At 32.9% G+C, this 144,179-nt stretch overlaps 2 protein-coding genes across 4 annotated transcripts; one reads left to right on the top strand and one right to left on the bottom strand.

Annotated features, from left to right (window-relative positions):
• Nucleotides 1-287: 287 nt before the first annotated feature.
• Nucleotides 288-4,585, bottom strand: LOC129803072 (uncharacterized). The gene is made up of 2 exons (XM_055849408.1): nucleotides 4,506-4,585; nucleotides 288-732 (listed from the first exon to the last, which is right to left on the bottom strand). The coding sequence occupies exons 1-2, from the start codon at nucleotides 4,545-4,547 to the stop codon at nucleotides 346-348; spliced, it is 429 nt and encodes a 142-aa protein (XP_055705383.1). The 5' UTR covers nucleotides 4,548-4,585; the 3' UTR covers nucleotides 288-345.
• An 18,490-nt stretch (nucleotides 4,586-23,075) lies between these two features.
• LOC129803059 (uncharacterized) lies at nucleotides 23,076-85,832 on the top strand. 3 transcript variants are annotated; one of them, XM_055849395.1, is made up of 6 exons: nucleotides 23,076-23,275; nucleotides 28,199-28,410; nucleotides 75,159-75,533; nucleotides 75,600-75,708; nucleotides 78,882-79,063; nucleotides 85,395-85,832. In XM_055849395.1, exons 2-6 carry the CDS (start codon nucleotides 28,368-28,370, stop codon nucleotides 85,505-85,507), a joined length of 822 nt encoding a protein of 273 aa, XP_055705370.1. In that variant the 5' UTR covers nucleotides 23,076-23,275; nucleotides 28,199-28,367; the 3' UTR covers nucleotides 85,508-85,832. The 3 variants fall into 3 exon arrangements, with proteins under 3 accessions (XP_055705370.1, XP_055705369.1, XP_055705368.1); XM_055849394.1 differs by having other exon boundaries at nucleotides 23,076-23,487; XM_055849393.1 differs by having other exon boundaries at nucleotides 23,076-23,512.
• The last annotated feature ends 58,347 nt before the right edge of the window (nucleotides 85,833-144,179 follow it).

Genomic DNA, 144,179 nt, shown 5'->3' with positions numbered 1-144,179 from the left:
GCATATTTTCGAATGTTTTTAAAATTATTCTCACTGAAATAATATAATAGAAATAGAGGATAAAGTAATATCCTCTGAAAATTGTACGAAAATTTCACTAAAGTAGAGGATTTTGTCGTGATTTACGTGTATATAAGAGACTTACCTCAAAAAGCTTTATTTTGACTGAATTTTGACTAGTCGATTTCCTTAAAAAAATCCATTTTTGTTGATAATTTTTCTCATTTGTAGAGGTCTTATGAGAGCACGACGAATATTTTAAAGGAATCAACAAAAAAACTTCTGCATTGTTTCGGGAAAGCAAATTCAGTGCTTTTAAGCTTTATTCATGTATAAGCTTTGTGGTTATATATTGATTGTTTTATCATAGTCTTCAATGGCTCTGTCAAATCTTTGAGGTCCGATTCGTTTGTCGGTCAAAATACATCTATAATAATTAATAGTTGTACGACAATTCAACCAATGAGAGTCTTCTCTAGCTTGTTTCTTAACTTTTTTAGCACATTCGTGCATAATTTTCCTAATTTCTGCTTTCAGGCTTTTGTCCACAACATTATATTTGATTAGAACATTAGAAAATTTGCGAATCTCTGGTCTAGCGATGTTATTATCCATAGCTACAAATCCGTAATACTGATATTTGCAATGGGGAATGCAAGCCATTTTCGAAGCATCATTCTTAAATCTTTCCTCGCACTTCTTTGACGGATTTTCAGCTTGGCAGGTTCCAATCTGAAAGGAAGTTCGAAAAATTATCTTACATTAATCTTTATTATTTGTAGTTTTTTCGACGGAACTTATAAACGGTCTTCAGACCTGAAGAAAGAATTTTGATAGAATTTTGACTTTGAAAGGCAATTGATCTAACAAAGTACAATGGGCAAAAATCTATGGGAGTTGATTCAATTTTTTGCCAGACTATGCCTATTTTGTAGATATTGCTATGACTTATAAATTACCTAAATCAAAAAAAAATGTCAGTCTTTGGGAAATTAACAATATGCTTTTGAATATTTGAAAGTTTGACATTTTATTTCTTGAAAACGGCTCAACCGGCTCAACCAATCTTAATGCAATTTATCCTAAGGTCGATGTATGACTTAAGGTTAAATTATATATATTTTTAAATTTCACCTTTGACTGCTTCATCTCATAGCTCCTGTCTTCCATGCAAACCGTTTTTTAAGGCCATCGAGAATTGAAGAGCAACAAAATGAATTTTTTTTTCGTGGGATGGAAAACTATAATTACTTTCGATGTACTCGATGTGTTTTAAACGTAGTTTTGTGGTCCATCATATGATGTTTTAGTGATATCTTTAGGTACAGGTTGTTAAGAAATTGGTAGAATTATTTTCTGAAATTGTTCCTTAATAACGGTGTATCTTTATAGTTGGTACCTAAAAACGAATGTTAGGGGTGGATTTAAAGAACATTTTCTTCAAACGAATTCCATTCATATCTCTCAATTTTTTTTCTCTGATTTTTCAGATTTTTCTCATACATTCTATAAAATGTTCTTTAATTCTACGAAAAGAATTACGCGTGATCTTTACTTTTATTCTGAATTTAATTTTTGAAGTTTTTGGGTAATAGTGTTTTTTAGAATCCAACGGTCTTCAGACACCTTAAAGGGACAGATAATCCTAACCGGCTTATGTAGGTGAGATTCTTAACGTGAGCTAGCTCGGAGTGCATGCAAATTCGATTTAGAGCTGAAGTTGGGAGACGCCATTCAGTTATCTTGAATCAAATTCGTGAAATTATACAAATTTTGTATTTAAACCAAAATATCAAGGATTTGGATGAACTGGCACAAAAGTGATATATGGGTGAAATGTAGACCAGAATGTTCTCTATAATTTTCCTATAGAACATGATCTCATCGATTACTCAGAAGCCAAGATAAGCGAGGTTTTTTGTTTCTTAACTCGTTTTTTCATCCAGAGTGCCCCAAGTAGTGATTTGTTGAGCTTCAACTATTTCAAAGAATTGTTTTATTTGTGGGACTTTCCATTTAAAACCCTATTTTAAGTGTCTTTGTGGAGTAGAGGCAGTCAAATTGGCATCTGAGTGATTTCAAAGCGTTATTATGGGAAAAATCATTTTTTTCACAGTTAAACGGCAAAATCGGAGTGATAGCGTAGTCTGAGCGGAAAATGATGTATGGACGAAATGTAGAGATAAATGTGTTCTACAATTGTGTCGAAGTAATCATCAAAATCGGTTCAGCGACAGTCGAGATAATTGAGGTTATGTGATATTGAAATTGGTTTTTCGACTGTGGCGCCCCTGGTGTTGGTCCCACGAAGTTCAAACATTCTAGAAAGTTGTAGCATTTGGTGAGATCTTTCGTTTAAGCCCTCAGTCATCAAAATCGGTCACATAGAACCGGAGATATGATTTTTTGAATTTCGTGAACTTTGACCCCTCATATCTCCGGTTCTATTGAAACCACAGCGCACATACGCACCATTTTGGAAACGTCCTAGACTGGACTACAACATACTAAAATTTCATTAACTTGCACAATGCCGTTTTTGAGAAAAGTGACTTTGAATTTCGATGAATTCTGACGCTATCACAGCGCCACCTGTGGTGACTTTTTGAACTTCCATCTGAAAGCGCTCATCGAGACGAAACCAAAAAGGTAAAATTTAGGTCGCTATGTTAATTAGAACCGTAGATAGAGGCCGGTCAATGTTCGAACTTTGACCCCCTATAGCTCGGGTCAGGGGTTTTAGATCGACTTAAGGTTTTTTTTGTTTGATAGGTATAATCAACGGCTACAACTGCAATATACTGAATTTTCAGCCCGATGCACAATGGAATTTTTGAGTTATTTAACTTTTAAGATTTAAAAATTTTCTTTTTAAAAAAAGCGCCCCTAGCGGTGGTTTTATGAACTTGCGATGTTAGAAGGGGAAGTGGAATTTAACGAGAGCTTTCCAAAAAGCCCTCACTTTTTTTTAAATTCTGACGATTAGAACCGGAGTTATGGCCATTTTAAGAAAATTTTTTTGGACCCTTATAGCTCGGCTCAGGGGGGTCGGGGGACCTTAAGTTTGGTATTGATGGAAAGCTCTAAGGCCCAGCTATAACATACTAAAATTTGAGTCCGCTGAATGCCATAGGGGCGGAGCTATTGAGAAAACAAAAAAAAAGGGGGGTCTTCAAAATGGCGAAAGGAGGGGTGGGGGGTGAGGGATCTATGCACCAAGTTGCAATTTTCACCCGATATATAACCTTTGCCGAAAACCGCAAGTCGATATCTTTTTTAGTTTAGGAGCTATTAAGCTCCAAAGAGCGGCCGGCCGGCCGGCCGGGAACGTTATTGTTCGAATTGAATTTCAGTATTTATGTATTCTGCGCAATATAGAGACCTCTAGCGGACAAAACAACTTTTATTCTACGATGTTAATATAATTTGAAGGTTTCTACATCAAAGTTATGGCAACAAGTTGGGAAAGGATACAAAAATTAAAACAAAAATAAGCTTTACAAAGTGGTCCTATTACTTTGGCCACCACTGTAGGTCTCATTTGAGACGAAAAATTTGGACCATTTTACTAATTGTCTTTTTTGGAAAAATATTCCAATTGCCTATTATTCATAAAATAAAGATTTTTGAAAACATAGTTGGGGAACTCAATGGGTCAAGTGGTAGAGCACTCGCTCTATGATGCAAGTGTCCCGGGTTCGAATCCCTTTAGGTCACCAGGAATTTTTCTGGCGTTAAAGGTGTTCAGATTGCAACCAGTGAGCTTCACTGCAATTGATTCTACGAGGCATGGAACTGACAACCTCATCCCGTATAAGAAAAAAATAATAATGCGTGTCTAAAAATCCCCTAATGGGAAGGCCTAGCTTCTTCATGGAATGTTGTGCCAGCAGTATTATTATTATTAAAAACGTAGTTGAATGTTATAAAAAGAAATTATCCAATCTCTATTTTTCATCTAAAATTATAGTCTTATTAATAAATAACTTCATAAACTATTTTTTTACATTTCAAAAACACTGGACATTAAAAATGTAACACAGACGACGAACGAGGAACTCTAATTAATATTGGTTGTAAGTCCAATATGAGGGCTACTTTGGCAACTTCTATAACACTTCAGTTAAGCTGGTAGCCGGGATTAATCCCAGGCGACCTCGGAATGTTTTTAATTTGGAATGCATGAAAATTCGATTGTGGAATTAATTTTGGATAAGAATCGTATCCTGCCAGTTTTGTAAATTTCGGTTGACGAGAACAGTTTGCACGGTACAATTCTTTGATCCTCATAACTTACAATTGAATTTGCATGCATTTCGAGGTTGCCTGTACAAAACCTTGGCTACCAAAAGTTTATCTGAGCTTATCTTACAGCTATTAAGTTGAAATTATAAAAAGCATTTCTCTTTTACATATTCTTCTCACTCAGAGGCCGAATTCGTTTGTTCGTGTTACACTTTTTGATCTTCCATTTAAGAATTAAAATAACAATAGCTTGAACTTACTAAGAACACTGCGGAAATTAAAGCAAGTCCTAAGTACTTCATGGTCGTAATTAAACTGAATTCTAACTTATTGTTCAGCCTTTTATACTGAAAATATTCATAGGACTTTGTAAAGAAATGCATTTAAGAATGTAAAGATTTGTTGAGTAATATTTATTTATCATACCAATTGTTCAAATATTGTTAGGAAGAGAATTTAGAACTTTGATGAATTTAAATATTTCTTAATGCTTGCACATTCATTCTATATTTGTTCCTTCAACTTCAAAAAGAAATCCACCTGAGCAAACTTTACCTAGTTAGCTGTTTTATAAGCAAGAATATTTTGATGCATTATTCTTTTTCTTCAATATTTGTTCTTTAAATTCAAGGATGCAGTTGTTTGATAATAATTGAACAAACTTCAAATAAAGTCTATATATTTTAATGCCCCATTAGATAGAAAAGTGGAATGGATTTTAAAGAAAACTTTTAATAAATTTCTTCAATACTATGGGAAAAAAGGAAATTTAATATTATAGTGAGAGTGTATTATACGTACTAGAATTTGAAAATATAGGAAAGATAGTATTTTCGGAATTGATTTGCTATATAATCAGAAAAAGTAGAAGCTTATCAAACTCTTTTTAATTGAACAAACTTAAAATATATGTCTTTTAAATGCTCCATTAGATAAAAGTGCATTGAATGCTAAAGAAAACTTTTTTATTATTTTCTTAAATGTTGCGTGAAAATGTGATTTTCTCGAAAATTCAATAAAGAAAGCGTATCAAGTGTTTCAAATTTGAAAAGATACATAAAGAGTTAGGGTCGAATGAACACCTCTTCGACAGGGAATCCCTATTTACACTTTTGTCAAATTGTTGAAATTTATTTAATGTATCTAATAAAATGTAGGTAATATAGCGTTTTTTCATTAATCTACGTTTTTCGATAAGGATAAGGATAAGTGTTCAAATTTCGTATTCCAAATGGTACAGAATACGGTGTCAATTCCCATTGTCTTTAAAACTGAACCTACCAAGACCGGTCAAATTGATCGGTATATAAACTTTTTAATATTAAAAATTAACATATATTCATTAGTAACTCAGTGTCGTAGATACGAAAATTTTCAGTATTTTTCAGTGAAATACAAAAATGCTCCAAAAGAATTAGGGGGCAGTGGGGTACTTTTGAATTAGGGCACCTGTCAAATATGACTTTTTTTATCCAATTTTTTATTGAAACTGAGTCTTACTGTGTTATCACACTTGCACATTAAAATTTTAATATGATTCACATTAATTGTCTCTGGTGAGAGTCCAAACGTGTAATTTGTGTGTTTGAATCATTTTATATTCAAAATTTGATCTAATTGTTGATAAAAAGGTAGACTTGGCCCGCAAAATTTTATATAAATTGATTTATAGCATTAATGCGAAAGATTAATGCGATTTTCTCTTTAATTTTTTAATGTGAAAAATATTTATGCTTTAGGTAATTTTAAACTTATTTTTGCAGGCCAAGTCCACTTTTTTATCAAAAAATAGAAAAACCCCAAATATTAAGTGACTCAAAGACACAAATAACATATTTGGACGCTCACAAGCGACAATTAATGTGAATCACATTAAAATTTTAATGTGCAAGTGTGATAACGCCGTTAAGATAATGTAATTTAGCTTCTCAATTGGTCTGTGGAGTAAAATTATAGTAAGGTTCAGTTGTTATTAAGAAATAGGAGAAAGAACTATTTCAAAGGTTCTCTAATTTAAAATTGCTCCATTTTCCCCTACAGTGATCTAGCAAAAATAATTTTATATGTAAAATTTCCTAAGATTTTATTTAAATGGAATACTTTTTCCATATAGGGGAAAGTACTCTCCCTTCGAACGTTGATGCCTTTGAATAATGTGAATTTGCTTTTATTTTTCATAAGAGACTTAACATAATTATTATATATTTGTCAATAATTGATAAGCTAACTAAATTTAACAGAAAAGTGTAAATCTCTTAGGAAAAGTAAAAGAAAAGTCACATTATTCGAAGGCATGAACGTTCGAAGGGAGAATACTTTCCCCTAATATGCTTACAATGCTCAACTACACTTTTCTTTTCATTTTTATTATAAGGAAATCTATGAGGTTGAAAAGAAAATTCGTGGCGAAATAGCACTACTAGTTGATATTGATAACTCAAATGATGCTTTTGCATTAAGAATTATACTACTATTTAGATTCAATTGATACATTTACGTTCTTCATATATTGCAATGGTTCAAAAGCAGAAAATGCGATTCCTCCTTTTTTTTAAATGTATTTCTATCAAATTTCCATGGAAATATGCTAAAGGGTTTTCAAATAAAATAATAGCTGAACTGGCTTTTATTGTGCAAAGGAAAAAATGCAATTAACAATCATTCATAGTATTGTAGATATCTGAGGATGTCAGAAAAGAGAAAAGGATATCCAATTCCCCATCACCAAGTAACATGTTTCAATATCCAATGTAGAAAAGCATATTGAAGGTATGTTACACAGAACAAAAAGAAGCAGCTCAGAAAATGAGCATGAGACAAGATCTCAAGTTCCAGTGCTTTTCAGAACCCTCTTTGCACCCCTGTCATCCACCTCATTGAAAATGTGTGTATGGGCGGGAAAAATGGGGTGGCACAGAGAATGGGAATATTGAGTGTCAAGTAGAATAATAATGGTTTAACTGACGGTGTGAAAAGAAAGATGTGGTAGCGATGGGAAAATGGAAAAAATCATATTTAATATTAATGACTTGCCACAATGCAGTGCTAACATGTATAAAATGGAGAGATTCCTTCTCATTCTTCTATTGGAACCCTCTAACGAAAAAAACGAGGAAAATTCACCCACTTTTTTGAGGTTTACTTTTGCTTTAGAAAAAAGGAAAAAAACATATATACTCTCTTTTTCCGTCAGAAAACTCAAATTACGGTGAATGAATTGCGTAGAGGAATTTTCACCATTAATTTTCAGTGCTATTTCCAAGGCTCGGGTTGCAATTATTTGGTGGTTCCTCTTACACAAAACCTCCTACAACAAAAGATTATTTTTTTCCCAGAAACTGGATTTCCTAGGGGTATTTCATTGAGTCAAAGTTGATGTTTTGTATCCGATTTTGTCCTGAAAACTGTTTTTGAAAATTCAGAAAATGTAGTTAAATCAAATTTTGTAAGAACAATAATCACAATATTGTAACAAAAGCACACATTTGAACTTCTTGTTCATAAATTCTCATGCATTTTAAATACTGCTATCTATTTAATTAAATTTTGAGTTTATTTGAATAAAATTAAATATTTGTTTTTATTAAAATCGGTTTAGTGACACCAATTGGACTCGAGCTATTATCGCTTAAATTATATATACAAGTACAAATTACTAGACAACTCAAGTATTTTAGTAAATTAATAGAGTCAATCAATACGAAAAATGCTGCAATAATTCAAAGGAAAAAAACTGCTGTCATATAATTTGCACAGTAATTGCAGAAATCCCATACTTTAGAAGAAAATTGCTTGTAAATAATTCAACGACCACGATATTAGTCAATGAACCGTACAAATTCTTAGTCAAACACAATGCCAAGCATTTCAAAGGAATTTAATAAATTATAATAATTGATACGATAATTGTTGATTGACATTCAAGGGATAATTGAGCGTTGGGAATATAAATTGCTATCTCACATTTTAGATTCCAATATTATCGCTCTATTTGAAAATTCAATTGTAAATAAAGCTGAATGACTTTGTTCTCTCATACCATTTCCCAATCACATAAAATCAATTCCGAATTTGCATTAAATTTCGCTGGAACACGCTGTAGTGATCAATTGCGAAAGATATTATTTTTTCGTGGAATTATTCATGATTTGACAATAAAGAAATCACTCAATTTCATTCCACTTACTTAAGTTGTTAAGAATTGGGTTTGTTGTACCAACAGAGACACAATGTAATTTATTTATATTTATATACCATTATTCCTTAAATAATCCTCTTCGTTACAATTGAATAATAAATTTTAGAATATACTGTTTCTTATTTACTTTTGCTTAATCATGAGTTAATCTATTGCAAAATTCTTTGTATTTGCTCATAAACCATGTAACAATAATATTGGAATTTTCAACTCTGGGTCATATACTATATTTTATCACAAATTCTTTCCAATGAATTATTTTATTTGAATTATTTAATTACCATGACTTGAGCACGTGCTAATGTACCTCCACAGCGAAGACTCCACAGTTATTATTATTATTACTCAGTGCAAGAAGAGTAAACATCGTTTTTCTGTTTTTTTTCCTCACAATAATGTGAAGACCGTCACATGCGATTTATTCAAAATTAGATATTAGACTTTACAGGACGAAAACTATGAATTCATAAATACTATAGAGATCCTTGTTCACTGAAGAAATAGTCGCCATAAGTCCAAGGAGTGTAGCCACAAAAATCAGTATTTCATGCTACCCCCTGTGTAGTATTGCCTCAGTTTTTGACATTCGAAGATACAGCCAATAACTGTTCTCTGCCGAACAAGTGTTCCTTTGGCCCTACAAATGGGGAAAAAATATTTTGCGAATTTGTCAAAGTCAAAGTTCTACCATTCTGTGAGGTCTATTTTTGAATCGATTTTGTCAAATTTGGATATAATTTCGAAAACGGCTCCACCGATATCTTTTATTTTCAGATATGACTTAAGAGGTGTCTAGGCTATGCGAAGATTTAGTTTCTATATTATCGGTCTGTGCTAGGTGCATTAAAATTGAATTTATAAATATTTTTTTTACAAACAACATTTCACAATGACAGATGCACATAGCATAATTGCTGACTCAACCGACGATATGCCAAAAATCTCAATTAATTTGTTCCTTCGAACTATTTTTCAATGAAAAATTAATACAAATTCTTAATTTATTTCAGGGCCAACACGAGTAACCCTTTAAAGACGAATGGGACACCGCTGTCCTAAAAATAAAAACTATTTTTCGGATGATTTAGAGGACAAAATAACTTTCAAAAAAGTCAAAAAGAAATATTTTTGTTTTTGGGACACTGGTGTTCCACTCGTCCTTAAAGGATTAAAGTTCCTTGAATTTTGAATGTCAAATCATTAAAAAAAAATTGGAGTTCCTTATCATTTTTCAATTTTGGGTAGTTTTCTGATAATTTATGAACCAATTTAAATCAATATTAAACCGTTATAAACACTAAAACTGAAAAAAAGTTAATTTATGGGAGAGCTCGACCTTGTAAGTTCGATCATTCCGCAAAGTTGGGTCACTTTGGTTTCTCTTTTCTAAGATAATTTAAATGTTACATAATCTTAAAGAATAAGCTGCCTTGTAAGTATGTCTTAAGTTAAGAATATCACAAAGTTCTTTAGTTTAACTTATGTATGAATAATTTTGAAAACAAAGCATAACATTTTCCAAAAATATACATATCAAAAAGAAAAAAAAACACAAGAGGAACTGTTAAGTATTTTACATAGATCAAAGCTTTAGTAGTGCACCTTATATAATCAAGCTACCGTATTTCAAAATAAAGACTTTGGTGAGAGTGAGGGAGTTCTGGTATTGTTATCTTATATATCGTTATATTTATTATTTTATAAGAATATTGTTTATAAGAAAATATTGTTATTAGGTGAGATTCTTAACAATCTCACCTACTATAATCCCCGGCCGGCCGGCCGGCCGGCCGGGAACGTAACTTAGCCCCCCCATATATTCGTGATCAGGAAGTGGCGAAACACATTTTGGCCAAATTTGAGGTCGATCGGACGACATGAAATTTTGTTAGGATTATAGTAGGTGAGATTGTTAAAAATCTCACCTAATAAGGTATATTAGGTGAGATTCTTAACAATCTCACCTACTATAATCCTAACAAAATTTCATGTCGTCCGATCGACCTCAAACTTGGCCAAAATGTGTTTCAGCACTTCCTGATCACGAATATATATGTGGCTATTTTACGTTCCCGGCCGCTCTTTGGAGCTTAATAGCTCCTAAACTAAAAAAGATATCGACTTGCGGTTTTCGGCAAAGGTTATATATCGGGTGAAAATTGCAATTTGGTGCATTGACCCCCCACCCCCCACCCCTCCTTCCGCCATTTTGAAGACCCCCCTTTTTTTGTTTTCTCAATAGCTCAGCCCCTATGGCATCGAGCGGGCTCAAATTTTAGTATGTTATAGCTGGGCCTTAGGGCTTTCCATCAATACCAAACTTAAGGTCCCCCGACCTCCCTGACCCGAGCTATAAGGGTCCAAAAAAATTTTATTAAAATGGCCATAACTCCTGTTCTAATTGTCAGAATTTAAAAAGTGAGGGCTTTTAGGAAAGCTCTCGTGAAATGCCACTTCCCCTTCTAACATCGCAAGTTCATAAAACCACCGCTAGGGGCGCTATTATTAAAAAGAAAATTTTTAAATCTTATAAGTTAAATAACTCAAAAATTCCATTGTGCATCGGGCTGAAATTTTAGTATGTTGTAGCCGTTGATTATACCTATCAAACAAAAAAAACCTTAAGTCGATCCATAACCCCTGACCCGAGCTATAAGGGGTCAAAGTTCGAACATTGACCGGCCTCTATCTCCGGTTCTAATTAACATAGCGACCTAAATTTTACCTTTTTGGTTTCGTCTCGATGAGCACTTTCAGATGGAAGTTCAAAAAGTCACCACAGGTGGCGCTGTGATAGCGCCAAAATTCATCGAAATTCAAAGTCACTTTTCTCAAAAACGGCATTGTGCAAGTTAATGAAATTTTAGTATGTTGTAGTCCAGTCTAGGACGTTTCCAAAATGGTGCGTATGCGCGCTGTGGTTAAAACAGAACCGGAGATATGAGGGGTCAAAGTTCACAAAATTCAAAAAATCATATCTCCGGTTTCATGTGACCGATTTTGATGAATGAGGGCTTAAACGAAAGATCTCACCAAATACTACAACTTTCTAAAATATTTGAACTTCGTGGGACCAACACCAGGGGCGCCACAGTCGAAAAACCAATTTCAATATCACATAACCTCAATTATCTCGACTGTCGCTGAACCGATTTTGATGATTACTTCAACATAATTGTAGAGGACATTTGTCTCTACATTTCGTCCATACATCATTTTCCGCTCAGACTACGCTATCACTCCGATTTTGCCGTTTAAGTGTGAAAAAATTGATTTTTCCCATAATAACGCTTTGAAATCACTCAGATGCCAATTTGACTGCCTCTACTCCACCAAGACACTTAAAATAGGGTTTTAAATGAAGAGTCTCACAAAATACAACAATTCTTTGATTTAGTTGAAGTTCAACAAATGACTACTTGGGGCACTCTGGATGAAAAAACAAGTTAAGAAACAAAAAACCTCGATTATCTTGGCTTCTGAGTAATCAATGAGATCATGTTCTATAGGAAAATTATAGAGTACATTCTGGTCTACATTTCACCCATATATCACTTTTGTGCCAGTTCATCCCAATCCTTGATATTTTGGTTTAAATACAAAATTTGTATAATTTCACGAATTTGATTCAAGATAACTGAATGGCGACTCACAATTTCAGTTCTAAATCGAATTTGCATGCACTCCGAGTTAGCTCACGTTAAGAATCTCACCTACATAAGCCGGTTAGGATTATCTGTCCCTTTAATTATTTACTTTAAACTGAACGTATTTTATCAATGTCCAAAATATCGTCTTTTTTTTATTTTGAAATCAAGAACTGTTATTTTACAGTTTCTTTTCAAATTTTCTCAAATATTTTCTCGTATATAAACTGCATATTTATTGTACACAATTCATCGATTTTTCTATATTTCATGTAGAGGAGACCGGGGAGGTTTGGGACACTTTTTCATGTTTTGACTTTGAGACAGTATTCCAAAAAATCACGAGAGTATATTACAATTCTATGCGGTCTATAGGATACCTATAGGTATTGACTTTATAAAAAGTACTCGATAGAACTTGGAAAATAACTGAGTTTTTAGGGAGAATATAAAACAATTAACTTGATGCTTTGTCCCAAACCTCCCCGGTGTGGGGCAGTATGGGACGTAAAAGGGGATATTTGGGACGCGTTTTTTTCGAATAATTTGCATTATTTTAAACTGAAACTTTTATAAAAATATGTTCCCAGATTACACTGCTAGCTAATGAGATAAAAAAGTTTTGATTATATATCGCTGATATAAAATACAAAGAGCAAAACTGAGAAATCAAAAAGTACAATTTTTATCATTTTTTAAGAAAGTGTTTATAGAATTAAAACAATGAAACTGAGGATATAAATTTTTTTTAGTCAAGATACATCTTAATATTGCTTACGATTGAGTAGTGATTAAATCCCATTTATTTCAAAAATTAATGAAAAAATCGCCTTGTCCCACACTACCCCTGTCCCAAACCTCCCCGGTCTCCCCTACTTCTTTTGCAAGTGAATGTTATATAGATTGAAAGTTCTCCGTTAGTAAAAACCATAACGTGTGGAGAAAATCAATTTTGATATGAAAATATGAGAAATACCACTTCTTTGGGAAAACTAGAAAATTGAAGAAATTTTCATAACTTCTTATCTCTTTTATTTTATAATAAAATTGATCTCAATTTTTCTATACTTTTACCATTAGGTACAAATTTTTTGGCAGAGATTCTTTATAATCTCTTTCTTATGATGTCGTCTGCTACTTCAAATCCTCCTCTTAGAAAACTTTTATAATCTAATTTAGAGAGCAAAAAAAAAACAAAACCATGCCGAAATCATCAGATGAATAAATGTGAGTGATTTTTACTGCTCGAACTCCACGGAGAAAGCAGTACGTTATAATCTCTCGATTTTGAGTTATATATTTTTATTAATAAAGATTAAATATTTTATTCTGAGTTAGTTTAAATTAGGACTTACTTAAATTCTGACATATTCAATAAGAAATTTAATTTAGTTTGGTTTCATTATCATTTTATATTTTCCAATCATTTTCTGTCACTTAATTCACTGTGGATTCAATATTAGAAAAAAAAGTTTGAATTATCCCCAATTATTCCTTTCGCATCAGAGTGAGTTGAACACTTCTTGAATAAATTTTAAATTGTAACTCAATTAAATTCTCTGTGTATTTTTGAGAAAATTCAGAGAGATTTTCAATGGCAAATATTGCATAAAAATCTATCATAAAAAAATCTTCTATTTTCCATGTTTTTCTCGATTTTGCGATTTCGACGTGATTTATAACTCACTTCCACTTCTGCTTTCACACTCCCATCCACCATAATTTTACCTTAAGAGAAGATATATAATTCTGGAGAATAGGCATCAAATCTTGGAGGATTTAAATTGAGACGAATACTTATCATTTTACCACGTGGATCTCATCTTCCTATTTGTATGTCATCTGAGTTGATGATTTTTTGTCTCTTCAAAGATTTTTTTCTCATTTTTCCCCATCTTTCACTCTGAGTGAAATTTTCTGTCTCAACAGCAACCAGGGAATAATAAATTGATTCCATCTCCCGATTAGACAGTTGTCGACACGAACATCATCCTCCAAGAATTATTCCAGGGTTTTCCTCATGTTCCTTCTCCACTACCTCCATTTCCTTCTACAGATTTCTATACAACAACAAAAAAAACTTGAAAATTATTTTCCATATTTCACCTCCTCAACTGCATGCACTCTGATATCATATTTCAGAACAAATCATTTTCACTCAGATTCGCAGGATATGGAACTGAAAATGCTTCCATATCTCTATCCTCTTTATTTCCTTTTTCACAAAGATGATGCTTTTATAAGAAAAGACATTTGAAGCTTGATTGCAAATACTCATTGACTGTTTTCATCAATCCTCTGGCCCGATTTAAAAAAAAAAAGTAATTTTTAATTTTCGAACTCAAAGGGAGAGCGGTATACATAAACAATTCTATTTATTTTTAATCTTCTACTGTGTCAGAGTTAAAACTCTAAGATTTATATCAATTTTTGGTCTTCACTGACTTGTCGATAAGTCAATGAATTATATTTTTCTCCTCTTACACCTTATATTCCTCTAAAACTATGTTTTTGGGGTTTAAGTGAAACTGGGGTAGTAGTTAACAAGGGGTAGTTGTCAACACTAATTTTTATGATCTTATACCTTACCTGTACTTAATGTCGACCATTTATTCAGCGAACAATATCTTACATCTAATTAAAAAATCGCATTGTTTGCAACTACTCTATGTTTAGGGGAAACTGGGGCACCACCAAACACTGCGATTTTTATCAAATATTCGACTTCAGAGGATAAGACCTATAGGAATTTATAGGCACTATAGGGATGCTTGTCAACTGAAGGAATGGTCGAGATATAAAAAAAATATATAAGATAGTCCAAGTAGTTTAGAAATAAAAATTAGTATTTGGTGGTACCCCGTGTTTAGTGGTGCCCCAGTTTCCCCTACTACTGCCCCAGCTTCCCTTAATTCAAAAAAGGCTATAAACGGTTTTGTTATAGATAACGCTATTTACGTTCTTTTAATGCATTTTATTTTTAATAAATTAGAGGGAATTGGGACACATTTGATTTGGGGCACTTTTGAAATTGGACTTTTTTTCATATTTATAAATGGAACAGAACCTAACGATGAAATAATTTAGCCATTAACAATTAGTGAAGCTGAATTAAATTATGCTAAGGCTCAGATAATTTGTAAATATGATGAAAATGCAGTTTTCTAAAACCAATTGTGAATTAACGAATTAGGATAGAAAATCCAAAAATAAAAGACAATGAAAGAGTATTAAATGCAGTAACTTTTACTCATAGTAGTTGTCATATAAAATTTTCTATTTAAGAGAGAGAATTGTTGGAAAATGGAAAAAGCACAGAAAAATGCTTAATTTTCCGTGCACTTTTTCAAAGAATTTAAAAAAAAATATATTTTAATTTCATCGTAAGTCCTTAACATATCCAAATGAATTGGAGAGAACGAAATAACGCGTCGTTTTAGCTTAATATAATTACCATCAGGTTATTTGGACTAGAGATATAATTTTTGAGATTAAGAAAACATCAGAAAACTAAAAATGCATACTAAAAAAAATCTAAATGTAACCCTGGATAAATGGATTTTAGATTTTACATTCTTATATGACCCTCTAACAAGTTTTGGCACTCACGAGACTAAGACCGAGTTAGAATTCTTCGACTAGGGTCGAGTAGGGGAGAGCCGTGTATAGATATTTGAGACACTTTTTTTATGTTTTGACTTTAATGGTGCTATCACACTAGGATTTTTCACGTTTTGATTTTAAATTCAATTGAGCCAATTAAACATTAAGATTTCTAGAATTTACTTGAAAATTCTCACAGTCAGGACACATTTTGCAAGAAATTTGCTCAATTTTAAATAGTTCCGCAAGATTTTTCATTGTGAATGACTCCGGAAAATGTGTGATAGTACTTAAGATGTCTTATAAGTCACTTATCTGTTATTCAGAAGGATCACCAAAGCCAGAAAAAAGATTTGTAGGCAAAGGGCTCATGCAGCAACTCTCATACAGTCTTATTGAATATCTGTATGAAATCGTCCCAACTCCCAACTGAAATTTCTTAACATAACAATTTCCTTCGAATGGCTTTGGAGGAACTTAATGAATTACTCCCGATACATAAGCTTCACTTCATGCAAGTATATCACTAAAACACTGTATTTATCTTATATATTCGCCACAAATAATATAAATTACGAGTAAATAAATTTAATAAGAACAATCTTCTTCAAAAAACTACTTGTTTAACTTAACAAAATTGAAATTATTGAGCAATTTTAACATTTTAATTTTCTGAATTCATATTTATTTGAGCAAGCATATTTATGCTACTTTAACATATTTAAACAGGTTTTTCTGGACCAAGTATTAGTTCATATTAATTAAGTGAAGATCTTTCAATTTAATGGGTTTTTAGTGGAAAATAACGCATAGGAACAATTCATCTAAAAATTAAATTGAATTTACAAATTGAAAAAATCCTAGTCTGATAGCACGGTAAGGCATTATTTCCAAAACTAATACAGAAAACTTGAAATTTTGTATAGTGCTTAGTATACTCACTGGTATAGATTCTATTAGTAATTTTGTCACATTTATTTAAATACTCAAAGAATAATTCACTGCGTCTCCAACTACCTGCGTCTCAAACATGCAAGCTTTCTCCCAAGTCCCGAAATTTCCGAAAATTTCGAATTTTTAAAAGTATCATAGCTATTCCCACCAATGCATTTGCACTTGTTGGAGACAAATGAACATTTTATTTCCTTTGGAAAATTATTCTGCACTATGTTCTTCGAATAATTTAGTCCCTTTTGGGATTTCTCCCATTCGAGATTTTGGCCATTCGAGATTTCGTTATAGGGATTTCGGCTTTTGGGATTTTGACTTTCAGTGTTTTAGATTTGCGTGATTTTGGTTTTTCGAAATTTGGCTATCAGGACTTTGACCGGCACCGGGGCAAATATATATTTTTAAATATTCAGTTACAAAACAGTTCTTTTTGACGTGTTTTAGAATAATAAATATTAACGTATTCAGTACAAGAATTGAGATTTACACAGTGACATAGTTTTAATTTTCTCGGAATAATATATTTTCCAGCATTTTGATTAGGTTCTATGTATAATCCAAGAGTAAAGTATGAGCTGTAACATTTTCCAAAATTTACTTTGTTCTTGGAAATTCGAGCGAAATTCGTAACTATCAAAAATGGAAAAAAATCTTTACAATATTGTTCCAATTTCCCCTGTGTTGCTTGAATTTTGAATACCGAAATCATTAAAGTATTTGAAAGTGCGCATTTTTAACCAGTTTTCGATTTTGGAATGGTTTTCTTATAATTTTTGAGTGAGTTTAATTGGTTGATCAAGTTAAAATTTAATCTGTTCTTGTAGAAGTATATAAATTGTTTTTAGAAAAATCCCAACAGAACTTTCGTTATATAAAATAATTTCATTTTGTGTTTTATTTTTCTCTCGACGTGGGTCAATATTAGAAGAGATTAAACTTCTACTTCAGATAAATCAATACTTCGTCTGTTTATCTATAGATGTTCCATAAATCAGTAATATGACTTTTCAATCTAATTCATTTTACTCGGTTAGTAAATTTAATACCACTTTAAAAGTCCTACTCAGAAAAAAAAGATTTGTCAAAAGATTTGTAGATTTGGAGGTAAATTTGTAACCTAACAAACTTTGGAGGTAATGGTTTGTAGTTTTACAGCCGAATTTGTAATTGAGCATATTACAAATAAAGGTTTGTACAGCTACAAACTTTGGAGGTAAATGTTTGTAACTCATTCATTTTACAAACAAAGGTTTGTTCAGCTACAAACTTTGGAGGTAAAGGGCTGTAACTATTAAAGTTTCCATTTTCAATATTTTTCGAAATTTAAACCGATATTATTTTTAATAATAATAATGGAAATAATAAGAAGCCATAAAATAGTAAGTAAAATTATTTTTTCAAGCAGTTAATTATTAAAATTACGTGATGTTCCTTCCCAAGTGAGTTCTTTATTTTTAATATTTTGGCGAAAAATGAATTCCGAGTAGTAAAAATGGTTGCAGATTTCTTTCTTTTTTTGACAGATTCTTGAATTAAAATAATTGATTAAATAATATGTGAATGATGGGAATAAACGCAAAAAATAGACAACTCAAAACAAGATTTTTCGTACGCAATTGGTATTGGTTTTCAATTTAGAGAAGGAAATATATAAATCAAAATATCAAACACAAGATTTTTAAGGTAAATTATATTATATTTTCATAACAACAATTAATAAAAAGTTACAATTTTTAAAATTATTTTTTAATTCCATTGGGAAATTGTTTAATTTCCACACTCACACTTCCCTTGGACTTGCATGTTTATATTCAGATGATTCGATCTATAAAATTCCAAGGCTGATGGGATTGTAGCTCAGCTGTTGCTTACGGACTCCTAACAACTATCTAGGATGCAAAAGCTTCACGCGAGTAGACCCCTAAACCACGGCGTGACTCTGCTAAATCGTACTCTGTTACCAAGATTTCATCGATGTGTCTATCCGTAAGATAGATTATTAGCTCTATAGTGATGCCTCTCTCTGCAAACATAAGAAATAATTAGAGAAAATTACAATTTTTACAAAGTGACGTTACATCGGAAAAGATACTTCCGTACCGATTAATTGCGGGTATACTGCATCACAATTCCTTTCCACACACTGTGCATGAAGCACAGCATCGGTAATTTAAAGATTACCACCCAAAAAACTTACTTTCTTGCAATTCCCTTTGAATAGATTGTGTTGTATTTGAAAAACTTTTATACTCGCGCATACCGTAACAGAAGAAATATCGGAGAATGACTATATGCCATTGACTAAAACTGGATTTGAATTCAACGTTTTGTGCGTTTACAATACGTTATCTAAAAATAACCGGGTTTGATTTTATATGAATGAACGCTACTTTATGTAGGTTTTCAATTGTTTTGCCATTTTTGTAAACATAAATTTCTAATCTAAAGCTAATTGCATTTAAATCTATTAATTTAGACAAAAACAGGCAAATATCTGAAAGAGAAAAAAGTATTCACTATTGTAAACCCAGTTCATCCTCTGTAGTCCATTTCTCTCACTCACACACTCACTCGCACATGTAATTTTATTAAAAATTAACCGAGGACCCAATTAATCCGCTTTTTTATATGTTGAGAGACTAAAAATAAAGAAATAAATAAAAAAGTAATAAATATTTCATTACAGTTACAGCTCTTTACAAATAAGTTTGTTCTAGAGCAAAAGGTTTGTAAAATAGGTGACCTACAAACTTTTAACTCCAAAGTTTGTAGCTGAACAAACCTTTGTTTGTAAATTGAATGACTTACAAACTTTTAACTCCAAGGTTTGTAGCTGTACAAACCTAGTTTGTAAAGATGCTAAATTACAAATTCGGCTGTCAAACTACAAACCTTTTTACAAACTTTTGTATTGGAACCACATTCTACCTCCATTTGTAACTTTTTATATGGAAACTACAAAACTTTAACTCCTTTTCTACAAACTTTTTTTTTCTGAGTAGTACGAAGTAATGTCTGCATTTAGTTAATAGTTAAGATAACAACAGCTTCACCAAGAGAGCATGAAAGAGAATATTATGAAGAGGACTTATTGGATAGATTTTCCAATTTTACTCCATGAAACCCTCCACAAAAAGCCATAATTTGAGTGAATGTACTGGATACTATATGTGGTATAAGATCTTGAAGCTCAATCTCTTTCAAAGTGGATCACGACTATATGCATCTCTTGCGTCTTCTTTTCCAGTTGGTTCCAGCTGAGGTGCTTCAGAAAGAAGTCTTGATTGTTGTTGGCCAGTAAGTCACTCGTTTGGGTAAACAATAAAATATCTTTTTGCCCTCTTTTTGTTCCACCCACCGTACCCCACCTATCCCCTGCTCACCCTCGCACTTGTGCGAATAGCACGACTCAAACAAACGAGGCAGAGATGATATGAACATAAAATGAGCCATGAGAGGAGCATAAGAGCGGAAACTATTCCAGGAAGTTGAATAAATTCACAATTCTAACTCGTTTTATCTCATCTTTGCTGCTCCTGAATTTTCATGCCACCTTCCCAAGAGGGATGTCCTCTGATGTGTACAGAGGCAATCCTTTCTCAAACTCCTGTTTGCCATTCCTGAGACATCTGCACAATCTGGACAAATATAACTTTTCTCTCTCTGTAAATTTCAAACATAACGCGAAAATACCATCTGCTGCAAATCAATTGTCCATGACATCTCAGAAATATTTATTGGGAGCTAAAACATTTGTTTGTCGTAGAAGGAGTTTAGCTGAATGACTATGAAGAATATGGTGTGTAAAAAAGACGATGAACGTCCTACTTCCGTTTCTATTGTTATAATTTCCTTCTTCGTGTGGCGTAACAGAATTTAATCAAAACAACCCCTCTGATTTACCTATTCAAATTGCCTCACGTGTTTTGTGTTATTTTTTTTTTTGGTTGATGGCCTGTAGGAAGCATTTAAACTATATGGCGACACTTTTGATATTTATTTCATTAGTAAATTTTCCAAGAGTCACAGTAGTGGAAACAGAACTTGCCAACGAATGAACAGTTTGGAATAAGAGCGTACGTTAGACATGAAGAATCTTTCAACGCAAGATTAAATGTGGGTTAATGGTTACACTGTGAAAAACTTTGAGTTAAACTTGATTGATGTATACGCGTAAAAGATACAAGTATCATTATCTGTCTGTCTTCTTACCACTTATGACCCCTAATGGATATTTTTTCATTGTAATCGTTGTAATCGCTTTAAATAGATTATTTAAAACGTTTTTGATTTTAATACTAATTTGAATTTTTTCAGTTTTTCAATTATAAACGATAACAGGTAAGTCGGCGGGAGACGCAGTAGATACAAATATTGGCATTAAATAAATGCAATAAAATAGTCAAATACATTCTGACCAGTGAAAGCCTAAATATTAAAATATTAAATATTAAGTTAAAATTTCGAAAGGCAAAATTCTAGAAAAGTCAAGCTCTACAAGGACTAAAATCCTGAAGGGACCAAATCCGGAATGGGTCGAAATCCTTAATGTTTTAAATCTCGAATGGATTAAAATCAAAAATAGCTAAAATCATTAAAATCCAAAATCCCGAATGATCAAATTTCCGAATGGATCAAAATTCAAAAGCCAAAATCATGAAGAGATGAAAATCCCGAAGTAGCCAAAATACCGAATGGGCCTAAATTCGAAGTAGTAAAAAATCCTAAAAGCCGAAATACCGAATTGTCAAAATTCCGAATGGATCGAAATATTGAAAGTTAAAATCGTGATTTTTTATTAATCTCGAAAAGCTGAGATTTCGAATGATCAAAATCCTCAAAATCTAGAATTACGACATATTTTTCAACAACATTTTTGAAATAACTTTTAAATTTCTTAGCTATTTTAGAAATAAAACCTTAGTTAGTTGCAAGTATTGCACCATTTTGAGTTACTTTTTTCAAATTTGTCAAGAAACTTTTGGCCGATGAAAAATGATTAAATATTGGAAAACAATTATTTTTGATATAAAATAAAACTTATTATTTTTTTTGAAACATTTAAATAACATCTATTAATCACAAGTAACTCATTTGCAAAAGGAAAAATTTTAAAGAAAATTTTTGTTATCATTATTTCCACATGATTCTTCGGACATAGCTTTGTCAAGAAACTTTTGGCCGATACTGCATAACTCAATATTTGAACGCTTTTTCCTCAAAACATCCAAATCTTCAAAATGTTATTATTAAAATAGTTTGTGAGCGATATTGTTTAAATGGATGACCTAAGTTCAACGCATTATAACTTTGATTTTGAAAACATGAGAGTAATGACCTAGACACACTTACGACTCAAGCCGATCAAAATAATGATTTGACTAAATTTCCATCAATTTCCCAGTAACTAAGCCATTTCTTGGCTTAAGTCGAGAGATTGATTAGTCTGAAACTGATGGAAATATAATCTATTCTGTTCTTGTTCTTTTCCTGCACGCCTCAGGATTCTACTGTTCCGTACCCGTCAAAATTTAATCAAAATTTAATTTTGATTATAATTGCGTCAAGCCGTCTCTCAGCTTAAGTCGTAAGTGTGTCTAGGGAATAAGGGAGATGGCTAGATCCTGATCTCACTGACTCTTAAAATGTCAGTCTAAATGCCAAAAGTATGTTTACAAAACAAAAATTATTGTACGTTGAACGTAACCGGTAAAATGAAGAGTAAGGCATTGTTTCTATTTGGGATAATGTCCAACGTAAAAAAACTTTTCTTTTGCAAAAATGATTTTGACATTTTAGTGGGAGATGAAACCTAGATCTAGGCAACACGCACTCTCTCATAGGCAGTTTCGAAAACATGTTTATAAATAAAAGATATTGTGAGTTGGGCATAAAATACACAAAATTAAAAAATAAATTTTTATTTTCGAAAACACCTCAACGTAGTTCGTAAATAAATGATAAATGTTAATAAACTGTTTACAATTTACTTTCATATTGCAATTTAACAAGCTAAAGCAGAAAGTTTTAGAGCAAAACGTTATAATACAGACTTAGCATAACCCTCCCAGTGATAGAATACGTAATTCTCGGATAATTCTGTTATGTTTGGAAAATTAAGTAATAAATTTTGTAAATGGAATTTCTGAAATATCTAAAAACCCGCGAAAATTAACAAACTTACATCAAAATGCACGGTTAAACGCTAGGGAGAAATGCTGAAGCTTATGAAAAGCAAAAAAAAAAATCCGTTCAATTTGCTGAAATCACGCAAGAAAAGCTCCCTCGTGTCGTATTTGTGGAAAATGACAAAAAGAGAGCGAAGGGGTGAGCCTTGGGGTAAAAAGTCACCCCTCTGTGATTTCCCTGGAAATCTTTATTGGAAATTTCCACTGGAATGTTACCCTCCACTGACTTGAGAGTCGAGAGCATAGGCGAGAGCATTATGTGAAGCTATGAGAGAGTATTTTGCGCGCAATTGAGGTGCATTAAGTCGAAATCGCGGCAGTTGTTGGTCTGACGTCGAAGTGACTAGTCGGATTTATTCCATATAGTAGTCGGAATTGCGTTAGTGACTCTCGTGTGCAGTGAATAGAAGAAACACGCGAAATTATCTCTGGAGTTTTCCACGGTATATTTCCTATATATCCATAGATTCGTTGCAGATGGTTATAGATATTTTCCGCCCAAACCTCAGTGTCACCCGCAACGTGGACTCAATTTCATTTCCGCCAATTATCCAATTGTCACTGATGAGTTTCGCGACCTCGTGGTGAATACCAAAGTGAATTTTTGTGTGGAACTGTACCAAAGATTTATCAAGCACTTTATTGCTATTTTGGGGTGAGACTACGTAATCTATTGTGGCGTGAGTGAAATTTTTAGTGTTGTCAATTTTCACGATGAAACATCTTTTTGAGGAATGAGGATTTTCCCAAGAATTTTCGCTGGAGCGAAAGAATTCTCAGCTGGAATTTTGCTTTCTCCTTTTTCTTATTTTATTTTATTTTTTTTTATTCAAACTTCTGCGAATCCCTTTTTGCCTTTTACCTTTTCAGGATGTTTTTCCCTTGAAACATCCATACTACCCTTATTTTCCACGAAGACGGTGATTTTTCTCTTTCAATAAACACCTCGTATAGGATATAAGATATTTTTGTGTTGATTCGCAACGCAAAATACGAGAGAATTCGTTCAATATCTTTTGATGTTGAGTAGAAAACACGTATTCTCGGCACATTGCTTTAGATGAGGATATAACGCACTATTGCAATAAGACCGGCAAATAATGGATACATTGAGAAATATGTAAAAATAAAAATACACAGGCTACTGGAAATATTTCTGGTCCGCAGACCAGAGGTTAATATCTCTCACCGTTTGACTTCTAGAACGGTAAGGGATGGATTAAAAATAAACAAACGCATGAATGTCGGTATGATTCCTCGAATTAGTGAGAGTCTACTGGGTCTACTGTATTGCTCTCATTTTGAGTTCGTAATTAAATTGAAATTTAATAATTTTCTGAAATAATGGCAAGTCTAACGACAAATATGCATGGCTTATCTTGGATATTGGATTATATAAAGATATTTTTCTCACTCTGCTTACAAAGTATTTATAGAGTTTTCAATGTATCGTAAAAAGATTTTCTTCATAGTCTTCAATCCTTTGCATTGGACGGGATTCGAATTTAAAACTGTGACAGTCGAGTCAAAAGGGTTCAATTGTTAACAATTACAGTCGCACCACGGATCGTCAATAAAAATGTAACACATTAACCAAAATAGTCTAATAATACGGATATGCTGAACAATTGTTTTAGGAACATTAGTTATGAATTACCTGTTTAGAATTAATCTTTGTTAAGTAACTCTTCCTGTGATACTTCCCAGAGAACTCTCAAATCAGATACCTATTTAGAAATAAACTGTTTAAGTAGAATGTCCTGTGATACTTCCCAGGGAACATCCAACCCAAGTACCTGAATGTAAAGACAAAGAATAAATCCGGCGAAAAGGATCCAGTTTTCTGATATCACTTCTTTATTTAAGATACAATGAAAAACACCTTATTTTACACAACTTTTCCAACTAAAAACTAATTAAATTGAACGGATAATTGCAGATATCTTAACTTCACTTCAATTGAATATTTTCCACGAGGTCTTGACAAGAATGACTGATACATGACAAACTCTTTAGTACAGAAAAAATTATAGTTCTAAAAAAGTGACTTCGGAGGATTTCCGCCAGAGCGTATGGTATTCTTCACCAAACATAGTTTTAAACAAAAATATTGTAGAAGATATTCCGTAAATGAGGGTGACTTTGGTCTCCAGAGGTTACTTTGTGCTTCTGCTGTTCGTAATGGTTTCCTTAGTTCCAGTACTTAAGAATGGTCTTCACCGATAGGATTCACCCAGTCCGGTCGGTGAAAACTATCCTTAAATCCTTGAATTAGAGAAAAGCTTGCGAACAGCAGGGAGTAAAGTCAATCGCATTTACTGTACCTGAACTGGTTGCATTCAGATAAGAGTTATCCCCTTATCATAGCATCTAATTCTGGATATAATTAAGCGAAATTAAAGTGCCTTCCTGCAGAACTCCATGTAGCACAAGAATAGTTACCTGTTGAAGAGAAACAGAATCGTTTAATATCCGTGACGAGTAATCTGAAATTTTTTTTAACGTTGTGGTGTCCTTGACTTTTCCTTTCATGACATCATCAGTTAGATCAGCAACTGTGCTATCTGCATTTTCTTTGTATATTCATTTGTTACACACTGAGAAAAAATGGGGGTGCGATTAACTTTTTTTCCTCATAATTTTAACACTTTTCAGATGTAAAAAATATATCAACATTTTTTAATGTTAATTTTACACCATTTTAATGGTAAAATTAACATGAAAAAGGGTAACTTTAACCCCTAATACACCTAAAAAGGGTAATATTTACGCCGATTTCGGATCAATACCGCAAAGTAAAATCAACATTTCCGGAATGTTATTTTAACTTTTTCGGATTTCTCTTAGTGAAAAAACTACATAGCGACTCATTATTTGCATAATATACAAATACAAAACAAATGCAGACAGGACATCTGCTGATCTAATAGACGACGTCTAGGGTTCAATAGTTTTTTCTACACTTTAGAATATCATGCCTTTCTATTGCATTATTTAATCTAAATTTTATTGGTTTTAATCTTTAAATATTTTTCAATACAATTGTTCCATACCAAGGTTTAAACAAATTTTCGTAAGATACGATGGAATATTTATTTTTGCATTTGAAATTGAAAGATAGATTTTTTTGGTATCAATGCTCTTGCAGAACGTGTTTCATAGCAAAAATATAATTTGAATTGCAAATTTTGTTTTGTGTCCACCGCCGTCTTATTGTTCATGCATTCATAGAACGTTTGGCTTTTTTTTTTACAATTTTGATATATGTTGAAAAAAAAACTACTAGTGGAAGTATTTCGGAAATAACAAATATTGAAAAGGGAATGATCCCTTATTTCGTAAAAATAAGGTATGCCACTTCCATTGCAACTACGTGATATTTGAAGGGTTTCTTAAGGAGAACACATTAACCATCTTCAATAAATTTGAATATACATTGGCTTGTGCTTGTAGCAAAATGTATTCCATCGACACATTGTGATGCTTGCACAAAAGGACTAAGAAAACAGCACAATAGCTGCCAATTACGGTGTATTAGTATAGATACAATTAGGGCTTCATTAAGAATTACAATATAGCAAACCATTGGTTCCATTGGTCGGTTTCTCTTCCGGAAAATTAAAGGAAGTTGGCTTAGACGAGGAAATTTAGCTTAAATTGATTCTATCGAGAATTCGTCCATATGTTGATGTCCTTATGAAATTTCCAATCGATATTCTTTGTGCAATTCGTAAACAACAATGTTCAGTGATCTGTAAAAGTGATACTTGGGGTGGTATCATATTGATGTGATATATAGATAAATCATTCTGGTTTGAATAATTCATTGCAATCCTTACATAAATGTTACGCTATCTAAATATTTAGCGTTCTCATTACTAAGTTAGTAGTTACACTTATACCTTAATATTCTGACCTGACGCGACGTGACCGCAGGGTAGGATTTCTGTTTGCTCCAGTAATTTTCTCATATGACAAAATTCATACAGAATAATGTACTGGACACACATACGGTTTAAGCTGAGAGGCGGCTTAACGACGGTTTATAAGTGAGAATTGTCACTGATGACTTTCGAAATGAGAAATTCCATGTGATTTTTTTGCCGTGTAGTGTAATTTTTCTCTTAAGAATTGTAAAAGTTGAACGGAATTTTGAATACTCTCTGGACTGTTGTCTTTTGATAATTCTCACGCTGTAGTGAATTGGCTTCAGGACTTTTAAAATACTCCTCGTTGTAATACAATATTGCCGTTAAATTTTTGAATTTTAAACTAAATTTAAACGATAATAATACAGATTTAGTTAGAAATATTTTGTTTAAATAAATGGAAAATGCAACACCAAAAAACTTGAGATACATGAGATTGAGCTAGGGTAAGTGTGCCAAATTCCGGCCAGCTTGCAATTCCGGCCACCTTTTTTGTTCCTTGAATTTCCATGAATTTTTAGTTTTTACATACTCTACTAGAGATTATACAATGCAAAAGAATAACAAAAAATGTAGCTTCGACAAACGAGATGACTTGAAAAAGACATTGGAAGAATTCCCGAAGGGCAAGGAACTATGAGAACGAAGGTGGCCGAAATAGGGTACAAAAGCTATGTCTACATTTTTATTCATTTTAAAATATATTAAGAATAATTTTAAAGTAAATAAAGATGATAAACTTTCTACAAAGTTCTAAGCAATACTCCTTAAGTCGAAGGAACGAAAAAAATCAATTTCTATTAAAGATATTACATTTCAAACTTGAGACTTTGGCGCTTGCATGCAACTATGCCGAAATTTGGCACACTTACACTATATAGAGTCCAAAATTAAGCTTAAATATTTTAGCAGCTAACTAAGTACTAAGCTGTCCCTTATCGTGGGAGTCAAAATTTATCTCTACCGTTGATGTACGTTTTTTCTTCTATTCTTGGATGTTACAATTTCAATGCTCGCTTCTGTACTCATTCTCCTGAGACATTTCATATAGCAAAGAAGGTTTTTTTCCTACGAGGAAATTCCACGGGCACGTGGTGTTGAGGAAGACGCAAACTTCAGTGAATGAGATAATCCGTTTTCAATGTTTACCGAAGGGATTGGTTGAATTAAAGTGATTCCATTTCATCCTTCATTTTGCCCATACTTCTCCATGTCCTTTTTAATCTTCAAGACGCCTTCCACTTTTTTTTCCTTATGCCTCTTTTCTTGCCCATTCATCCTGTAAAAGGCATTTCTTTTCGCTTCGTTGAGCCGTTTATCAATCGGATTTACGGCTTGTGCTTTGGGGAGTGAAAGAAATAAGAGTAATGTGCTAAATCGTACTCTTTGTCAGTCACACCAACTGACTAATTTTCAACGTGAAATTATCAATTACAGTGATAAGTTTGATGACACCGTGGAGGAACTTTTTGCTGGAGGAAAAAGTGTGGAAAATTTCAAGTGTTGAAAAAGTGATAAGAAAATTTGCTGAACTGGAAAGGAAATTCAGCATGAAAATGATTTTTTGTGTATATTGAGAAAGACTGACAGCAAAAAATATTCAACAATGAATTTTTGGATTGTTCTTTTAGTGGCTATTTTCACAACAGGTAATTAATTTAATGGATTTTGCATGCATAAAATATAACTAATTTTTAGATGTGATTCTTTCCTTTCCACGGCTATTGTTATTCTACGATAGGCTCAACACTTCCGATCAAATATAAAAATTGTAGGTTTTGAGCTATCCTCGGTCAATTGTTTTTACCGTTCAAACTCAAAGAGAGAGAGCAGTTCCATAATCCGTTTTTTCCAACTTGTCACCGCTTTAGAGCTTAATTGGTGAAAGATATCAACTTCTGATCTTCGGTGACCCCCAATAAAAAACAGTAGGGGGAAGTGGGGCACCTTTGAAGGAGCACCTTTGAAATTGGAATTTTCCACCTATTTTAAATAAAATTGAGCCCTATCGTGATAAAATTTACTTCTCAATCTCTTTGTGCACCTAAATTATATCACAATAAAGCTAAATTTTATTCAAAAATAGGTGAAAAATCCCAATTTCAAAGGTGCCCCACTTCCCCCTATCTGCAGACGTTTTTTTCTTTCAGACCCAATTTAACCGATTTGCTGAAATTTGGATTTTTTTGAAAGGTATTAAAATTTCGAACCCAGTTATGTCAGTTCCAATCGGTAATGTATTGCTCAAGTAATCATAATTGATTTATTTTTTTTGATTATCCCTTTTTATTTGTGCGTGGGCTTGTTGCTAATGCCAGAAACATTCTAACTTGTACACTTCTTAACCAATAATTTTCTAGTTCGGAATTGATTTATGATTTGTGAATTAATTTAATCAGTAATAAACCGTTATACACTCAAGAATCATGCGAAAAGTTAATTCACGGATAGGTCTATCTCTGAATTCAAGCATTCCGCAAAGCTGGTACAAATGTATTTGGACAGATTTATCCCTCTTTACAAGGGACAGGGTTTAACATAAGAAGGGACTCCTCACTTTTAAAATACATCTCGCAATGGTTACAAGTGCAGAAAATTTCCCATTTGAACGCATGTGAGACGATGAGTGCGAGAAACTGGCTTTAACTCTGGAGGACACATGCCGTGGGCTAGGTTTCGAGCATGATAGAATCGATTTTGAATAATTTTGTACTGGTTATAAATTGATTTATACAATCTCAAAACCGAAGGAGGAGTGTTACCCGCCGGTCTCGACTTCAGATTCAGCGACCTAGCCCCCGGCGAAGTGTTTTTTCTATATGCAGCTGTTTTTGAAGCCAACTCAGAAAATGATCAGAAACTCAGCTTACACTTTTCAGAACAAGACCGCATTTAGACAGGTATATAGTATATTTATCCCTCTTTATACAAGGACCAGAGTCTTGTACACAAGGCACACCTCAATTTTGACATATATCGTGTAATGGTCACAAGTGCAGAAAAATTCCCATACGCATTTGTATGTGAAAGTAAGAAATTGGCTTCAATTTTGAAGGTCACTCGCCGGGGACTAGGCAACAACATACTAAAATTTAATGAAAATGCATTGTAAAATTTTTCGTAATATTCGAAATTGAAATTTCGAAAATCGATTTTTCGATTTATCGGACCTTCGATTAAAGATTAAATTCGATGCAGTTTAAGAAAGGTGTAGTATTCCACGAGAGCGTTCCAAAACACCAGGATTTTTCACATTCCAGCAATTAGAACCAGAGATAAGGCCATTTGAAAATTAAATTTTTGACCCCTTCTATCTGCTTTTAATCGAAAGCTCTTAAGCCAAGCTATAAAATATCAAATTTGAGCTCGATTGATGCCATAGGGGCTGAGTTACTGAAAAAAATAAAATAAAGGGGTGTTCCAAAATCATGGAAGGGGGCTGGGGAGTAGGGGGTAGATCTGACATCACGTACTGATAGCGGCCCATCGGTATTTAACCTTTACCGAAAACTGCTTGTCGATATCTCTATTCGTTCTTTCTCCAGAAGTGGTTATACGTGGGACGGACGGACGGGACTTAGCGGATTTTGCCACGATCTAACTGATTCCAATAACGGTTAACCGGTTTCTAAAAACCGGTTAACCGCGCTACTTTGGAGACGATTTCAAAACCGGTTTTTAGAAATGAAACCGGTTTAAAACCGTCTGTTTACAAAAATTTTAAAATTTCTCTTTCTTTCTTGAAAATCAAGACGCACTGCAAAATATTTCCTTGGCTTTATAAGGGAACTTGAAATGCAAAATGATTCTAAAAGTGTAAATTATAGGATGGTAGTATGTTAATAATATATGAAGGATAGTAGTAATGGGTTTCCTATACGATTCTTCCAATCTTCAAAATAATTATTTAGGAATTATTTCAGGACTTATTCACTTGAAAGTATTTTATCTTTTAAACCAGAGTTAAATATTCTCACAAGACTAAAAAATCAATTGTATACTTAAAAAGTTGTAAACGATTTAGTACAATCTTGTAAAATATTGTTTTATGTGGAAAAGTAACAAGATGTTTAAGTTTACCTCTCTCTATCTTCATAGAGATTTTTATAATTATATCTTGCTATGTTTTAAATACATATCTTATTAGACGCAAATTCACTAAGATTATTACACAAGATTCTTGTAAAATTTTTGTCGAAATCTGGTATTTATTAGTTTCTCAACCGATGGAACAGAAAACCCCAGAGGTTTACTTTTATTTTATTTCTTTTATTTTCAAGATAGGGTGAAAGGAACGTCTATTGACACTTTAAGAACTCGTGTCAGCACCTATTGACACCCTACTATGCACCATTTGGGATATGAAATTTGAACATCTCTGTTTATAGTAAAAGGTATGTTACAGAAAAAACGTTATATTACTTATATTTTACTAGATACATTAAATAATTTTCAACATTTTGACGAAAGTGTCAATAGGGGTTCCCTGTCAAACAGACGTTCCTCTGACCCTACCTTCGGAATTTTTTCTATTAAATTTTTTGTGAATTTTGTGTAAATTATAATTATGATTTTCATGATATATTATAATACCAAAAATTATGCATAGGTATGTTTTTTGTAGAGAATGACCTAAAAATTCACATTAGAAACCATTCCTGATCGAAAAATCTAGCCACTATCTCTCCAATATTCTTTTTTTTTATATTTTTGCAAATATTATTAATCTATTATTATTAATCGTATCGAGACACTTTATTTTGTTATTACAATGTAATCATTACAAGGTGCCTCGTGTTGCAAATTATTTATCTCCCACGATACAAATTTTCTAAAAATAAGTTTAACAAGATTTAACTAGTCATAGGATTTTAAAAATAGAGAGAAAACTCTTTCGGTTTGTTCGTTAAAACATTCTCTATAATTTGTTTTTCATTTTCCAAGAACTAGAATAAATTTTTTAAGTACTTTCTCATTAAAGATTATCAAAAATGACAACGCTTATAACCAATTTATTCTAAAAAAAATTGTATAAAGCTTTTCCACGGTAGAATATTATTGGAAAAACTCCCAGTAATTTTCCTGCACTCTGAAATTTCCTGAATTATTTTAAATACAAAATAAAGCAATAAAATAAATAAGTTCAAAACTAACTTAGAAAATGAATATAATATTTATGTTTAAATATTACATTAAAGTTCAAGTTCTGAAAAAATGCTCAAAATTTCATAATCTAATTCTAAATTTGAAACCGGTTTTAAACCGGTTAACCGGTTTCAGACCCTTCCAAAACCGGTTAAACGTCAATTCTAAAAACCCGGTTATTTGGAATCACTAGATCTAACTAAAGAAAGATATCTAAAGAATCTCAGCTAAAATAAACATAGTAGAATATTTAATGTTTTATCCAATGTAGTTACAAACTCAATTTACAATAAAAAATCACATTTTCCATAAGTTCACATAAGCTTATCTCTTGCTTTAACGGGTAAATCAAAATTTATACTCTCTATTGAAGCTTGGATGTCAAAGAAAATAAATTATAAAATATGACGAGGTATTTTCATAAAATATTTAAAATATGCATAATTTTAATTGAAAACCATCCAAAGGGACATATACATTTGCCAATAAATACCATTGGGATAAATAGAACAAAACCACGGGGAAAAATTTAATTCCCTGTGGGTTGTGGATCAATTTTTTTTCTAGAAAATTTATCGAAAGCATGTACATTATTCAAAAAATTCCACCCATAGGAATTCATTGGGGGAAATTGGTTGTGAATTATATTGAATTTATGCAGTGACCAACTATAGCACATCCTCTGAATAAAGTGAATAAATTATCCCGTAAACAACTCGGTACAATTTTTCATATGCCTTGTATTTTTCTGAAAATGCATATAGAGATTTCCCTGGTGAGTGATTTATTGTAGTCAAAGAAAAATATACAGAATTGAAAAAGTGATAAAAATTGAAAGAATTCTTCAGTTTAGCTTTAAATTTAGATATAATCAATCGTTTCAATTTGAAATATAAATTATCGAGAAGCTCAATAAATTAAATTTATCACTGCTGTCGAAATTAAATAAGAAAAAAATGTTTTTATGTTTGAAGCTATAAACACTTTCAAAATGTGTTGGTAGATTTTATATTTGAACATCTTCCATTCCATCGAAGCGTGACTTTTAGAGTCAGTAACTTTCACTCGTATAGCATTTATGAGAATACATATGCTTCAAGGGTCTGCTTTTTCTACCAAGGAAATTGCCTTTCAAGCGATTTTCTTAGCAGATTGTTTAGGGTTCATTCTCAGGAAATGTCGCAATATTAGGTAGAAGTACCCGCCCAATATAGCTATTCTATTAAGGAGAAGTGCCCAGACATCAGAATAAACTCTTTTTGATTACTTCTCGTCTAATTAAATCAATGGAGATGAGGGTTATCTTGAATTAGATGAAAGCTTATCTTGAATTTGACGTAGAAACAAAATACAGTTAAAAATAAGATAACAGAAAGATACTCAGAATTGTTTAATAGTTAATTTACTAAGATAAAATTGGTATTTTGTATTCAATTTTATCAATTCCTTACCAGATAGGAAGTAAGGTATTGGAAATTTTTTGAAATATTCGAAAATAGTCACAATAATCTGAATATTCGAACAAATTATTAATCAAAATTCGTTTATCCAATGGGGCAATTCGTTTTGCCCCATTCCATGATTTATAGCAGTATCTTGAAAGTTCACTGTTGGCCAGATGAAAATGGAATTCCGAAATAATACTTGTAATTTCTTTTTTATGTTTCATTGTTCGATTCTCTGTCTTTGAGTTGAAAATCAATTTATCCAAGTGATATCATCAAGGTTTGAGCACTGTCTAAGAAACTACAGAATAAAATTACCTAAAGAGAACAATTTTCCTGGGAAAATTTAAATTTATATTTTCTTAAAGCATCTATCACATTTCAAGTGATACTACTGCAAAATGACTTTCTGCATTGTATATTTTTGTGAAATAGTACTGTCAAAACCACAAATTTCTGCAGTAATTTGGACAAAAAGTGCCATTTATATTTGTTGTGACATCGAAAAGTTTTGACATGGGGGTGTGGGAGGCTCTTGTCCTCATTCCCTTGGTCATTCTGCAAAACACATCATTGGCAAAAATCCATCAAACTTGCAATTGACTTTTACAAACTATAAAATCTCTCCTTTCTGTACAGAAAACCTCTGTAATTTGGGGACTTAGTGGGTGGTTGGGTGAAAAAAAGAAAGGAAAGAGCACTACAATATTTTGTAAGATGTCTCAGTGAAGTTTTCTAGACCATGAAGACCAATGGTGCAAGTTGTTGACATTTTTCATCACCATAAGATATGGAAGAAAGTTGAACCTTATAAAAAATCATCATGATAGGTTGGGGCTAAAATGAAATTCTCGCGGTCAATAAAATTTAACCTCATCTCTGTTCTTATTCTCTCTGAAATTTGAGTGAGTTCCAAGAATTCTTATATAGAAAATTTTTGGGGGAGTTAGTAAAAATTCCACGGATATACAGAGAATGGAAAATTTATTGAGTCTTATTTTAAATGCTAGTCTCGTAGCAAATTTCTCCGTGGTTCCTGCTTTATCAGTCTCCCCAACCACTTTTGGATAGAGTTGCGCGATAAAACGGAAGCAATTAGTGTATAGATAGCAAGAAAGAAGAATTGGTATTCTTAATCGAAACTACAAAGTCTGATGCATTGACTTTGTATAAGAACAAAAACAAATTTATGAGATCTATTTCAAATTTTTGAATGGTAGATATTCATACTAGTATCATGTTAGTGTCATAGTGTGGTCCATTGTCAAATATAGTTCAGTAATGCCCTAGACACACTTACGACTTAAGCCGAGAGACGACTTAGTGGAAAATGATGGAAATATAGTTTGACCATTATTTCTAATATAATTACGCTAAGCCATCTCTCGGCTGATCCTCAAGTCTGTCACGGCCCTAACAGGAAGGTAATTCTACTTATCATGTTAATATCAGCAAGTCATTAACTATTCCAATGTCCTAGACATACTTACGACTTAAGCCCAGAGACGGGTTATCGTAATTATAATCAAAATAATTTTACATTTCTATTAGTTTATGACTAATCTGCCTCTTGGCTCAAGTCGAGAAACGACTTAATTAGTTAAAAACTGAGTAGAACTTATTCAAATCCTTATTTTAATTATAGTTACGTTGGTTACGTTAACCCTTTAAGGACGATTGAGTCACTGGTGACCGAAAAATGAAATTTTTCTACGATCTTCTAAAGATATTCTTTGCTCTAAAAAAATAGAAAAAGTGATTTTTTCTGACCCCCGATTTTTTACCTTCTCGTCCTTAAAGGGTTAAGCCGTCTCTCGGTTTAAGTCGTAAGTGTGTCTAGGGCATTACTGAACTATATTTGACAATGGACCACACTATGACACTAACATGATAGTAGTATGAATATCTACCATTCAAAAATTTGAAATAGATCTCATAAATTGGTTTTTGTTCTTATACGTAACGCAATGGTAATATGGCATGACGCAATCAAGAACTTCACATTTACGCACATTTACCCTCAGAAGAAATATCAGTAATACGGGTTTCAGACCTAAGGCTTAGCAATGTGGCATAACTGCTATAATTTCTTATCAGTCAAGGTTTTTTAAAGAAAAATTTAACTTAGGATTGATGGCAAATGATCTATTAGGTTCTTAAAAATCAAAAAAAAATGTTGCTATTTAGGATTTTGAAACCTTAAGGAACTGGGCTATACCTCTAGTCTGAAAACCACTTAAGATTATGACTAAATGCATTAAAATAATTTTAAATGAATGAATGTGATTTTTGTGATGACCGACCTGAGACGATCTTACCTGGTAGAGGGTCAAGTAGTTCGTATTAAGGACATAAAAAGTGTTTTCACTAAGCACTTAAATTAGAACTTTCGAATAAGCACAATTTAAGTAGTTCCCCTAATGCCTATAAAACATATATTTTTCATTTCTGATATTTTTTTTTATTTCTCGAAGAAAAACTAGAAAACAAACACTTGTCTAATTGAGAAGATAAAAACACGTCTTTGTCAACTTTGTTAAGTTATCCGAGAACGTACTTCTTCACTAGCTAACTGTTGTCGGACGAAACTGCTGTTGTACTCAAGTTCTTAAGAAGAAGAAGTATTTAATATGCATTTGGAACAAAAATCAGTCGAAGTATCAGTCAAGAAATGTAATATTGGAAATGCTGTAATATTTAGGTTCCTGGAACATGATTTTATGGGACTCAAGGGAGGGGATGAATTCCCAGATCCCGGAATATACGCTAATTGGACTAGAGAGAGGAAGGATTTGTTGAAATTTGGGAATCTTGTGGGCAACTTATAATACTCATATCACGCGCTAACGTATCGCAAGTTGTGGAGATAAAAGGAAATACCTAATAGATTTCGGGATACTTGTGAGCAAAATTACATTCCCAGATTTCAAGATGTTGGGACTAATTGGAGGTTTTGGTTTTAATGTCTTTTATCTTGGATGATATTAATAAACTGTGAAATTTTTGACTTGTTTTATTTTGTCCCAGACACCCCAGAGATTCATCAAATTATTTGTTTCTCAAACTTTTTGTGGAATTTTCATTTCTATCATAGAACAATTATACTGAAAACGAAATGAGAAAGAGACGGAATGCTCAAGACGAAATGTGTCCGAAAGACGAAATGCACATATAAGGCGAAGTTTCATATCCTTCTTCAAAATACGACTAAACATCTCCAATCTATCCGTGTAGAAACTCGACAATTGCAAAACTCATTCCATTTTCTTCCACTTCTTAGTGTTCTTGTGATTTTCCACACAAGAAAGTGGGAGATGGGAAATCTTTCTCACGGAAGAAATTCCAAGGATAGTTAAGAGTGTGAGAACTACAGCAAGGTGTAAGTTCTTATAGAACATACCAAGAGTTTTTGGTCGAATTATTCTCCATGTGTGGCTAATAAATTTCCCGGAACTAAATGGTTAGTTTGTGGTTCTCATTTCTCACTGAGTTTCGTGGCTTAAATTATGAATATAAATTATCTACCCTCACCACTTGAAGTCTCTCTCTACACGATATATGCGGAGGATTCTTCTACTATCCTTAATAGTGTATTCCAGGGGAAATTATGAGAATGTGGGTGGGACAGTGGCTACCCATGAAAGCAGACGTGCAAGGGAAACTTTCGACCTCAATGGCCACTTTCACTGAACTTTCCTGCAATCATATCCTAAAATACAAAACATTGCCATTTTACTATACAAACTCTTCAATGCCATAGAAAATGGGCTAAAGAACAATAGGGGTTTCCTCTTTTGTGGGGCAAAAGAAAACAACAAGTCTCAATAATGGTGAACAAGAAGGCACAAATTTCCACTCAAACACTCCTCAGGATACCCACTCTCAAAAGCCTGGCTTTCTTGACAATTATTCTAATATTGAATTGGCTCTTTTCTTCTTCTTTTGACTATAAGGGAGAGACGGGCGAAGTTGAACTATTTTTTAAAAATACATTTCAAGGAAGGTGAATTACACATGTACAATGTATGAAAAACCCCCCACAGTAATGTGGGGCTATTTCGTTAGTGACTATTTCTAAGTGACTATTTAGTGTCACTTAGAAAATTTTAGTGACTATTTCTAAGACGTAAAAAAATATCTGTATTTCACAAAAATGAACTTGTTTTTAATAACATTGTTTTTCATTTTTCTATATTTAATGAGCTTACCTATGTGTTAGAAATTTACAGAAGAAAAAATGTAAAAGTTGAAACTATCTAGGTGAAACTGTCCCGTCTTTCCCTATTGCTGAAAGGGGGTATGAAATGGTCTTGGGCCTGAAACAACAAACACCATTACGGTGTCATTAGGGATTTTCTTCCGACAGTGTGATTTGTTCATGACGAACAATTCACCTTTTCTTTGACTTCTCTATCCAATGTTGGAACAGCCCTCCCGTGGAGAATGTTGACTGGTCACACAATGACACAAAGAGTGAATAATAAATTTATATCAATTTCACCCTTCCCCAGAAGTCACCCCGCCAAATTACCTTGTTTAATTTTACCCCCAATTGAGTTACCAACATTGAGCCATTATTTCAATGATTTCATTGAATCATTTTAGGGACAAAAAGTGCACGAAAGTGGGAATATTTAATTGCAACTCTATAAAAGTGAACGTTGCAAAATTGGACGATTTTCAAACAATTGACTTACATTATGGTTCATCAATTGCAAACATGATGAGAATAAAGTAAAATATTTTATAATTTGTAAGAGGAAAATTTGGTAGTTCAAATTTAGTAATTATGCAATTCTATACAGTAGGGGAGACTGGGGTGAAAAGTCACAAAACGGATATTTTATTTTTTTTTTACAAGCTACCTTAGCGTCCCAGAAATTTCCAATTAGTGCAGTTTTATAGGAAATTTACTGCTCTACAACTTTGTGAAAGTAATTTTCCTCTATTTTGTAAGGAAATACATTTATCGAGTTGTTTTCTCAAAGGTAATTTTGTGACCATTCTCAAAAATGCTGGGGCAAATAGTACAAGGTATGGGATATTGTCATATTTTGATTTGCTTTATTACGGGCTTTCGTAAATTTAAAAAAAATAGCTAGGTGATATATTTTTATAGAAAATTTATTCCTCTACACCTTTTTAAACAACAGTTTTCTCTATCTGAACGAGAAAAGTGCTTTTCAAGCTATTTTAGAAAAAAAAAACACACAAGAGACTGCTAATCGTTTAACCAATGCAAACAAAAAGCGGCGAGACATGGAAATGATGTTTCTTCTCGCCGTGTGACATCAGAAATTGCTCCATGCCTTTTGTTACTTTTTACCCCAACTGGTCATTTTTAATAAAAGGATTTCGGGAGAAAAGAATCTTTGTAAAATTCTAAAACAGATAGTGGTTTCGTATTCAAAGAGTTCAAATAATTTAGGAAACATTTACCAGTGCATCAATTTTGGAAAATAAGTAGGTCAAAATTGATATCTGCTGTAAGAAAAACATTTTAAAAATAGGGCTAAAAATTTCAATATTTTTTATTTTATGAAATCCTTTTTCGAATTCTCAGAAACTTACGACATTGAAGAAGGTCTATGAAGGCCATCTATGGAAAAAATTTTAAGCCGTTATCTCTTTTATCTTGGAAGATATTAAATTTTCAATTTGTGACTTTTTGCCCCAGCCTCCCCTACTTTGGAAATTACTAAATTGATCCTTATGAGTATTAATAAAATTATCCGAATTCTAGACTGGTTTTCCGAAATTCCAAATTTTACGGTAGTGTGGAACTAACTTTATTGCAAAATAAAGTCGCTCAAATGTAACATAGGAACTAGTCTAATATCGACGGCTCCATTCCATACTATGCTAAGTCGACTTAGCTTTATATTACTCCCAGAGATATGTTGTTCCAGGGACCGAGATCTACAACTGGTGAAAATTTGGTGATCATCTGGTGTTCGGGTAACGAGATATTTGAGACTTTCGAAAAAAAATTACACAGGCAGCATAGGAAATCACCAACTTCAAATGGATCTCCTGAAATGTTGTCATTCTGAGATAGCATAGTATGGAATGAAACCGTCGATATATAGTTAATTCTATTCACTTTTAAACAAAAATGATTGAAATATCAGTGATAGTAGTGATTGTGCAACCAAGAAAACGTGGAGCCACTTGTATCCTTGTATGTCTAAGATATTTAGTAAATCACTGTACTAAATTAAAATTCAGAAATTTAACAAGTTTAGACATTTCTTTATCGCTTTTTGATTTTTGATAAGGATAATCGCAAGTTTAGGGATGACATCTAATAAAATAAGGTTTTTTTTAAAGAATTTAGAAATTTTAGATTGGTTTGGTTTAGTACAGATGTGTTCTAAAACTTAGTGTCATTTACTACAATTTTAAAATACCTTGTAATTTAATATCTAAGTAGGGAAAGTAGGGGAGACTGGGGAGGTTTGGTACACTTTTTCATGTTTTGACTTTGAGACAGTATTCCAAAAAATCACGATAATGTATTACAATTTTATGCAGTCTATAGGATACTTATGGGTATGGACTTTATAAAAAGTACTCGATAGAACTTGGAAAACAGCTGAATTTTCTTAGAGAAAATAAAACATTTAACGTGACGCTTTGTCCCAAATCTCCATTTTGAAAGTAACGATTTGCGGGCCACTTACAATCTTGTCAAAAATCAATGTCCCATTCATCCCCGTTCAGGTGTCCAAAACATCCCCGAGTGTAGTTTTGGTATTTAAAACCTTTAAGTAAAAACCAAGAGGGTATGATCACGGAAACTTTTATAAAAATATTTTCCCAGATTACACTGCTAGCTAATGAGATAGAAAAATTTTGATTATATAATAGCTGATATAAAATACAAAGAGGAAAATTGAGACGTCAAAATGTCAAAATATACAATTTTCATCAATTTTTAAAAAAATGTTCATAGAATTTAAGCAATAGAACTGAGGATATCCATTCTTTTAGTCAATATAATCTTATTGTTGCCTATGATTGAGTAATGGTTAAATCCCATTTATTTCCATTAATAAATGAAAAAATCGCTTCGTCTCATACTACCCCTGTCCCAAACCTCCCCAGTCTCCCCTACTCTCCCTTTGAACGTTCTTGACTTCGAATAATGTGAATTTTCTTTTATTTTTCCTAAGAGACTTACAAATTTCTGCTGAATTTAGTTTGCTTATTATCAATTTATTGAAAATTATGTTGTAATTATGTGTAAGTCTCTTATGAAACATAAAAGAAATTCACATTATTCAAAGGCATGAACGTTCGAAGGGAGAGTACTTTCCCCTATATTGATAAATCTTTATTCTCTTACGTCAGGCATTATTTTGTTCTATATTTCAGTTGACTACAAAATACACTACTATATAGAATAAAAAGATAAAGAGAAGAAATTGAAATGAACTCACTATAATTATGCAGAGGGTGAATACATAAAATCTAATTGGAGTTACTAATGAACAGATGAGAGCAATGAATTTGTCAAACTTTTCTCAAGCTATTGCATTTTACTACAAGATGGATGTGAGAATCTGTTCCAAGACGGTGCATTTTATTCTCTTAAGATGGTAGAACTTGTAAAACTTCTTGTCAGGCAATTTGTATTCTTTTGCAAAAGTTCTACCCACCTGGAATTCCTCGATAGATGCAAAATTCCTCGCCAGATAAAAATTCACACCACAATTCAGGTTGGTAAAACTTTAATTTACACGACTGGAAAAGTTTTTTAACAACGTCAGTAGTTCGAAGAACCAATGTTCTTCAATTTTTTAACATAACTCTGTATTATCTGACTTATCCAGACATGCTTTACAAAGTCTTTTCTACTTTAATTGGATTAACTGCATTCTAGGAAAAATCTCCCAGTTAAAAAAAAACTGTTTAAGCTTGAGTTTGTTTAGCTTCCTATATAGGGGGAAGTGGGGCAAATTTGAATTGAAGCAGCTTAGAAATCGGGTTTTTTCTTCATATTCTTAAATGAAACTGTAACTTACAATGACACAATTTAGTTCTACTTAAAAATAGGAGAAAGACGCCCGATTTCAAAGCTGCCCCAATTCCAAAGTGTCCCACTTTCCCCTAGAGAATTAAAATTGTATATGCTTAAGCTTATATTAGGTACAAGAATTGATATACTTTAGCGTAGTAACATTTGTAGGTGTCGTAGGCGTAGAGTAATTGAAAAGTAAAAGATAATGTCTCAATCCCTTTATATTATTTTTGATAATAACATTTTAAATAGCGTCAAAACATAATTTGTATCAGTTAATATCTGACTCTCTTACAGAGTTTGAGCAATAAAAGAAACCCCTTTTGAATTTTCTCATTTTTGGCATTAAGCGGTCATAAAAATTCTCAGGAGGAAAAGCGTCTGAAGAATGGTTCAAAATGGTCGTTTTCTTGGCGTGAGATGTGAGAAGGCGGGATATTGAGAGCAATCACAGTGCAATAAATTTAAAGACGATCAATTTTTCAGCCAAAAAAAAGAGAGAAATGTATAGAGTCAGCGAAATTGAGACTTCCTCCATCGATAAATTCTCAGTTTTTTTTTCACTATGGACCTTTTTGGTATTTGCTCTCTTGGGCAACCCTCAAGACTTCCCTTAATGATAGCAATTTTGTTCGGGAGGAAATCATCTGTCGATTTGGCCTCAGCCAAAGGGTGAGTTTCCATTTTTTTCCTCTTCAAAGCAAAGTGTGAAAAGGGTCTCCTCATTCTCAACATGTGAGATTTCCCGATTATTTCCCAACCAACCACCCAGTTTTTTTTCTTCTTGGGGTGCACTTCAAAATTGCCCCATAAATTCTATAGAAGAATCTGATAGATGTTTTCATTTTCACCACTTCAGGAAAAAGCTTTTGTCCAATGACTTGAAGTTGGGATGAATCATTAATATTTTCTCAGTGGAAAAGCATTTCGATTGAGGCCTTTCCCTCAATTGACGTTCATAAATTGAGTATAAAAAAAACGCTCTCTGCATAGGAATTTTGATGAAATCTGTGCCATTTCTTTCGCACTTAAAGTTAAAATTACAGTACAGTGGCTCAAGCAATTTTATGTCCGTCTCCTTGGAGATGGCTCTTAAATTTTAAATACGTAAAGGAGTGAAGCTTGCAAAATTTAAATAGTCATGAGATTTTAAATGAAGGAAATTGAGAATTTGTTGCTGATGATAAAAGCCAGAGCCTAAGTCGAAGGCGCCCTATGGGCGTTCGAGGGCAATTCATTTAATTTGAATGTAATTTATAGTCACAATTTTCTTGTTTCTTTTTATTACAATGTGTTCGTCTTTTTACTCATTTAAAGAAAATTTTAATGTTTTTCATCGTTAAAGTGATACTTGTAAAACATATAAGAGAATATATTTCTTTATTTAGAACTTTAAGTTCAGGTAAAAATAATATACGCAACGTAAGCACTCACGTCATTAGAAAAGTGTCACTTTAAAAAATTGAAGTTGTTCTGTATTACACAATTTTTTGAGTCTTTAAATAAAATCTATATTTAGTACCAAAGTGATTAGTGAAATATAAGCTAAATTTGTTATTTTGAAAAATAGAAATAGGCCAAATTGAAAAATTCTAAGTACGATAGTGGAAATAAGCAATAGTACTTAATTTCTTCTGACTTCAATGCACTGATTTTGTTGCTGAAGAATGTTTCTAAAAGTTCTGTTTTTGTAAAAACTCGAGTTGTTCGACTTATATTTTGACAAGTCGAATTGTAAAAGGGATGATCCTATTTTTATGAATAAAGTATATTATTATTATATTATTATTATACACGGAGAAAACCTTGATTCTAAATTAAGGAATATTATAAGATACTCACGAATTTAAATTGTACGTTAATTCCCTAGGCGTTTAAGTTTAGAACCTCTAAGCGAATGAAATTGGCTACAATCTCTACCTTTTTCATGCTAAGAGATCAGGAACTTAAGTTCAGCATTAGCTGAATGATGAAAAAAATGTCTTGAGATTTGCAAATTTCAACTAAAACCAAATAATGAAGGATTCGGAATAAGGCCTTGGCATTCATAGGATGGGATTTGAAATTAAATTCCTGATGGGTTTTTCTGTTTATAATAATTTTCCATTTTTCTGTGTGTAGCCTTATTATTTTTCAACTGAAGATATCATAATTATATGATATTCTTATATTTTCCCATATTGGAAAATTCACTAACACGTTAAATTCAATTGTCAAGTAAGATAAGAAACGAAACGAATATCAAATGGAAATGAATAGGATAGATGCCCGTAGTCATACTAAATAATGTATTTTACTTTAAAACTCTACTGTTTATTTATAGAAAGGTCTGTTTTATGTCCTTTCAGTTCATCTATATTAAAATTCAATAATGGTGGTTTTATTGAGTACCGGTCAAAATCCCGAACGGCAAAATCCCGAAAGCCAAAATCCTGAATTCTTGAAAGTGTCACAGCTTTTAGGATTTTGGCGTTCGGGATTTTGGCTGCCACCGGGTTTTATTATATCTTTAAGAAAATGACATTCTTATAAAATCTTTGAGATAAAATTTTATTAAATCACGATTTCTAGTATTTTATTGTTCGAACTCCACAGAGAGAGCAGTATGATCTCTCACTTTTGAGTTATAGGGGAATGTAGGCATGGTTCGCACATAGTGAACCTTCAAACGATGCGAATTTTCTCTTTGTTTGCAGAGAGCTGACCTACCATTTCTCATCTGGTTTCATGAGCTTAATAATGTTCTATCTTATGGCTAAGAAATGACGAACTAGCTGTTTGCAAACAAAGAGAAAATTTTCATTGTTTGAAGGTTCACTCTGTGCGGACCATGCCAACATTCCCCTATTCTGACTTCTTCCTTATCCTCTGAATGGTCATATTTTGGTAGATCTCTGGAACTTTGAAGTTTCGAGGTTTTCGACGTTACGCTGTTTGTCCGTTCGCCCATTATTACATAGAGCCCAAACGGTTACAGATAGAGACTCGGAACTTCCGGGGGACACTCCTCCTATAAGTCGGCTCCATGACCATTAAAATATCCCTGATTTAACCCCAACCCCTCGCCTACCTCTCGAAAACCATGTTCTTTGGATTGCTCGAAAACACGTCTTACGGTTTTTTTTCTTCTTATTTTTGGATAGGTTTTAGAGATTACTTAGACGCCCACTCAACCACATGCAAAAATCCCGTTGAATCATTCCAAATTACAGGTTTTCAAGGTCAAAGGTTAAAAAGACTTTGGAGAGGATATTTAGTAACCGTATGGTAGCATATTTGGGCTCGTTGGAGAGGTCTTGGAATTTTTGATGAGACTAAACTGGCTTCAATCGATTCCGAAACAAAAATTAAGCAATTACGAACCGATAACTAATGTGTATCCAAAAATCAGTTTTATTACTCATATGCCATTTTATTCGATGTTTTGAGTGATTTGTGTTTAAATTGGTTGTGAATCGGTAAATGGTAAACTATTTGATGGTAAAATACTTTTGAGCATTGAATACTTTGCCACCCCTTTTGTTTAACATATTTTCATCTATTTTTTCTGTTATTATTTTTAATTATTGACACGACTATACTGAACGTTTCTATAAGTTGCAGTTTTTTGTCTTAAGTGTATTTTAATTTTCTTTTTTAAAATATTCCAAATTTTGCATTTTTAAATTAAATTTTGTACTGATATATAATATGAGTATTTCTTAAACTCTGAATGAGTAAAAATAATAGTTTGTGACTAACAAGAAAAATACATATATATTTTTCAATTCTACGTGGTCTTTCATAAGACTTGCATCCCTTGATAAAGAGCTTCTTTTATAAAAATGGAGATGCTGCTGAAAGGATAAAGCTCATTAGGAAGACGTTCAAGAACATACAGTTGAATCCACCGCCAAATGAGACTTGACAGTCTTTCACTAGTCAAACATTCACAAAATAAGGGAATTCTGTTTCTCAGATTATAGTCAAAAGTAAAAGCAAAAATACAAAAAAAAATCATAGGATTCGTTTTTAATATCATAAAATTATGTTTTTGAATATCTTATATGGCACATACCTTTGCTGAATATTTGATTGTGTGTGAAGTCTTAATAAAAGATAGATTTCGTTCCTTAATTTTCATTAAAACTTTGGAATATGGAGCAAATGTGTAAGTATATGTAAAAATCAAGGGATTACATTTATTTTTAACAAAGTGATAGCAATAGTGAACTTGATCTCATAATTTTGCGAGTTAGTGTGCTAAAGAAGTGAAAATGGAATTGTAAAGTGCATGGAGAAAGTTTCCCAGTGATTTGCAATCGGACAGAATGGGTAGATTTTCTTGCTCCTCAATAACTTCCACTTGCATGAGAATCTCACACTTGATCCATTCTATGATTAATGAAGTACTTTTGCACAAGAGGGAATGGGTAAAAAGTTTCTAGGGAAGCAGCAGAAAATGCCAAGTTGAGTCTCTTTTGCATTTTTCACATGGCTCTACATATTGCACTAAAAGTGGGTGGAAAAAATTTCTCCAAAGCATTGGCATAGTTTTCCAAGAAGGGGGTAGGGAATGAAGGAAGCACTATAGCTAAGGGATGCAGATCATGAGGGGGGTGTGAGATAAATTCAGGGTATAGAAGCAGAAAAAGGGGAAATAATCTCGTTTTAATTTATTTTATTGTTCCTTCAACCCAACTCAGTAATGGGTAGGGGTGGTTTGTGGAGATTGTGGGGAGAGTAAGGAATAAAAAAAAAGCATCAAAGCAGCATAAAAATGATGATTTATGATTTTTCTCTCTTTTTTTCTCCCACGTTCACCTCCTAACACGTTAAATTCCAGTAGAACAACTTTCACATCTCTTTTCTATAATATTTTCTGGGGCTCTTTGTCCATCCCATACCCCACCATTTCCCTGGCGTTTACGATGCTTCAGCATACAAAAGTACTTTTACAATCCCCCCTGGATGACTTTTTTCGGACGGAAGTTCATGGGAATAATTTTTCCACCCAGAAGCTTTATTGAAAAGTTTAACCCGTAATGCTTTTTCACATACATAGTGTAATCACTTTCACAGAGGTTATTGCTCAATGAACAGATTCATTGTTGCCATAGCTGTGACTATGTATTTGAAAATGTGATTTAATTTTAATATAGGCAATTAGCTACTTTGGTTACTTGGAAACTTTCCATATTAATTAATGGTTTAACATCGAAAAAATATTTGATAGTAATTAAATTGTTTGTCCTTTCCATTATGTAAATATGTTGCAACGTAAAAATTTTCAATTAAAATTATAAATTTTACAAACGTTGCATTCTTTAAGGTACCTACTGTTGAGTAACAGATTTTTAATACGATTGTTTTTTCATATCTCCCATTGCACGGGTTTTCGTATTTATGTTTTAAGAAGATTTATAAATTAAGCAAGTATATTCATTTAATGCTTGGATACCTGCAGAAGCTTAAAAAATAATAACATTGAAGAAGTACATAAAAAAACTTTTCAAAGGAATCGTACTTCTGAAATTCGATGTAAATCCTTTAAGCTTATTGACTTTAAGTCAAGTTTTAAACGCTGATTTATCTGAGTTGCATTCTAGTATAGAGAGTTTCATTTTTAAAATGATAAATGTCTTAAAACCTTTAAAAAAATTTAACTTAGGTTATGTTACAATGCAAAAAACCAGAGGGGTGACATCAGCTCTGAAAAATGCAACCGGTTTTAGTGTAAATTTTTCCCTGTTTTCGTACACATTTCACGAGCTATCTCCAAAACTACGTAGGTTGCCAATTTGGGGTTTTTGGTTGCCTATTCTATATTAAGTTGACTTTTATTTTGTATTTGTATCTTTTGCTATTCATTCTAATATGACAGAAAACAGCTAAAAAACTCTAAGGTTTTTTCAGCACGCTAGAAACATATGAGAAACGTAGAAAACGTCATGCCCCTGCAAAAAACTTTTGAAATAGACATATTAAACTTTTATAAATTATTTTAAATTTATGATTGGTCACAAGTAATAAATAAAGTAAAATCTTGAATGACATTAGTTTAAGTCCTCAATAAGAAATTTATGTTGAAAAAGTATTTATTCGATTAATAAGTAAATAATTAATAAGTAATTAGCCTTCAAACCTTTTGCACAGTTTCAGAAGAATAAAAAAGTATATCTAAGTTTAGATTACAAAGGTCTCATAAATCTAATTCAAGATTATGATAATAAAAGAATAAAAATAAATACACTTATAGTTTCAAAGATATAATGAAAAACATATAATTAAACTAGGACAAACTCTGTAAAGATTGAACAAAATATTCTTCTAAAGAAAAGTATTTTAAAAAGTACATTAAGTAAAGTATGAGATTAGGATGCACTAGATTATTTTCCACAACTTTTTTTTTAATATTAAATAGCTCGAAAAATATTCTTCTTTTTGGGTATCCAGCAAAACCTAAAAAAAGACGAAAGATTTAATAAAAAATTGAGATCTTTAATTATGGTACTTTTATCTATAAATAGGCTATCTTTTTAAATTTACTTTTATTTCAAAATATGTGTAATTACTAAGGAACTTTACCTAATTCAGGGGACGATTTTCCACATTAAAAAATATGGTGGAAGGGTTCTGAAAATATCAATCGTGTAATTAATATATTGCTTTTTTGCATCACTTTGGTTCTTTTTTGCATCGTTTTGGAAACGGTTTGAATTATAAAAAAAGGAGAACAAGATACATTTGGGTTTTTTGTAGGGGGAGCTGGGGCTATTTTGAGCTTTGATAATAGATTCGATATACGTGTTTTTTTGCATTATTTCTTAATGCTTGTTGGCCCTTACAATTATTTTAAAAATCCGCGAAAACCATCGTAGGGGAAAGCGCACTACTTTCGGACGACTCAAGTTTCGAAAAATTCAATTTTTTCTCTATGATCCTTATGGATTTCGTCCATAGCCTTTTTTTTTTGAAAATTTGAGACATTGGACTAGCTATTAAAATATAATATTACAATGGGCCAAATTCATTAATATTAATGAGCCATTTATAACACATTGGACAAAATGAATTGTTTGAAGGGTTCGAAGCATAAATCGCCCGAAGGTAGTGCACTTTCCTTTATATCAATGTGGATCCTCCTTTCATTATACTTATAAGGCCAACCAGGTACTGAAACAGCGATTAGAAAAAATCATAGAATTTTTTTAAATAATATAGTATTTTAAACAAAAATTAATGGAATGCTTTAGTCACTTTTTATGATTATGTTGTAGTAGTGACTGTTAAAGAAGCTTAGAATAGCTTTGGAATAAATTCCAAGTTGAGGCGAAAATTCAGACTGGGTTATGCTCTTCAATTTATTTCTTTAGCCAGTGTTACAGTTCTGGATATTATTTAGAACATGCAATCTTGAAGCACAATGATCCACAAAAATATTATTTCTCCAAATTAATTTTTCTTTGTTTTCCCAAATTCTCCATGCACTATAGAACATCCCACCCGGGATAAATACGTTGGCTAAAGAAATTGCAGGACATGAACCAAACAGAATTTCCGCCTTGATTTGTATTGTATTCTAGACGGTCGACATTCAGAATGTTCCTTCTACAATCAAGAGTACTTCTTAGAAATTCATAAAGTTCTACATTTTTGAGAACTTCCGTTGAAATTTAAAATTTCATTTCGTCCAATTTTAGATGGAGTTGTCTGTGAAGATCACAAATTAGTATCTCTAACCGTTTGGTCTCTATGTCGGTAAAGTTCAGATGTAAAAAATTGACAAATGGAGAGCTATTTTTTGCCTAAACTTTAAATGAATATATACAAAATTTTATTTGAATGTTATCCCATGGGCCAGTGAGGATTCGATACAACATTGCTGCCTTCATATAGATTTTATCTAAAAACAAATTTTATATTACGGAGAAGTGGGGCACCTTTGAATTGGGTCACTTTTGAAAAATATTTTTTTATCCTATTTTTAAATGAAACTGAGCCTTATCATAATAATTTACATTTATAATTGTTTGTGGAATTAACACTAAACCTCTACCATGACCCGGTCAAATTGACCTGAGTCTTATATCTAACCTTGGAAAGTCCAACAGAGTCTGATTCGATGTATTTCATGCTTCTATGAACGATAGGGACCAAAATAGCCCAAAAATTTAAGTAATTTTTCTGAAAATACTAATGAATAATTTTTTTTGTTCTAATGAAAAATATTACGTATGAATATTGTAGTTCTTATTGCCCAAAGGGTTTTTGGAAAAATAAAATGTAAATATAAAAAATAAATAAAATCAATTACGAATATGAGAATTTAAAAATCCGCCATTTCTGAGCGTAAATATTTACTACATAGCAAATAGCTAGAGACTTGCAAAAAATATTCTAGATTCCTTCAACCTTCTACTTCACAATTATGTACAGATAATAAGAAAAAAATAACTTTAGGTAGTCAGGAAAAATTATTTTATTTATGGGACACCGGTGCTCCAATCGTCCTTAAAGGGTTAAAAAATAGGAGAAAGAGCTACTCCAAAAGTGCCCTACTTCCTCCTACAATTAGAAGTACCCCACTCGCTGGCATAAATGTTTCCATAGGTACTCTGAAAATCTCTTAATGTTAACGAGATTTGAATGGTTCTCCAGTCCATTAACTTAAATCAAACCTTTTTGAATTGGAGCATCTGCCACTGTTCTGTACTGTACATCACTTAATTCTCATGCCACATTATAGAAATTTGCAGTCATTTAACCCGTCTTCTGATGCTTTTCAAATGAGATGAAGGTGGTTTTTGATGGAGGCTTTAGTGGAGCCAAAATGAGAGCATGTTTTGAGAATAAAAACCACCATTACCATAATTAATCAGAATACTTGCCACGTGTGTTTTGGCGAGGGTGGTAAATGAAATTTTCATTAAAGTAGAAATAAATTAGGCATCAACCCCATGATGTTGTATATGTATAGCTAGAATGTATGAACTTCTCGCTCATTCTATGATGTAGTTTTCTCACTTCCCGAGACGAGAGGCATTTCTATGCGGCTCGATGGTCATGGGGGTGGTTCAATGCATCAATCATCCCCCGAGCTCTAGTCTCTCGCTCTGGTGCTCGCCTATGCCACTGACAGCAGAATACTGGGGCAGAATATTATGCCATACGACACCCAACAAATGGTGCACATCACAAAAGAGTTATAAGCTCTCCACCAGTACCATGCCCAGCATTGTCAGAAGCATCAGGAGGTATTGCTTGACAGAAAAAAAACACAGGATCTGGGAACGACTATGTGGGTGGGATACTCAATTGCGTTTTAATAATTGAACTCAGACCGATTAATAATTCCACAAGCCGTCCATTGACTCTTTTTTCTCGCTATTTTCGAACACCAATTTATTGCTCGATCTCAATGAGAGAGAGTCTTCAATATAAACGTATAATCCTTTTGATTTTTCGGTACTTAGACGAAATTACCATCTATTCAGTAACCTATATTTTGGAAAATCTGTTCAAATCAAACGATTTATGAAAAGTAGCAGCATCACTGCTTGGCCATCCGTTTGATGGTTATTCTTGTCATCAGACTTAGAAGCCTTAGAGGCCAAATGATTACAAATAGGGTATTTGTATCCTCAAAGGACCTGGCTCCGCTCAGTAATAACCTTTCGAAGAGAAAGGCCACTCCAAAGCCAAACTTAAGCCATTCGAAAATCTACCGGAAGCCTAAAGTGCAAGTTCATGTACTCGCCGCTTTAGCGCTGATTGTTCTGAAATTTCGAATTTCGATATTCTTGACACTTTAATCGTCAACATAATGTCACCAACAGTATGGAAAAGTTTGCTGCAAAAAATGAATTTTGTAGAATTTCAGGATGGCAGAACGTTTTAAATGCAATTTTATTAAGATAAATGTTCATTTCATGAACTTACTCAGTTTTGTGTAACTCGTCGGTTTAAACGTTTAAACTTCCAACGGCTTTTTAGGTAAGTTTTCTCTGATATACCTTCGAATCAGTAAAGGAAAAACCTCAACCGGAGAGAGGTCTCAAATCGGGAAGGTTATTACTGAACGAGAGGATTCTAAAGTAAATCTTGTCATGTACTTTTAAGACACCTTGAAAACTTCAAAAATTTCTTTATTATTTTTCTAAAATAACTTTATTCACAGTTGGAGTTTAAAAAATCGAAAATCGGTTTCGAAAGCCAAAGGTTTTGAATTTCAATCCTCTTGTTCAGTAATAACCTTCCCGATTTGAGACCTCTCTCCGGTTGAGGTTTTTCCTTTACCGATTCGAAGGTAAATCAGAGAGAACTTACCTAAAAACTCGTTGTAAGTTCGAACGTTTAAACCGACGAGTTACACAAAACTGAGAAAGTTCATGAAACGGACATTTATCTTAATAAAATTGTAATTCAAATGTTCTGCCATCCTGAAATTCCACAAAACTGCACAAAAATTCACTTTTTGCAGCAAAAGTTTGCACACTCTTATTGACATTGTTGACGATTGAAGTTTCAAGAATATCGAAATTTGACATGCCAGAATAATCAGCGCTAAAGCGGCGAATACGTGAACTTGCACTTTAGGCTTCCGGTAGATTTTCGAATAGGTTTGGCTTGGCTTTGGAGTGGCTTTGTCTCTTCGAAAGGTTATTACTGAACGGAGCCAAAGTGTCTCCTGTGTCAAAATGGATTTGTTATAACCATAATCACTGAATAGTACTTTTAACATCTTCTTTTAGTGTAATATACTTAATAAATTTTCCCCACTTCACCATTTAGTTTGAAAATTCGACAGAAAATTTGAATTCTTCGAACATCATGTTTTGTGCAAATAGAATACCATTTACCTTATCGAAGACATTAGGACTTAGGACAATCAAACTCCAGGTGTAAATGGAAAAAATGATGGTTTAATACTCTAGAAAACTTTTTAATACCTCTCGCACGATTCTTCATTAGATTCCTCTTTGAAAATTCCTCACAGAAACTATTAATGTGCAATAAATTTTAAGGGTATTTTATCAAAATCACGAGTTCGAGCATTACGCAAAACTAGGATGCTTTTTCACCCCTTTTTTGCACTGAAACTGGAGCATCTGTGTCGATTTTATGGGAAAGTATCGTCATTGAGGGTATTTATGGGTGAACTTTCCAAATGACTCTCCGAGGGTTTGTGAAAACTCCCACCATCAAAATATTCTCAAAAAAAAGTCGATATGGGATAATGGATTGATGTTTTTTTGAAAATTTTCACATATTTGAATATTTAGCACTTGTAAATTATTCTCAACACGCAAAACCAACCATTACCAAAATTACTCATCCGTACGGATTCTAGTCTAATAACTACAGTTGATAGTTTCCTGGGGGGAAGTGTTCAATTGGCAGAGTTCCAAATTCGCAAGTTTCATCATGATTTTGTGGTTTTTCTTAAAATATAGTTGTCTTTCGGAAGATTAATAGATTTTCCATATTATGTTTGGCATTCAAACATTAATTCAAATATCCGTTTTACTGTTAGACAATTACAGTTCAGTATGATTGACAGACGTCACATTTATCTGTCAGCAAAATGTCTACGAAACGAAAAATTTAGCCTTTTCTCATGATTAAAAAAATAGTTCTAAAGGCCCTAAAGATGTTACTGATCGGCGACGTTAGATAAATTAGTGGAAATTTAATTTTCACCTTGTTATATTTTCACTGATAAATTATTTTTAGCCTTTAACAAATTTTTTGTGAAAAAAGACTCCACAGGAAAATTAATAAAAGGGGTGCCAAAGTCCTAGGCTTTGCGAAATTATCGAAGTCATGGAATAGATGCTACACCTCAAAAAAAATTTCGCATAATTTCCCGCTTAACAGTTCTTAATCGATTTGAATCGATTCATAAATCACTCAAAACATTTTGCCAAAAATACCTTCGGAGTAATATAATTGAATTTCGGATAAAAATTAGTTATCTGAACCGATTGAAATTGGCTCAAGCTTATCAGGAATTCCAAGACCTTTCCAATGAGACCTAGTCCCCGGCGAGTGGCCTTCAAAGTTGAAGTCAATTTCTTACTTTCACATACAAATGCGTATGGGAATTTTTCTGCACTCGTGATCGTTATGCTAAATATTTAAAAAGTGAGAAGTTTTTCCGTATTATATGATACCTTTCCGTATGGAGGGATAAATATACTAAGGTTTTGTTTAAATACATTTTTTCCTCGGAGTACTGTCAGCTGAGTCCGAAATCAATTTAGGAATTGGCTTCAAATAGTCCATATAAAAAGGCCAATTTGCCAGGCGCTTGAACGAGACCAAATATGATAACATTCGATTGAACCTTTCCAAACTTTGGACTTTGAAAATCATTATTGGGAATGATACAATACTATTTTCGTAAATATACGAAATGTCCGCCAGGGTGATCTCTAAAACATATTCATATGAAAAAAGGCGCACGACGGACGCCGTTTCGACTAATCCCAAAAGGAGTAGGGGAAGGTGATAGCTAAGAGAAAGTGAGGGACATGTTAATGGTCCCAGGGTCGACTTATAGGCGCGGGCGGGGAGTCCCGAAGGAACCAAGTCGCTATCTCTCACCGTTTGGCCTCGTGGCGTGCGGTCGGACGTATAGCCGGATATATGGACAGACGCAATGACAGACGGACAAATCGTGTAACGTCGAAAAACTTCCAACTTCAGCAGATATCCAAAATTCTATCAAAATACAACTCCTTGGTGGATAAGGAGTCAAAATCGATGGATTATACTATATAATGCTTTCTTTCTGTGCAGTCCGAGCAGAATTAATGTGGGTTTTAGACAGGGGGTGACATTAGCTCTGAAAAATGCGACCGGATTTAGTGTAATTTTTTCTCTGTTTTCGTACACATTTCACGAGATATCTCCAAAACTACGTAGGTTGCCAATTTAGGGTTTCCGGTTGATTCTTTGTTATTAAATTGGCTTTTATTTTGTATTAGTATTTTTTGCTAATTCATTGTACAATGACAGAAAACAGCTAATGAACTCAAAAGTTTTTTCGACTCGCTAGAAACATATGAGAAACATAGGAAATGTCATGCCCCTGGTTTTAGAGCTGTTTTTGAGTTGCGGAAAGAATCGAAATACTATGAAAATTTGCTCTATAAGCATTATTGACATATAATCAAATATTTTTATCTCATAAATTTAAAACTGATAACGTTATCTGATTGAATTAAATATAAAAGCATTTATTGCTATGGTCAATCAGGGAAAATGATATGATTAAATTAATTTATGGTAATTATTTGTTTACGTGTTAATTACGATTCTTTGATGAAATCTGAAAAGACAAAATCTGATGAAATTCTATGGCAATTATTGAAAAATATTTACAGTAGGGTGGCATAACCACTTATCGCCATTTATAGGAAAATATGGAATTAACTGTATTATAACTTTTCACCTTTTATTAGCAGGTAACTCAAATTTGACACAAACTTACTTAGATATATTGGCTCTAGATTCGTCAAAATAATAGTCCTACAATTTAACGCGGGAGTACCTAAAAAACTGATTTTTATTAAAAATGCAAAAATAACCACTTCTTCGCCACTTTTTACCACTTTTCGCCAGTCACTTGGAAAGGTTCAAACCCGATTATTTTGAGCAATATTATGCAAAGAATACATTCAGCATTTCTTTTTCCTCATGATCACCTTATTATTACTCATATTAAATGATTTTTCTTCACTTTTATTTGAAAAATCGAATTATTAGACTATTGCAGAGAGTAAACAAAGCATATCTGACAACTGAGAATCTATGAAGTGAAGTTAGCGTCGCCTATTGAAAAGCAATGGCGACAGGTGGTGAATCAATTTTAGAATATTACTACTTTCCGCCATGGCTCATTTTTACATAAAAATAATATAAAATGAAACATTAACTAACTGAATATAAATTGTATGTATTCGTCGAATGTAAATAAATGTTCAATAGACAAATTGTTTATTCAAAATCGGAAACTTTGCTCGATAAAAGTTTCATGACGCTTACTATATTTGGTAAGAAATATTGAATTCGATGCACTTGCTTAAAATATTCCTCTAAAAAATGCTCAAATATTTAAATTCAAATAAAAAAATAGTGTTTTCGACTCTATAAGTAACAAGTAGTAGAGATACAAATTATTTTACGGCTAATTTATTTCACAAATAATGGAAAAATTTCAATTTTAATATAAGTCGCGAAAAGTGGGGCACTGGCGAGAAGTGGTGATTCCACCCTATATAGTAATTAAAAGAATATACTTCTAAATATTTACATAACATTGAAATTGCAAAATTTCTACTGGAAATTTTGCATGTGTATATAAAATTTGAATTAATTGGAATATTTGTTCAAATAAAGAATATTTCTCACTTGATGTTGTTCAGCAAAATTCTCATGTTGTACAAAAAAAATTATCGTTTGTTCCACAATAAAGAAGTAAAAATTCATCAAAGTTTTAGTGAGAAAAGTTTTTTCATTCTGATGAATTAAATGAATTTACTTTTTGTGTTGAACATTTAAAAGTTTACAATCGCTGTTGCTAACTTTTTTTAATTTTTTTTTTAAACGTTGGTATATTCACTATTTTGGCCAGTACATTTATTTTATTCAAAATTAAAGAGAAAATAATATAATTATAACTTGATATAAGTACATAGTAAACATATATTTTCCTGTATGAAAGGAAGAGGTAACAATTATGAAAAGCTATAAATTTACAAATTTAATTATAGTATAAAGTATAGAAGATAAAATTTTTATTAAAGTTGTTTTACATGTGGAAGTGCATATTAATTAATGTTTAACTATATACATAAATCAGATTTTATGGAATTTGTATGGAGTAGAAAGTTTTAACTATTTGGTTAAATATTTTATCATTTTATGAGATACTTCAACCCTTGCTAAATTTTTTATCACGATGTATATAAGTTTTTATTCAGTTAGATTTTTTTTTAAATCGTCCAAAGGTACCGCGCTCTCCGCTACATCCATTTTTTCGCTGCACTAATATTGTTCATAAATTGAGGAAGCTATAACGTATAGAATTTTTATATTACATTTGTAAAACTTCACTTACAGTGGCGACAAGATAAATAGCACACCTTCAGCGATTTTCCTATTTTGATGTTGTATGATACAATATAAATCTTTATACCTGATCATGCTTTATTTTTTAGAAAATATAATGCTAAATATAAATAAAAATGTTAATTATTTAATATTTGTATCTGTTAAAACCACGTGTTTTTGTCATTTTATTAGTTTAGGTATAATTCGTGCGGACAATTTAAATAGAATACTTTCATTTTCTTTGAAAATATTACCTGAATTTTAGTTTTATTTTAAAATTCATTATATTCCTGATTCCTGTATTTTTCATCATTTATAGGCATTAATGCTATAAATTTTCGTGAAATATAGTTATGAGAACTGAAAATTCATGTAAATAAAGTCTTTGGTGCGTATGTTACAGGCTTTACATAAAAAAGTTTAGGGTAACGAAATTGTTTTTTTGTATTCTTTACGAAAGAGAACAAGTTTTTATATGATCAAACTTAAAAATCACGTAAAAAACTTGAAACTTTCGAGGAAGAATAACAACTTCTAGAGAATATTCTGCTATTTTCCGAATAGTAAAATTGAATTATTTTGCTGCAGTACCGAAAATAAAAGAACAAATTAAACAAAATTTGAAGAAGTAAGTCATGTGAGCATTACTGAAAGTCAATTATGTAAAAATACCCGGTTTAGAACTGTTGCCAGACGTGCAGAGTTAGTATTCAAACGAAACCGTACCTTTTGTTTGATTTTTGTTAAAGAGCATATGCAGGAGGACCTGTAATTCTGGAATAATATTCTTTGAACCGATGTATTCCCGTTTATAACAATTGGATATTTTATAAAAAAATATTAAATGTCTCAAAAGTCAAAAATTTTGTTCTTGATACATACAGTAGAGTCTCGCTATAGTCCATATTTGGTTCCAGATTTGACACTTGGGTCGCACTATAGTGCATGTCATTTTTTAAAATTATCAACGAGTTTTAGTATTGAAATTGCTCGACGGTTTCCACTTTCTTTGCGATTGTGGTACTTGTCCTCGCTCTCTTCATTACGGATGACAATTATCAGAACTACTCAATAAAGTTTGCCAAAAATATTAAAATAATCATGACAACATTGCATGTCGCGTACTAAAAAACATAACCTAACTTAAAATCAGTGTTTTGAAATCAACGGTCGATATATTGTGGACTATAGAGCGATGGCCTATAGCGGGACTCTACTGTAATTAAGAACGTAAAACTTAGCGGTGGTCATTTTATAGTATGGAGTTACATTTTACGAAGTGGCGTATGACCTGTATATGGAATATCAGGCTACATACGCCATATAAAATACTTTGTTTACAAAGATATCTTTGGACAAGACATGTACTTCAACTTCAAAAAGAATTTGCTTTTGGTTTTCAAGTTTTAACCAATCTAATGATCCCAAACACACTGCCAAGAGTTTTTAAAAGTGGTTCAATCAGAAATAAATTGAACTTCTGAAATGGCCAGGGTGTTTTAAGGACCTCAATCCTATTGAATTTAAAGGAAAAGATTGACCACAAGTTAAATCTCTCGAATGTGACTAATATTAAGTAGTTTTAAGTAGATATCCGGACTTTTCCGGACTCCATGAGCTCTCAGATTAATTTAAACTTAATTTAAACATATACTACATCCTTAATTTTAAGTTTAATTACAACTACTTTAATTTGCATTCCTATAGACTATAAATTAATTTTAATTTTTCTATTTTTTTGGGGTGTTGCACCCCCAAGAGGACGAAAACAGCCATTGGCTACGCGCTCCCTCTTTAAATTTTATTTCGTATCCCTGTGCCTTTACGTCAGTTTGAAATCAAATACTTTGTTAAAATGAGATTGCATGTAGTAATATGTAACGAATGTTTATACAGCCAGTGAAGAAGCATTTCTGCCGTTTGGCTTCGGAGGCTGGTCACCAACGCTGAGACGGCGGCGGACGCATGGTACGGGGGGTTATACGAAGTTGAATAAATTATTATTATTATTATTATTATTATTATTATTATTATATCCACACTACATGAAATACAATCACATTAGAATAGTACCAAATAGTACCAAATCCTGATTTCCTTAATGATCCTTCGTTATCAAGCGCTAATTTTTTTCCAAAAGTTACTTAACTAAATACTAATTAATCCAAATGTAATTTTCAAACAGAATTCCTAAGTTGTCAATTGCTGTAAAAGCCGAAAACTATCACTTCTTATAGCTTGTGCTATTTATATTGTCCCTTTAATATGTGTCGTTTTAAGAATTTTTTACCGTACTAAATTTCTTGATAGAACTGTCAGGCTTTTTCTTCATATACAAAATGTAATTATATACAAGTTCATTTATTATTATTAGTTTCATCATTTAGAAGCATAATTTTTCGGAAAATAAAGCATACATTACCGTGTCCGAAACTGTTCTATTTATTTTGTCGCCACTGTATATTTCAAAATTAGAAAATTAAACTCCACAAACGTTCAAAACCATCAAAACTAATTCTATATTAAAAAACTACTGCATCGGAAAAATGGGCAATTGTGATATTTTGAAAAAGCTGTAATTTGATGGTGATATTAAGGATATGATGATTAATGTTATTTATTTCTTATGTGAAATTTTCATATCTAGAGCTTGCGTAAGGAGTTTTGAAGTTTACAAGTAAATCAATGCCCAATGTGTTCTTTAAAAAAAAAACTTTTATAAAAGAACTTTAGATATATCAAAAATGAGACCAATTCAACTCTATGGCTTTGTTATCTTTTCAAAAGGAGTTATTGCTATATCTTTAGAGAGTCTTTTGCTATTTTCTAACCAATTTAAAGATATGTGAAGATTTCAGAAAAGAGTATATCTTGAAAAATGAAATCTTCTAAATTGTACTCGAAGCACACAAAGGAAAATTTTACTTTTGCCATTAGATTCTCAATAGTATCCGTATGGCTATCCATCGAGAGGCGGAAATAATTTCTGTATTATCATGCTCAATGGCAATGACTATCGATTCCATCTTTGACCGTTTTTGAGGGGTTGTCTTAACATTGGCCTCCCACAAATTTATCTCTAGGATGAGTGAAAAAGCATTGAATGCTGTGAAATCAGTGAAGTGAAGGAGAGTGATGTTGATGGGACAAACATCGGACCCCGTAAATGATGGGTTGTAGACGGAAAGGACATGGACAGGAAAAACGGAAGAAAATTGTCCTTTTTTATCGAGAATCCCAAACCCACAATAATTTCCCACAAATATCGATGCTTTTCGTCTCAGGAATGGTGATTCCTTAGCAGAAACCACATCATCTCCTACCCCAAATTCTCCATTCCAGAGTATATACTGCATTTAATTACCAAGACGAGCTTGTGTTATCATGTGGAAATTTTAATTATCACATTTATGCAAATTTGCTTGATATTTGTGGCATGAAATGTTCTACTATGAATATTTTGAAAGATACTTTTTCAAATTCTGAGATTAAATTTTCAAGATTTAGATGTTTGCTTGGAGTATTTTATACAATTTGTGGAAGATTTCTATATAAATTTCCACTCCAAATTTTAACCTGAAAATCCAAAGGGAAATCTTAGAGGATTTATATATTTGTATTGCATTCTATCCACTCAACAAAATCAATAAAAAAAAATAATTTGAAAGCAGGTTGAAGTATTGTAAGGTGGGGTAACTGGATCGTTTTCCAAAGTGTGCTACTTAAACGCTTGTTTTTAGACTGACGAAATTCTTTTTTACTTCTTCTAAATCCATAGAATTATTCACTGTTTCATTCAGAAACATAATAATAAAACAAATTATCAAAAATATTAAAGAAAATTTATAAGATAACGATAATACTGAAATAAGTCAGCATGCACTAACTGGGTAGCCTTTTGCTAATTCACTTTTAATTAAACCTTTGGATTTAAAATACTTTTTTCACAAGGAAAAAAAAACAATAAATGTTTTCAATCAACCAGTTGTCATTAGCGAAAATATCACTGATAGAAAATTTTTAGTGAAGAACCCAGCTGGCACAAGATTGAAATGAGTCGATTACACTCACTTATTTAATGGATAAAAATATTATTTATGCTTTTTCTCAAACTTGAATAGTAATATTATGTTACTGTAGTGACTATATTAAGGAAATAAAAATAAAAAATATTATTTTAAGTGGATTAGTCATAAACGATCCAGATAGCAAAGCGCCCGGATTAGCACACTTTACTGTATTTCAAATTATCTCTATATAATTTTAGAACAACGTAGGGTATGGGCTTATAATTTTGGACAGTCTGCTTATAAGCATCGATGTTCCAAGTTTGAAGTGCGATTATTTGAATACTAATTGACTTTTTTGTTACTCTCTTTTCAGAAGAGTTGTTTAGAAACTTGGCAAGAGTTTATTGTCTTTGTTTTTACTAAAATTAGTCTTAATACGTTTAAAAATGAATTGAAGAATGAATTGAAGATGAATATGTAGAGGTGAATTTGACTCTTATTTTGGACAACTTGGTTATTAATTTGGACAACTTGGCTGTAAATATGGACAGCTAATCCGCCTCAACAGGATGTCCATTGTTCTTCATTTCATGAACCAATCTTACCAAATCCTCTTCCTGTTCATGTAAGGGAACCGTAGAATGTCACAATAAGCCCGGAAACTTTCCAGATCATTCATTAAAGTGAGTTGACTTCGGTACTCCAAGTACGTGCGGATTCGCTCATTCCCTAAGCATTTGTCCAACCTAGTCATCACAAAAACTAAAACTTCACGAAACTTCGAGAGAAAACACCTGTCCAAAATAAGGAGTTTCACCTCACTGTTATGTCTTAAAAAAAAACCAATTTTCACACGAAAAATCTAATTCACAAGGCAAATCTCACTTCAGGTCAAATGTACAAATCACTACTAACGTGAATCAACACAATATTCAATGAATATTCAATAATATCACTCAAAACAGCGAATAAACACTGTTAGTACTTCACCATAGCTAAATAAGATTGAAGTAAACACGAAGTTGTGTCATATTTCTCGTAAGCAATTGCTCACACTGAATTTTCAACAAAGCAACTTCAACTCAAATCATATTCAAAATTTAACGAATTAGTGTTAAAATTTTTCAAAAAGAACAAGTATTTAGATAGAATTCATTTATTCATCAAATATTGGAATAAAAATCCATAATTTTAATCAATACATTTTTAGTGTCCAATTTTATCCACAAAGTGTCCAAAATAAGAAACTGGACAAAATTATGAGCCTTTCCCCTACACATTAAATTAAAAGTAACAGCATTAATTCCTTGACACTCTTACGACTTAAGCCCAGAGAAGACTTAGAGGAAAATGATAGAAATGTGGTTTAACCACTATTTTAAATAGAATTATGCAAACCCATCTCTCGGATAATTCTTAAGTCTATTTAGTCTTCAAGTCTAGGCCTTTATAGTGGTTCTAAATTTACAAAAAAAAGAAATAAAATATAAACATTTATAAAAAACCATCAGCTTGCGGTTTTAAAACCGAGCATGAAAAAAATCTCTGTATTGAAAAAAAAAACATATTTCATATCCAAAAAATATGTGATGTTTATAACAACTTTCCTAGAAAGTGCTCCAAATAATACATAATAAAGCAGACCTTAACTTGAAAAAAATATAAACTGTAAAATTGTTAGGGAAACTTCTTAATGATCGATTCAAAATTATTGCATTTTTATTACTTCTCAAACTCTACCAACAGAGCTGAACATATAATTTCCTAATATTTTTGACGTCTTAAAATTTTTAACTTTCTCCCCTGTTCCTCCTTCCAGAGACCACTTTATTCAACACATAATCGCGAATCCGACGATTTTTGAGAGATTTTTCCACGCTGTTTAGCTGTTTTTATGTTTCTTGAGCTAGGGGTCAAACGACTAGAGATAGTGACTTGGAATCTTGGAGGAACCCCTCTATAAGTCGACCCAAGCACTATTGACATTCTCTTCACTTTCTACACTGAGAGAAATCCGAAAAAGTTAGAATAACGTTCCGGAAATGTTAATTTTACCCTGCAGTGTTGATCCGAAATCGGTGTAAATATTACCCTTTTTAGGTGTATTGGGGGTTAAAGTTACCCTTTTTTCATGTTGATTTTACCCTCAAATGGTGTAAAATTAACATTAAAAAATGTTGATATATTTTTACACCTAAAAAGTGTTAAATTTCTGAGGAAAAAAGTTAATCGCACCCTCTTTTTTTTCTCAGTGTAAGAACTCTTTATCTATTTATTTATTTATTTTTTAATCTTTTGGATAGAAGAACTTGAAATAAATATTTTTTTTTACAATTTTGAAAAAAATGATAAAAAAAACCTTTTGTTTTCTTTTTTAGTAATTTTGACCCATGTAACATCTTAATTCACAAGCTCAGTAATCCTCAATGCTTAAATGCTTTACCATTCTTCTTCCTTTCAATAAAACCTTTAACAAACAATTTCTAGAAAGCTGTTGTTGTGAAATCTATCATTTCATTTAACATTTGAGTGTATTGAAAGAAGAAAAATCGTTTAGTAATTTTGTCCAGAGCACTTGTGAAAAATCGGTCCATTGAAGAAAATGAAAAGATTTCTATGCTTGTTGACCAGTTCGAAAAGAAAGGTAGAAATTTCTTTAGTTGTCGCATCTCTTTCTTCATTCCAACAATTTCAAGAATTGGAGAGTGTTGAAGTGATTTTACCTAGTGAAAATCTCAATCAATATTTTTTTTGTGCAAAAAAAGGAGAGGAAAATATTGAAAAATAAACTTCCTTGAATTTATTTAGGTTAGGGTAAGAGTGCCAAATTTCGGCATAGTTGCATGCAAGCGTCACGGTCTCAAGTTTGAAATGTAATATTTTAAATACAAACTGATTTTTTTATTCTTTCTTTTGTAAAAGTTTGGCTTGGAACCTTGTAAAGAGTTTACCGTCTTTATTTACTCTGAAAATCTTTCTTAATACATTTTAAAATGAATAAAAATATAGACATAGCTTTGGTGCCCTATTTCAGCCACCTTCATTCTCATATTTACTTGCCCTTCGGAAACTCTTCCAATATCTTTTTCACGTCATCTCGTTTGTCGAAGCTAAATTTTTTATTATTCTTTTGCATGGTATAATCTCTAGAGTATGTAAAATCTAAAAGTTCATGGAAATTCGAGGAACAAAAAAGGTGGCCGAAATTGCAAGCTGGCCGGAATTTGGCACACTTACCCTATGTTATGCATAGAATGTAAGGAGAATACTAAAAATCCCGTTGAATGAGTCAGAGTCATCACTTATCTAGTATACCTGTCCTAGGGTTGTATGATGATATTAACATTTTTGAGTTATAAGAAAAATATTGATAGAAAATTTAATAAATATTCATTCTGTATTAATAATTTTGTAGTAATTCCCTCGATACCATAAATCCAAAATCAATCTGCTTGTGGTATCCTTCTCTATTGGCTTGAGCAGCCCCAGTTAGCGCCATTTGGTCGGTTTCGATCTTCGAACAACTCTTGGGGCAATTATCGGTATATGGTCAAAGAAAACAAACATTGTCTCCAGAGACTAGACTAGAGATAGAGACAGCCATCCCAATATTTATCAAGGTAAATAATTTGAAAATAAATTGAGCTGGGTTTGCAGAGCAAGTACTTTCAAGCTCTGTGGTCCCCCAACTGAGTGTTTAAGAAGAATTACCTTCACAATCCCCTTAAATTTGTTCAAAATATTATTTGTGCAAAAAACTTTCTAACATTCATTAAGAGTAAATATAGTTACAGATTATTAAATGAAGTATCAGGATCTGCTTTACTGACGTAAAAAATGTATAAATTTATACGCATAATTATTGTTAATTTTTAAAATAATAAATATGTGGTAATAATTTTTTTTAATGGGTCTGTAAGACTGAAATTAGAAGAATATTTTGCAATAAATATGATCAGCTCATTTTAATAAATTATTTGACGATTAAGGCTAACTAAGATATTTATTATGAAAGTATTTGACAAATTTAAATTATTCGTTTCCAAAGAACTGAATGAATAGACATTACACCTCTGTAATACTCGATAAGCTACATCTTTAATTGTTGGATTGAGCTAATTCTTGAATCTCGCACCCTCAAAGATGTATGTAGGTTCCTGAATGGTCGTAATTGACTTCAAAGAGTCTATCAATCACGTTCACTTGAGAATAATTAATTTGATGTCTAATTAGGTGCGGTAATAATGGATTACCTTCGGTACCTTTGAAGGCAAATTTAGGTATAGTATAATGCGTAAATCGTGTCCTACAATTCAATCGGAAATGTAGCTGAAATATCATATTGCATTCACCATGCAATTCATGATAATGCATTTCTCAAGTTTGAAACCTTATTCATCTTGAGTTTCAACTTTAATTCTCTCAAATGGCTTTGTTTTCGAGAAACATCTCCTATATCACTTGAAGGGTAGCAAATGACTCCACTTTTTGATGAGAATTTTATGAGTTTTCCTTCAAACTTCTTTCACAAAAGTCATCTGTTGAGAAATTCACGCTTTTGCGATAAACAATCTTTCCCATTTTACTCATCCCTTTTTCCTAAGTATTTTGCACACGTTCCCCATGCATGGAAAATAACACATTGTTCTCCAATTGCTATATATTCTCATGAAATACTTATTTAAAAGTGGTACATCGACTTTTCATTAAATGACACACTTAACCCTCCACCTTTTAAGAGGGTACTTCACTTGCAAAATTTATCTTATATATTTGCTTTTAAATATTTTCGCAATATTCGAAAAATATTCACGATATTCGCAATATTCGAAAATTATTCTTATTCATTTATTAATAAACGGCATTTCACTAATCTTAAATTTGTTTCTTCATTTTTATTTTAGTCAATTTTTTAATAAATATTTTTAATGCTAAGTCTAGAATAAGATTTTTGCAATATCCGAAATAAAGTAGGGGGTAGTGGGGCACTATTAAATTGCGGCACCTTTAAAATACACATTTTTCTTCTATTTCTAAATAAAACTGAACCTTATTCCCTTGACACAATTACGACTGAAACTGAGAAACGGCTTAACATAATTATAATCAAAACAATGACAAGATTACATTACCATCAGTTTTTGACTAATCCGTCTCTCGGTTTAAGCCGAAAAATTATTTCGTCACGCCCTAGACACACTTACGACTTAAGCCGAGAAACGACTTAGTGGAAAATTATGGAAATGGTGTTTAATCATTATTTCTAATATAATTGCGCTAAGCTGTCTCTCGGCTTATCCTCAGGTCTGTCGAGGCCCTTAGTGGGAAATCGATGGGAATTTAGTCAAATTATAATTTTTTCGTTATAATTACGTTATGCCGTCTCTGAGTTTAAGGGCAGAATAACATTGACAGTAAAATGCTCGCCGTAGCCTCACCGTATTTCGTTAATTTACGCATTTTCATTGGAATTTTTACGCAAATTCTCGATTACCGTATTACCCTATCTCATACTCCGAGGCACTAGGTGAAAATAATATAAGAAAATTGAAGAAATAAAACGAAAATTCGATAAACCGTGAGTAGAACAAAACTGTAAGAGAAATTAATCATACAGTTTTTTTTTGCTCACCGTTTATAGCATTTTCGTTTTATTTCTTCAATTTTATTATATTATTTTCACCTAGTGCCACCGAGTATGAGATAGGGTAATACGGTAATCGAGAATTTGCGTAAGAATTCCAATGAAAACGCATAAATTAACGAAATACGGTGAGAATTTGACTGTCAATGTGATTCTATCCTAAGTCGTAAGTGTTTCTAGGGTATTGCCATAACGTGATTCAGTTTCATAGTTGATTTTTGGTGCTAAATTATGTAATGGAAGGATCCAGATCTATTTAAAATTAGGAATAATAGTCAGTTATCAAAGGCACTGTACCAATAGTGTAAATTAATTTAAATGTACACTATTGGTGTCCGAAGAAAGGCACAATTAGGTTGTGTTTCTATTAAAATCAAAACTTATTTTATTCATTTCATTTCATTTCATTTTATTAAGGGGTTTTCGTCATTGTTGGCGATTCCCCTAAAACAAATTTGCGGCCGTCGCAGTCTTAGCGTTGGTTATAAATATGAACATTGCAGCAGATTCGGTAATATTTCAGTGAAAATGTTTAGTAAAATGAAAATTAGTAAATGACGAATATTTGGAAAGAGAAAATACATAATTTATGAACAATTCTAATTTTTTCATTGATCAAAATAGATTTTTTTATTTAAATTGTTTACAGGCCGTTTTCAATTATTTACTTTACTGACTACAATTTGAAGTTTTTGTTTACTAAATTTACTAATTTACTGACAAAGAATGTTTTTCCTAATAATAAATACAATAAGCAGGTATACGAAAATGAACTTATGACCCTGATAAAAACTCGAAAATAATATTAAAACAATAACACATTTGAAGTTTAGTAATTGAATAAGCATTTTATAATATTGAAGTTTTATAAATCCAGTAGTGTATAATAGTATTTTGCACTATTGGCTTATTTATTAGAATATTATTCGAAAAATTTGAATAATATTTCCAAGGGAATAATATTCATGATGTTCAGAATATTTTGAATATTTGTAAAATATTCGCGATATTTGCGATATTCACGATAATCTCACGGATTCTATTCTTCGAAAACATTCTTGTATAGTTACAATAATAATATTATACTTTTATGTGTGATCTTAATAATTCAGCAATACATTCAGACTCAGACTATAGGCGATTGTGTTTTATATTTGCATACAAAATGCTCTTTGCAATGCTCAATAGGGTAAGTGTGCCAAATTCCGGCCAGCTTGCAATTCCGGCCACATTTTTAGTTCCTCAAATTTCCATGAATTTTTAGTTTTGCATAGTCTAGAAATTATACAATTCAAAAAAATAACAAACAAATATTGCTTCAACGAGCAAGATGACGTGAAAAAGACATTGGAAGAATTCCCGAAGGGCAAGGAATGAGAATGAAGGTGGCCAGAATAGGCCACCAATGCTATATCTACATTTTTATTCATTTTAAAAAGGTATTAAGAATGATTTTAGAGAAAATAAAGACGATAAACTGTCTACAACGTTCCAAGCAAAACTTCTTATAAAAACGTAACAAATAAAATCAATTTGTATTGAAAATATTACATTTCAAACTTGAGACTTTGGCGCTTGCATACAACTCTGTCGAAATGTGGCACACTTACCCTATACTTTTAATTTTATCTTTCCAAGATTCTTTGTAGCTTTCAAAAATCCTTTTATATTCTATAAAAAGAATATTTCAGAACTTGAGGCTAAGTAAAACTAAGTGGATGATTAGGTTTAGATCCTACTTGGTGGTGAAAAATTAAAGTTGAATAACAAAATTAAAAGTCTTGCTCCCTCAAAACTGCTTAATGGGTGCCCTTTGGCGCTCCTGGGAAAACATTCTTTCACTCCATATTATGGACAGTCTGGACGGAAAATCTAATGGGCGGAGAGCTTTTTGGCAGAGTTCTTTTTTGTGTAAAAACCAATTACCATCCTGTTTTTTTTGTGGCGAAATATTTACACAGAGTATGTGCTGGAAATGGGATTTTCATCCCAAAATGAGAGTTGGTTTTCTTTTAATGAATACTTTTTGGCATTCATTTTTCTACTCTATTTTAAACTGCAATTTTTTACTTTGGTCTTTGATCCCAAAAATTTAAAGTGCTCTGGACGATATCTACTCGAAAAAGTGAGTAAAAGGATCATAAGGTTTTTTTTTTTAATTTATTTATTTAATTGGAAACTTTATTAACGGTTCTGTTTCATCTATTTCATACTATTTTACCTCATGATGACAACATTTTCTTTTCAAAAACCAACACAATTAAATCTTTATATTTTTTGGAAAAATTATTGCTGAAAATGTTATTAGTAAATGAGTTCTTAAAAGTTTAACGATTCTCGTGAATCTTCCATCTGGACTTTTTGCATCTCTATGGGTCTTTTACTGCTAATAGCACCACTGACTGGTGTATGCTGTTTGCTTTGATAATTTAATTAAACAATCTCTTCATGAATTTCCTATTTACCAAAACCCAACTCGACCCCTTGAAATCCCACCTTGAGTCTTTTGCTTTTTGGCCTGGTTTTCATCCTGTTGAATGATTCCTTTATCGGTCCATTTCGACAAGGGCCTGAGAGATACTTGAAAAGTCCTGGCATTCACCACATTGTACATTGGGAATAGTGAATTGCAAATAAATCATCTAATAGCATAAATCATGTTGTCACAAGGAAAATATAATGTCACCAGATAGAGCCAATAAATTCGTGTTTTGCGTTTGTGAATTTATGACTTGGTTAGCATGGGGTGTTGAAGTACACAAATAAATTTTTGCCCTCGGTTTCCTTGCTTTTTTTATGTACCCAGCCCCAACTCTCTTTAGGGGGAACCTCGGGAGACAATAGTAAAAAAAAAACAATCGCACGAGGTGGGATAAGGTATGAGGAAGGCAGAGTGGATATTCAAATGTAGGAGATAACTACGCGATATTCATTGAAAAACTGTAGCACAGGAATATTTGCAGAATGCTCAAAGGCAAGAGCTCATAAATTATCTTATAACTATCCCAATATTGAATGAAATTAATAATTAAATAAATTTTCAATAAAGATTTAATTAGCGATTTATTGTCGTTTGAAACCGGATACGGATAGTTCAGAATCCCAATGTCTTACAAAGCAATACAATTTTAATGACGAAATATCTGTTATTATTTCTTAAGTATATCGAGGGATCCATTCCATACTATGCTAAGTCGACTTAGCCTTTTATTACTCCGAGGGATATATTGTTCCAGGGAATAAGATCTACAGTAGACTCTCTCTCAAATGGGCATTTGGGGCGAAATGTCATCCGGTTTATCGATAGATTTGGGCGTCAAAGTCTTTGTATATTCCACAAAAAGCGCTCAATTATAAAGAATCACGATAAAATAGGAAGAACTGCAGCGAATTTGAGCAAATTAGCCTTATAATTAAACGTGAAAATTGTCAACAAAATTTTTCGCTCGATTGAAAGAGAGCCGATTGAGGGAGAGTCTACTGTAAAACTGGTGAAAATTTGATGGTCATCCGACGTTCGGATGTCCGGGTAACGAGATATTCCATTTTTTCGAAAAAAAAATACACAGGCAGCACAGGAAATGGCCAACTTCAAATGGCTCTCCTGAAAAGTTGTCATTCTGAGATAGCATAGTATGGAATGGAAGCGTCGATATAAAAAAAAATAAAAAAAAGAGAATCAGTTGATTCGTTTTCGATATGTAGGGGAAAATTTTCAGGCTTTGCACAAATTTTTTCTATCTATGGAAAAAATATGAAGTGTTCGAAGCCAGAGTATGTGCGAAGCCTGAAAGCTTCCCCCTACTTAAAAAATAGGTGTAGTGACAGGTGAGACTATTCATTTATTAATTGGTATAAGGCACCGAAGATCAGACTTTATTTTAAAATATGATTTATTTATATTTATTTTTATTTTATTTTTATATTTATTATGTTTATTCATAGATCGGACTTTACTTTGAAATACAATTTATTTATACTGCAATTGCTCCCTAGGGTGCTTTTTTTATGCCTCTCCATTGAATTAATTTTAATATCTCAGCAAAAACTTTACAGTCAACCTCAGCAGCAAATTTTATTATAGATCCAATTAAAGTGGTATATCAGTGAAAATTTTATTTACACAATTTTGATACGATTTTAATTAGTTTAATACCACATTTAATAAATGTAAACAATTTTTATCGTTTAATAAATACTTATTTAATTTTTTAATCAATCACGTATTTTTCAATTATACGTAAATTGGATGTCATCGTATTAAAATGGACAAGCATGTGCTTTATGACTATGGTATAAGAGGTCTTGGATTCGATTCTCATATAAATATACAAAATTATGTGAAAAGGGGTGGCAAAGTGTCCTAGGCTTTGTGAAATACTCGAACTCGTGACTTAGATGCTATACCTCAAAAGTACTTTCGCATTTTTTATCATTCACCGTTTCTCAACTGATTTGAACCGATTCATAAATCATTCAAAACATCTTCCAAAATTGTTTAAAAAGAAAATATAATTGATTTCCGAATAAAGTTAGTTATCGGCTATGAACTGGTTCATTTCCGGTTCAGAACCAATTGGAACCGGACCAGTTTTATAGGAAATTCCAAGACCTTTCCAACGATCCCAAACATGACGCCATTCGCTTGATAAATGCGCTCTCTAGTGTCTTTTTAAGCTTTGACCTTGAAAAACCGATTTAGGAATGATTCAACGGTATTTTCGTCTAAGGACGAAATGTCCGCCTGGGTAATCTCTAAAATATACGGAGACACTGAACCTTTCTTGATTTTCACAATTTTATTCTAGTAGAGAATAAAATTGTGAAAATCAAGAAAGGTTCAGTGTCTCCGTCTATTTCCTGCTACATTCTGTCGAACCGAAATTCTTCTCTAAAATATATTTAAAAAAGGAAAAATCGCACGACGCGATTTCGAGCAATCCCAAAAAAAAAAACGATCCTTGGGTCGACTTATGGGGAGTCCCCTCAAAGGTCCAAAGTCGCTATCTCTTACCGTTTGTCGGACAGGCGGACAAACAGCGTGACGGCATTTCTTAGAAATCGTCTGAAACGCGAATATTTGTTGACAAAAGTGGTCTCCGGGGGGATGGAAGGTGGAAATTTGGGGGGCGGGGTGAAAAAATCGAAGGATTATATACTTCTATCTCCGTGGAGTTCGAGCAGTAAAATGTAAATCAGTGATATGTGATTTAAAATAGTGTTAAATAGAAAGCTGTTTCATTGGTTTTCAGGACAAAGTGTTAAAACACTACACTTTTTTCTGTCTTGAAACAGGGATGTCGCTTCTGAGAAGTTTAATGAATTGACTATTTCTTAACAATTTCATAAAGATCACAAATTAATCAATGAACTAAAGAATTTTTGATACGAAAAATAACTATAGGGGGAAGACGGGCACCTTTGAAATTTGGATTTTTCTCCTGTTTAAGTGAAACTGAGCCATATCATAATGAAATTTAGCTTCTCAATCAGTTTATGCGCTGAGAGAAATCCGAAAAAGTTAAAATAACATTCCGGAAATGTTAATTTTACCTTGCATTATTGATCCAAAATCGGTGTAAATATTATGCTTTTTAGGTATATTATGGGTTAAAGTTACCTTTTTCATGTTAATTTTACACATGAAAAGGTGTAAAATTAACATAAAAAATGTTGATATATTTTTACACCTAAAAAGTATCAAAGTTACGAGAAAAAAGTTAATCGCAGCCCGTTTTTTTCTCAGTGTGGAGGTAAATTATTTCACGATAAGGCTAAATTTTATTTAAAAATAGGTGAAAAATCCCAATTTCAAGGTACCCCACTTTCAAAGGTGTCCCACTTAACTCTAATGACAAATATATACTGTAAAATCGGTAAAATCAGTGCAAGAAGTGTCTAATTTTAAGAGCATTATATCATTCTCATTTTGTAGTAAAATGTGTAGAAGCGGGTTCTTCTATAAGTCTTGCAACCGTCATATTTTGAAACTCACGCACGAGTTCTTCCTCTCGATATAGAATGGCACCGAAGGGAGCAATTTGTGTGAAGGGGAAGTCAGTCTTAGCAGGAGCAAGGAAGAGAATGCATTCGGGCTCAGTGTCCTGGGTATGATGAGGTGGATAAATTGCATATCTCAAGGCCGAGGGCAACAAATGATTTTAATATAAAATATGTCTTGGGCTATATTAAATAATGTCTATTTGCTAACTTTATATTGTGATATGAACATTAGAGATTTATTGAATTTTCCATATGGTGGAATTTCTCAAAGAATTCAATTTGCGCAAAATTCACAAAAAAACGACACTGTCTTATCTAAAATAACAAAAAGCAGAAGGAGCATTAGAGTTGATAAAGAATTTTGTAGTCTAAGATAATAATACGCCTATGATTTATACTCACTCAGTTCAAGACAACATATACACAGAATTCAGTTAATTTTGCTTATTTAAATTTTCAAGTAGTTTTTTTTCGAATATTGAAAATACGAAAAATTATTACTTCTGAATGGCACTGTACAAATGAGCAGGAAAAAAATAAATTTGGTCAGTAAAACTCTAAATTGAGCAGTAATTTTAATTAGATTTCTAAAGGCAGAGAAATTTTCATACAATAATTTAATATTTTACTGATCAAATTTAAAATTTTTCTAACTAATTCTAATTGTACACTGGCTGAATTTAATTTTATATGCCCTTAGCACACCTTTTAGATCACGAAAACTTTATGAATTCAAAATTGACATTTTTTTTATCAAGTGTTTTGCATATGCCTAACTCTTTGACTCTTAATACTAAACCTAATGGCTCCGGCACACCTTTTTGATCAGGAAAATTTTATGAAGTCGAAATTCGAAACTCTTTCTTTCTCACATGTTTTGCATATGACTATCTCATTCTTTCGCATACCAAATTCGATTGAACTAAATTGAATTTGGAGTGATGTTTAAGAGAAGAAGAAGAGTGCAAGAGAATGAGATAGACATATGCAAAACATGTGAAAAAGAAAGGGATCCGAAATTCGTCTTCATGAAATTTTCTTGATCTAAAAGGTGTGCCCGAACCATAACGACCGTTTTTGGTCGTTTTTCGGGCAAATGACAAACCGCGATAGGGTAGGATACTCAATAAATTTCTCTTGGAAAAGAGCAAAATATTAAAATTTAAACACTGAATAATATATTACATGCATATTTTAAGAAATTCAAAAAGTTTGATAGTGACAATGTACCGTTTAAATGGTTTAAATATGTGATAATTTTAAACGGGTCAATTTGTCCGGATCTTGGTAGGTTTAGTGCTAATTGAATTTATTCTGACGTTCAAAAGAAGAAGAAGAAAAAAGGTGAAAATGTGGGGTAGATATAAGCAAAACGTTTGAGAAAGAAACATGCATATGTGAATTTCGATTTCATGAAATTTTCCTTTTGTGAAAGATATATAGAAGCCAATCCTGCCCAAGTTTATTTTCTTAAGTCTCTGGCACACCTTTTACATCGGGAGAATTTCATGAAGTCGAAATTCACATCCCTTTATTTCTCAAATATTTTGCATAAGTCTATCATACTCTTTCGTACTCTTCTTCTTTTGAACATCACGCCAAATTTAATTTTGTTCAATCGAATTTTAAGTTTGAACGAGGGAAATGCACAAATGCAAAACCTTTCAGATAGAAAAGGAAGTGAATTTTAATTTCATGAAATTTTACTGAGCTAAAAAGTGCCGGAGCCATTGTTGACAAATTTTAATTTTTTTCTAGCCAAATTTTAATTTTTACTGCTCATTTGCTTTATTTTAGGCAATGTTAAGTTGATTTACGTAAATGGTATGTCTTTCGATGTTCTTTGAGAATGTCGCGTGATCTTTCGTCTGGCGTGATAGAAATGTACACAGCGCTATTCTATGTGTCAAGGGTGTCGAATGTCGAAATGGTTTGAATGACTGCAGAATGAAATATAAATTGATAAATCCTGAAATTTAGATCACTAAGCATAAAGTTTTAATTAGCGGACATGTAATCATTCTTATTTTCATTAAAATTTCTTGCAAAATAATGAAAATAGATTTCAGCTTTAATCTGTCAAATTTGGTCGTTGAGTTTTCAATCTAAAATTTGATTAATATTTACGTTACTTACGAAAACAATTTTGGGATGATAAAAGGCACCGGTTTTGATTTTTTCATAAACAATAAAAATACAATGCGGGTTTTTGCTAGTTTAACTGGCATATTTAAATTTATTAAAAATATTTAACTTATATTTAATAGAAAGAGCCAAATCCATTTACAGTAGAGTCTCGCTATAGGCCATATTTGGTTCCAGATTTGACACTTGGGTCGCACCATAGTCCATGCCATTTTTTAAAATTATCAACGACTTTTAGTATTGAAATTGCTCGACGGCCTCCACTTTCTTTGCGATTGTGGTACTTGTTCTCGCTCTCTTCATTATGGATCACAATTATCACAACTACTCAATAAAGTTTGCCAAAAATATTAAAATAATTATGACAACATTGCATGTCGCGTACTAAAAAACATAACGTAATTTAAAATCAGTGTTTTGAAATCAACGGTCGATAAATTGTGGACTATAGAGCGATGGTCTATAGCGGGGTTCTACTGTAACATTTAGCCAATAGAGCAAGGAATGTATATAATATTTCGATCCACTGAATTCCACTAAATCAAAAAGAAGGAGTGCGACCAGCATTCTAAATTAAATTTATCAAACTTTAATCTAGAATCTAGAGTATTATCTGATTCTACTTACTCAGATGGAATACAAAATTGTTTGAACAACTCTTCCATTTGCTTTTTTCTCCATTCCCGGTTACATGATATTTTGCTTCTCTCTACCAAAAGTTTGAGGATTTTTCGGTCACTGCACTCCTCTTGGGAGATGTTGAGCGTAAAAATCAGGTCACTATTCATAAATAATCACAAGTAAAGTTCCCCCTTTACTCTTTTTTATTCGATGAAATCCACCATTCACTAACATATTTTTGGGTAATTTGTTTGAATTTCAGATGGCGCTTCAGGCGTTAAAATCAAGGAATTGCGTGTGCCTCGCACTTATATCATGGATGAACAAGCAGATCCCATGAGAAATCCCCTCATCTTAGACTGTGAGTACGAGGTAGAACCCGGAGAGTCAGGCTTTGTGCTAAAATGGCTAAAAGGGGACCAGCCGGTCTATCAGTGGATTCCAGGCTCCAAGCCCTATCCAATTTCATTCTTTCGCGGACGTGTAGATACGAAATACGAAGCATCGAAACATGCAATTTCTAAGCATCGAGCTGTGTCCATAGTAAGGCCAACATGGAATATGACAGGAGACTACACATGCTCCGTGCAGACATTTCAGTCTCAGGATAGAAGAACAGCAAGTTTACTGATAGTTGGTGAGTCAATGTAATGCCATATGTATTTAAGGAGTAGTACTGAATTTGGTCTTTTCGCTTGATTAGTACCCGACAAGGACTTTCAGTTGAGCTACAACTGCTGTGATGAAGAAAATGCTATAGTAGTCCAATGTTCTACATACAATGTCTATCCAGAGCCATCGTTAACCCTTACGTGAGTATCAAATTCACATTGTAATTAATTACCTCAGATTATTTCCCAAATATTTTGCATAAGATTATCATACTCTTTTGTACTCTTCTTCTTCTTTTGCACATCACGCTAAATTCAATTTAGTTCAATCCAATTTTATGTTTGAACGAGGAACAAATGCAAAACCTTTCAGATAGAAAAGGATGTGAATTGTAATTTCATGAAATTTAGTGAGCTAAAAGATAATATTATGATAGCTGAAATTCTTTATAGGCAATCAAATTGACAAATAAGATCAGGGAAAATATTCCAAGTTCATTTTAAGAGAATGAGATAAAAGTACAAAAGAAAACTATTTTTTTTATAGCACTATCTTTTGAGAAAGTTCAATTAAAATAAGATTATGATAAAACATTTACAAGAAGCTTCGAAAATCTTACATCGTAATTATTGAAATTCGATTTTTTGATTTTGTACAATTTTTGGATCTTTTGCAGTGATCAAAGAGTTGAAAACCTTTTGTTTTCATTTTTATTCATGCGACTTTTTATTTTCACATTTGATGATCAACTTCTGACAATTTAAAACCGAGTTTTGGCATGTCTACTTTAAAATTAACGGTAGGGGAGTTCGGAAGTCATCGGGAAGTAACAATCATTCAATGAAACACGTAAACTATCTCCAGAGCTTTCGGTTTGCTTTCCAAGCCTTCATCAGTTCCAAGCCTTCAACCCTTTAAAAACGAGAAGCTTTCCGGTGAGCGAAATTCAACGAAATCAAGTTTCCCTCGATATTTTAGCCTAAATAAGAGATTTACGGTTAAAAAGAAATTTTCCCATCCCTAGGAGTCCTGGAAAACTATGGATCATATATGACCCAATCGTCCTTAAAGGTAAAAAAGCACAAAATTTTCCAGACGACTAGTTTACTCGTTTGCGCAGTTATTTTTGAAAAATAAATAACTTGAATATATTTGTAATAATAAAAAAAAAATTTAGAGTACGAGTAAAAATTAAAAAGATCAAGAATTAATTTTAAAAAATCTCATTCAATTTTTGATCTCAAAGACTCTTGAAGACTTGTACACAAAAACAATAATTTTTATGAAAAAATGTATTATTTACTTCATTTTTAATTTTTATGATATTCATCGAAACAATTGCGAGTACTGGTAACACAGAGATAAATGTCGCATGCCTCACAAATATAATTGGTCTAATAATCCTCTTTTCTGATAGCACCATGTGCACCTTAGTTTTCTTCGAAACATGTTTGATGGTAATGGGTAGGTGCAATATTGCTTGTCTTTGGGAATTTCAGACGTACAGTTGCACATTGCTGTGGATCTGGGAGTTCTTCCGGAGTTGATGCGTTCTCGATGAAGACTTCAAAGTCCACTTCATCCACATCTTGTTCCAAATATATTATGTCGCTTTCGTTCAGGACAAGATTGTCGGCATCATCGCTATCTTCCGGGCATAATATGTGGATGATTTTGGATTCATTGATCATGAAATATTTTTTTCATTTTTGAAGTCATCTACAAGAGTAAAAAGTTATGAATTTACATCATATATGCAGAAGTATCTTATAAATTATCAAAATATTACCTTCTTCAGTCAGTATTGCACTGGGAAATCTCAGCTAATTGATATAAGGTAAAGTACCCTCTAGTCGGCCGGTTTCTCAACTCGGCCAGTTGAATTATTTAACCATTTTTTTTTCAACGTTTTATAGTCAATTTCTATGAAATTTTCACTGATTTACGTTATATATAATATAATACACCTTCTAATGTTAAATAGGTAAGACCATATTATAACAAATCTAAGTAAATTGAATAAATAGTCGCACTGGACGAGTTGAGAAACCGGCCGACTACAGGGTACCTTACCTTATCACACAATATTACACGAATAATTAACTACTTTGCACACACATACACAAAAACATGAAACAGTCTAACCTCAAATTTTCAAAAATCCACTAGAGACAAATTAGGCGTTTTTTTACCTTTAGGGACGATTGGGTCATATATGACCCATAAAAATTATGAAGCTTTCTTGAAAATACCAATAAACTATAATTTTTACTTTGTTGAGAAATATTATGTATTGTTATCATAGTTACTAGTCCCAAGAGGTTTTTGCTTAAAAAAAATTAGAAATATTAAAAATATTAAAATTCAACCACCAACGTGAAAATTTGAAAATTCGTTATTTTTGTGCTCAAATATTTTTTATATAACAAATAGCTGGAAATTTTCAAAAAATATCCTAGATTTCTACATCTTTCTACTGTGTGATTTGGTAAAAAACATTAGAAAGAAATAACTTCAGGTAGTCAGGAAAAATTATTTTCTCTATGGGTCACGGGTGACCCAGTCGTCCTTAAAGGGTTAAGTCTTGCAAATATTTCTCTGAGACTCGTATTATTTTTGTTCTCTTTCTTGAAGTACTCCTTACGGACTGGTATCGGATAATTTGAACGATTTATGGGTCGTACGGCTCGAACGAATAATACAGTGCCCGCTTCGTTATTCGGATGATTGGGAGACAATATGACAGATGTCCGCTTCGTAATCCGGATGGATTTTTTGAATTTGTTCAACGTCTTGCAAATATAATACAAGTTTTTTTTTTTGAAGAATTAGAATCATAATTAGAGAATTCTATGCTATTATACCTCATTTATTAAACAAAAACATCAAAGGATAATTCATTTTCATTGCTGAACATACATGCATACATGACCTCAAAATTATTTTAAATATAACCGTCGATAAGTCGTCCGGTTTACGGCGATCCGGATTAGAGAGCGGGCACTGTAGATACAAAAATCGATTTTTAACGTTTTATTATATCAAAATTTATTCACATAGAGTTTAATCTCAGTTTTAAATCCGACACCTGGGACAATAGTAGCTGAGACTGTAAAGAATCTAAGAAACTATTGAATCCCTTCTAAATAAAATTTTGTAAACTATCTCAAGACTGAGTAAAATTTGAAACTCATGAAAGCACACATCTATTTCTGTAGAGCTTTGGCTAGTGAAATACCAGTTGAGAGGGTTCTTTGGTGAAATATTTCTAACATGTCATGTTGCTCCTTATTAAGAGCAAATACAATTTTGAACTGGAGGTGATGCAACGCTCGACTTACTTTCCTGGTATTTTCTTGGTATTGTGCTGCAGGGTGGACGATATGCTTGTGGACAGTGGTACGGAAAAGAAGAGACGAAAGGAGGATGGAATGTATGAATCAATTCTCACCTGGCGAGTGCCTCGTGTGCAGGTGGATCCTCCAGTTACCTTCAATTGTGCCCTTTCAATTCCAGGGACAAATTACACAGCTAGACGAGAAACTATCTACTACAGTGAGTAAATAGTGCATAAGAACATACTCTTAAAGAGAAGTTTGGTTGAAAAGGCAATCGATGGTGCGAGACAAAATTGAAGGGAATTGGCAAATATAATTCAAATTGGTGGTTCTGACTTCTTCAATTTATTCAAATTGCAATGCTTTGATGGGTGGGTAAATTGAATTCCTTGCAGCTACAATTTAGAAAGAGCAAATATCGCTAATTGGCAAGTCACGCAAATCGCATTTTCAATTCTTGAAATGGGGTATCGGATGTTCTTGCAGTGGAAGGTTGTTTCTTTCAGTTTTTTTTTCATTTAATTTTCTGTTCTGTACACCTTAAAATGGCATCAGGATGGTTGAATTCAGCCCATAAATCAATTTTATTCAAATGTTCTTCTAAGGTGGATTATCCACTTTATGCTCCTTTGAACTTTTCTTGATTATAAATTTTGTAATTTTTAGAAACACTTTTGATATACCTAGATTCTAGAGGTTTTTGCTTATCTTTTAGTTTACTCAGAAAAAATACTTGCTAAATTATAGACTGTTACGAATCAGAGGATGGAAGGTTCGATCAACCATGTGGAATTGCGATAAGATATTCTTTAGAGCTTTTTTAACTTTTGATTTATTAAAAATTGTTTAGGTGTTGTGTATAAGTCGCAAGTAACCCTTTGCTAGACAGATGCCAAGCGTTTGCGAAGATCTTTAAAGTATTTAAATACAATAAAAAAATTGATCGTTCTGATTAGCGTAATAAAATAGGTATGGAATATTTTATGGCTCTAAACAAGTCTAAAGCTTAACCCATTCCTTACCATAGTATTATACATCATACGCAAATTGAGTGATTTTAGATGATTTATTCCAGGGAAATAATTATTCAAATTGCTGTCGGGAATGGATTTGTAGTTACTTTAGTCCTTCAATTACTTGGAAAAAATGGCCCGACAGAGATGGGAATACATTTTGTTGTTCTTTTCTCGCTTCGCGTGAAGTCATGCAAAAATTTTGCACAAAAAGGCGGACGGAAAGTTCGACATCCCGTCGAATTTGTTAAAATTGGCCTTCATCCTCTTTTCTGATTTGAATTCTGGTTGCCAATGTGTTTTCTTGGATAGTTACTCTATCTAAATCAAAATATTTTGTAATTAATTAAAGTACAGAATTTAAATTCTGTACTTTAATTAATTCTGTGTAAAGGCTGGGTCGTCCTCATCCTTGCGAACCAGATGACCTACCCACCGGAGCCTATTGAGGCGTATTTGGTTGACGACAGTTACTTCTCGGTAGCGCTCGTACACCTCATGGTTGTGTAGGCTCCGGAATCGTCCCTCCTCACATATGGGGCCAAAAATTCGTCGTAGTATCCTGCTCTCAAACGCGGCTAAGAGTTCGCAATTCTGTTTGCTGAGGACCCACGTCTCAGACGAATACGTGAGGACTGGCAGGATCATAGTCCTATACAGCAGTAGCTTAGTCTTTATGCTTAAGGTTCTGGACCGGAAAATTCTTGATAGACTGAAATACGCCTTGTGGGCTTTCAGTAGCCGTGCGCGGACTTCTGTTGAGATGTTGTTGTCGGCTGTGATTGTTGATCCAAGGTACACGAAGGAGTTAACAACTTCAAAGTTGTAGTTTCCCATCGGGAACCCTGTTTGACCAATGCTCTCTGTAGATGTTGACGGAGTTGCTGCTGACGAGGCCACCATGTACTTTATTTTGCGTTCGTTTATCTGTAGCCCCAGATTTCGTACCGCATGTTCAATCTGGATGAAGGCCTCTTGTACAGCTCTGGGATTGCGTCCTATAATGTCAATATCGTCAGCATTGGCTAGGAGCTGCGTGAACTTATTGAGTATGACCCCCCTCATGCTCACGCCGGAGTCACGGATCGCTTTCTCAAGTGCCAGGTTAAAGAGGACGCACGATAGTCCGTCCCCCTGTCTGAGTCCGTTGTTCACGCAAAACTCTCGTGACAGCGATCCGCTCGCCCTTACTTTGCTCCTCACATCGGTCATGGTCACCCTAGTCAGTCTAATCAATTTGTTCGGGGTACCGAATTCTACCATGGCTTCGTACAGTTTTACTCTGACTATGCTATCGTAGGCTGCTTTGAAATCGATGAAGAGATGATGAAGCTGATGAAATGTTTGGTCATGCTCCCTCATCTTCTCTATAGACAGCCGAAGGGAAAAGATCTGGTCTGTTGTTGATTATCCTGGAGTGAAACCACATTGATATAATCCAATAATGGTCTGAGCGAATGGGGCTATTCGACCAAGCAGAATAGAGGAGAATATCTTATAGGCGGTACTCGACAACATAATATCCCTATAGTTGCTACAGTTTGTACGGTTTGTACATTGACATAAACAACCTCTAATTCTCGAACGTAAACGCACAGCAGTAGTTTGATCTGATCCATTGCTGCCAAATTTTTCAAGTTGAATATTTTAGGGATCTGTCTGATTATATAATATTTAAGGCTTAAAGACCTCTAGAATTAAGGATAAGCTGAGAAACGAGTTAGCGTAATTAATAAATTATCAAAATATTGATTAAATCACATTTCCATTAATCTTTTTGATATACGCGCTAAAGGGGAAGGCTTTCACCATTTGCGTCGCTCCTAACGATACCGCCTGTATTATAACAGTGAGCCTAAACAGTAAGTGGACAAACTCTATCCCTTAGCAGGAATTGCTCCTCCATGGGTGAGGAAACCAATCATCTCCAGTAAAGAGATGTTCAAGGTTCTCTCTGAACCGAAGCATCTTTTCCATATGGTCACAAAAAACCAAGAGCAACGCTGATGTCTCGCAGAGCTTTTGCCACTCTGTCAAATAACTTGACAAACCTCCGGAGGAGGCTAGACTCAATTTGTGGAAGGAAGTCTTTCCACTAAATTTTGTCGAATTAAGGGAAGACCTTTTCCCTGGTGGTGACATTGAAGTCTCTTGATCGTTTGAGAAGCGGCGTAGCGCGCTCGAGAGACAACAGACGGCGATGGGGCGTCTCCGAATGTGACATCCTATGTGACTGTGGGATGATCCAAATCACCTCCCACTTGTGTATTTGTCCGTTATCCCCTACCCCATGCGGAGCAGGAGATTTGATGTCGGCAAGTTCGCTTGCCATTAACGTGACCCGTGTTTGGGGAAGATAAACTTGATTTTGTGCTTCGATACAATTAATAATAAACCCTTTTCACACACTCTGACTTCAAACACTTTATATTTTTCTCATATTCTTTCAATGAATTTGACCTACCTAGAAATATATTTTAATAGCTACTTAAAGTACACAATTTCCTGAAACACTAGGTTGGTGGATGTGCGAAGCCTAAAAGCCCTCCCTTCCATCACTTCTATATGATACCCGTCGTCCCTTTCATTTCAGTTAAAGTTGGTGAACAGTGCTACACAAACAAGCGAATAGTGGTTATTCTCCTCTATACCGTATTTTTTCTCGAACATTTGATGGTTGTTTGAAAATAAAGTCTTAGACATTTTAAGCGTGAAAGGAATAAGAAATGCTGGAAAAGAGAACGAAAAAAAATAAAAGAGAATATCGATTGCCTTTAGGGAGGATTTACGCTAAATCCCGGGGGAATGTACCACAATGTTCATCTTCGGAGACCTTTTGGAAATACAAGAAAAGAAGTGAGCGTAAATTTAAAGAGAAGAATAGTAGGGGAAAAAAGTTGTTTACACTAAAAGCACACCCTTCAGGAGGATTTCTTGTATGCTTCATAGAGGATTTTGTGGCTTTCCCCTTTTGCTCACTTTCTACCAAAATCCGGGATTCTTTTATGAATTTTTCTCCGGTGTAAATAAATATCCAAAGCTCCTCTGCTTCCGCTGAGAAGATAGTACGGAAAATAAAAAAAAAATCATAATAATTTATTTCTATTATTTCACACCCATAGAGGATTTCCCTCAAGAAAACTTCCTTCAGTAGACTCTCTAAATTTGTAATTCAACCATCATTTATCTTCCTTTTCTTTTGTAAAATTTCAGGCCACTGAATATTTTGGGAAAGTTGCATAGTATATGTAGACCATTGTTTTCAAATATTTGTGTTTCATTTCAAAAGTTTCCAAATAGAAACTGTTGCGATAGCCGAAAGTCCTGAAGAGAAAAGACCTAAAGTTTCTGAATTAAGTTATAATAAGTTGCCCTGAGGAAATCAAAAAGATTATCCTAATACGAGCCTACGCAGAAAAAATATATTTCGTAAAATTGTTCGTAAATATTTGTGAATTCCTACTGAGGGCTTGCGGTATGCTCATAAATTGTATAACCTACTAAAAAGCTTGTAAAATTTTGTACTTCTTTCAAAAACTTTGATCGTAACATGCATTTCTTGTTCTTTTGCAAACATTTATTTGTAAATGTTTGTGAACACACAGAAAAATGTTCGTAAAATTTTGTCATTTGTTCGTAAAGTTTTGCCACACAAACTAAAAGGTAGGAACAAATGTTTTTAAATGAAACAAAAAAATGTTCATCAAGTGATCATATTATGGACTTGTTTGTCGGTTATACGTTTTACGAGCGTTTCGTAAGTTTCCAATAGGAATTTACCAAACATTGACGAACAATTTTACGAGATATTTTTTTGTATTCTGTATTTTCTGTATACCGGATTTTTCGACTAAAAACTCGAGATTCAAAATTTGAGAACAGTTTCCAGTATGAGCGTTGTATTAGTAGAAAATTGTGGCTCCATACAGAGAAAAAGCTGTTAGGTGTTAGTGAGTTCTTGTGAACTGTTTGGTTAATTTTTGATTTAAAAATATTTTTTGTGAAAATAAAAAAACTAGTCCAAGTCTCGGTAAAAACTTTTGGACACTGACCAAAATTTTGGAACAAGTTTTCCTTGGAACAATTTTTTTGGAATCGATTTGCACCTAGAAAAGATTTTTTTTTGTTCCAAGAAGTTTTCTTTATGGTTTTGTTATGAAATGCAGTTACAATTTTGTTAGAGTTTTCTTTTGGAACCGTTTTGATACAGTGGAATGTCTACAAATTTGAATTGATTTCTTTTTATACAAATTTGTTCCTGAAATTTGGAACAGAATTTGTTGCACTCGGATGTTTTGTTCCCACTATCAGGAACAAATTGATACATATTTTTTATAACAATATTATCCCTACATCTGTAGCATATTTGTTCCAAAAATTTTTGGTGTCCGTGGACGAGGTAATTTTTGGAACGAAATTGTTACTCATATGGGAAATCTTTTTGTTCCCATTGTCGGGAACAAATCCGTGTAAGTGACTTCGTCTTACAGTTAAGGCTTATGCTTCAGTCGAGATGGATTTTGGTGGCGAAAGTTCATAAGAAACATCAAATAAAAATCAACTTGAGAGTGTTTTATACAGACACGTGCATGACGAAATCATATTCGAGTGCCGGCAGCAGGAGAGGAAGGGAATCTCGCATTAAAAAAGTGAAACCATGTAGTACGAAAATTGCCACAAATTTGGCGTCCTCTTCACTTCAGTGACGGGTGACTGAGTGTGAGAGGAGGGATACGCTTTTATACTAGACGAGCTATTTATTGGAACAAATTCGTTACTTATGTTGGGTATCTTTTTGTTCCTCCTAGAAGGTACAAATTTCTTTCAAAAATTTTCGGTGTCCGTGGACGAGCTACATTTTGGAACAAATTCAGTAAACTTTATTTTGAAGCTGATTCACATTCAGTGTCTCACATTTCTAAAAAAGAGTTATAGGTGAAATCTATTAAAACCATAAAAAATGAGTTGTCCGAAGCTTAAATCGTCCAAAGGTAGCGCACTTTCCCCTAGCATTATTTCTGTAGTGAGTTTATTGGGATATTTTCTTTTATGTGACGTAAAACCTAATGAAAAGTAATAGATTTTGTTGATTAGGTCTTTAATTAACTAAAATATTTTATTTGAATCAAAATATTCTTTCTGTGCCAGAAAGTTTTAATAAAGTGTTAATAAATGGGACTTATAGCAAATATTCCATCAATCACTTAATTAATTTCCTCCCAGGATATATAATCTTCTGACAAACTTCTGTAGATGCCAAGTGGTTATTTGCTAGAATTAAGCAACAAATTGGGAGTTGGTGGTTCTTTTTTGTATGCCTCAGGGTTGAGGCAATGAAATCATTTATCTCTGGGGTGAAAATGTGTCAAAAATTTCCCTCAAAGTGTCTCACACCATCCAATTTCTGGAAGATTGAAAGTCATGCTTTTCCAGATTTAAATTAATTGACGCTGACGGTGAAAACCACTGGTGATTTTTTTTCTTGGTGCTTTTGTGCCTTCAGCGTGAAGAAAATAAATTTTGCTTGCCTTGTAGCTGGATCGGGGACATCATCTGTTGATGTGATCATGTTGAGGATAAGCTGGAGCGTCCTAGTTGTCATGGCTCTCTTAATTAATCATCTTCTTGGGAAGCGTCGACTTCTGTAGACGACATCGAGAATGCTTTAGTGGCATTTTGGAGGAGTGCAACAATGGACACCCAGGAAAAATAATCTCATCTTCCACCTCGACTCACTCACTCACTATATAATTCTTTCCATCCTTGAGGTTTGTACTGGAGTGGAGACGAGTACCACCCCACCACCCACTTTAGACACTTATAGAACAGTCAAAAGACGACGGAGAAGAGTAAGTTTAAGTAATAAATGTTATTATAAAAAAAGGAAAAGAGAGTGATTAAACTAAAGTGTTACTATGTGTAAATAGCTAACTAACTGACCAAAAAGACAATTGGAGAAAATGAGTTGAAAAAGGAAACATGCATAAAAAAATCCTCTAATGGCTCTAATATATATTTTCTGATGGAAATTCCAATTAAAATCTGCTTTATGTATTTTAATTTCTTTCCCCAAAAAGATTTTCTTCCATATCAATACTCACACGATTCATAGTCAATTGGTGTATCTACCGTTTCCAATAGGAAAAGGGCCTTTGCGAAGTAATTAATGGTGATGTGATTGCAAGACATTCGAATGCTTTTGATATTGACGAGTCCACTGAGACTAACCGTAGTGTCACATATAAAGATAATTATTTTAATATTAAAGACGGAAAGAGAGGTGTAGGGTGGAGTTATCACTTCTGGGCGTTATAAACTTATGGATAGCTTGCAAAAATCTTAAGTTCTTATCTAAAACAAATTTAAAAAAACCACTGAATTGTAAGTAACATTATAAACTGATAATTTTACGATTTTTCGAAATCTGTTTTAGGTAAGAATTTAAGATTTTTGCACCCTGTCTATAAGTGTATAGTGTCCATAAGTGATGACTCCACTGAAGATATTACTATTCGTATTAATCGTTTTCTGAACTTTCTGGATAATATGAAAAATAATTCGAGTAATTTTCCATGCGTGCCAACTGTGATTCGGTCAGTTTGAAGAGGTTTCATGCCTGTCAACTTTGTTCACAGTGGATAAGTGCGAGAGAGAGATGCAAGATAAAACACTTGGTAACTTTTTTTGTCATTCTCGCAGTTCAGAACTTATATGTGACACCACGGTAAATCAATTTGGTAGAAGTATTTTACTACAGAGATAGAAACACAACATCACGAAAACGTAAATTTCATGACCATGTTACATATAAGATTAATATTAAGATTAATACTCTCTGAACTGCGAGAATGTCAAAAGAAGATAGCAAGTGTTTTATCTTGCCTCTCTCTTGTGTTTCGCTCGAAAACTGACCGAATCACAGTTTGCACGCATGGAAAATAGCTCGAATTGCCTGTAATACGATTCAGAAAGCAAATTAATACGAACAGTAATATCTTATTCACCGTATTACTACACTAGAGTGTACTCTTTCTAACACACGTGATATTCCATTTGAATTTTGCATACTGTATACCTCTGTCTCTGGCTTTTCTTAATATTAATATTAATCTTATATGTGACACCACTGTCAAGTTATTAAACTTACATTCCACGCAAACAACTCTCTTAACGTAAATCTTACCTGATTTTCACGTAAGTTTGTTACGTCGAAATTATATAGCTTCACAGAATACGTAACAAAATTAATGACTTGATATAATAATGTAAGTTTTTCTTAAATAACTTACCATGAACGAAATCTGAATAGTCGTCTCACTTACGCTCATATTAATTTCAGAAACTTCTTCACAAAGAACAGTTATGGTGTGCATAGCATTAACTTGAAAAAAAATTTATATTTCATGTAGATTAAATTTGAATGGAAATTAGTTTTTATATTTTATCTATTTTATACATTATTTTAAATTTCTATTTAGCTTCATTTTCCTGATTAAATCAGTTTTTTCAAAATTTAAAGATACGGTAAGTGTAAATATTCATTGACCTTTAAAATAGAAAAACGGTTAGTCAAGATACATAACGGGTAACTTGTGAAAAATTTGAGAAATTGATTTTATTTAGTTTTTTTTTTGATTGGTAACATAAGTACAGATTTTTTGACTTTTTCTCAATATGTTTTCAAGAAAAATACCTATACAGAAAAAATATTTTGTAAAATCATTCGTAAATGTTTGTAAACTCCTGTTGCGGAGTTACGATATGCTCGTAAATCGTATGAACCACTAAATAGTTCGTAAATGTTTGTACTTTTTTTTTTACAAACATTACTCGAAACATGATCGTTTGATGAGCATATTTTGTTCTCTTGTAAAAATTTGTTAATATATGTTTACTTGTCTGATAAGCTTTGCGAACGAATGACAAAATTTTACGAGCATTTTTTGTGTTTTACAGACATTTACAAACAAATGTTTGTAAAAGCACAAAAAATGCTCGTCAAGTGATCATGTTACGAACAATGTTTGTGAAAGGAGTACAAACTTTTACGAACTTTTTAGTGGGTTATACGATTTTCGAGCATTTTGTAAATCAACAGTATAGGAATCCAAAAACATTTGCGAACAATTTTACGAAATATATTTTTCTGTGTTGTTAGACTACATCGTCGGTCGCATTGATCAATTTTCTTTTTATTTATTTTTTTGTCATTTATGATATTTTAATTCAATTCAATTTTAATTTATGTATATCTGTTCAATTAATGCTTGGTTTCGTCTGCCGCCGACTTACAACGACCGATCTTATCAGGTAATCGGCAGCCCCAAAACACTGAAGCTTCTACCGCTAAACCATCGAACTTTTATCAGTTGGACTACATATTTGATTTAAAAAAAATGCTTTAATAAATTGTCATTTGTCATTTTGAAAATAAATCATATCACCATAAATAATGGAAAAATACTTCTCTTATACACCAATTAAGGGTTTAAATAACAATTAATGAACTGAATGTAATAAATGGAAGTAATTAGGTGTTGAATAATTAAAAATAAATATTATCACATGATACAATGATGTGGCAAAATAGTCATATACATTTGATCAACTGGCGTAAAAAATCCTTGAGCACATTTTAATAGTGAGTGTTTTAATTCAATACAAAATTGGGCTAAAAAAACAGTCAGCAAAAAATATATGTACTAATAATTATTTAACATCATTACGTCCGACTTTGAACGAAGTATAAAAAAGACATTGAATCAATTGACTTCTATTAGTTTTAGAAACAGAACGAAAGAAAAATTTAGATGAATTACGGCCTTTTTACCACAAAAGATATAGATATATTGGAAAAATTACTTTTTATTTTATATCTGGGTGAAAGAAAATTTAAAAAAAAATTGTAAAATATAGTTATTAATAAAAGGAAAAATTGTATAAAATTGGAATTACTCTTGTTGAATTATTCTAAGCGATACAGTGAAAATTCTAACGAAAATTAATGAAGTAATACCCCGGATTTTGAGAAGAACCAATGGATAAATTTCGAGGGTTTGATTGTAAAGAAAAAAAAACGCTACTTAAGAAGTAAAATCCCATAATACTGTGAATAAAATGATATTAACGGCATGAAATGCTTTTTAAGAAGTGTAATTTAATAAATTTGTTTATGGTTATTTTATTGAAAAATTTCTTGGGGAAAATATATATTTTCATAAAAAATAGTGAAACATGAGAAAAAATTATTTAAATTCCATGTAATTTTTCTGTCAAGAGAAATTAGAAAACAGGAATTGAAGTAAAAATTGCTGTAACATTAAAATTAATGGCTAATTTGCATAAAAATATCCTCGTGCAGACAGAAAAAAATGTTATTATAAATGTATAATAAAAAAAAACTCGTGAAAGGTTCCACAGAGGAGCATCGAATAGAAAATTAAATATAGTGGAAATAATATGTATGATAAAATTATGGAGATGTGATATTTTATGTTTCGCATCATTGAACAACAATTGGATTTATCAGTTTGATGCAAAAATACGCATTATAACAATGATGGGCATTTGCATAAAATTTGTAAGGGGTTCAGCGTCATTTACAGAAAATTGTTGAAAAAATTGCAGCCCTAACTCCTCCCACCTTCACAAAGATTCTTTTTTTTTATTAAAATATATGCTAATAAAAATGAAACGGAAAAGAGTCTGCAAAAGGGGTACGGAAACCCTTCTGCAGTTTATTCAATTGAAAAAGTTTTTTGAATAAAAATAGTAAAATAAAACTGTGGATTTTTGTCGCTGAAATGGGAAGAAGTATATTTGTAAATAAAATATTAATGAAAATGATGTAGTAAAATGAAAACATAATTTTCAATGGATCATTCTATATTTTATTATTTCACTTCCACTTTTTATCATCCGATTGATGATGATTCATTTCAATATTTTTTCATCCCACAATATCCACCATTCTTCCTTTTACTCTTTTCCAGCAAAATAACAATATTTTGATAGGAGTATTTATTAAAATTTGTGGCTGCGAAATGGTACAATTGAACAAATATGCTTTTGAGAGAAAATTGCTGTTTGTTTTTTTTATCAACAATTTTAATGTCTTCACAATGCAATATTAATTTTTATTTTTCATATTTTTAATTCCAATTTAATGGTCGTTCTGGTAAAAAAAGTTTTAAAAATAAATTCAATATCAACATATTTAGATTTCTACTTGCTTTCAATGTATTATTTTTCAATTATTTTTAAATGTATTTTATATAATATAAAATTTTCCCAAATTTAAAATTTTTCGATTGGTGCAGCACACTGTTTTCAGTTCAACTTCAAATTTAGTTTATTAATCTCAACAAAAAGGCTAAAATGTTTGTTGGTATCTGTTGAATTTCAAGCAACATTTAGGATGCAATCAAGATTTTAGGCAGCAATTAGTCAGAGCTCCTTTAACTCAATGTCTCCTCATTTGATATGGCGTATTTTCTTCCAGGAAAAGAGATTTCTATACATGTATTACTACAGAAAAGTGCAGGTAAGTGGAGCATAAAGACGATGTGCAAATATCCTTTATGTTATAGCTATGTTGTACACGTTGTACACAAAATAGTGTTGTAACAAGGTTGATAAGCATTTCCTTTGCTGTGCTTTGCATTCATAGCTGAGGTTCTATGAATACTCCCGTCAAGAAACACAAATTCAAGTAGAAGATGCTCCTCTTGAAATGAGCAGCGCTCTAATCATTCTTGTTCTTGTCAATGATTTTAGACAAGTATCATAAAGGCTGAAAAAAAAGTTCTAATTCATTTTGGAAAAATCAAAAAAAGAATGTCCAGTAGAACTGTATTTCAGCATCGCGCTATGCGAATGTAACCTGTGAAAAATGTAGAACTGGAAGCAGATCATTTTCAAACCCTTATCCCTATTTGGGGTCCTCTGCCCATAACATCAAGGTTAATAGCCCACATCTGTCGATCCTCCGCCACTTGAGGAAGATGTTTTGGTGCAATCCCAAGGCGCTCCAAGGCCAGATCCTGAATTTCATTCATCCACCTCGTCCTAGGTCTGCCCCGAAAAATCGAAGTTTTCTCCCAATGGCTTGCATAACTTTTTGTGGATTCTTAGATTTTCTGGCTTTAAATTTTTGTGAATCTATAAAGGCTTCTTAGGTAAGGTAAAGTGCTCTCGCTCGACCGGTTCCTCGTCTCGATCGGTAGATTTATTTATATTTGCTATAATATTTTGCGTATGATCTAACATTAATAGGTCAATTATTCCACGAATAATGCGAACCAGTGACAAATTCATGGAAATTGACGAAATTAACCATCAAACATTGAAAAATTGACCCACCGGTCGAATCGAGGAACCCGGTCGAGTGAGAGTACTTTACCTTACGTGGATCAAAAGACTGAAAAACAGCGTATTTCTTTAAATATTTTTAAACATAATAAGAAAATTATTTAATTTAAGCACTTGGATTCTTCTAGCTCAACCAAATGGTGATAATTAGCTAAAATGTTTTTCAAAACAATCACCTATACTTTTTAAAATATAAGGCTTATGCCCTAGACACACTTACGACTAAAGTCCAGAGACGACTAAGCTAGTTCATAGCCAAGTCAGTTCCTGACACACTACGAACGAGGATTAGCGTTCACTGATATCCACAAAACATAACTTTTGTGGGTTTTTATGCAGATATTTCTACTGAAATGCACTAATACTCCTTTGAAAATGAAACTATTTGTAAAATCATATCTCAGTACACGTCCAATAATTATTGTTAATTACAATTATTTGTGAGGTGGAAGCTAACTCGCGACTTAAGCCAATTTCCGCGATTCCAGTGAATAATTCTTATTGTTATAAGAGAATTGTCAAGTAAATTTACAAGTAGTTTCATTTTCAAAGGACTACCAGTGCATTTCTGTAGAAATATCTGCATAAAAACCCATAAAAGTTATGTTTTGTGAGTGCCAGAAAATGTTAAGCCTCGTTTGTAGTGTGTCAGGAACTGACTTGGCTATGAACGAGCTTAGTCGTCTCTGGACTTTAGTCGTAAGTGTGTCCAGGACATTACGGTGCTTTCACACTAGGATTTTTCAATTTGTAAATTCAATTAAATTTTCAGATGAACTGTTCCTATACATTATTTTGCATTAAAAATCATTTAAATAAATAGATTTTTGCTTATTTATTGATATAAACTAATACTTTGCCCACCAAAACATGTTTAAATATGCTAAAAAAGCAAAATTATGGTTGCTCAAATTTATTTCAACTCAGCAAATTAAAATGTTAAAATTGCTCAACAATTCCAATTTTATTGTAGTTAAACAAGTACAGTCATTTGAACCAAATTGTTTTTAAAATTTTATGTGATTTGATAAAATTGCGTGAATTGAGAAGAAAGCCGTGAATTTGTGAGAGATTAACATACAAAAAGAGAAGAAAAAATTCCTGAGAAAACTATTGAGGAGGATAAGTAAGACAATTTGGAAAAAGTGACTGTCTTGAGGATCTAATTTTTCTTTTAACTTTATAGATTTTCTGGTCGCATGAGATGGTGAGTGATCTTCTAGAAGCCATTCATCAAGAACCAGCGATCTGGGATTACAGGTGCACAACCTATAAGGAAAGAACGATGTAAACCATTTGTAAAAAAACTGTCCCATCTCTCCTCTTAATTGACTAAGTATTAAGTAGGTATTAAGTGGTATAACCTGAAGAACTATTACCAAACAATTTTGAATAGTGAACGAAAACAGGGTGGACCTAATCACTGGCCTCACTCATTTTTCTAATAATGGCCTCAATTCTGAGACCAAGATCAAAATCCAGATCAAGAAAATTTCAAGATTTTTGTATTCTGAAATCAAAAAATCAAGATCAAGATGTCAAATCTGTCAAATGTCTTAGTATCTTGAAATCCAAGACATAAACTGTATGGATATCAAGATTTGTAATTTTGGAACCAATATTTCAAGATTTCAAGACGTCAAATTTCTTGTTTTCTTGAAATAATTCCAAGAACCTCTCGGAAGTGCTTGGAATTTTCAAGATACTAACAAATTGAAGAGTTTCATACGGAAATGACATGGAAAAAACAATAACACTCGAAATTCTGAAGGTTTTATTTAGTTGGCTGAATGCTCATTTTTCGTTTGAACCTCTATTTCGAGGCTAAAAAATAATCTGAGCAAAAAGTTGTATATGAACAAAAATGTAGCTAATAAAATTCTCTATCAAACCCATAAATCAGATTGTTAAGGACAGTTTTAGATTTCGAGATATTCTTGATCAAAGTTGCTACAAATTTCGATTTTTACATGTTTTTTGACATTTATGGGACTACAGCGCCGCTGGTGTCGGTTGTACGAACTTCATCTGTTCAGAGGATTTATCGGGCATCTAAAGGAGAACAAATTATTCCTTAGTGAGAAATAAATCGGTTCAGCAGATTCGGAGATATAGGCACCCAAGTATCAAAAAACGGAAAAAACCGTTTTTCGTAAATACCAGGCGCAAAATCCAAATGAAATCAAAATGATAAGTATTTTCGTAAATCATTTGACCCTAGCAATAGAAAAAACAGCATAAGAACCCAGGGACAAAAAAAAAGTTTGAAATTGTTGCACAGTGTAATTCATTTTCAAAATTTATATGACGAAATATCAACAAATTCGGCAAAGAAATTAAGATATTTGTCAGAAGTGACGTTTCGTTAAGTGTGGAAAATCTTGAAATCTTGGTTCCTAGCTAAGACATTTTAAGTTCCATAAATGATTTGCGTCAGAATATGAAATCTTGATCTTGGAAAAATTTGACAGCGCGAAATTTTGATCTTAATCTTGATCTCAGAATTGAGGCCAATGTAACAGAATTACAAATAACAAAATAAAACAACTGGCAATCTGCGTGGCTTTTCTAATTTAGCAAGTTTCTCGCAAAAATGTGTCCCGGCTATGAAAAATTTCAAGTGGTTCTCGCAATTTTAATGCTCAATTTGCTGAGTTCAATTTAAAATTAAATTGAGAAAAATCCTACTGTGATAGCACCGATATAACGCTATTCGTTAGAAATTAAATATTTTTTTTTTCAAATTTGACAAAACTTTATCATAATCTTGTATGGAACGATATACCTTGAAAGGTTCTTCAAGTCAAACTTTTCAAAAAGAACAACAGGATATTTTCAATAAATAAAATTCATCTTCTCGAATGGTGAAAATTTTTCAAATTTCCACATCGAATTTCCCATGTATAATGCAAATTATATGATCGGAAAATTAAACCAAACTATTAGCTTGTGTGAGAGAAAGGTGCTACAAATAATTATTGAGTAGATTGAGTATTAATGCACATTATTTTATGAGAAATAGTAGTTCAAAACCTTCACTAGCAACAGCAGAGTAATGCTTCGAAAGGGATACAATATGGGAAAATCTAGAAAAAAAGTCAAATATGTGGTTTTCAGTGAAATTTATTAGTAAAAAAAGTACTGATAAAAATCCACCAAAATTTCATGTACTTTGAGGGTTTCCATAAGGTGATCCTTTTGAAAAAAAAATCATCGAAGGGAACCTTACAAAGGATCAAAATATGACACTTTCGTAAAAGTCAAAGTAATCCTTTAAAGATCGACCCATCAATTTGGGGAAGGTAGATCATATTTGACGCCTCAAAAGGATCGTGAAGAGTCAATTTGATCCTTTTATTTTTACCAGTGTCTTTGTCAAAGATTAAAAATTTCATATTTGTTAAAAGTTGTAAGATATAGAAATTAGGTTAGAATACTAAATGCAAGTTTAACTGTGCTCTCACATTGGAATTTTTAAAATTAAAATTTCAAAATAAATTGTTCATTTTAAATCCAACAATTACTTGAAATGTGCTATATATTTGCTAAATTCAAATTATGCGCGGGATTTTTGACTATGAGAAACTCTTCAAAAACATATAATTTATTCATTTTACTTATTTCTTATGCAGAGGGATCATCAAAGTCAGAAGAAAAAGTAGCAAATTTCACGTATTTCTTGAATTTTTAATGAGCAATTCAATTTAAAAGAAACCATAAAACAATTTTAATCACGAATTTTTAGCTAAGATTTCTTACAATCTCAGTTATAAAATTATCAGTTGAATTTATTACCCGCACAAAAAAAATGAACTGAAGCTTAACCCAATCCGACTTTATCCAGTGTTACTTTTCTGGTAAAATAAAATGTCTTATCATTAATCAAAGTGGACATCTAAATTAATATTTCTCACCTGCGAATTATACAATCGAGGGGAAAATCTGGTGTAATAAGTCTGTATAATTCCGTGCTTTTATATGTCCATTTAAATTCCAAAACGGCGAGAAAGACCATTTAGAATTAATTCAACAGCAAATAGCTCGCATGCAGAATCAGAGTGGACGGAAAATGTGTGAAGCATGAGACATGGAAAGGACATTTTTTACAAAAGAGCGATAAGAAAAGCTGGGGGATGTTTCGTGAAAAGATACACTTTATCACAATGTTGTTCTAGAAATCAGCAAAACTCATCAGGGCCAAGGGTTCTACAATGTGATGAGCTTGTACCAGAAGAGACTATAGATTAATTTCTTGCTCAATGGCAAGATAGTCAATATGCATCCCTGAATGTTTGAATCCTACATACAAGCTTCGGAGTTTCTTTTTTTTCTGTGCAACCAAAAAATAAAAAACGTTCTATATCTCTTCACACAGAGATAAATCAATGCTTTGCACTGAGTCACGTTCTCCATTTTATTTTTGGTGTTTCTACCCTCTATCAGAAAGGAAAAGAAAATAAAAGTTGTTGTAGATGAAAATTCAGCTACATGTTTTCAAGTTACTACCACAAAATTTTCTTCCTGTTCGTTTGACAACATTTTCCGGTGAATTTACTTTTTTCCACACATTTTTTTTCTTCATGTGAAAACTTCAGATATTTTCCCACAGTCAAGATATTCCAATTCACTTAACCAAATATTTGCTCAATCAATTATAGAAATGAAATCACAAATATATATATCACCAAAAGCTTCAATGTCAATTTTCTGAATCATTTTTCTTTATACTAAAAAACAATTCTGTCAGAATTTATATTTCAGTAATTTTTGTTTTGGTAATAAAAAGCATACTAACAAATGAAATAAAACAATATTCATGAAAAATATATTAATGGGTGGTACTTTTTCGATTTACTATCGGTTTAGACGTGTTCCGGTCAAAATCCCGAAAGCCAAAATCCCGAATTCTTAAAAATATCATAGCTACTCCCACGATTGCACTCGCGCTCGCTGGAGACAAAGAGAAATTTTCTGTGTCTTGGGAATTATCCTGCACATTAATAATAATAATAACGTTGGCACAACATTCCATGAAGGAACAAGGCCTTCCCGCAAGGGAATTTCTAGACATGCATTATTATTTTTTCTTATACTGGATGAGGTTGTCAGTCTCATGACCGTGGAATCAAGTGCAGTGAAAGCTCACTGGATGCAATCCGAACACCTTTAACGCCAGAAAAATTCCTGGTGACCTAAAGGGGAATCGAACCCGGGACACTTGCATCATAGAGCGAGTGCTCTACCACTTGACCCATTGAGTGCACACATTATTCTCCATATAATTTCATCCCTTTCAGGACTTTGAACATTTGAGATTTTGGCTTTTAGGATTTTGGCTGCCTTCGGGTGTTTAGACGTATACATTCTTATTAGGAATTTCAAGACCTTCCAAATGAATGGAAACTTGTACCAAATCGGTTGAGAAATTACCCCTCTTGAATGGTACTAGAGGTTTTACTTTTGCCTTCAGAAATTCAAAACAGCGTATTTTCCGTTCATAGCTTTTACCGGTTTTGCAAACAAAAATACTTGAACTCACCTGAACTACCTCACATAAACACAAGCGAGAGAATTAATTCTGAGTGCGAGAAGTAATAATGATGATCATTTTTCAGCGTCATGTAAGGGAAAATTTTCATCGGATAATGCCGTTGAAAAAATTGCTAGTTCTGAGTTCTAAACAATTTGTTTATTTTCATTTAACGAGGAAAATATTTAATTAAATCCTAAAAGTTAAATAAAATTGCAGAACAAAATTAAAAATTGATTATGATGAGGATTCAAAAGCTTTGTAAGCTTTTGCAAGTTAGAATGGTTGAAATATATGTTTGAATTGATCTGTAAAATGTTACTAAGCTTATTTTTAACGACATATGAAAAAATAAACAATTTCATCAAAATTATGCCCAGCGCACAACAATTTTTGCTTGTAAACATGTTTTCGAAATTTCCTATAAGAGTGAGCGAGATGACTACATCTCGGTCCCACTCACTCTCATTGAAATGTCCAAAACACGCTTACATAACAAAAGTTATTGTGCGTTGGCCATTAGATCTGTTTGACAACTGTTAAACCGTTGAATCCTATAAAAACTTGAGTCATTTCAATATGTGCAAAATGTATTAAAGTCGAAGAAACACTTTTTGGAACTCTATTTTCTCTACCAAAATTTTACCACCTATAGGGTGTCCCATAAATTACGCAAGATTTAAATTAAACAAAAAACACATTTTTTTCTCAATTATATTTTTTTCTAAATGAAAAATAAAGTAACTAAGATAGGGTTTATGTATTAAATATCGCATTTCGTAATTAACGCCCATGGCTTTGCTGGCACATGAATCATTTCGTTTAAGGTTTTCAGTACGTTTTTGGACAAATATGTGGCTAAATTTCGATAATTCAGTGTTAAAACTCAACTTTTAATACACAGAGGTGGATGTAGGCATGTTTACTTAGGCTTGTGACTTCGAATAACCGAATAAAAAAATGTAATGGTCTTAAATTACATGGTCTAACGGGCCAATTCTTATCACCAATAGAGAAAATCACAATCAGGAAATGTCTTACGCAGGAATTGCATGACTTCGTAGGCTATATGACATGTCACACTATCCTGGTAAAGCCACATGTCCTCAAGATTAATGAATTCATAATAAATTAATTATTAATTAACAAATCCTCCAATTTAGGCTTCATAAACTCGGTCATCATATCGCGATATCCAGCGTCAGTAGCAGTAACGCTTGATCAGCTTTATTTTCAGATAATACATTATTATTATAGCTGCAATATTACTATTCATTTTAAGAGCTTGTTCTTGGATGGAAAGTGTGCTTAGCCTCCCAAATTGATTCATTTTTCTGAATTTTCGAATTAGACTCTTGATAGTTGATGAAATTAAATCAATTTTCTGGTCAAATCTCGAACCAAATTATTTCATTATATTTGAAATATTTTTTTAAGAACAAAAAAGCGTTAGTCTGTCATTTAGTGATTGATTTTTAATAACCCTAATCTATAAACTGTCACGTAGTATTTTTAGTATTCGTTGGCGACCTTTATTTCAGAAATGGCGCTAAATTTAAATCTTGCGTGATTTCTGGGACACCCTATATATCCTTATAGAATGTGAAATTTAATTTTTTAATTACAATATAAATTTGAATATTTTGATGAATCTACCAAGAAGTTTCCCTGTCGAACAGATGTTCATTCTTCGACAATAAAATTAACACTCAATTCCTTATTCGAAATTTTTTGAAGGGTAGAGTGGCGAGTTAGTTTAACGTAAGTTTTCGAGAACATATTAAAAAATTATTTGAATCATTCATTAACGGTCCCTAATTTTTCTAATTTATCTCACGTAATAGTTATCCTCTACAAAGAAAAATTTCTGTGGTGTGGATGTTCTCCATAAATTGTGTTTTAGATTCTACACCCTCAAAAGATAGTGGGTAATAGTACTCGTCAATTTTATATTTCAAGATTACTGTTTATGTCGCTTTTCTTTCTATCATGGGACCCTTGTCCCAAATGGCTTACAGTTCAGTAAGAGCAAGCCATTTTTAACCTCTTACAATGCTCCAAAGCAGTGCACTTTCAACAGAGCAGAGTCTTCTGTTTTCTTTCTTCTTTCTGTTTTTTCTTTTTTTATTGGGATTTTGTGTAGGGTAAAGTGTATAATTTGGAATTAGTGTTACAAGTTGGACAATTCGCTAGTACAAGTTGGACATGGCTTTTTTCTTGATAAATACAGTACAAAATTTGTTTCTAAGCACAAGAAACCAAATTATAAAACTTAAGCATTAAAAATATACAAATAAAAATGAAGTACTAAATTTATCAAGACGAAAAGCCCTGTCCAAATTGTACCATTATTGTCCAACTTGTACCACTGTCCAACTTGGACCACTTTACCCTATTCAAAAAAATCGAACAAGTTCCTACATGATTGGCATATACAACGTAAGAAAGATCTTGTCCATCGTTTTGCTCTGGAGGTTGGTCACCAACGCTAAGACGCCGGTGGACGTTGAAAACTACACGGGATCTCATTAAAACAAAACTGTACTTCGAAAGCATTGTTGATATTTATCTATCTATCTAGTACCATCCTCCATAGACATTTTTTTTAGAATCTTTCATTGATCTTTTCGATTTCCAGGGAAAATGGATGGTAAAGTAAAGTGCCCTATGTCGACCACTTAAGGATAGATTTTGTGAAAAACTTATGAAAAAAACAGTCATATTTTGTATTTTTTGATAGGGTTTTTACCTAAAACTATGGAATAGATCTTTATCTATCTAACTGTTAACTACATTTAGCCATAATGTAATTAAATAGGTGTTATTATAAGGAAGCACACTAAAAATTACAAAAAAAATGAAATGTTTTAAAAATGCGAAGTGTTCCTCTATTCGACCACTTTGATATCAGAGTGCCTCTACTTGACCGTCTGGGGTTCCTCTACTCGACCACCAATTTTTTCTTAAAATTAAATAAACCACAAAACTATAAAGTGATTAATTTAACTTAGGCTTTTTGTACACTTCACGGATAACACTTAAAATTAAGAATTTATTAAAATAAAATAGAAAAACACACTTTTAGGAATTGTTGCAAAATAGAACAATATTTCAATGAAAAAAGCTTCGCTTAAGCCGTCTTCAGACTAGAAATTTAGCCCAGTTCCAGAAAGTCTCAAAATCTTAAAAACAAACAATTAATTTGGTTCTTTAGAATCCAATAGATTACATGGGTTTTATAATACAATTCTAAGTCAAAATTTTATGAAAAATCTTGATTGATAAGAAGTTAGAGAAACTAAGCCATATCGCTAAGCCTAGGTCTGAAGCCCGTATTACTATGATTCGTCGACCGGACGAATGTAAGACCTTTTACTGATTTTGTTTACCTGTTTCATTTTTATTGCTGATTTTCGGTCCGCGAAAACTGTCTCGTCGTTAAAGGGTTAAGGATGGTCTTTACCGATTCGATCTACCATGTCTGCTCGGTGAGAACCGTTCTTAAACATTAGAATTAAAGAAAACCTTACGAACAAGAGGGGTCAAAGTCACCCGCATCTACTGTATACCGTTTTACTCGATGTATTTATAGCAGGATTTCATTTGTGTTGACCTCATTGTTATCAAACTAAAAGCAAAATTATTGTGCGGTAAATTAATTTTGAAATAATTCGGATGGAAAATTGATTTGATTTGCGTAAATAAGTCGCATTAATTAAAATAAAACAACAAATATAAATTTAACATAAATGAAAATACTAAACTTGCAAATTTATTCGTAATAACTAGCAAAGAAGGCCATCCTAGTGGTGTTATCACAATTGCTTCTCATTAAAAAAAAAGTGATGTAATTTTGATTATAGTTTTCACGTAAAAACATACATATGCCTTTAAATCAATTTAACAGTTTTTGCGTGCCAAATGTACTTTTTATCAATTAAATCAAACACTGAACATTAAGTGTTTCAAAGACACAAATAACACATTTGAACGCTGATTAGCGACAATTAAAGTGAATCGTATTAAAATTTTAATGAGTAAGTGTGATACCAAGGTAATAAAGATTTTAATTCACGAAAAGAGTAAGCTTCAGAATACTGCTATTGTTTCTATAATAAAAGATAAGTATCACAGATATAATTGCATTTGCATAGCGTCAGAACTAAACCGAACTGGCGGGTAATTATTTAGTAGATTTTTTTGGAAAATGAGAAAACTTTGATTCTATGTTTTTTTTTGTCTCGTCACGAATTTTAATAACATATTTAAACTTGCGAGGTGAAAGTGCATGTTAGCTGCGGAATATTTAATAGAGAAATTCACTCTTTCTCAGACAAAAGTATTAGTATGATGGAAAATGTTTTTCATCTGCATGACATAAATGTTTCGTGGCGAACAAGTTTGGAAAATGAGAAAACTTCCACTTCTAATGATGACAAATTTTAACTCAAATATCTTCTTCAGGCTTTACCCCAAGGAAAATTCATAGTGTAAGAATAAATTATACTATTTGCGTGCTTGTAGCACATTGTTGCCTTTCTAGTTTTTCTTTTTAATAATGCTTTTTTACTATTAACTATGATTGTGTTTATATGCTAAGAATAAGCCGGATTTATTTATTTTTAATCGAAAAATTGAAAAGATCTAATCCAAATCATTTTCATATTTTTTTAAAGTATAATTACTGATTTAAGATTTCGATTGCTTTTATTTATCTGCTAGAACTCAAAGAGTAAGCAGTTAAATGACATAATCCACTTTTTTCAACTTGTGATACGGCTAAAGACCGAACGGTAAGAGATATCGATTTCCAGTTTTCGGCGACCCTCCTTCCATAAGTCGACATTATCTAGGATAGTCTTTTTTCTTTCCCCCTCCTTCCCTTCTAAAACCATTTTTTTGTTTTATTTTGAAAACAGCTCCTTCCTACGATAACTTTCATTTACAAATATGTTTAACCCTCTTTCAGGTAAGACCGTCTCAAGACGGTCATTCTAAAAATCGCATTTACTGCGATAATATTATTTATTTCAAGTTAAAATATCTACAGTGTCCTCAGTTATAGTCTTAGTAACATATTTTTTGAAGCTAAACTCATTTTGACCTTACGTTTGGTTACTATGTTCAGTTTTGCGTGACAGGTCATAGAAAAAACAACAAAATGTCGTTCACAATATTTTTCGATATCAAGTGCGAAAAAAATTGTTTTAAAGTAATCTAACTGCAGTAAGAATTTTATTCCCTGAAAGGTTTGTATATTTCAATTGATAAATTTGAAAAAATTGAAGGTATGAGTTTTATAATGAAAAAAGGCAGACCGCCTATGGACGGTGTTATCGGTTCACGTGTAAATTTTTCAAAAATTACCGATCTTTTTATTTAATTGTTTTGGTTGTTTTGGTAAAATATATTATTGCTTTGCAATATATTAAATCATGAATAACAATTGAAATAACACGAAGACTACCCAGAATGAGTAAAATGGTTGATTTCTGCGAAATAAGCGAAATTGATTAAAAAAGCAGACTTCAACAGTGATGATGAATTCCCAAATTCGACCTTTAATGCCACAGATTGTGAAATTAAATCAGAAGATGAACAATATATATCAAAGGACCTTCAAATTATACAAGAAAGTGACGTTTTCATAGCTGATCTGTGACCTATTCGGTAAAAATCAGTTTTATTGAAACACCTTGAGCTTCATTAACGTTAATTATAAAAATTATAAACGTTTTTTTTTCCTAAATTCATTTCTTAGATAATCATACAACATTCATTCATAAAAAAACGTTTGAAATTAATTTATTTTACTATTTGTTCACTATTTTTCAATTAAAATATTTCAGTCTTTTTATGCCTTAAATCGATATGACCGCCTGGAGGCGGTCTTTACCTTTTCTCACCTGGCGCTCAAACGAAAAAAGATAATGAAGAACGGATGTTTTTTTTGAGTTTATTGGACCATTAATTTACCCTAGACAAAATTATTTAACTACGTTTTTTTGCATATTTATGGAAACACTGTTAGAGGGTTAAGAGGCAGTCAAGGCGAATATTTCGTCATTGGACACCTATGTTCGAAAACCATTTCGATATTGAATTTTCGAAGATCAAAGTTTAACCACTTTGAAGGGCCTTTTTTAACCGATTTGCTTAAATTTGGATATTTTGGAAAATCTTCAAATTTCCAACCCGACTGCATTAGACTTAATCGATCATGAGTCGGTATAGTAGTAAGATATATATACCTTTCCCGGATTTACTCTTTGATTTGCTGAAATATTCCAAAACCTACTACTTAAGCGATTTATAGTTTGAGAATGGTTTTTTAAATTTATCTGTCAATTTAATCGGTAGTAAAACGGTAGTATGTACACAAATGGCATGAAAAAAGTTAATACACGGATAGCTTTTTCTCGTGAGTTCGACCACTCCGCAAAGGTGGGACGTTTCGCCATCACTTTGAATATGTATTGGGAAAAATTGCTTCAATCGGTTTCAATTGGTAAACTATTCTTATTTGATGGAAAAGAAACTCTATAACCAATAAAAGTTATCTTTGGAACACTTATTTGTCAAAAGATTTGAGAAAATTTGCATTTTTTATAAAGATAGTAAAATTTCTAAACTGACTGTATTGGTTTTAATTAGTAGACTACCCATAATTGAAATTCCTTACACGAATATTTCTTTTATCTTTGTCCGTATTATTAAAAATGCTTGGAAAGCTCTATCTCGTGAGTCCTAGTTTTCTGCAAAACTGAAACTTTTTACCACCTCATTTATTTAATATAAAAAAATGGATATTGTTACTATTTTCTAAATCAGTATAAAATTCAATTGTTTATAGCCTCGTAAAAACTGTTTAGTACAATTTTTAACAAGTTATCGTACAGAATTACCCAAAAAATATTTCACATTATTTAATGCAAACAATCTTCCCGACTTCTTTGCTGAAACTTTCGGTGAAGTTTGCATCACTATATTTGTGCACTTTTTCTCTATTCGCTGACATCATGGTCCTTCTTAAAAATTTCTCAGCAGAGTGTATTCGAAAGTCTCTATGAGTTGTTTTTCTGTCCAACAGAATTTCCAGCAGGCAAAAGGTAGAGAGAAGAAACCTTTGGATTTAACATTAAGTTGGATTATCCCAGAACTGTGTATGCATCTGAAGAGATCACAGGAGGAGTTACCTGAGAGGTCAAAAGTTAAATAAATAGTTGAAATTGTACCTTTTATTTGTCTTTTTTCTCACTAAATTCTTCTTGCCACAATCTCTCCAAAAGCTTCTTTTACCAGACGCTTTTAGGTCAACATTGTGTTGGAAAGTAGAACACAATCCTGTAAAATAGAGTCCTTCTCTCTGTGGTATATTTGTTTTCACAGAAGTAACATTAAATGTATTTGCAATGAAAAAAATAATGTGAGTTGAAAAATATCAAAACAAGTGTAGATTAGGATTTATTTTATTACAGAGAATAACAAATACAATTCTTATTTTTGGGGTATACTTTAAAGGAATAAGATTTGTAACGTTGTTTGTGAAAACTTTGCTTAAGGTACGTATTCTTAATAGAAAAATAAAAAAAAGTTTTGTCACACAAATCATTGGTAACCTTGTAATGCTCATGCTGGGTTACAAAACATACAACGTGAGAAGGAGTTGTTCCATCGTTTTGTCCTGGAGGTTCGTCTCGATGCTAAGACGGCGATGGCCGCTCGGGATGAGTTAAAAGAAAGAGATGAAATAAATTCCCTTTATTTCATCTTTTTTATTTCATTTAAGAGGGGTAAATGTTGTACCTATTAAAAATTCAATATAAACTATTACTTTTATGCTTTCTGTGAAAATTTTCGAATCTATCGGATTTTATTTAAAATTAAAACAAGAGATTGAGATTATCTTTATTATTTTATTAATTTAAATAACAAATTTCAATTTTGAAATTATTGTTTTCTTTAATTTTAAATATTTTTATTCGAATATCATGCTATAGCCGCTATAGTACTTAATCCTATATGGAACCATATAATTTATGAAGGATACTTTTTAGTTCCTTAGTTTACTAGTCCTAGGGTAAGGGCTCATAATTTTGACCAGTCTGCTTATAAGCATCGATGTTCCAAGTTAGAAATGCGATATTTTCAATACTAATTTACTTTTTTTGTTACTCTCTTTTCAGAAAGGGTCGTTTAGAAACTTGGCAAGCTATTTATCATCTTAATTTTACTAAAATTAGTTTTAATACTTTAAAAATGAATTGATATGTAGAGGTGAATTTGACTCGAATTTTGGACAACTTGGTTATTAATTTGGACAACCTGGCTGTAAATATGGACAGTTAGTCCGCCTCAACAGGATGCCCATTGTTCTTCTTTTCATGAACCAATCTTACCAAGTCCTCTTCCTGTTCATGTAAGGGAAACGTAGAATGTCACAAGAATCCCGGAAACTTTCCATATAATTCATTAAAGTGAATTGACTTCGGTACTCCAAGTACGTGCGGATTCGCTCATTCCCTGGCTTTTCCGGGAGCTTTTCAAAGCATTTCTCGCTACATCTCGTTCATAGAGATGATGCTCCTTTGTTTCTCCAGGCATTTGTCCAACCTAGTCATCACAAAAGCTAAAACTTCATGAAATTTCGTGAGAAAAACACCTGTCCAAAATCACTGGTAAATGTCTTAAAAAATTTCCCATTTTTCACACGAAAAATCTAATTCAAAAGGCAAATCTCACTTCAGGTCAAATGTACAAATCACCATTAATGTGAATCAACACAATATTCAATGAATATTCAATAATATCACTCAAAAAAAGCGAGGAAAAATTGTTAGTACTTCACCACAGCTAAATAAGACTGAAGTAAACACGAAGTTCTGTCATATTTCTCGTAAGCAATTGCTCACACTGAATTTTCAACAAAGCAATTTCAACCCAAACCATATTCAAAATTTAACGTATTTAGTGTTAAAATCTTCCAAAATGAACAAATATTTAGATAGAATTCATTATTCATCAAATATTGAAATAAAAATCCATCATTTTAATCAATTTATTTTTAGTGTCCAATTTTATCCTCAAAGTGTCCAAAATAACAAACTGGTCAAAATTATGAGACTTTCCCCTATGCCTCGGGGAATCAGTGAGGCGCACTTGATGCAATTTGAGCACCTTTCAATGCCAGAAAAATTCCAGTCTATTTAAAGAGGAGATTTGTACATGGAATACTGGAATTATAGAGTAAGTACTGTACGACTTGTTCCATTGAGTACCCACTGATCAATATAACTACTTAAATATCTCAGAATGTAGGGTAGATTTTGAACTAGCCCAAAGAGGCGCCGAACTGGTAAATTTACTAGTGGAAATTGTAATTAACTTTCCGTCCCAAAAAGTCCGATAAGATTTTATTAGGATGCTCCAGGGATTTCGACAAAATTACACATTATTCCCGTGACAAAGACACTACGTAAGTAAATACACTAGAGTATATATATATAGAAGTTTCAAGAAAAATTGAAAGCTAATTTACTTTTATAAAATGAAAGACACATAGAATAATTGGAAAATAAAATGGAAAGTTTTGTCTAAAGAGCTTTTAAAACCTCATAAATTTAAACAATATTTTTATCTCACTTCCATCTTTGATGATTTAATAATACTAAAAATATTTTTTTTCCTCAGAACGGATACAGTTAAGGTATAATCACGGAAAATTATTAGCTTTATGCTGAAGTAAAAAATTTAGAAAAAAAATATGAAAAGTTAATCACACGTGATTAGCTAACACGCAACAGTACACCTCTTAAGACGCTAAAATTATTCAAATTGTTCTATTTAGCATAGCTTTCAAGGGGTTGAAGTTAGTCCTAGGGGAGACATTATTTAGATAAATTGTCTGTTGCACTTCACAGATCTACTTGTAGGAGTTTCCAATTGAAGTTCATCAGCCCCACAATATTCCCAAATGAATCCTGTGAATTTTGCCAATAAAATGCATTGGAATGTTTTGCAAAGTGCTTCCTTTTCCTTCCATTTACCACCTTTATTGTTATTTAATTTCAAATTTATTGGTCTTCTCTAAATGGGTGAGATCTCTCGAGGAATCATCCCTCTTCACAGTTGAACATGAAGTATTGGATTCTGAGTGAGAATTCTTTATTCTATTGCTCAGGACATTGTATTCGAAATTGTGTTATAAATTCACATGAAATTTCTTTTTCCATCTCTCTAGGGGTTTGCCCTTGTAGTCACCAACCTCTAAAATGGGTGATAAATATCTCAAATACTTTGCGGAGTGCTCGTACTCTTGGATCTCATATTATATCCCGAAAATCGGTTCCAGGTTGATAATTTAAATTTGGACGAATAAGGTTATTAGGTAGTATAACTCATGTAGTGGAATGTATCGTATGATTATGATGGCGTTTCAGTATTATGCAAAATTGTAAATCGCACCGCTAATGGGAACCGGTGAACGTTGAGAAGGGTAAGATCACGGAGGGGTTATGATGCCATGACGGTTTCCTCTCCGAGGTATGAGGTCTTTAAGTAATCTCTCAATAATCTTGGCCTGTTAATTATCAACAACCTCCTGGCTCTTATCAGACTCTGACTAGGGGCAGTTTAAAGCTCTGGCCCGGGGAAAGCGATGTGGAGACTGCGGTATGATGGCATCACTGTATACGTAATTTGCAATTAATTTGATGGTGAAAATTTTGTAAAATTAAATTGATTGGGAGTCGGTTGCGCGTATGTACAGTAGGTGTCAAAAGTTTGTTGCCTCATGTTCAAATTAAAAAACAAATCCACATTGCAGAAAACTAGGCGTCAATATCTATTAGAATACGCTAAACCTAATACGACAAAATTTGGCACCCGTGGATTGACGTAAGCATTAAAGGATCCATGTAAGCATTAGAGGATCATCCCGTGGATTCGTAGCAACAAATCCACAAATAAATGAAAGAAACTTTATTCAACACTTAATGATATCATCTTCCAATCAAACGCTAAATTAATAATATTAAAATTCAAAAATTTAACTAATTTTTATCACAACTCTGTAGCATTTCCATTTTTTTTCGTCTTGTTAAGCATCTGATTGTATACTTTTTGTTCTAAACATATCTGTCTTTTTATATTAAAAATGTATAATATTGTATAGTCCCAACTTGTTGCATTCAACCGGGGCATTAACCAAATAAATATTCTTTTCTATTCTATGTTTGTTCGGGAAACCAGGTGCAAAAACGATAGAGAAAAGTACTTTTTAAAATTTCTCTTTATGCGAATAAGTTACCTGTAATCCGTAGATCTTATTTATGCATCTTGAAAAAATTATTTCATTTTATTTAATATAAAAAATAATTGTTTTCCAAAATTTGTTCATTATTTGTGTGTCAAAAGTTTGTTGCCCCTTGAAAAGTTACTCAAAATAATCAAAAACATGCAACTAACTTAAAATAAAACCGGCTATATTTTGAGCTTATGTCATTTAAGAGGCCAATGGTGGGTTTTTTACTTTCCTAAAGTTGTATATGGTAAAATACATGTATATAAGAGTGATGATAAATAACAAGAAATAGTCTGTTTTTTAATAATTCATAATTTAGGTTAATATGGCACGTTAGAAAGAGTTGAAGGTGGGAAATCGTCCAGATGTACCGTAGGAATGAATCTGCGTCGTTAATTGCCAAATTTTATGGAAAATCACGAAAGGTTATACATAAAATATTCAAATATTATAGTAAAGAGGTACGAGTACATCAGATAAACGTTACTGGCAGACCTAGGGTATCGATATGAAAGTATTTCAGTCAATAGAACTGGATATTCCAGCGTTTTTTCGGTCGAAACCAGGTGTATTTAAACTTACGAAGGGTGTATTTAATGTTTTGAACGGTAGTGTAAACTCAAAATGTAACAGGATTACATAAAGTTGGTTGCAAGTTTTGACCATTTTGAATTAGTTTTTTGAATGAGGCAACAAACTTTTGACGAATCAAAAATGATCAACTTTCGGAGAACAATAATTTTTTATATGAAACAAAATTATTTTTTTTAATATATAAATAGGATCTACAGATTGCAGGAAACTAATTTGCTAAAGGAAAAATTCGAAAATGTAAGGTAAAGTGCCTTCGCTCGACCGGTTTCTCGTTACGACCGGTATAGATTTATTTATTCAATCTATTATTTTTGCTATAATATTTTGCGTATGATCTAACATTAATGGGTCAATTATTCCATGAATAATACGAACAAGTGACAAATTCACGAAAATTGACGAAATTGACCATTGAACATTCAAAAATTGACCCACCGGTTGAATCGAGGAACCCGGTCGAGTGAGGATACTTTACCTTAACTATTTCTATCATTTTTTGCACCTGGTTTCCCGATCATACATTAGGCAACAAACTTTTGGCACCTACTTTAATCTATTTTTCTACCCTAAATCTTTTTTGTGTACATTTGTGTTGCATCATCTCACTCCTACAGAGAGCGAATTAGGAGCGAACTACCGGTTTATAAGGGGAGGCTACGGGTGTGCGCCTGTGGTAGCCCCTAGTTCGTTAGGGTAGCGTTTTTGGCAGTATCTGGCGAAAGAAACCCTGTCGAGTCGAGAGCGCTTGGACATGGTCGGCAGCTGCGCTATAAAATCGCTTGGTAAGGTTTTTCACAGATACAACTCGGATTGTATCATTAGTGTACTTCTCTAATGGCCTCTACACACTATAAAAATTTATGTCCATATTGAAGAGTTTTTCCTGCACGAGCGTAAGGAATTTGCTTCAATATGGACATAAATCTCTCTAATGTGTAGAGGCTATAAGCTGGTTGAAGACAGTTTTCCTTTCTTTAATGTTTCTTTTCAGTTCTTTTATTGAAGATCTATGGCCAAATAGCCATCAAAGCTACACAGTAAAAAAATATACGAGGATAATCGTTGGTTTGCTTTTTTACCGCGATTATTCTTGTAAAGTTACACAAATTATGTATTTCAACAAAACGTGTATAATCTGAAAATGTGTAATTTAAATTTTATGTAATTGCAAACCGTGTAATCAACTGGGAATGATTACACAGTTTTGTATATTTTCTTACATATTTCGTGTAAAATTACACCGTTTTCAAATAAAAAGTGTACAAATTACACAGTTTTCAGACAAAATGTGTACAAATGTGTATTAGTACACACGATTACATGTTTAATGTAAAATTTACAATGAAAATCATAGTAAAGCAGCCAAATTTTTTTTTACTGTGTAGGTCTCCAGTCTTGTCATCAAATCACTCATGAACAAACTGATCTTCCATCATTTTACCCTGCAGGTTGGAAAACAACGCTAAGACGGCGATGGCCGCATGGTAAGACGAGTTATTCCTGAGTATTTGTTGATGACAATGAGAAAATAAATACAAAATAATACAATACAATATTCAAATTGTGGAGAAGGCCACCTAAGCGGTCTACAATCCGAGAGCGGGGATCCGTGGAACACTTTTTTGTGTTTTGACTTTATGTCATTAAAAAAGGAAAAAGTAAAATGTTTAATACAATGTTTTGTCCCTTAATTCCTTATATCTGGGGCACCTTGGGGCAAAAAAGGGATGTTGGGGACGAGCTTTCTTCTAACAAAAGTTCAAATACAATTTATTCACTGTGTCCTAAACTGTCCTGTACCAAACAACCTATGCCCCGGCGAGTGGCTTTCAACGTTGAAGCCAATTTCTTACTTTCACATACAAATGCGTATGGGAATTTTTCTGCACTCGTGATCCGTATGCTAAATATTTAAAAAGTGAGAAGTTTTTCCGTATTATAAGATACCTTTCCGTATGGAGGGATGAATATACTAAATTTTTGTTTAAATAATTTTTTTTCCTTGGAGCACTGTGAGCTGAGTCCGAGATCAATTTAGGAATTGGCTTCAAATAGCTCCATATAAAAAGGCCAACTTACCAGGCGCTTGCAAACAACCGAGGTTTTCCTTTCGGAAGTTAAATTTGTATTCTAATTGTAATTAGAATAGTATCGAATCCAGCTATTGTATATATACAATACATACATATATATATATATATATATATATATCACATTTTCTACAGAGTTCGAGCAATGAAAGGGACTAAGTAGAATTTCTGCCGAATCCACGTGATGGGGTTGTGGGTGAGGAATAAAATGACAAAACAGACATCATTGTGAACGTATTATGGGCCACTAACCGAAGAAAAATATTGGTGTGTTGGGAGGAAAAATGGGTGGGAAAGCTCAATAGCAAACCCTCCGAAAATGTTTTTTTTTCTGTGTGGCAGACGTACCCTCTTATGATGGTGTCTCTCATAAAAATGCTGGTGATAAAAATGTGAAATTGCATTACACGAAATATTACACAAAACACAGAAGGAACAACAATAGATCTGGTGAGGCCATTTCCAGTTGTGCCATTCAACTGCAAGAAACCATTGGGGGGGTGGTTAATAAATCCCGCACAGTCACCCACATCTACAGAAGCTGGAATATTTCTGAGGTCGCGAACGTACCCTTCCAGCAGCACAAAAATTTCCATCGTGCTGGAAAATGGCTTGGTAAAATACAATTTCTTCTTCAATCACTTTTCAATTTCCATTCAATTCCTTGTCGGGTGTCCTGAAGCGAGAAAAGTTGATTTTACAGCGACCTAATTTTTCCTCAGTAAGATGCAACCTCCAGCACCTTGAGAGTCTTGAAGAGGAAGTGTTGCCCTTGCAGATAACGAATAACAGACAGAAAAATTTATCGTGTATAAATGAGCTATTAATAAATTATCAATAAAAGTTATTTTACTGAGATTTTTGCAATTTGCGCTTCTGGCAGTAGAATTTTATTCTCATTGTTTCTCTCCATTCAGTATATAAATTACATGTTTTAATACTTTTATTGCTCGCATTATAATACAAAAATGCATGAAAATGTACATTTTAAATAAAAAATTCATTATATACTGAATTTTTAAGTTTAAATTTTTTGTCACTCTTTTAATGCAAACTTGAAATATCATTAATTAAATCAGCAAATATCGTATTATATCTAGTAGGGCAATATAATTAAAATTTCTGATTGAGCTATCAATATGTAGGGTAGAGTAAGTATTTTTGACCAGTAAGCACCTTTTCTCCATTTAGAGTAAAGTCATATTGCAAGGCAATTAATGGGTTCATATAGAACAACGTAATGGGTATTATCTCGTGATCTCTAGCCTAACAAATCAAGAAACCATATTTGGTTGTTTATTGACTGGAATTATTGCAAGTTATTAAAAGATATTCTAGACAAGGTAAACAATCACTTAAAAATATGAGTCAGCTAGAGAGTTACTCGAGTTACTACTTTGAACTAATGGGAAGAAATGGCTTTGAGGAATTTCATTTTATTGAAATAAAGTTTATAAAATAACAAAAAAAATGAAACTTAAAAGTGGCCAAAATACTTACTCCTCCCTATATCCTACCTACAGCGTATGTCGCCCAAATTCTATATTAAGGTAAAGTGCCCTCGAGTCGACCGATTCCTCGACTCGACCGGTGGTCAATATTTGAATGTTTTAATGGTGAATTTCTATAAAATTGTCATTGATTCGTATTTATTTATGGAATAATTGACCTACTAATGTTAGATAATACGCCAAATATTATAGTGCAAATATAAATAAATTGAATAAATAACTCTACCGGTCGAATTGAGGAACCGGTCGACTTGAGGGCACTTTACCTTATAATGTGGCTTGATCTATTTTCGTTTGTCAACTAGGACAAGTTCTATGAGAAGATTGACAATAACTAAAAAGAATTCATTTTTAATGTTAGAAATTAATTTTGTCTTAACGGATATGTCAAAGAAATTTTATTTAATAGACTTCATAATTCATCAAAGGTTAGGGCTTTTCGCAGAGAAGATTTATGAGCTCTAAGTATTTTTTTATTGTACCATGTGATATAGTAAAATGAAACATTTAATGCGTAAATATCACAATAACATTTCTAATAAATCATTTTTATTTATCAATTATAAAATTGCAAATTGTAGTCAAGAAATTGAAAAATAGCACGTCCCTAATATTGCTATGAATATTTTAACAGAACTATTTTAGAACTATTTTCTGTGAAATGGTTTCATTTAAGAATAAGGTATCTCGTAGTGGAGACTGGGGTACATTTTGCCAGGAAATGAAGCTCCTTTCTGTGCGTTATTTGTGAAAAAGAGATGGCAAAGCGCCCCAGCTTTGCGAAATGCTCGAACTCACGAGATAGAGCTCTCTGTGAATCAGTTTATCACATGATGTTTTGGTGCTTACTGGTCTACTAGCGATTAAATTGATTCATAAATCACAAAAGCATTTCAAAATTAAAAATTGGTAAATGTAAATGATCATTTTAGAATATTCTAGCATGAGTCACAAGCATACGGACAAATAAAAATGTAAACACAAGAAAAATAAGTCACTCATGGATATTCAACAGAATTCAAGACCAGTTAAACTTTGACTTTCGTAGGTAGTATAAACTTTTCCTTCGAAAATTCAAGATTTGCGATTTTTTAGGTCAAAGGTATGTTTGGACGAAATGATCTCCTGGATCACCTCCAAAACATATCCAAGAATAAAAGCGATCGTAGGAACTGTTTTCGAGAAAATTAAAAAAAAACACATGGTATTGGAGGTTTTGGAGGGGGGGGGGGTTGAGGGAAAGAAAAAAAAAACATCTAGAGATATATAAAAGAGTAAAAGAGTTAACTTTTCCCTTTATACCCTTAGAAGGCATCAGTACTTCACTCCTCAGGATACTCGAATGTTATTAGTTCGTGCCCTGCTCCTTCCCCTTTTTTTCTATGGTGCTGAACTCTTTTTTTCTTGTGATGCAGCTTCTATGAGGCGGCTGACTATTACTTTTAATAATTGCATTCGCTATATTTTCAATCTCCATCCCTTTGATCACGTATCCCCTTACTACGTCCGAGTTTTGGGAAGTACCTTGCCAGCCTTCCTGCAGTCACGAGCTGTCGATTTCATATCTCGTGTTCTCAAATTTCGTCAGCCTAAATATTTAGCTGAATTTCTTCTTCCGGGTCCATCCGTTAGGTCTTCGTGTCTCGTTGTGCCCAGATCGGGGAGCCGCATTCTCCACAATTCTCTCTTTGTTGAGGGAATTACTCTCTGGAATGAACTTCCCAGAGAGGAGAAACGGCGGCTTATCCAAACCTTTTTGGCATCTTAATTTGCTTTTTTTTTAATTGCTTAAAACGTCAGAAAGATTTTTTTTAATGATGCAGATGGATTATACAACCTGAGAAAGAGCATTTCCACCGTTTGGCTCTGGAGGTTGGTCACCAACGCTAAGACGGCGGTGGACGCTTATTAGTATAGCTTTCTGACAAATCTTTATATCTTTATACATGTACTCCCTCCGTTCCGAAATAAGTCGTACGTTTGGGAAAAATTCTTGTTCCGAAATATATCGTACGTTTGGGAAAAAATTGGGATTAAGGGAAAGTTTGTTGGCAAATGTTTTGTGTATCAACAATTATCTCTTGTAAAGAACTATTGCTAATGTTCAGTACTAAAATTGGGGTCCAATCTTGATAGTATGTTGAGGAACGAATGTCTTAAAATGGCATGTTTTTTGGCATTTTATTTTCATCTAAAATAGGTGCAGAATGGTGACAGATACAGACTTTGGACCTTCGGGGGACCCCCCCATAATTTGACCCTGGGACCATTAATATGTCCTTTATTTTGCCCTCACTCCTTCCCTTCCCCTCCAAAATCATGTTTTCTAGGATTGCTCAAAAACACGTCTTGCGATTTTTTTTTCAATTCTGGATATGTTTTTGAAAAACATATAAATGGTCCCAGGGTCAACTTATGGGGGGTCCGTTGAAGCTCCCAAGTCCCTATTTCTCAACATTTTGCATCCAGATATTCGAACACATAAAAAAAGATGTTTTTTTATTGCTCATTCTGCGAAATTTGAGATATAAAAAATGTGATATCGGTTATAACTGTTGCATTCTACTTGTGCATTACTAAAAATTTAGAACAAATTCTGGCCTGTAATGTTAATCACAGTCCATCTTGTAGTGATTAACTATCTACCGGAGGTCTTTGAAAAAACAACAACAAACGACAACTTCAACATATCGAATCCTCAACTTACCATCGTGATAGGATCCCCATATTATCCCTGAATATGGAAGATAGTTCATACATAAGATATTTACAAATAACAAAAACATTCTCTGAAACCATTCCTTAATCCCTAATTTTTCGCCAAACGTACGACTTATTTCGGAACGGAGGGAGTATTTTCTTTTTTGCTTTCAAGAGCACCAGCTCAAAAGCAGTGTTATTATTAAATAAATAAAGTAAATAAATAAAGATATCGTTTGTTTATTGGGGTCACCAAAGACCGGAAGTTCATATCTCTTACCGCTTAAGCTCTAGGACGGTGACAAGTAAAAAACCGTCGATTACACTATGCAACAAATTGACAACTTTTTTCTGTCTCAGAGGCCTCAGATGGTACGTTTGATAGAGTCGAGACCCCTGATTAAGAATATCGTTTTGGTTTTGCTCAATCACATCTCATTTTTTTTTTAATTAATACTTTTATACTTTTTCTGCTTTGCCTTACATTATTCGTTATATCTCAGGTTGTGGTGAACGGAACTTAAAATATGTGGGTTCGTTCGAAAGGTCATTAGTTGTGCTTCAAGTTTGATAGTTACAAAAACTTTGTAAAACCACTCTTTAAGGGTGTAAAATAGGAGTTTCTCTAAAAATTACCAGAAAATGGTCTTAGAGTGAGGTTGTAAAAATTTGTATAAAATAAATTAAACAAAATATTAAAAATCCATTGACACCAGACGATAGACACCACTTAGGACTACAATTTTGCTCATCTCGCTCCGATCACTCTAAATGCCTCATTTGTTGGTTTTAGTCATTTTCCAAAAATATAAAATATTTGTTTTAGAGCAAATTCCCTAAAGATAACTCAGAAAAGAGCTTTTAAAACTTGCGTGAAACATACATAAATATTGAGATTCTTCTTTAATTCGATCGGAGGACCATCAACATAATTTTCATTGACATTCCCAATCAATATTCAGCCGCGAGAAGAAACCCCTAAACCCCTTATGGAATACTCTTTTATGATAAGTAGAACAGACAAAAACCGAGAAGAGACAAAAACCGTGTTGCATAGTGTTAACTGCTCTCGCTTTGAGTTAGAACTGTAAAATGATAAGGTTTGTGTAATGTTTTTTTATGTTTCATAGCATTAGGATATTGACTAGAGGAAAAATCACTGGTAAATTCTACCCCTGGCTAATTGTACTCCAGTCTCCCTTACTGGACGAGTCTCAAAATGGATCTAAAATGGACTGTTTCTATTTAAAATAACTCAAAACACTTGAGTGATGTTCCGGCTCAAAAAGATAGAAATGGAACAAAAATTTATGAAATAAAATTAAAAAAATGAAACTTCTGAGTAAATGCGACATTAGTAATATTTTAAAGAGATTAAAATCCGACAATCTGCACTTTCTTTAGTATATGGACTATTTCTTTTGAGATGAGATTTATCACTCGAAAAGATGTTCTATTTTGATTATATAAAATTTTTAAAATGAGACAATTTAACTGCAACTTTTCTGAGACTAATTAAATAAAATCCTTGCCCATTTTTTTGTATAAAGTTCATCAATATTTAAATAAAGTAATTTAAATTAATTTTAGTAATCTAACTATTAAAAAAATATAAGCTGAAGTGTTCTTTTTTATAATAATATTTGCATATTGCATTTGAAAGTGCCCGAACTTTCCCTATTAGAATTATATGTATATATACTGTGCTACAAATTAAGATTCCAACCTAAGCGTAATGTCAATGGAATTTACACCTAAACAAGGTATTTTCAATCCCTCAAATGTTATTAAATAGAAAGCCGTTGGGTGCAAAAATTATTTGTTACCGCAGCTAATTTCCTCTTTGGTCGACACAACAAGGGTTATCGGGTTAGAGCGGGTGAAGGCGATAGGGTGTGCTATGTGGATAAATATCACTGGGCAGAGTATTGTGCACGCAAACGCAGTATTTCCGGTTTGGGGAAATACTTAAAGTGGGACGCGTAATTGGAGTCAGTATTTATCGCAAATAATAATTAAATGGCGAGGTTGAAAATGGGTTTATTCTGTTCAACATGCAAATCGCTTTTCCATCTCGGTCGCCCAACCCCATTTTGCCACACAAATTTCCAATCGTGACAGAAATGGCGTGGTATGGGTTGGTGGAGACAATCCCCGGGACTTTCTTTTCTAGGAGGCAAACTACCTTGACTACCTTCGAGGCGTGTCACGAATTTTGAGTCCACTTGGGGCTTCATATGAGTGTCTCTTGGGGTGTTTTTCCGCGTGTAGAAATTCCGGCGGAAAATGCCGTAAATCACATGGGAAAATTGCAAGAGCCAAAGTGGTGCTCAAAGTGTACTCAAAACTAATAACTTCCCTTTTAACTCTCGCTCATACACTTTTCGCGTTGGCACACGAGCAAAAAAGAAAAGAGTTAAATGATGGCATATAAATTAAAAGTGTATGAAGGAAAATTGGGAGGGTGGGGGGGAATGGTAGGGTTTTGTGTTGCAAAAATTTTCCCACAACTCTTTGCTGTTGTTCCTTGAAAACTTTCGCTGACGGGATTGGGTGGTGGAATGTGGTAGAATTTTCTCAAGAAAATGATTTATTTGAAGATATTCAAATGTGTTTTTAGCACATGTTTGCAAAATTAAATTTTCTCCTTCCTCTAGTGAGAGATGCACTTCTCTGCAAAATTCTGTCTCAAGTTGCAACCCCATGAAAAGTGATGAAAGTTTTCGTGGGTTTTGAAGGAAAATTGCTAGAAAACTTACCTCAACTTGTACTTCTTCTCCTGAAAATGCTTTATGTTATTTGCTTCCTCCCCAGCTCGGCAGGAAGTCCTGGCGACAGAGAGAATTTATGTATATCACCCTCATTCACAGGGTGTTTCGAAGGCAAGAAAAAAAAGATCTATACAATCACCCACATAAGGAGGAAATGGGGTGGTAGTGGGTGTTGAGAAAATTACAAATAATTCGCGGCGCAATGGAGACGCCTGATGATGTTGGCGAGACTCAAACTTTCTTGTTAACACACCTAAACTTTAACCAAGTTTTCACCCACATTTTCTCACATATCGCGATCCTTCACCTTCCACATTAGATGTAGCTTCTTCTCAAGTTCTCGCCTTAGAATATTCTGAAGAGTGTTGCACCAAGATGGAGTGGAAAAGCGTACCTAGCTCTGCGAAATGATCAAACTCAATGTACCTATCCCAATCCGCAAAAAAATACTCTGACTCAAAAATGACTTGTTAATAAATGGTCAAAAAAATTACTCCTAATTGGAATCTTAAAATTTAGTCGTATTCGCGTCGAATTTTGGTCACAGCATTACTCAAGATTGAATTAGTAATATTATCGTTATTTTACGGTTCTAAAATTTACTCTACCATGCAGTAACAAAAGCGACTCCAAATGACGGTATTTTTCCGTACAAAATATGATGCGCCAAAAACAATGCATTTGGCGTCCTTCTCTAGCGCATAGGTACGAAATTGACATACACACTTTGAATGAAAACGTTTAGTGCACTTCACAACTTTGTATTGCATTACCACTGTAGACGATATTAGGTGAGATTCTTAACAATCTCACCTACTATAATCCTAACAAAATTTCATGTCGTCCGATCGACCTCAAACTTGGCCAAAATGTGTTTCGCCACTTCCTGATCACGAATATATATGTGGCTATTTTACGTTCCCGGCCGGCCTAAACTAAAAAAGATATCGACTTGCGGTTTTCGGCAAAGGTTATATATCGGGTGAAAATTGCAACTTGGTGCATAGACCCCCCACCCTCCCCACCCCTCCTTCCGCCATTTTGAAGACCCCCCTTTTTTTGTTTTCTCAATAGCTCCGCCCCTATGGCATCGAGGGGGCTCAAATTTTAGTATGTTATAGCTGGGCCTTAGAGCTTTCCATCAATACCAAACTTAAGGTCCCCCGACCCCCCTGACCCGAGCTATAAGGGTCCAAAAAAAATTTCTTAAAATGGTCATAACTCCGGTTCTAATTGTCAGAATTTAAAAAGTGAGGGCTTTTTGGAAAGCTCTCGTGAAATGCCACTTCCCCTTCTAACATCGCAAGTTCATAAAACCACCGCTAGGGGCGCTTTTTTTAAAAAGAAGATTTTTCAATTTTCTAAGTTAAATAACTCAAAAATTCCATTGTGCATCGGGCTGAAATTTTAGTATATTGTAACCGTTGATTATACCTATCAAACAAAAAAAAACCTTAAGTCGATCTAAAACCCCTGACCCGAGCTATAAGGGGTCAAAGTTCGAACATTGACCGGCCTCTATCTCCGGTTCTAATTAACATAGCGACCTAAATTTTACCTTTTTGGTTTCGTCTCGATGAGCACTTTCAGATGGAAGTTCAAAAAGTCACCACAGGTGGCGCTGTGATAGCGTCAAAATTCATCGAAATTCAAAGTCACTTTTCTCAAAAACGGCATTGTGCAAGTTAATGAAATTTTAGTATGTTGTAGTCCAGTCTAGGACATTTCCAAAATGGTGCATAAGTGCGCTGTGGTTTCAATAGAACCGGAGATATGAGGGGTCAAAGTTCACGAAATTCAAAAAATCATATCTCCGGTTCTATGTGACCGATTTTGATGAATGAGGGCTTAAACGAAAGATCTCACCAAATGCTACAACTTTCTAGAATATTTGAACTTCGTGGGACCAACACCAGGGGCGCCACAGTCAAAAAACCAATTTCAATATGACATAACCTCAATTATCTCGACTGTCGCTGACCCGATTTTGATGATTACTTCGACATAATTGTAGAGAACATTTGTCTCTACATTTCGTCCATACATCATTTTCCGCTCAGACTACGCTATCACTCCGATTTTGCCGTTTAAGTGTGAAAAAATTGATTTTTCCCATAATAACGCTTTGAAATCACTCAGATGCCAATTTGACTGCCTCTACTCCACCAAGCCACTTAAAATATGGTTTTAAATGGAAAGTCCCACAAAATACAACAATTCCCAATCCGCAAAAAATTACTCTGACTCAAAAATGACTGGTTAATAAATGGTCAAAAAAATTACTCCTAATTGGAATCTTAAAAATTAGTCGTATTCGCGTCGAATTTTGGTCACAGCATTACTCAAGATTGAATTAGTAATATTATCGTTATTTTACGGTTCTGAAATTTACTCTACCATGCAGTAACAAAAGCGACTCCAAATGACGGTATTTTTCCGTAAAAAATATGACGCGCCAAAAACAATGCATTTGGCGTCCTTCTCTAGCGCATAGGTACGAAATTGACATACACACTTTGAATGAAAACGTTTAGTGCACTTCACAACTTTGTATTGCATTACCACTGTAGACGATATTTTCTCAACAATTCTTCACATTTTCCATCGTTTTCTACTACGTTCTATGTAAATTTCTCTAATTTTTCCCTAGTTCACTACACACATTTGCGAAGATTTTTGCCGTTCCTATTGCTGAATGAGCCATCCGACATGTCGAAAATTTTTCCATTGGATGGCAACAACACAAAAAAATCTTTTAAAATTTTTACTAAATAGGTCTTTTCGACACAAAATTTTAATCACAGGACACTCCAGAGACTGGAGCAAACTCCTAAATCACAAAATTTCATTTTGCAAAAAAAATGTTTGTGTGTTTATCATGCAAAAAATTGCCTAATTTTCACTTTACTTCTGTCGGCACTGTACTTTTTCGAATCACAACACACATCTCTACTGAAGGAGCTTTTCCTCCCAATGTACACTATTATATTGTTGAGAAAACACGCGAAAATATCAATTACTTTGCGAATTTACAGCTCTGAATAGTTCTATTTGCCATTTGACAAGTGAAATTTCCCCTCAGATATATCCAGTGAGGAGAAGAATTTCTATTAGTACACTGGAAGTCGGCGTCATATTTTAGTCGTAGGCGGGTTATCTCAGAGTTATTATGACGCCAAATGACTTCCGTAATTACCGTCATATTATTCCCCACTTTCCGTCATTCGACTCTCTGACGACCGTCATAGGACCCGTTTTTGGAATCCAGAATACATACATCGAACGGTAATCTTACTCCAAATTGCTATTTGGGTTCTTTGATTTAGTTGAAGTTCAACAAATGACTACTTGGGGAACTCTGGATGAAAAAACGAGTTAAGAAACAAAAAACCTCGCTTATCTTGGCTTCTGAGTAATCGATGAGATCAAGTTCTACGGAAAAATTATAGAGTACATTCTGGTCTACATTTCACCCATATATCACTTTTCTGTCAGTTCATCCAAATCCTTGATATTTTGGTGTTAATACAAAATTTGTATAATTTCACGAATTTGATTCAAGATAACTGAATGGCGTCCCACAACTTCAGCTCTAAATCGAATTTGCATGCACTCCGAGTTAGCTCACGTTAAGAATCTCACCTACATAAGCCGGTTAGGATTATCTGTCCCTTTTCTCAACAATTCTTCACATTTTCCATCGTTTTCTACTATGTTCTATGTAAATTTCTCTAATTTTTCCCTAGTTCACTACACACATTTGCGAAGATTTTTGCCGTTCCTATTGCTAAATGAGCCATCCGACATATCGAAAATTTTCCCATTGGATGGCAACAACACAAAAAAATCTTTTAAAATTTTCACTAAATAGGTCTTTTCGACACAAAATTTTAATCACAGGACACTCCAGAGACTGGAGCAAACTCCTAAATCACAAAATTTCATTTTGCAAAAAAAATGTTTGTGTGTTTATCATGCAAAAAATTGCCTAATTTTCACTTTACTTCTGTCGGCACTGTACTTTTTCGAATCACAACACACATCTCTACTGAAGGAGCTTTTTCTCCCAATGTAAAGTATTATATTGTTGAGAAAACACGCGAAAATATCAATTACTTTGCGAATTCACAGCTCTGAATAGTTCTATTTGCCATTTGACAAGTGAAATTTCCCCTCAGATATATCCAGTGAGGAGAAGAATTTTTATTAGTGCACTGGAAGTCGGCGTCATATTTTAGTCGTAGGCGGGTAATCTCAGAGTTATTATGACGCCAAATGACTTCCGTAATTACCGTCATATTATTCCCCACTTTCCGTCATTCGACTCTCTGACGACCGTCATAGGACCCGTTTTTGGAATCCAGAATACATACATCCAACGGTAATCTTACTCCAAATTGCTATTTGGGATATGTAATTTCACATCATTTGCCGTACACCGGGTAAAAATCGATATCAACCGATTAATAAAATTACTCAAAAATCGTTCAAAATAGGAGACGTAGACTTCGGAGCAGACCTAGGACAAAGTGGCTGAATAAAATTCAGGATGTTGCCTTGGAGTGCCTTCACTGAGAAAAAAACAGGGTGCGATTAACTTTTTTCCTCATAACTTTAAAACTTTTTAGGTGTAAAAATATATCAACATTTTTTAATGTTAATTTTACACCTTTTTAAGAGTAAAATTAACATGAAAAAGGGTAACTTTAACTCTTAATACACCTAAAAAGGATAATAATTACACCTATTTTGGATCAATACTGCAGGGTAAAACTAACATTCAGTAGTGTTGGGATTGACTCCTGAACATCTTCCTGAAGTGGCGTAGGATCAATATGTGTGGATTACCAATCTGATTGTTCTAGGCCTAGGCCAACAACGAATATTTTTAAGATCGCGAAGAAGGTGTCAAAAACGATGGATTATGTTGCAATGCAAATATTGTTTTAAACTGCTTTATGCTTTAAGGGGTTACGTAGGGTAGAGTCAGCCCTTTTGGCCATGTACGCACTTTTGGTCACCTAAAGTAAAATCACATTGTAAGGCAATTATGAGTTTATTTAGAACAGGAAAATAAGTCTTATTTCGTGACCTCTAATTTAACGAATCAGAAAACCATATTTGATTTTGTATCACTTTGATTAATTCTAAGTTATTGAAATAAATTCTCGACAAGGTAAACAATCACTAAAAAACATGGGATTCTTAAGAAACTTGTTAATGTTAAGAGAAATTGTTTTACATTATTTCATATGTTTAATGGAAATATTTGATGTTATTTAATAAAAGTCCATTTCTTAATTAACTAAATTTTATTGTGATATCATCCCTAATAAGATTTTCTAGCAAATTAAATGAAAATCGGATGTGGCTAAAAGAGCTTACTTTTTTCGGCTGTGTAAGTACTTTTTTGGCCATTCATTTTCACACATGAATCACATTTTCAAAACAATCGTGCTTTTGACTGATTTTTACATCAAATAGAAAATGTGCAAAAAGTTGTTTAAAATACTCTAATAATCACATAAAATTGGTGTTAAATAAGAATAGGACTTGTGCTGTGTGTATTTGTGAAAGTTTTCGAGAGCTATTTCTTCTGTTGTTTTATTAAAATTCTATTGGAAACAAGTGGCCAAAGGTACTGAAACATGCATAGTTGCATAAAATGCATTTTTCACTAAAATATCCAAAAAAATTTGGGAATTCTCTTGGATTATTAGGAAGAAACGGCTTTAAGGTATCTTTATACAAAATTTCATTTTATTTAAATAAACATTATAAAAATTACAAGCACATGAAACCTTAAAGTGGCCAAAAGTACTTACTCCACCCTAGATCACGAAGACTACAAAACAGCAGAAGACTTTAACTCATGTTACAACAAAAAATATTTATTTTTTTTTTAAATTTAGATAAACCTACTAAAAGTGTAATCTTGTTCACATGCAAGTAAGCTTTTTTGAAGTTCTCGGAAAATAATGTTCCAAATGCAGTCTTTTTAAATTCTCTAAATGAAAATGTCGGAAAATATATAATAGTTTAACACTAAACCTACCAAAACTGGTCAAATTTACCGGTTTAAAAACTTTTTTTTTAAAAAATTAACACATATTTCGGCGGTAGAATATCTCTCAACCTTAATTAATTTCTTTAAATTTTCATGTGATATATTTTTCAGTGTCTAATTCTAATTTTTCACTCTTTTTCTACGAAAAAAATTTTTGAATATCCTACCTATCGCGATTTGACCGAGCGCCCTAGGAAAAGTGACCAAAAACTGTCCTTCCGTTTAGTGTTAAAGATCTTATTTGTATTTGCTTAAGAACTTGAACTAGTATAAATATATTTTTTATATTATGTTGAGAATAGGGGAAATGCTCATAATTTTGTCCAGTTTCTTATTTTGGACACTTTGAGGGTAAAATTGGACACTAAAAATAAATTGATTAAAATGATGGATTTTTATTCCAATATTTGATGAAAAATGAATTCTATCTAAATATTTGTTCTTTTTGGAAGATTTTGACACTAAATACGTTAAAATTTGAATATGATTTGAGTTGAAATTGCTTTGTTGAAAATTCAGTGTGAGCAATTGCTTACGAGAAATATGACAGAACTTCGTGGCTTACTTCAGTCTTATTTAGTTTTGGTGAAGTACTAACAAAGTTTGTTCGCTGTTTTTGAGTGATATTATTGAATATTCATTGAATATTGTGTTGATTCACGTTACTGATGATTTGTACATTTGACCTGAAGTGAGATTTGCCTTGTGAATTATATTTTTCGTGTGAAAAATGGGAAATTTTTTAAGACATTCACCAGTGAGGTGATGATTCTTATTTTGGACAGGTGTTTTTCTCACGAAATTTCGTGAAGTTTTAGCTTTTGTGATGACTAGGTTGGACAAATGCCTGGAGAAACAAAGGAGCATCATCTCTACGAAAGAGATGTAGCGAGAAATGCCTTGAAAGGCTCCCGGAAAGGTCAGGGAATGAGCGAATCCGCACGTACTTGGAGCACCGAAGTCAACTCACTTTAATGAATGATATGGAAAGTTTCCTGGCTTCTTGTGACATTCTACGTTTCCCTTACATGAACAGGAAGAGGACTTGGTATGATTGGTTCATCAAATGAAGAACAATGGGCATCCTATTGAGGCGGATTAGCTGTCCAAATTTACAGTCAAGTTGGCCAAATTAATAAACAAGTTGTCCAAAATAAGAGCCAAAGTCACCTCTACATATCAATTCATTTTTAAACGTATTAAAACTAATTTTAATAAAAATAAGACGATAAATAGCTTGCTAAGTTTCTAAACAACCCTTCTGAAAAGAGAGTAACAAGAAATGTCAATTAGTATAGAAAATATCGCACTTCAAACTTGGAACTTCGATGCTTATAAGCAGACTGTCCAAAATTATGAGCACTTCCCCTGTATTTAGAAAAATATGCTGTTTTGTAGTTGTTGCGACTCACGTAATCTCTTAAATCAATTTTAACCTATATTTACGAGTCGTCTATCTTTTTATCAATAAACGAGCCAAATTTTAAATATTAAATAATTCAGAGACACAAATCATACAATGTAACGCTCAATAGCAAAATTTAATGTAATGTAAACCGCATTAAAATCTCAAAGAGAAAAGTGACAGATATTACCTTAGAATTATTGTAATATATGGTTATTCATCCTTCAGGCTAATAAAATTCATTGATTCTATTCGATATTTAGATAATTTAGAATGAGATTACTCATGCTGATTATATCGATATCATGGGATGCAATCCCCGAGCTGTAATAGAGTCCTTCACACAGATTGAGCAAGCGGCACGAAGTCTGGGGCTACAGATAAATAAAGGTGAAATAAAGTAGGGGAAAATACTCTCCCTTCGAACGTTCATGCTTTCGAATAATGTGAATTATTTTATTTTCCAGAAGAGAATTACACATAAATATCACGCAATTATAATTGATGATAAGCTAACTAATATTTAATAAAACTGTGCAAGTCTCTTAAGAAACATAAAAGAAAATTCACATTATTCGAAGTCATGAACGTTCGAAGGGAGAGTACTTTCCCCAAATGGTGACCACATCAGCAGCAACTCTGGTAACATCTACGGAGAGCATCGGTAAAATAAGGTTTCCGATGGAGGACTACAACTTTGAAGTTGTTAACTTCTTTTTCTACCTTTTGTAAACCTATTTCCAATCAATTTTATACGTTTGCAAAAATCCTGACCGTTATAAACGTTACTATTCAAATCCGTTCTTGGGCCGCTTCTAAAGCCACTGCGGTATCATTGATTCTGGATCCTTGACATTCTACCTTATAAGTTGGAGAGCCGACAGAGGCAATCTGGTCTAGAGTATCAAAGAAGAAGGACGTGTGAACTTGGGTCTATCATGGGAATCTAGATGAGTGCTAAAAGGTGGGCCAGCTAGTTCCTTAGAGAGTCCATTCTCTATCGATACTTCCAAAGAATCCGACCGGTAGTTTACACTTGGGTCAACAATCACAGCTGACAAAACAAAATCTCAACAGAAGTTCGCACTCGGCTACTAAATACCAACAGGGCTTGTTTCAGGCTATCAAGATTTTTCCGGTCCAAAACCTTAGGCATAAAGAATATCGGTTATTAGAACTTTGGTGATTGTCCTCTACTGGATTGTTTTGCTCAGTTAGGGTAAATTCTATCTCTGAATTTATTTTGGTTATAAGTTTAAGAGAAATCATTGCTGAATTTCTTCATGTGGAATTCTGAGTAATTGTTTATCTCTCAAACTGTCCACAAAAATATCCTCTAGCCTCATACAGTACGTATGTAATAATAAAAAGAAACCGTACTTATATGGCGAAAAGAAACCATAGCCTAAAAGCATTGGAAAATTTAATTGACGCGATATATAACGTATTAAGGGAAACCTATATGCAATGGGATGGAATTCCCAATCAATTTATGAAAGTGGTTTTCACCATATTCGGAGTTGATATGCCTAGAAGGTTTTGGAATTTTCCCATCATGCCATTTGCCTTTCAGCAACCATCCTCAATATGTCCAATCACGTGCGGAATCAGGTGAATTTCTCCATGAGATTACCATGAGCTTTCATGCAAGACTCATATGAATTGCGATGCGAAAATCAAAACAGTTGACAATTAGATTGAAAATACTTTTTCACCTCAATCGTGCAAAGCGAGATGAATTTTCCGAAGCATAAAGTCCCTGGTAACATCAGGTTGACATGAGGAAAATGTCAGGATTTAACCGGATTACCATCCTCGGGAAATGCGCATTACAGTGGTAGAAATATTAATACGTAACTCATGTTTATCACTCATGAATTTCAAATAGGTTTAACCCCTGTCTCACTTTGTCCTGAGGGTGATGCTTTTTTTTCCCCAAGCTTTGAGCATGAAAGATCAACTTGATGGCTCCATAAAGGCAGATGTTGGGGGAAAAACACAATATCTAGGCAATAGGTGAGGTGAAAAAGCTTCGTGAGAAACGTTCTGTTCGTGAATTTGTGGCAAATTGTCGACCTTTTGTGGTTTGGTTCAGCCCCATGTAGAGAAAAGGACTCATGACCAAGAATGGGCAATATGGACAAATATCGATAATCGGATTTGGCCTCTTTGAGGGATTTCCCGCTGAGATTCCTGAGTATTGGAAAAGCCACAGCAGATGGATCAACAAAATGCTTCACATGGGAGATTATCGACAAATTCCATCCACATTTAACATTTCTATACATTCACATTGGTATTTGTTCTACTCAGCAAATGCACTATTTTAGCCCTACTCAATTCCTGTAAGTAAATATTTTACCACAATTTGTAAGCCATTCCAAGTATATAAGCGGTTCATTGCTAAAACAATGAGATTATTTTTTTTCGTGAAAAATGTTTAAATATCGTTATCACGGTTATATTTCAAATTCCTTTTCAATATGATTTCACTCAAAAAATCGGTCAAAATAGCTCAAGTATAATGCAAATTGTTTTGAGAAAAAAACTACTTATCGATTCATAACCGATTAATTCGATTTGTACCGATTTAGAAATTTTATAAATTTCAAGACATTTCCAATGAGATCAACCATGGCCACATTCAGTTGAGAAATATGCTCTGTAGAATCTTTTGAAACTTTGATTTAAAAAAAAAACGTTATTAGGAATGATTCAGCAGTAACGCTTTAAACCCTTTAAACAGATTCAGAAAACAAAAAAACGCAGTATGCGATTTCGAGCAATCCCAAAGAAACATGGTTTTAGACGAGCATTTTTTGTGTATAACCGATTGGTTTCTGGGGGTCGACTGCACTGACAGAAATCGAGGTATTCTATATTACTGCTCTCCCTGTGGAGTTCGAGCAGTCTTAACTCTTTAACGACGAGACACATTTTACGGACTGAAAATCAACAATAAAAATTAAACTGAGAAACATAATCAATGGTAAGTCTTACATCTAACCTTGGAAAGTCCAACAGAGTTAGATTCGGTATATTTTATCTTCTATGAACAATAGGGACAAAAATAGCCCAAAAATTTAAGTAATTTTTCTGACAATACCAATGAATAATATTTTTTGCTTTAATGAAAAATATTACGTATGGATATTGTAGTTTTTATTGCCAAAAGGGTTTTGCTTAAAAAAATTGGAAGTATAAAAAGTAAGTAAAATCAATTTGAATTTGGGAATTTAAAAATTCGCCATTTTTGAGCTTAAATATTTACTACATAGAAAATAGCTAGAGACTTGCAAAAAATAATCTAGATTACTTCAACCTTCTACCTTAGAATTATGCACAGACATAAGAAAAAAAAATAACTTTAGGTAGTCAGGAAAAATTATTTTCTTTATGGGACACCGGTGTTCCAATAGTCCTTAAAGGGTTAATGGAAGAATGACTGGAAAATTGTGGATCTCAGTGGTGCAATAGGCAAGACTGGCTCTTGGGCGGTAAGATCTCTGACTCGGCTCTCACGGCTGTGATCGAGTCCCGCTCGGTGCAAGCAACTGAATATCTAGAAAAAAGACATTTTCACATGTGAGAAAACGAAATAAAATGCACCGCCTCTGCCCAAAAACTTCAGAAGTACATAAGAAGAAAATTCACTACGGGGAAGCGGAGCCAAAATTTTTTAGTATTAAAGTAAATAAAATAAAATTTTCAGTATTATTATTAATCGTATTGAGATCGAGACACTTTTATTTGCTATTACAATGTGTCCCGTCTTGGAGAAATCTGCTGATCGTAGATCGCTCAGGAAAGTCTTCCCCGGGATCCCGGTTAAAATCCCGAAAGGCAAAATCCCGAAAGGCAAAATCTCGAAAGGCCCAAAATCCCGAATACCAAAATCCCGAAAGGTCCAAAATCCCGAAAGCCAAAATTCCGAAAGCCAAAATACCAAAAGCTAAAATCCCGAAAGTCAAAATCCAGAACGCAAAAATCCCGAACGCCAAAATCTCGAAAGGACAAAAAATCCCAAAAGCTAAAACCCCGAAAGCCAAAATCCTGAACGCGAAAATCCTTAACGCCAAAATCTCGAAAGGACAAAAATCCCGAAAGCTAAAATCCCTAAAGCCAAAATTCCGAATGTTCAAAATACTGAAAGAGATAAAATTATATGGAGGTAATGTGTAGAATAATTTTCCAAGACACAGAAAATTTCCCTTTGCCTCTAGCAAGCGCGAGTGCAATCGTGGGAGTAGCTACCTATGCCACTTTTAAGGATTCGTGATTTTGGCTCTCGGGATTTTGGTCAATTCGAGATTTTGGTTTCCGGTATTTTGGCGTTCGGGATTTTGGCTTTCGGGATTTTGGCCAATTCGGGATTCTTCGGAATTTTGGTTTTCGGTATTTTGGCGTTCGGGATTTTGGCTTCCGGGATTTTGGCCAATTCGAGATTTTGGTTTTCGGTATTTTGGCGTTCGGGATTTTGGCTTTCGGGATTTTGGCCAATTCGGGATTGTTCGGAATTTTGGTTTTCGGTATTTTGGCCAATTCGGGATTGTTCGGGATTTTGGTTTTCGGTATTTTGGCGTTCGGGATTTTGGCTTCCGGGGTTTTGGCTTCCGGGATTTTGACCGGGACCCCAGAGAAGGCGTTCCTGAGTGATTTACAATCAGCAGATTCTTCCAACACTGGACACATTGTATGTACTAGCAAATAAAAGTGTCTCGATACGATTAATAATTACTGAAAAATTTATTTAAATTGGAATTCCTTTTGTAAAATTGATTTAATTGAAAGAAGGAGTTTTAAACTCCACTACAACTTTATTGAAATTGTATTTTTTTTTATATAATGTACAAAAAACAGGGGTAAAAACATTATCAATAAAGGAAATCGTGATTTTATACTTGTGTGTGTGTTGGTTTATAATATATTGTTCTTTATAGTGAAGGTAATTTACCATTTTATGTACATTATATCTTACAGCTTAAACAATCAACCCTGTGATAAATAAATCTCTGTTGAATGTATTTGTTATTGTTTTCAATTACAAGAAAATTAAATAGTCTATTTGAATTTCTCTATTGCTGCAATGATGTGCAGTAAATTCTTTTTATGGTTTGCTATAAAGAGCTTTTTCTCTTCTTGAAATCTCATACAACTCTGAAAATGTGGGAATACTCTTCTCTACATTTCTGAATCATTACAAAAGTTCTACAATAAAATTCTCCAACAATTTTCATATATGTACATGTTGGTATAAAGATAATAATTGGCGGAGGTATGTTAAATTTATAAAACAAATGTGATTATTTTGTATTATTATTAGATATAAAGGTAAACTGAGAATATTGTTATAAAATTAACTGATTTATTGTGGTGGAAAATGCAATTTTGTATGTTTTTGGAAAAGGCTCTAATACGTGATTTTCCCTCAAAATTTCATGTGAGATGATGTTTTTATTCCAACAACCAAATACATCATAATTTATTTTATCAGCAAGTACCACTAGCAATTTTCCATGCAGAATACATTTTTATTCCTTGTGAAAATATTATGCAGTCAGTGGATATGAAAAAGAGCTGCATAAGAGATGAAAAAACCTCATTTGCACGTTATACCATGGCTCTACCATAGACGAAAAATGTTGTATTTTATTTGATACACATTTTCTTGCTCCATGACTTCTTCATCTTCAGCTGGGTATTTTCAATGCTGCAGAAGAAATAACATTTTCTGTGATGTTGCAGTTAATAAAGCTCCCATGAAAATTTACATTTGAAGTGCATCTTTTCATTTTCACTGTTTCACTATAACCGCTATCTGCAAAGAAACCAATAAAAATATTCCATTTTCTACAATATTTTTCCATTCATATTTTCAAAAGGATGTTCTCAATGTATATTGTTATCTCTCCTTTATTCCGTTTGTTAGGAAAAACAACAGCCAATTAATAAGCGAGTAAAGAAAAATATCAAAGAAATGAACACTTCTGGTTTTATTATACTACATCGTAAAATTTCATTCTTCACTATACAATTGTTGTTTGGGAAATATTTTATTAATACTACTCTAAAAAAGGTTTGTTAGAAGGATGTTTTCAATTTAATTCAATTCAATTTATTTCGAAATATTTAGGACAAACTGTCCTGTGATCAAAGATTGGCCCTATACCATAAGTTAGGATAAGGTGTTAATGGAGGCCACATAACTCAAGATAAGCCCCTATTTCGCTCCCTTGGTAAAGCATTCCAGAGAATAACACCCTCCACAAATATGGAGTTGCGAAAATTACGGCTCCCTGGACCAGGCACACGAAGACACGAAGACCTGGAACTGGAAGATGATCCGGCAACTCAAGCTTCGTGAGGTACCGCGGCTCGAAAGACTCCTGGAAATGAAATCCACCACACGGGTATCAAGATAAACCGAAGAGAAACCGAAGAGTTTCTGAAGTTTGTTACAGAGCAGAGAGTGTTAAATATTGTCAAAAGTCTTAGAGGGGTCAAAAGGGCCAGAACGGTAAACCTATGGCACTATCCAAAGCCCAAGCAATATCATGATTGGTCTTAAGGAGAGCCGAGACAGTACTGTGATTCTTTCGAAAACCAGACTGAAATTCACACAGGAGCAGGGTTGTGCCTTTACATAGTAAAAAATATTTTTTTACATTTTACATGTAAAAAATATGTAAAATGTAAAAAAAAATTACGCATTTTTGAATCTTTTGAAAATTTCCTGTAAGCAATACCAATATAAATATTGGTTAAATGAGAAATATCAAGGAAACATTTTTGGGAAAACCATAAACTAAATTTCGTTTTGAAAACCCATAGATGTGAAGTAATTGAACGATTTTGTACACATAAAACATACTGTCTGGGATAAAATAACTTTACTTTTTCCTAATTAAAAAGAAATTCGTTCATCTTTCACAGATAGATATTTCATAATGTTTTCTATATTAAATCCTCAACATGTTGAATTTTTAAACCGTTAACGACAAATAGAATCAAAATTAATATTATTAGTAATCATGTAAAGCAATGAAACATATAAATATGACTTTTTTCACTATTCATAAATAGGCAAATAACATGACTTAATCAATCATTTTTTGAAATCTAAAAAAATACTTTTTAATAATGTTTTATAGTAATTATATAGAATATTTTTAAGTGACTTTAATATATTACGTAAAAGAACTTGCGATTTGGTATATTTGCAATAAGTGCAATGCAAATATAATACAGTGATATATTTTCTTTATTTTTTATCATCATTTAACCATAAATTATACCTAACAGAAAATGTTTCAAATAGAAGAGTTGATGAAGGATTATTTAGCTGTTTTTGTATATTTAAGAAGCCAATAAAAACTCCAGAAGTGCAGGAAAAATTAAGGATTTTATGTTCTTAATACACAGGAGTTAAACACACTGCGCAAAGAACAAAGTAAAAAAATATATTTTTAAATCAATCTTCAGTAAAAACGATCATAATTTTGCATAAAACCCGCACAGCTTAAGTTAAAAAAAGGTTGTCACAGAACCAGCTCTGCTTCAGCATAAAACGGTTAATATTATGTTCAAATCCTGCACAACTTAAGCTTAAAATGATTTTACTTGTATGTAATACACTCATAGCTTTAACACGAAAGGATTAAAATTATAAAAAGCGCACAGTTTCAGCACAAAATGGTTAAAATTGAATATAAAATCCTCACAGCTTTCGAATGAAACGTTTAGCAATTTAGATCGTTTTCACTCGGATTCTGTGCAGATTTTATTAAAAATAGATACAATATCATAATTTCTGTGTGAATTTTTGTTTAATACGTTAGTCTCATTTTAGTAATAAAGCACGATGGGTTTTAGAATATTATCACAGGAAAATTCATTACCACAGAATCAGTGTTAGCAAGGAGACACTGATTCTTTTCATGAACATTGTTTTCCGGAATGTGATGTCTTGGACGAGGTATATAACAAAATCCAAAAAAAAAATTATTGTTATGAAGAGAGCAGGAAATAAATCTTAATTTCAATGATTTTTACAATATTTATGATTAGTAGAAACTACGGAAAAATTAGAAAACTCCCTGAACATGTAGATATAGAAGCTCAAAAATTATTAATTGTTTAGATGGTTACTATTATATTGGTTCAACCGGTAGTAGAAATTGAATTGGTATTGCCAGTAAATTACATCATGCATTTTAGACGACAAGCTTTATATTTTACTGATTACAGCGAAATTTTTGATTGAGTAAAAAATAAAAAAATTATACTTGATATTTGATGGGTATCAATCAATTTTACATTTTTTACATATTAACTTTACATGTTACAAATGTTTCACATGTTGGAGGATATTTTTTACTATGAATAAAATGATATAAAATGTAAAAAATTTGCCCAACCCTGCACAAGAGGTCATTACGCTCCAGATGTGCAGTCATCTGGTCCAAAATTATAATCTCTCTTTTTCTACATAAAATGTGACAAAAAAGCTTTGCCAAATTAGGAAGCAGCAGCCTCTTGCCAAATTTTAACTAGATCAATTTATCCGCCTAACAAATGCCTAACAAAACAGTAGATAAAACAATATTAAATGACATTTTAAATATATTCGTCAGGGTCGAATAAATCTTTGTTTGAAAAAAAGCTGTTTTCTTTCAAAATCACTCGTTCGAATTGAGAAAAAAGACCTTTACTCTCTGAGCTCGCAGTCGAAGTTTAGACAATTCGAAGGTCGGTTTCAAAAGCCAAAAACAAGATATTTTAACGATAATTTTGAATTTGGAGATATCTGAGTTTCGGTGTTCAATTTATTGCGAAAAAAAACCAAGGAAATTGGATTCATAATACCTCTGTTCCATTATAATTTTCCACACAATCAATGAGTAACTCCTTTGACTACTTCTCTGATTTCATAAATATTTTTAGAAATTTGCTCAAAATTTTATTTTGAAAATTAGAAATTCAGTTTAAAATTTTCGAACATTAATGACATTTTGTGGAAGTAGCAGGGCGTAAGCAATGCCTGCAACTCACGGTTTCTTTTTCGGTGCCGATCAGCGCGATCTTGGAGACTGATCTTGATGAGGTTTTTAGAGTTGTGCAACTTTGCTTATTTTGAAAATCTGAAATTGTGTTTGAATTCTTCGAATATCGACTACATTGTGAAGCTATTTCTTCACTTTTGCTTTTTATCCGAGACACTTTTGGAAAATCAAACTTCATATTTTTCCCACATTCCTTTAATGAATCTGACCTATTTTTTCAGGAAATGCGTGATTTGAAACATGGGAAAAATATGAAGTGTTCGAAGCTACATTGCGTGCGGAGCCGGAAAGCCTTCCCCTATATTTTTTTGTTTTAAATCTTTAAGTTGCATTTCATATTACTTTTATTTAATCAGGTCTTATGGAGATTGTCGCGTGCAGGTTCGATATTAAAAACCATCTACTCTCTTCGATGTACATTTATTGACTGATCGGTGTTTTTACAAAGTGCATACGCTTATGCTTATGCTACACCTCCCCCTTTCGAAGGAGAAAAAAATTACATTTTTTTTCTTTTTTTTTTTACATTTTCGTTTTGCTATTATAGGTATAAAATAATATATATATTGCTTCTGAAATGACTCTTTTGTTTTATTATATTTTTTTTTTACATCTAAATGAATAACATTTGATTATCCCATTTTATTTTTTATATATATATATATATTTTTTCTTTTCCTTTTTTTTTAATAAGTATGTAATAAGTATGATCGTAACATTTTATAGGAATGAACTTATAGTATATTGTATTTTGGTATATGCAAAGGTATTATACAAAGGTATTATGCAAAGGTATTATGCAAAGGTATTATGCAAAGGTATTATGCAAAGGTATTATGCCGGCAATTCCCCTACATTTAATTTGAATAATAAAATTTAAGTAAGTTATTATGTACAATCTTACTGCTACCTTTCTTATAATCAAAAATCTTACTATTAACTCCCAATCTCTCAATAATTTTATACGGACCTTTAAATACAGCGTCCAATTTCTTATTATTAAAAGTTTTAAGCAAAACTAAATCATTAACTGAAAAATCCTTATGATTAGTGTTTCTGTCGTAATAACGTTTAGAGATATGTTTTTCCTTATCTAATTTATTTCGTACAAATTCTATAGTTTTATTGAGCTTAAACTTTAATTCGTTATAATAAGTATCATAATTGTAAATAGGTTGAATTGTGTCATTATTGGCTAAAGTATTTGAAAAATTGGCGCATTTTCCATACAATAACTGAAAAGGGGTGTAATTGTGGATAGTTGGAGTCGTATTATAGCAAAATTCGAAATAAGGCATCCAATCATCCCAATTATCTCCATGTTCGCTAATGTATGATCTTAAAAATTCATTCATAGTCTTGTGGCTTCTTTCTACTCCTCCAAGACTTTGATGATGATATGGTGTGGAATGAATGTGATTTATTTCGAGTACTTCACAAACTTTTCGAAAAATTTCGTTTAGGAATTCAGTTCCCATATCAGTTTTAATAGATTTCATTAAGCCATATTTTAATATAAATTTTTCTGTGATAGCCTTAGCTATAGTATTGGCTTCTTTGTCTATAATAGGTATTAAACAAATAAATTTCGTAAGATCACACTGTAAAGACAATGCGTATCTGTTACCATTTAATGACCTAACGAATGGACCTACTGTGTCGATTGACACCAAGTCAAAACTTCCTTGAGGAGTTCCTGTGATTTCCATAGGCTCTTTTGTTAAAACAGTACTTTTATTCCTTTGACAATGATCACAATTTCTAACAAATTCTGCAATATCTTTTCCCATATTATGCCATCGATAGAATTCTTTGAGCTTCCTGAGAAGCCTATTCTGACCTATGTGGCCTCCTATTGGACTCACATGGTGCTGTTTTAGAATTTCTTTTACTTTATTTTTATCTGTTATTACAATTGGAGGAAGGTATAATAAAATTTTAAGGTGTTGCAACACTTTATTAGCAGATATTTTAAAATTTTCAACCGTGATATGTTGAAAAATTGTATTTTTCATTGATAATGAAAGCTCATTTATCTGCAATGATTTACATTTATTGTCAGCCAGAAAAAGATCATGCTCTAAAGCTAGATCTGTGTACTGAGCTGCAATTCGAATCTCATATTTCGATTTATTGATTTTGTAGCGCGCGCTACCTCCAATTGACGATGACGAGTTACCTTCTGCAGTAAAAATTAATTCAGTAATATTAGATATTTCTGAAAGACTTGTTACCTCATAAGATCTGAGTTGATCAGTCTCAGCGTCAGATGAAGAACATATCCTTCCAGGTATTTGATCAGTTGTCAATTGATTCTCTCTTCGGACCATACTACGAGTTTGCACTGGCAATACAAAAATTGATTTTAAATAATCGGAATCAATGCGTCGGCGTTTACATTTTCTTTGCCTGGTTTGTACACAATTTCAAAATCATACTCTTCCAGATCTAACCTCATACGCACTAATTTAGAAGAAGGATTTTTTAGACTGAACAAGTGTACAAGGGGTTTATGATCTGTGACGATTAAAAATTTTCTTCCCCACAGATATGGTCTATAATGTTTAATTCCCCAATGAATGGCTGTGAACTCCTTTTCGATTGTAGCCTTATTTTTCTCTCCTTTTGTAAATGATTTACTAGCATAAGAAACTGGTAAATCTTTACCAACAGTACCCTGTGACAAAATTGCAGACGCTGCAATGTCAGATGCGTCAGTGGTGAGGATAAACCGTTTGGAAAAATCGGGATATTGTAAAATTCTGGGACTGATTAAATCTCTCTTTAAAATATCAAAGGCTTTTTGACAATCGTAGTTCCAGTCGAATGTTTTATTATTCTTGCTGTTCTTAGACTTGTCCTTTTTGAGCAATCTGTTTAATGGAGCTGCTTTTTCTGCAAAACGTTCAATAAACTTTCTATAATAATTTGCAAAGGATACGAAACTACGAACTTCGTTTTGATTTTTGGGAACGGGATAATTTTGCACGACAAAATATTTAGATGGGTCTGGCAAAACGCCATTTGGAGTTAAAAGGTGTCCTAGATACGTAACCTCATTTTGTAAAAATCTGCATTTACTGGGGTTTAACTTGAGATTACATTTTCTCAATCTATTGAAAACTTTAACAAGATTTGTGTTGTGATGGTCTAAACTTGCACCAAAAACTACTAAATCATCTATGTAAAGGAATGTAGATTCTGGTGAAAGTCCAGCCATCGCTAAGGACATCATCCTTTGAAAAGAATTTGGACTTATCTTTAGTCCGAAAGGCAATCTTGTAAACTGAAAATGACTCTGGTCCGCCGTGAAGGCTGTTACCTCACGAGAAGTATCATTTGGATTGATGGCTACTTGATGAAATCCAGATTGCAAATCTAATACGCTAAAACATTTTGCTCTACCTAGCTGATCTAGGATTTCATCAATTCGAGGAAGAGGAAACTTATCTGCAGTGATAGCTTTATTAACTTTCCTATAATCTACGACAAGTCTCCATTTCTTTTTATCTGTGTCGGACTTTTTAGGAACAAGCAAGATTGGACTGTTATATGGTGATGTGGAACTTTCAATGATTCCATCATCGAGCATTTTAGAAATTTGATTTTTAATTTCTTCAGACTGAGCTTGCGGAGTACGATAGTTCTTAACGTATACCGGCTCCGATTGTGTACACTTGATAGATTGTTCATAAAAATTATTACAAGACAGTACATCTCCATTGAGGTGAAAAATGTCATTAAATTCAACACAAATATTTTGAATAGATTGTAATGCGTATTCAGGGACATTTTTAAAATCAATTTCATTGAATAATTTACTAATTCTTAATTCGTCAATTTTAGTTTCTGATACATTTGAAGTAATATGGTACAAACTCAACGGTATGACCTTAGGAGAATATTTTTGCAAAACTACTTCTTTTCCAGTAGTATTTAAGAAAGTAACCAGTGGAATATCTCTTACAAGTGCGCTTGTTGTAAACACACCTGTAGTGATTTCATCCCCTAAGATAACGGAATCTTCAGTCGAGCTCAATATAGCGTCAACTCTTCTTACAACTTGACTGCGTGGTGGTAAAATGATAGTATTATCATTGATTCTGTCATGTAAAGGTATCGACACAATTTGATCCTGCAACGATAAGTGCAAGAGATAGCTATAATAATCAATACTACAGTGAAATTTTTTTAAAAAGTCTCTACCAAGGATTCCATCAAAAGGAATAGATATTGAATTGTCGATAAGCTGAAATTTTTGATATATTTTGTGTCCTGAAGGAAGATTTAATTCAAGTTGACATGCTCCTAAAGATTTAAAATTTTCGGCTCCGACTCCCGTAAATTCTACAAAATCATTACTAATTTGATTTAAACAACTTTTAAGTTTTTCGATTTTAAATAATGAGATGTCGGCACCTGAGTCAACTAGTAAAGTACAAGTTGAATCAGCCTCTCGAATAAAAATTTTAACGAAATTTGATAGAGATACATTCACTGAGTAAATAGATGATTTGGACAAGATGCCCCCGGCTGTTGACGAGCTGGGCCAGGGGCCACAGCGTTTCCCGTTTGATGCCAACAGCCGTGGCTACATTGAATCTGTGTTGCTTGAGAGCCTGGTTGTGTCTCATTAAGTGCGCAGATACGATGGTTATTATAGTAAGTGTTCCCATTTGAATTTCCGTGTCCACGAAAGTTTCCGCGATTTCTTCCGCCACGATGAGAATACCCTCGGTTGGAGTTAGAATTCCCTCTATAATGCCTGTTATTATAATTGTGACCATTTTGATTGTTATTTGAGCCTCTACCACGACCTCGAGACTGGCCACTTCCACGACCTTGATTATATCTTCCAGATTGCTTCTTATTTCCACGATGATTATGCCCTCTTTGTCCATTTGATTCAACATAATTAACTTGACTTGTATTTTTCGGAAATGCAGCTTCTGATTCATGGGCAATAGAAACAACCTCAGCGAAAGTTGTAGCTCGAGATGCTAGAACAATAGATTTTAGTTCATTTTTCAATCCATTTTTAAAAGCATTGGCCGCAGTGGTATCATTCAATGAACGAATTAAATCAGCATTTTCGCCGTTTTGATTTAATATCTGAACTCTAGAAAGCTCAAAAATTATCTTATCAATCTTCTCAGCATACTCTGATACAGAGCTATTCCCTTGTTTTGTGAGAGCTAACTCTTGTGTTAAAGTTGCGACTGTTTTTCTGATTTCAAATCTTTCGGAAATTGCCTTATGAAGTTCTGTATAGTTTTGAATATTCGTATAAGAAATACCATTTTTGGCTTTTCCTTTTATTTTAATGTTAAGCACGAAATTTATGAGAAGGGTTTTCCCTGCTTCATTTAAAGTATCAGAATAGAACTTAACTGCACTGAGAAAATCTAAGACTTTATCAGATTCACCACTGAAATCTGGGATTATGTTGGAAGCAGTTTTTATATCAAAGCTAGACATTGTAAATTCTTTTTGACTTTTCTCTTCTTTAAATTCTTGATCTTCTACTGCTAACAAAAATTGATCTTGATTCTCATCTGTTTCTGACTGATTAGTTGATCCTTCTGATTGACTTGCTATTGTTTCACGTGTAGCGTCTATTTTCTTTTGTATTGCATTTAAAATAATTAATATTTCTGAAACTGTAGCTTCAACATCGTCTCCTTTTTCTTTAAATGCGCTAATACGATCAGATTTTATCGTAGGAAGAAGCTGATTGAAAAGTTCTTTAAAAGTTTTATGCAATGCTGAAAGTTTAGATTTCTTTCTATCAACATAATCTGGAGCATACCTTCTATCTGAGTTATGCTTTTTCAAACCACGGAGTAAAGCTTGTATTTCCTTAATTGAATCATTAAATAATTGTATTTTATCTGTCATTAATAACTCAATATATTAAAATTTATATTATTATTCTTTCTATGACCTAATTATTCTTGACCTACTTCATTAACCTATATTTCTTACTCACTCAACATAAACAATTAGTTTGTATGCTCAGCATTTTCCAGTAAATAAATTGGTGCTCAGCTCACATGGTCGAATCAGCGTTTCAGGTTTCTGGTAGACGGGTCGTCAACACCTCTGCGATGACGAATGTAATATTGTTGCTCAGCATTCTTAATTCCCTGCGCTGAACTCTTATGAACTCAAGTTGATTTGTTGCAATTTTCCTTATTGGCAATTTTTGGACTCTGGACTTCTGGACTTTGTGTGGTAACCAGCGATGAACTCAAACTGGGCTGTCGGCCACGTCCTCAACACTTTTCCTTAGTGATTTGATGATGATTTGCTTCTTAACTTTTCCTTCCAGACGAGTTATGCATCTCCTGTAGATGTATTGTATCAAAAACGTTAGGGTCACTGCAATCATAATCACCATGATGTCTTTTCGGGAGATGATTTCATCCTGGGTTGAACTATGTGAACTGGTAGCATCCCCGCTTGTAGCCTGGGTTATGATTACTTCTTCTTTCGACTCACTACCACCCATTTTGTAGTTTGCAGAGATCTCTAATTCTTTGAGAAATGTTTGATGCACTTTAAGATTATTGTGGCTATCACGCAAAGTGCTAGAGTCACCGATAACAGGATTCCTAAGCCAGTCAGCATCAATTCGAATAAGTCTGGTGGTGGGGCTGGATATCCTTCTGCCATATTTCACAATTGTCCTTTCATTACTTTAATAGTTTTTTTTTTCACTAACAACTTTTCACTAATAAATATCAGCAGTCACGATCGCCATGTCGCGTGCAGGTTCGATATTAAAAACCATCTACTCTCTTCGATGTACATTTATTGACTGATCGGTGTTTTTACAAAGTGCATACGCTTATGCTTATGCTACAAGATAATCTAAGACAAATTTAATGGTTCATGTCAAATATAAGAATTAGTAAAGTATTTTTTTTTTATCTACAATAATTTTTTTATAAAAAAAAACTTCTATTAAATCATGAGAGAATATTCTTTTAACGAAATTGTAACAATCAGTGTTACAAAACTTTTGATAAAAAATAACTTGAATTGCAGATTTATCAGATACAAAAATGTAAACTAAACTGTAATTTTGGCTACAGAATTCGTCTGCAAATTGATGTTCGATATCGAAAAAAGATTGCGCAAAATTCTCAACTGTGAGGAATTTTCATGATAATTCAGTGGCTTATACAAAGAAAAAACAACCCCATTTTCTGGTGGTGAAAATCATCACAAATTCCAATGGTGTTTGTCGATCACCTCATTCTCTGGAAAATTTCTGACACCCTCTCTTGTCTTATCTCGGCAAACATTGAGCAATGTCGGTCGTTTTTTGCTCACAGAGCAACATTTTCCCTCAGATTTCATTACAAGTGGGTGGAGAGATTTTGATGCAGACAGAAGAGAAAGGGTCTTTCTTTTGAACACGATGATTCAGTTTGCTGGACACATTTTCACTGTTCCCTAATTCAACATGACACATTTTCTTTTACCATCCCTTTAACACTCGAAATTTCCACTGACCGTTTTTCTGGAACCACAGAGTACTTTTGCCCAAAGCACATCAACTCTCCTGGGATGAATGCTTAATCGCAACCACTTTGTCTGGTGGAGTGTACCTTTTTTTTTAATTTACAATCCTCTTTTGGCTGGGAAAATTCATGGAAAAAGTCTGTCACTGGGGCATGTCACATCAATTTTGCAACCTCTCTGCTTATCACCAAACAGTTCGCAAATGCAGCTGTTGCATTGTGAAAAGAGTGAGAAGCCGTCTAGGCTTTGCGGAATGGTCAAACATCGTGATTTTAAATATGTGACCTTAACGGCGTTATCACACTTGCACATTAAAATTTTAATGTGATTCACATTAATTGTCGCTTGTGAGCGTCCAAATATGTTATTTGTGTCTTTGAGTCACTTAATATTTTGGGTTTTTCTATTTATTGATAAAGAAGTGGACTTGGCCTGCAAAAATAAGTTTTAATTTACCTAAAGTATAAATATTTTTCACATTAAAAATTAAAGAGAAAATCGCATTAATTTTTCGCATTAATGCTATAAATCAATTTATATCAAATTTTGCGGGCCAAGTCTACCTTTTTATCAACAAATAGATCAAATTTTGAATATAAAGTGATTCAAACACACAAATTACACATTTGGACTCTCACCAGCGACATTTAATGTGAATCATATTAAAATTTTAATGTGCAAGTGTGATAACACAGTTAATCCGAGAGACGGCTTAGTGGAAAATGATAGAAATGTCGTTTAACTATTATTTCCAGTATAATTACACTAAGCCGTCTTTCGACTAATCCTCATGTCTGTCTACGCCATTAGTCTAGAGTTAAAATTAAGCTAGGTTTAAATATTTTTTCGTATGCAGAAATGTGGAATAATGCTTTGGCGTAAGCTATTTTTCTCATACGGCAACCCCATATCTTGGCTTTTCTGGCATGCCAGAAAATGTCAATTCGTCAATGTTTTCGTTGGATTTACCAAGATTCCACGGATTTTTCTCGTTTTTGGTAATCTTGAACCACCAGACTTGCTAAAAATTCTCTAAAATAAAATAGGAATCAATATTGTGGATGTGAAAGGATGTGCGGTGCGTGCATGTGTTCGGGTTGCAATAAAAACGCGCGACTCCTGTGACTCCTGCTTCAATGGCAACTCGTAGAAATCGCGTATGGTGAGTGTTTCTTTATATTTCAGGCAAAATTGGCTTTAAGCTGTAAATAGAGTTAAAGCCAGGGGCCTCTCGACATTTCATTTTTCCATACGTTTTTGCATAGAGGCACTGAAGACTATTGGCAAGTTTTATCCTAAAGAGAATTGACTTATCAGTCTGATATATTTCGAAATCGTGCATTAAAAGCTATCTAAAAGTACATATTCCATAATGTTCGCCAAAATTATACAGGAGCTACGAGCAAATTTGTTTAAGTCGCCGTGCAATAGCTGCAAAATTTTTACAAAGAAAAGTGAAAAATAGCTTCACTTTTTATTAGGCTTGATGGGCCCCTGGTTAAAGCCTTATTTCATTTCATCAAATCAGATTTACAGATAGATGTGGACAGGTTTATTCCACCTTTAAGCCAAAAATTATACCTCCGAAATCCAGGGTCTAATTTTTGGTTTAAAAGTTAGTCCACTGTTTAAATTTATTCTATTTCTCGTTCAAACATTAGAAAACGGTGAATCATCCTCGAATTAGCTTTATACTTCTATTCAACATTTGGCTGTTAATGACGATTGGAACACCGGTATTCCAATAAATTTCCTACGGCCTTTTAAAGTTATATTTTGCTCAAGAAATCAGAAAAAGTGATTTTTTCTTACGCCCAATTTATGACCCTCTCGTCCAAGGGCGTACCCAGGATTTCAGTTAGGGGGGGGCTAAGTCTTAAATTTTGTTGGCGGTGGGGGGGGGGGCTACATAATTTTTATTTTGAAAAAAAAAAACATAAAAAACAAAATGAGATAAAAAATATCTATATACAAACTGGTCCTACTTTTCACGAGAGATTAGCCTATGCCCAATTTGTAGGTATTGATTAAGGAACGATCATCAGTGTTCCTCGGACCAGTGTGCATTGTCTCTCATATTATTGACCAAAAATAAAATTAATTTTTAGAAATTATTCGCAACTTCTTACCAAATAACTACAGCAAGGATGCATTTCGTTAGTTCATATTTAATCTGAAATATCTGATAAAGCCCCTTCCGATCTGTAGAACACAGTGCATTTTTACTATTACACCTGTCTTTATTCATTTCTGATAATAATAAGCATATACAAAAACATTAAATAATGTTTTGGAGCTTATATTTTATTAAACTTAATATGGAACATTGGTCTTAACATTTCGTTTTGTGAAACCCTTCAAGGCAAAAAGGACTATCAGTCTTTATAG

This window comes from Phlebotomus papatasi, chromosome 2, assembly GCF_024763615.1.
Source record: "Phlebotomus papatasi isolate M1 chromosome 2, Ppap_2.1, whole genome shotgun sequence".
NCBI classification, from domain to species: Eukaryota; Metazoa; Arthropoda; class Insecta; order Diptera; family Psychodidae; genus Phlebotomus; species Phlebotomus papatasi.
Note: the sequence above shows the minus strand (reverse complement) of the source record. Positions and strands in the feature narration are given on the sequence as shown.

Excerpts from the sequence above, each read along its gene's own strand:
- LOC129803072 (XM_055849408.1), bottom strand. The coding sequence starts at position 4,547 with ATGAAGTACTTAGGACTTGCTTTAATTTCCGCAGTGTTCTTA. Across the intron at positions 733-4,505 it reads TAATTTCCGCAGTGTTCTTA|ATTGGAACCTGCCAAGCTGA; the intron begins GTAAGTTCAAGC and ends ACTTCCTTTCAG.
- LOC129803059 (XM_055849395.1), top strand. The coding sequence starts at position 28,368 with ATGAATTTTTGGATTGTTCTTTTAGTGGCTATTTTCACAACAG. Across the intron at positions 75,709-78,881 it reads GAGCCATCGTTAACCCTTAC|GGTGGACGATATGCTTGTGG; the intron begins GTGAGTATCAAA and ends ATTGTGCTGCAG. Across the intron at positions 79,064-85,394 it reads ACGAGAAACTATCTACTACA|CTGGATCGGGGACATCATCT; the intron begins GTGAGTAAATAG and ends CTTGCCTTGTAG.